Source organism: Stegodyphus dumicola, chromosome 9, assembly GCF_044657685.1.
Source record: "Stegodyphus dumicola isolate Sdum_Otavi_A_Nest chromosome 9, ASM4465768v1".
In the NCBI taxonomy this organism is placed as follows: domain Eukaryota; kingdom Metazoa; phylum Arthropoda; class Arachnida; order Araneae; family Eresidae; genus Stegodyphus; species Stegodyphus dumicola.
The window spans coordinates 77,437,348-77,558,770 of NC_140776.1; the positions used below are offsets into that span (position 1 = coordinate 77,437,348).

The following is a 121,423-nucleotide window of genomic DNA, read 5'->3' on the forward strand; positions in this document are numbered from 1 at the left end:
AGAAGTTGAATTCTTGAGCAAAATCGTTAGCGCATATATTCGTATTATCAATAACAAATATAGATTTATACATATATTTTCATGTGTGATGCGCTATTTCTTTTTTTTTTTTTTTCTTTTTTGTCATCTTGTATTAATCGTAAAGCTTTCTTCAGCTTCAATAAGAAGAAATTTTTATCGCATTCTTAAAAAAAAATAATCGGAAAAGGAACTTTTCTAATTTGCTAAACTTGCATCTTTGAAAAGTCACTTCATCTTTCATAATCTCCACTAATGACTCTGACTACCGTACGAAGGGCCTGGGTTTGGATCCCGGAGAAGGTACGGATGTAAGATTGTGTGTTCCTTCATAGAAGGTAACGGTGGTCGTCTTTAGGTTCCTTCATAATATAATGACCACCGCTTCTGGCCTTAGTAGCGCCAAAGTCTAAAATGGTTAATGCTCGCCATTAAAAATGTAATCTCCACTAAACTAGTTTCTTTCTTTTATTCACTTAAATTTTTTTTACTAAAATATTTATAAAAATCATGTACGTACCCACCAGCGGCAGAGTGGTAAAACCTCTGAACGTTAATTGCCCGACCTAGGGTTGGCTGCATAACATGGATACGAGTCAGTTTCAATTAGAAAGTCTTCCACGAATCCCTCCTTTTAGGCAGATCGCCATAGTGAGCTTTGCCATAATAAAATAAATGAAATCAAACTTTGATTTGTTTGATAAAATAGCAGCGAATATTTTTAATTGTCTGGTAATTATTTTTTAATTAAAACTGTATAAAGTAATCGCACAGCAATTGATTTCTGTTGAAAATGGGAAACAACTGTTTTCTGTTGGCAATGCTGTGACACCAGACGATTGTTAAGCGATAATATGCGAACTTCCAATCAAAAGTTTCTCGACATTCCTGCACGAAAGAATTAGGAGAGAGAGAAGATTTGTTCTAACACTGCATACAATCGAATGTAGATTACAATTTCCATACAATTGGATCTAGATTACAATTTGCATACAATCGAATCTAGATTACAACTTGTTTTCCAACTTATCTCAATAAGGGCAGACTAGGGTTTAAAATTTGGATATTGAAATTGAAATCTTAGGCTACGCCAAAGAACTCTTGGAAATTCTTTGGAGGCACTAACTACCCATTCCTTTACTGGAAACCATTACGTTTAATTTCTGCCAACAGGTCAAAAGACGTTTCTACAACATGCATGAACATAACTGTCTTTCTCCCCCTCAATCCGAAATTGACATTGGTGCCTTGTTTACAAGCTAAATTGATGCGGAGCTGAGTGAAGAGAATTGTGATGACTTGCGTATTATTCGCACTGCGTCTTTTTTTAGTAAATTAGTTGTGTAAATATTCTCTATTTGTGGTATTCAACAGACATTACGATGGATAATAATAGATTGTTTTCAAGAATATGGAATATGCCTTATGGGCGCACTAACTCATTTCATTTATTTGATGCGACTAAAAGTAAAAGAAACTACCATTTTATTATTATAATATTTCCAACAACAAAAAATTGTGTTGTTTTATTAACCATATTTGTTTATGTTAGGTAATTACGTATTTTTTTTTTTTTTTTAACATTAGGAATTGTGTATTGCGCAACCGTCATCAATATTTTTCAATGTATTTACCTTAGTAAGGTAATTTAATGCAGATTAGCTGTCGTAACTATCTGCCGATTACTTGATGTAAATAAATGTCGAAGTTAAAGTAGCAATTTCATGGAGAATTGGAATATTTAATGTACAAATTTCATTGTCATTTTAATTTCATTTTTGATGAAGTCGTTTTAGTTCTTCAAAGGAGAAGAGAAGTTATTAAGTAAATATGTTAAACTATTTTTACTGTTATGAAGATGGAAGTTTTCATGATTTAATAATTAAGAATTGAATTTAATATTGTTGGTGATAAGGTAACTTGGAATGGAGCTCTCACGAATTTTCTTCTTTTTCTTTGGACATGAATCGTACGGCTTTCTTAAAATTTAATTCTAATACTGTAGTCCCTAAAAATAGAGAATACTTACTATCTGATGTTTTAAATATAAAATAGTAATTAAAAAATATTATTTCAATATTGTTAAAATTGTAGTTAGTATTGAAACTGAGGAGGCCCAGGGCTGGATTTAGACTTAAAAAGGTCCTAAGCTATTTGAGATATAGGGCCCTTTATAACTCTGTTATACTATATTGTAATTTTTTTGGGGGGCGGGCATAAGCTATATCTTGTGTAGCTTATACATAAATCCTGCACTGGGAGCACCTAAGTTTTGATTGGACTAACAATTTATAGAAATTCTAAGGTTTCTGGTAAACTAATATTATGATAGCTGAATCAAAAATAGAACTTAATAGTGTGCAAAATTTTAATATGAATTAACTTAAATTGTACAAATAGTGTATATATTTTCAGCTAATAATCAACAAATAAATGCACTTATTTGAAAGATAAATAGTCTTCAATATGAAACCTGTTTCTGAATTTTTTTAAATGTGAAATTGAATTAATAAATCATTTTTGAATTAATAAACAATTTTTAGTAATGGTTATAATTAGTGCAGATTTTCAGTTTACAAATTCAAGTATAATGAATACTCTCTGTGAAAATCATTTCTGGTTTCAGATGATTTTGATCTTTTATAAAGGTGGTCATCTAAAAAAAGTGATGGTAGTAATTTATTTGCATATTACATGTATTCTAGTCAACATTTCTGACATAATTTAAAGAAAATATTAATATTCATGGTCAAAATATATTAATGGGTGCCCCTTGGTAATTTTTGGCGATACATGGATACCGAGTTTGGGCAATTCTTTGACTTGTTATTTTGGCTTTGTAAAATCAGCGCTACACAAAGCTAAATTAACAAGTCAAAGAGTTGCACAAACTTGTCATCCATGTACACATTGACCTATGTTCACTTAAAAAAATATCAGAGAATTGCACAAACTTGGAATTGCACATTCCTTTGACTTTATCCATGTACACATCAACTTATTTTCACTTAAAAAAATATCGGAGCATTGCGCACTCCCTTGACCTTGTCCATGTATACATCGATATATATTTATTTAAAATGTCAAAAAAGCAGCCAACAAAAAATACATAATCTTAGTAAACTACATTTTAAATCAAATAACATAAAAAAGAAAATTCATTTTAGCACTACACAAAGGAAATATCCACTTACCTTATTTAGAAATTTTCCTTTCTTCAGTCAAACAAAATTCCTTAACAACATCCAAAAACTTCTTAAAATTATCTGAACTAGAATCTGTATATTGGCAACATCACATAAATTCACAAAAATAAGAGTAAAAAATATCCTTCGACGTTAGACCATGCGCATTTCCTTGCTACAAACAGAACACTTACAACGGCTTCTAAGTAAACCTTCATTTACACACCACTTAATTAATGTTCTTTTTCCCTTTTGCTCTAAATCATACAGAAACTTTAAATTAATCTTACCACATTCAGAAAAATTACTAGTCAAACTGCTTGTAAAATTGTGCAGTGTATAGACAAGTGCTATTTCTGGTAACACACTTCAGAATCACAACTTAAGTGGTTTAAGGAGTTGGAAATTTTAGCCTCGAAGATGATGCCTTTCTGAATAACTATCCTGTATAAACAATGATGTGTTAAAACAAGGATGTCAAACTCGTGGCCCGCAACAAATATTTTTGCAGCCTGGCCAATATATCGGCAAATAATAATATATAATAATAAAATAACATATCGACGAAGAAAAAAATGAAATGTTTACTGCTAAGTAATTAACGATAATTTATTCAGTGTTGTTAGATTACTCACAGCGAGCTGACACACACACTACTTAAATTACAAATGCGTGTGAGTAGCTTGCGTTCAGCTACCTTCGGCTTTTGGGGGACACGTGCACTCAAAACTTGTACACATCCCCCGATAGCCGAACTCATGGTCTCAGTTTTCCAATCATAGTTTTGTACGATATATTGGTGCATGCACTTTGCTTTATTATTAATTATTACTCAATTCATATTGTTACGGATTTCATAGTTATTTATTTATTTAGTTTTTTTTTATTTAAAATTGTAATTAGATTTGCTTCATGTTGCCTTAGCAACGCAGACGATTTTTGAAAAGACAGCTGCGTTGGAAGGTTAAAAATAGAACAGCACGTGCATTTAATACCTAATAAATAAATGTCTCGTAATTGCTGTTGCCATCCACAAAAATCCAGATATTTATAGATGTTTCCAGTATATTTGAGAAATTAATTATAAAGCTTATAAAAGCCGAGAACAAACAACTCATCTCGGTAGTAGCTGTAGTTCTAGCGAACTGTTTGTTTACTTAATGCTGTGATTGATTTGTAGCGATTTCGCTGTGAGATAGAATTAGTTTCTCTGTTTTGAATTGATTTTTGCTAAACGTTTGACATTTTGTGATATTGTTAGAATGTTTTTGAAGAAATATTTCAGCATTTTGATTTATCTCTTGTGGAAAGAATAAATTTTTGTTAACTTTTTAACGTTAACCGTGTTTATTCCAGCCCTTTGTATTCAGTATGTCTATATCAAAACCAAGTGGTAGTAAAATTAAACAAAAAATCGCTGACGAACATAGAATATTCCAAGTAAAATGGGAATTAGAATACTTTTGCTGTGAAATAAAAGATAAAATAATCTGCTTGATATGTAATAATGCTATTAATGTACCAAAGTTATATAATATTAAACGTTATTATGAACAACACAAATCGAAATTTAACAATTACGAAGGATTAATGAGAGAAGAAAAGTTGAAAGAGCTCAAGTTAGGAGTGAAAAAGCAACAGTCCATGTTTAGTAAAGTATTGCAAGAAAGTGAAGCGGCGGTACATGCAAGTTACGTCTTGTCTGAGTTGATAGCTAAACATTCGAAGCCTTTTACTGACGGTGATTTCATCAAGGAATGCCTAACGAAAGCTGGAGAAATTGTTTGTCCTGGAAATGTGAAGGCTTTTCAATCAATTTCATTGTCTCGAAATACAGTTGCGGAAAGAGTTACTGATTTAGCCGCGAATTTAAGTGATCAGATCAAAGCAAAATCATCTAGTTTCGAAAGTTTCTCCATTGCCTGTGACGAGAGCATGGACATTAGTGGCAAAGCTCAATTAGCAGTGTTTCTTCATTCTTGTGACAAGAATTTTAACATTTTTGAGGAATTACTGGAACTAATACCGATGCCTGGTACTACCACAGGAGAAGATATATTTACTTGTGTTTTTGGACTTCTGCAGAAATACAATCTACCTTTGGCAAAATTAAATTCTGTAGCTACAGATGGCGCTCCATCAATGACCGGGAAAAACAAGGGCTTCATAGCATTACTAAGAAAAAAACTTAGTGAAATTCACGGTTCAGACATTCATCATATGCATTGTATTATACATCAAGAAGTTCTATGCACGAAAGTAATAAATATGAAGAATGTTTTGTCATATATAAAAAAAGTTATAAATTTTATAAGATCTCGAGGTTTAAATCAGCATCAATTCACTGCTTTCTTAAGTGAGTTAGATAGTGAATATTCGGGTTTGTCCTACTATACCGAGGTACATTGGTTATCTTGCTTCAAGATTCTCAAACAATTCTGGGATTTGAAAGAAGAAATATGTCAGTTTTTAAAAACGAAAAATCAAGACATTTGTTTTACGATCCAATATGGATACAAGATTTATCTTTCTTGGTTGATATAACCAAACACTTAACTGATTTAAATTTATTGTTACAAGGAAAAGATCATATCATTACGAACATGTTTGACATAATTAAAGCATTCAAATGTCAACTAGTTCTTTGGGAAAAACAACTTAAAAATGAAGATTTGATGCACTTCCCGACGTGCAGCATGAACAAATCAAGTTTAGATGATACTTGTTCGTATCAAAAATACGCAGAAAAAATTGCAAATTTAACAACTGAATTTGAAATGAGGTTTAATGATTTTAGTTTCCTCGAAGACAAATTTTTTTTGTTTTCTTTGATTTTCTCAATAAGTATTGACTCAGTACCCAGCCATATGCAAATGGAGGTGATCGAGATTCAATGCAACTCAAATTTGAAAGCAAAATTTATTGAAGTGGGCGTGCCTGAATTTTACAAATATTTACCAGCCAGGTTTGAAAATAGTCGAAAATTCGCATATGAAATTATTTCCATGTTTGGTAGCACTTATCAGTGCGAGCAGTTTTTTTCAGTCATGAAAGGTAATAAGTCTCCTATTAGAAACCGTATTAATGATGCTCACCTTGGGTCAGTGTTGAAAGTTATCACTGCAAACAAAATTTCTCCCGAAATAGGAAAGATAATAGCAGAGAAGAGATGTCAAGTATCAGGACGTAAACATTAAATTTTTCTTGTTCTTTTCTGTATAAATATATATATATATGCTTATTATTGTATTATTCTAAATAAATCTATGTTTCTATGAATATTGATTTTTTTTTTTTCGACCCGCCTAAAGTTAAACCGGTTGATCTTTGGATTATGGTAACTTGGCGATTTTTTGGCGACCAACTCTGCTACAGCAACCCTCTATTTTTTTTTTTCGCCGCCATTTTGTCTTCACGAAGTAAAGACATATTTCTTTTCTTTTTATTTACTCAACACTTTTTCCAACAATCTCCTAGCCGTATTACACTTATGCTAGAAATTTTATGGAACAAAACTGCTTTATCATGACAAATATTAACTGTAAAATTGGGAAAAAGTGCAGAATCGCAAACTTCTTGCCGCTTTTTTCAAAATCGCACATACACAGTAACCATGTACACGTCGACTTATTTTTACTTAAAAAAACATCCCAGAATTGCACAAAAATGGCATTGCGCACACTCTTCACTATATCCATGTACACTGCTTTTTTCTCATAAATTAAAAAAATTTCACGAAAATGCATGAAAATTTTGTGAATCTTTAAATTCAGTAAAAAGGACATATATGAAATTACCTGATCGCAAAAAAGTATATACCCTTTCCAAAGATGAACATTTGCACGTATAAAATAAATAAAATATCTAAAAACTTTTACCTCTAAATTATCTATTATAAACGTCACCAACGAATCTATAACAAAACATTAAAAATGGTTACAAATACTTAGTCTCAAATATTTAAATTATTTCCATGCGCGTTTCTTCCACTGAAATGTATACCAAATTACTACAAACATAATTCACAAAATAACTATCCTTTAATTAAAATATAATTCAACCATGTACACGTCGACTTATTTTTACTTAAAAAAACATCCCAGAATTGCACAAAAATGGCATTGCGCACACTCTTCACTATATCCATGTACACTGCTTTTTTCTCATTAATTGAAAAAATTTCACGAAAATGCAGGAAAATACTCAACGTATTCCAAAATACTACAAACATATAACTCACAAAATCACGATCATTAAATTAAAAAACACTACGTAAAATATAAATAAGCACATACATTAAATTAATAAAAATTAGATTACAATCCTAATTACTTTAAACTAAATCATTGCTAATAACAATTTTCCATAATAGCATATTAATTTATTTACTCCTTACATTTAGATCAATGCATAAAAATAATATCCTCAAATGATTAAAAATACTAACTTACCTAATCTTCTTCAGAATCTTCATTATGTGGCACGCACACTTCCCTACAGAAAGAGTTCCAATTGGCTGCAGTACTACTGCTAATTTCTTTCACTTTACATAGCGCCATGCAATCCGAAAATTAATCAACACTATTTCACACAACATACATTGAAGCTTAATACAAAATAATATATTACTACCGATATTTTTCCAAATTTTTACCCCCTTTTCCAATTAAAGAACTGTAATTCGTCCAGTAATGTCACATGATATATCTCATGATCTCTCATTTCCCTCACATAAAATAATGCGTAATCGGAACTGAGTACTTCTCACATTCTTACCAAAGCCCTAGGTAGTAACCTTTATCGCCTCCAAAATGTCGCCAAACTACCTGTTACCATATTCCAAAGATCAGCCGTTAAACCTTGTTTGTTTGGCCCAAGTGTACCTATGAGTTTGACATCCCTGCGTTAAAAGAAGCTATTGCTGAAAATCCATTTTATACAGTTCAAGAACTATCAGACAAACTAAATATTCCAAAATATACAATATATGATCGTTTGGGTATGTAAGCTGCTATGATGTAGGATTTCATACTAGCAATGATTAAAGCTTTAGAAAGTTCCATATTTTCTAAAGTTTTAATCATTGCAAAAAGAAATAAAGAATCTTTTTTTTTTTTTTTTTTTTTTTTTTTTAAGTGCCTCATTACCGGTCATAAGAAGTGGGTGTTGTCAATAATATTACAAGAAAAAGATAATAGAGTAAAGCAAAAGAAACTCCTTTAATAACAGTAAGAGGCTGCATCTCCAAAAATGCGTTATGTATGGTGGGGTTGCAGAGAAATTGTTTGTTATGAATTTTTGCAGTCAAATTAGGCAAATTCTGAAAATGGTCTTCCTAAATAGCAGTTTTAAACCAGAAATCAAAGCAAAGTCCTCAGAACAAACCAGTTGATGAGATGTTATCTTCCATCATGACAATGCGTGGCCTATATTTCAGTGAATGTCAGACAAAGATTTATTAAGTATGGCTTGGAGGTTTTGTATTCTCTCCTCCTCCATGCACAGTCAGCAAATCTTACCTCTTCTGATTTTCATCTTTTCGTGTCACTTCGGACTTTTCTGAATGATCTTGAGTTCACTTATTTGGAGACTGAAAAAGCACCTTGTTAACTTCTTTGCAAATAATCGTAATGGCTGTTTTAAATAAGGAATTTTGCAGCTGGTGGAAAGATGACAAAATGTTAGAGGAAAAAAAAATGGTGTTAACGTTATTCAATGAAATTTTCTTATGCTTTTCTACTACTTCATTTGTTTTTATCATAAAAAAATGTGGAACTTTCCAAGTGACTTAATACTTATTTAGTACAAAATATTACAATTTGGTTATGAAATTAGACATTGTATGATGGTTGTAATGCATGGTTGATGATCATCTCAAAGAATAATACAGTACAAAGTCTTTAATCCTGACTCGTCGGGACTTTGGCGATTCCCAATTAGAGGTTTTTCCGGATTATAGATCACCAGTTTAATTCTGGTAAGATGGCATGCAGAAATTATAAAATTAAAATGTGAAACCGTAATTTATGAAGTAAAGAGCAATTATGATCTAAAGGGTATCAAAATGTACAAAAAAAAAAAAAAAAAAAAAGCTTAATATTTATTTGTTTACTTTATTAAAAAATTTTTTCAATGTAAGTTGTTTAAGTTGCTTTATTTTATGTGCTAATACTTTCTTTTTAATTCTATAAACAGACATAATTTTCTTGTTCAGTTACAAAGTTCTGCTGTTCAAGTCGTGTAATTGCTGTGCGAAAATACCGACTAACTTGTCAATCGAAATTTTTTCGTTTTCACTAACCTCTCTGTCACTTTCTTCATGCCTTTATCCATTTTTGTGCAGAAATTCCACTTTTTGTTTGATGGACATCGAAACATACTTTCACTTTGTAGATCCTTTGGCAGCTTCAGAATCGGAAACTCTTTTTGACATAATCAAAAGTTTAAGCTTACTTTTTATAAAATTGCTCTAAGAATCTGCAAAAAATAATAAGCCAGATCCAATTAGAAGATTAAGGAACAACACAATCTGCAACATTAACTGAAATAGATAATTAGATAATTTTAGCCTAGCTTATACCATCCGTTATACATTAAACGCGCATGTGTAAAGGTATTATGTGCATGCATAAAAGTTACGCATGCGCAGAAAGTTTGTAGCTTTGAGGTCCGGATTATGGACATCTGGATTAAAGACTTTGTACTGTATAATCATCAACATCAGTATTTATTTACGTCTTCTAAAATACTGATCACTTTTAGAGATGATCATTATAGGGAGATCAGAGATGTATTTAATTTCAGATTCAAATTGGCTAATTTTGATGCACTATTGCAAAAATTATAGAATTATCTTTCTAAATTAAAGTTTCTTTTTATGAAAAAGAATTATTGTTCTTAATATACTTCATACTAATATGACAGTGTAGCTGTATGGAAAAGGGTAGCATTTGAGAGTAATTTTACAGTCTTGCAAAGTTCGCTGAACAAAGAATACTTTTCTTCCCTGTCATTCACTTCAGGGGTCATTAACCCCTTCGCGCAGGGTAGCGCAAACGCGCGCTTATCGCAGAGGCCGGCAGTGTCTTATGCGAGCGTCTGTCCAGGGCCGGGGGCTTTTTTGCTATTAAGCCTAAATACATGAAATTTCCGAAGTATCAATGCATTGTTTAATAATGCTCTATAGAGTATTTAAACGGCTTATGCTTTATAGATATTTTTATATATACTTTAATCACCTTATTTCCTGTTTAAATGCATATTTTACACATTTTATTTTCATTACTCACCATTTTATGACTTTTAACATTATACATCTGAAAACTAAATATATTACTTAAAATTCTCTTTTCGTATGAAAAATTTGAAAACAGGGATCTACACACAGTCCTACATTACATTCCTTGCACTCGTAATAACGACATTGATGATGAGGACATTAATTAATTAAGGATTAATGATGATCGGCATACAGATGTCCGAAATGTCATCATCATCATTAGGTTCGCCAGATTCTTTATGATCAGAATATATCATAGTATCACTATCACTACTATCAGAATCTGTTTCAGAATCAATATCTGAAATATTTTGCATCATTTCTGCTATTTCAGGCTCTGTTAAACATTTTCGACGTTTCGACATTGCAACGGTAAAAACAGAAAGAATTCACGTCTAACAAGATCTAATTATTTTCTAAAAACTGAACTGCAAACCGAAATACCCAACGCTTTAGTGAAAATAAAACTTCTCTACTTACAATAAACAACTACCACGTGCAAATTTAAAGAGACGTCATAAATCACGCCATTCGGAAACATTTATTTCCCCTTTTGTTTATATAATCGAAAACGCGTGTATGTGAGTCATGCTTCTCTCATTTCGAGTAGAAGGTCTAATGTACATGTATCTGAAACCATATGGACATACAGTGCCATCTTGTGGCAGAAATTATAGTTTTTAAAACATTCCAGGACACTGGCACAAATGCGTGACAGTCGGGGCTGAACAGGAAAACGCTCTGGCACGCCTGCGTGTTGCCGGGAAGTGAGCGTGTTCGTTGCTGGCACGTAGATGTGACAGTCGGCGGGAAGGGGTTAAAAAAATCATAAAATGTGCAGTTGTGAGTAATTTTACAGTCTTGCTAGCTGCACAAAAAAAAAAAAAAAAAAAAAAACTTCTCTGTCATTCACTTCAGGGGGTCTATCCACCTTCTGAAGAAAGTATTTTACAAAGAAGTTCTCCCCTTTTCAAAATGCTGAATGGTTACTACTACTAAAATCATATCAGAAAATTTTTTAATTTGCATACTTTCATGCATGAAATTTCGTTCCCCTAAAATAGTATTTTAGGATTTTATATATGAGTATGTGCAGAGGTTGTGAAGAGAATTTTGCTCATGAAACTTCATAATTTTGAAGAAATCTGAATTAATTACCTGCTGTTTTTCAGTATATATATATAATATTTATACAAATCAAGAGGATAGATAAAAAAAAAAAAAAAAAAAAAATTCCAACTAAGGCAATATTTGGAACTACTCTTATATGCGCCCTTATATGCCTGCTTAAGATGGCGGATGCTTTTTTGGTGGAATTTGTCAGGAAAACTGGCATATATTCATGTTGCACATGGCAAAAATCATTAGAAACCAACCATGCAAACAGCCCACTCGCCCAGGATCAAACCCAAATCAAGTTGAACTACTATTATTCGATGGTCTTATCTACTCGACCATTGGTATGTTAACTAATTTTAAGACCTCTTCTCTTTTCAGCAATGATTTAAAATTGGACTTCGGAAGAGCATATGAAACTCAGGGTTTGTACGGTTCTTAAGAGTCCTTAAAAGTTCTTAGATTTTTTGTAATTGATTTTTGGTCCTTAAAAGTCCTTAATTTTGACCAAAATCAGCAGAAGGTCCTTAATTTTAATCATCTGAAATTTTTGTCTGTTTTTATGACTGCCATTTTGAGTGGGAATTTGCATTTTGGAAGAATATTTCTGGCAATTCACTGATGTATATGCAAGAAGTGAAACATAAGCATTTCAAAATTCATTTTTTCTAATAAAGAACTCTTAAAAACTTTTCGCTTTTGGGGATGTGAATTCTTGTATTAAATGGTTCTAAATTTGGCGACTTTTCAACATTTTGGCGATTTTAAGTTCAGTTTCTATAGAAACTTTTTAATTAGAATCTGAGAATTTTTTGATGACTTATTTTAGAACAATATAACATTGATAAATTTCATTAAAATAATGTATTGAAATTATATTTAAAAAATACCATTAAAATAAAGCATTTTTATTTTTTGCTGTCATATTATAAAGTTTAATTTTGGCAACTTATTATATAATATTTAAAATCTGAAAAATAAAGAATGTATAATGCTATAGAGTACAATTTACGAAACAGCTCTTAGCAAAAGCAAAATTAGCTATGTAATTTAAAATTTTTCATAGTAAGAGTTTTTACCATGTAATTGTCTCAGAATATTCAAAATTGTCAGAATTTGCATCAGTTTTCTTTATAAAATTAATTTTACACTTGCCCCCCCCCCCCCCATTTTTTCCAAAATATTTCTGGGTTTTTGCTGTTACAGAAACGGTAGGGATAATTTTTCTTTAGGATTTTAGACATTGCAGCTGAGAAAGCTAAGTAGAAGGATATGAAGGCAAGATTTATATCATGATTCTAGAAGATTCGAGAAATATGTGACAAAATGAAAAATGTCTCCATGGTATCAACACATAATGGATGTATTTTACAGAAAGTTTGCGATGAATTTCTTACATTTTGGAGAACGTCTGGAAGAACAATGAAAACATAATGTTTAAATGTTTTACTTCTGATACTAGAATCGTAACATGTTTATCTTCTGTTTATTTTCTCTACTTTTCACTAGACACAAGCATGGAAAATATCAAAAATACTTCTAATCTTATTACATAGACAGGCATTATAGATAGGGATTTTTTTATTAATAAAGAAATTGAAAACTTAAATTTAAAAGCTTCATCTAATATGGCTTAATGCATCATACACATAGCTGGCACTAGGCATTTTCCCACCTGATGCAATCTCTGTGGATCCTAAATTCTGCTTCCAATGCTTGCTCTAAATTTTAAAAGTTTTGCCATTTCTAGATTTTGGTCGTCAGTGTGTCTCTAAATTGTAAAAATTCTGCCACATCAGCTTTGTAACTGGCCTTTACCATATATATATCTCAAATTTCTTCTAAATGTTCATATTAATTAAGAAATCAAATTAGCTGCTTTTCCTGTACATTCTAAATGCATTTAGAGTTTTTAGAATACCAGAAATTAATTAAATCCAAAAATTCTAAAATGAAAAGGAAACGTGTTGAAGAAAGAAACTGAATACATAAAGAAAATTATTCTCCAAAGATATGTGCAGTTATTATTATTTAAATTACCCAATTGTTTATGAGTTCAGCCTTTACTATAATTTCCCATTTCTATTTCCTCATATGATAGAGTTACTGAGCCAGATAAAATTTAAATTAAATTGTATAATCTTTGATCACTAGTCCACATTATTAGTTTGAATTTGACTGTTCTTGTTTAATTATGTCACCGTGAGCTGTAATTGATTTTGTTAGCATCAATATGCCTTTATGTTCTAAGTTCTTTTTAAATAAAAATGTTAGCTTATTTAAACCTATGTCTGATATTGTAGTTATTTTCAGACATAGTGGTAATATGCTTCATGTGTGTCGGGGGTTTTGGACTATTTAACTTTTACCAGATCAAGTAAACCCTCATAGCTACATTGTGGAGATGTTGACAAGTTAGGAGATAAAGCATGCAAAGACTAGCAAGAGCATTGATATGCATATTGAGGCAAATCTTTAATTGTTAGAAAAAGATGCTTAAAGAGAAGGAAATCTATATAAACTAGCCAAAATGTCTGGGAAGGCTTCAAATTAAAATAACGGATAACTATTTTGTTGAGTGTTGTTGTTAGAAAACATTTATGTTTTGTAGCTTTTAATGTATAATTATCCTAATATCATTTAAGAATCAATTAAATTAATTTATTATATTTTGATTTTAATATGGTTTTTTTAACAAATATTGTTAAAAAATAAAATTTAATAGTGGTCATGTAAATCCATAATGACTAAGGTTATCAAACTACCTAATTTAATTATTTATAGCTAACTGCTTACCCTTAAAACTTATCTCTACATATTAAACCGAGATATTGCCTTTCATTAATAATCACTGTGGTCACAAGATTAAATTCAAAAACGTAAAAATTCAAGTAAAACTTATTCTTTGCATCTACTGCGACTTAAAATAATACAAAACAACTTATCACCTCTGGTACTTTAATGGCTTATTGGAACCTTAAAGTATATTAACTGGGTTACAACCCCTGGAACTCTATACGAAGCTACGACACTAACTGCATCAAAGAGCCTAACTTTCAACACTTGCCAACCGTGCCTATATCAGGCCTTTTTAGGTTTGTTCTAATCAGCAGTTCTAATCTCTCTCTAAACAAGCAGCAGTGGCGACAACATTCAGTCTTTTGTTATGAATCATGCTGATTATAATCTTACATCTCATTTTAACCTATGCCGTTTGACATAAAATCTACCTGCTATTTACTAAACCTCTAGACTGACCAAGTATGTGACAAAATGAGACATAAAAAAAATCAACATAAAGCTAACTGTTAGTAAAACGTAAATGTCACTTATGTTCTTTTAAATATGACCAACTATTGTAAGTTTAAATAATGATAAATTGAAAAAAGTTTATTTTATTCGCAAACTTATTAATAATTATGTTAATTAATTCATGTTTACTAATAATGCATACTACTTAGGGATTACAAAAGTGAAATTCAGGCATAGATAATATTTTTAATTGAATTTATTCAGTTCCCATTTGCTCATAGGTCCTAGGTCCTTAATTTTTTTCGCTAATGGTCCTTAAAAAGTACTTAATTTCCATGTACAGAAATGTGTACGAACCTGAAAACTTTATTTTCTAAAACAATTCAGGTTTTCTTACAGTGACAATTCAGGCATTTTCAAAGGTAATATTATTTTAAAACACTGTAACTAAACTAAACTTTAAACTAAGTCCTTTTAACTATTACAATACAAAGTTAAAAACTAAATATCCAATAATAGGAATAATCCGTTATCCACATCTCCCATAAAACTTTTTTTTTTTTTTTTTAAATTTTCGTATCCTTACACTGTGAACAGAGACCATACTCAAGAAAAAGCAAGTATGCCATAAATCAACTTTTGTTCCAATTACCTTAGATTTCTTTTGCTGAGAAATATCATTATCTGTGATAATTTGAATCTCCTTCATGCTATTTTGCTTTTAAACATCTGCCAGCTGGCAAGAGGTTGTGAAGGATAGGTGGCTAATTTTTTTTTTTTTTTCCTTTTTTTTTTTTTTTTTTTAATTTTACGTAACTCTATGCATAATAAAAGAAGCTCAAAGACCTCTCTTTATCTGAAGCGGAATAGTGCAAATATTCTTTTTTTATTGGCTTAACATGGATGAAGGAATAAAAATTAGATTCCAATGAACTTACGCTCAGCTAGCACTTCCTTAAATTTCTAATTTGAATCTTTCTTTCCGTGATTCACAGAAAGAAATGATTAGGCATCGTATCGCTGATAATGTCAAATTCAATAATAAACCTTTGAAACCAAATCTAACTGCGAGAGAAAGTGCACAATGCGTGAAATTCATTCTAGCCCGGATATTATTTCAAAGGCTGACAAGGGTGGCCAGACAGTTGTCATGGATAAGAATACTTACATTGATGGTGTCACTAAACTCTTAAACGAAGGTCCGTATAATCCAATCCCTAAAGATCCTTCACCTTCGGACCTGTCAAAAATAAAAACTGCGATCAAATCTTCACAAATCATTTCAAGCAACTTATCCCATCTGTTGCGAATTGTGCCAGATTATATGCTCTTCCCAAAATTCCTAAAAGTGATATTCCTTTCAGCCCTATTGTATCAAATTTAGGTACTGCCTCGTATCCTTTAGCTAAATAATATTTAGTTTCTAGATTTTGAACTCTTTTAGAAAATAACATTTACACCATAAAAAATTCAATAGAGTTTGTAAAAAAGGTTAAAAACATTTCTTCTAGAAATTTACTCATGGTTTCTTTTGATGTAAAATCATTATTCACCAGTGTTCCAGTGGAGGGTGCATTAAGATGTCTAGAAACCAGACTTTGCAAATTTCATTTCTCTTACATCGAAATTGATGAGCTAATTTCTCTCAATCAACTCTGTTTGAAACAAACACATTTTGTTTTCCAAAATAAATATTACAAGCACACTGAGGGATTAGCCATGGGAAGCCCCCTCAGTTCCATCCTGGCTGATATCTACATCCATTATTATGAATCAAAATTGTTTGAAACTTTAAACTTCCCGGTATGGTTCCGCTACGTAGACAATACTTTTACCCTGTTTGAAGGTAATAAAGATGATTTAAATAAAGTTCTTTCAACAATGAATTCTATTGATCCTGGTATTCAGTTCACTTTTGAACTTGAGACTTCCAATTCTCTTCCGTTTCTCGACATTCTGCCAACTTCAGTACTACGGTTTACCGTAAACCTTCATGGATTTGCCTTCCACCACACTTTAAATCATGTCATCCGACTAAACAAAAGTTAACTTAATTTTATTCTTATGTTTTCCGTGCTCCTCAAGTTCGCTCCTCCAAACTATCCCTTGATGAAGAACTAAATTATTTAAAAGCAACAGGTGTTGACAGGGGCTTTTCACCCAACATTATTAAACAAGAAGTTATAAAATTCTCATCTCAACACACTAAAAGGCACACTCTTGTTTTAGAAGATTATAAAAATTCTGTTGTCATTCCATTCTTTCCAACAATTAGCTATAAAGTTGTACATATTTTGCAGAAATTTAACTTTCGTGTCGTTTATTCTCCCATCAATAAAATTCTGAGTTCCATACTCAAGGACCCCATTCCGGATATGAATTCCTGGGGTATTTATAGGATTCCTTGCCAGTGTGGTTTAATTTACATTGGCCAAACTAATAGAGCCTTAAAATTTCGCGTCAAGGAACATGAGGCATATGTTAGAAAAAAGGAAACACAGGAGTCTTCTGTTGCCCAACATTGTTGGTCCGAAAATCACACTTTCAATTTTTCTGGTGCCAAAATTATTCAAAAAACATCTTCCATTAGAGAACTGAATTTTATAGAGGCATTTCATATTAAAAATAATCTTTCTGTTCTAGTTAACTATCTTAATTCCAATCCATCTTAGCCTTTGGCCTTTAAAGAAATTATGTTTTAGTTCTAGTTTCATCAACAGATGGCACCACTAGCTTATTTTCTGTCCAGGCTTTCTTATCTTATCTAATCATTATATCCTATCTCGTTCATTTGCGCTTTTGCAGTTGACAATGGTGTTTCGGTAAAACCATCGAAACTAGTCCTGTGAAAATTTGAAAATATAACGCTGATTTTTGTTGTTTGGCTTCTGAATTAACATAGGACATGTTCCTGTAATCGGACCAGTCGCTTATTAGAACCAAAGCAATCGCTTCCCGATGTGGTCCTATTAACCGGAATCGACTATATGTGAAATAGATTTCACCTTCATCATCAAATCTTCTTTTTAATAACATTGCATCAATGATAAGAGATCCACTGGGCACAAATGTTTCTTTTTCAGAAAACTTGTGGAAATATATTGATACTAGTGAAATTACTGTAGCTTATGATACTTCCTTGCATGTTGCGTGAGTCTTTTTTTTTTAAATTTCTCTGTCATAAGTATCACATTTGTTTCATCTGTTGATGTTATTGGTTTTTCTGGCCTTCAGTTATCTTGTACTTCTGACATATCTTTCATCTAATTTGGTGTCCAGTCGGTGTGACATCATATAAAAATTACAGAATCTAACATTATACATTCCTCTAACTCCTATATATGTATATATATACATAAATGTTATAGTCATAAAAAATAAAACACAAAGCATTTGGCAGGATAAAAATGAATTTCAAAATTATTAAATATTGATATCATTTTGAATTTGCATTAAAGAGTCGATTAATAAATAAATTTCAGTAATTTGATGTTTCCCCCCTCTTAAATTTTATTTAATGATATTACTTTATGATTTAATAGTGTCTTTAATTTTGTTGGATTGGTATGCCAAAAAAATTTTTGCTCATTTAATTTATAAATCCAAAGATACGTTATTAATATTCTCATGAAATTTTACTTTAGAATCATAATCTGGTAATCATTGAAAATTCATTAAATTACGGATATTTTTCATGTTTAATAAATATGAGTGTGTTACAAGCTACTACCACTGTTTTCTAGAATATGAATTCTCTAAGATAAGATTTCCCCCCCCCCTTAGTTGTGCTGAAAAGCCAACAATTTCACACTTCAGAATACTTGCAGCCTCTGGGTTTGATGTCTGATTTTAATATCAAATGTCTTGATCAGTTTTTATTGTATTGGAGTCACACTTCAATATAATATCATTTTGGTAATTAAAAAATAAAATGTGTTTTATTTTTTACAATGAATACAAAATTTTCCTAAATTTTAGTAGGACTGGAGAAAATGACAACAATTTAGATTTTGTAATTTTTACGAAATTGATTTCTTTAAGTTTAAAAAAACTTAAACAAGAATATTTGTATAATTTAAAACATTTCAGTAATTAAAAGTATATGCCTTAAAATTATAAATTAAAAGTATAATGGTAGTGAAAAAAAGGCCAGGTAAGGAGTTTTAGGGCATGATGTGTATATTACATTTAGATAATTGATAACTGTAGGTGTGATCTTAATTATATCTACCGGGAAGTTCTGCCCGTTTTTGGAATAAAACAAAATACAAAAATTCTTACAGTCAGTAAACTTTATTAAATAATATAATTGCCATTATTATTAATGAATCCTTGCCAGCGTGATGGCAATTTGTATATCCCATTTTTGAAACATGTATCTTTTGATGCGAAAAATTGAACCAGTGCTTCTTTGATATCTTCTTCATTTTAGAATTTTTTGCCCTTCAAAAACTTTTGTAATGACAAAAACCAGTGATAGTCGGAGGGTGCTAAATGCTGTGAATATGGTGGATAGGACAGAATTTCCCAGCCTAATTCTGCAATTTTTTAACGAGTCTCCAAGTTTAGCATGTGGCCTGGCATTATCATGATGTAGTGTGATGCCCTTCCTATTGAACATCACCAGCCCTTCTTTTGGCCTGATGTCTTTAAATTATCCAGTTGCTGACAATACTTCTCCGGAGTGAGCTTTTCTTTCGGTTTTAAAAGTTCGTAATGTATTCGTCCTCAAATGTCCCACCATACACAACATTCTCTTATGCAGAGTCAAATTTGGTTTTGGAGGTGGAAGGGCTAGGTTTTTCGAGTTCACAATATGCCATTTTCTACGATGTTTTTGTAGGTAATCCATGTTTCATTCCCAGTTATCATCCAGTTCAAGAAGGACTCGATTTTGTTCCGAGGACGCAGAGATGTGCATATGACAACTCAGTCATCCAAATTCTTCTAACTTAATTCATGTACCACCCATTTTGAATATTTCCACACAATCCTGCCTTCCGAATATGGTCTGAAATGGTTTACTGAGCTGAATAATGGTTTACTGAGCCTTTCAACAATCTCTAATGTTGTCAGAAAAGGATCTTGCTCCAACATGGTCATAACAACACAGTCACCAATCAACGATGGTCACCCAGAACGTGGCTTATCAGAAAGGTCGAAATCACCTGTTTCAAATTTTTTGAACCATCTTCTGCATGTCCTATCAGAAACTGTACCTTCCCCAAACACTTTCAATAAATTTCTACATGCTTCTGTAGTATTTCTTCCTTTTTGAAATTCATATAAAATACCAGTGGCGTAAATGAACTTTATCAGTAGTCATAGGTACACTATCGCTTCACACTTAAGACCAACCTGAATCAACTTTGTTTTAATTTACTACATCAGTATCTATATACATTAAGCAATAAAAATAGAGAGCCGAACATGCATCAAATAAACGTGCTTATGTGTTGAAAACTGTTGTCATAAAATGGACAGAACTTTCCAGTAGACCAAAATTCTTGATGTTCTGCACTGCATTTTGATAAGCAGAAGGGAGCGTGAAATTTTCGATTGTCTCTAGACGCTAAAAGCCTTAGCCATACCTGTGCATAATATTTCATGACCTTCCAAAAAATTGTGTCCAACACTCCACTTTAGAAAATACTGATTTAGAGGATGTGAAAAAAGTATGACAAAAATGCAGCTAAATTTTACTTTTAATTTTCAAAGCTATATTAATCAAGTAATAGATCAACATTAACTACATTTAGTATTTGAAGAATCAGCAGTGGTTTTGTTGATATAATAATGTTTGCAATTCTTTTGATATTTTTGAGTGCATTAATTATTTTTATGCTATTTATAGATAGTAAAGAATTTGTGCAAAAGTTACAACTTCAGATCAAAATACCTGTACATAATGGATGTGTAAGTGTAACTTTTTCTGCTGTTTTTTAAATGTAATGCACATCACTTGCTTTCATAGTTATGTCAGTTGAGAACTAATTTCTTTTTAATCCTGTTTAGGTAAATAGTATTTGCTGGAATGATAATGGAAAATATCTTCTATCTGGATCTGATGATCAACGTTTATCCATAGTGCATGGATATGATTACTCGGTTAGTGTTTCCTATTATTGTTGATTTCAGTTGATACTTTTAATGCATTTGAAATATCTGTTGTATTGCAGTGATATTGCAGATCCTCCTCCCATTTCACATAACTAGAATAATCGTGAAATCTTTTGTATACCAAAATTATATAAAGCAAATGAGCAGTTACTATTAATTTAAATAGAAAAAAGTTTTGATTATATCCAGACATTAAAACCTTTGATATCAGATTAAGCAATCATCTCTTGAAGCCTGAAGTGATTTAAAAAAAATAATGATTTGTTAAATGCATAAATCATGTAAATAAAAATTACATATGCATGATCAAGTTTGATCTTCTCAAATTAAATAAATAGCCCACTGGAAGCTATAAAGGTGGTAGTAAAGATAATGATTGCTCAGTACTGAGGTTTTGAAAGTGAAAAATACTAGGTGTTCATGTAGGAGAAAATGGACAAGTTTCAGACTTATTGTAATTTGCATCCTATATCTACAGCTTCAGTTCTTCCCTGACACAAAGCTGAAATTTATTTTGCTCTTTCTTATTGTCGAAGGCTTAAAATAAGCTAGTGCCTACTGAGACTGCCTTTTTTTTTTTTTTTTTTAACTGTTTGATTCTTTCTAGGCAGTCAAAGTATTTTGCAAAAGCTGCTTTAAAGAGGTTTGTTGTGTAATAATTAGTCATGATTTTCTGCAGTCATTGGATAAGAAAAAAAAAAGCATGATTATACGAATGTTTCTCTTATTTCTTGATTTTTCACAAAAGAGTTATTACGTAATTCTCAGTGCATAATTAATTTTTGCTATTTTATATCTTATTTTTTTATTTATTTATCCAATTTTGTAAATTTTATGGCTAGGAATTAATCTTTAAAGATTTATCCATTGTTGTCAGTGCCCATTCTTAAATTTATTGTATATTATCTCATTATGTAATCTACTTTAGTAGCATGTCTCAAACAATTTTTTAGTTGCACTATAATTTAATATCTTAAACATTAGTGCAATTCCAGAATCTCGTATATCCTCCATAAATGATGTTTCTTTCAAAGCTGATGGTCTTTGCATTTTTTAATGGTAAAATTTTAATTATTGTTATAAATTTTGAATAGGATTGTGTTATTATGCCTGATTTTCGTTTTACATTTAGTTTTGAAATCTGTTTCAGTAATGAAACTGTTTCAAGCTCATGATGGATTGAATGTGCAAAGAACCGATGATAGCTTGATAAAATTTATTTTCCAAAAGAAACACATTACTGTTCTAGAGCTTTCCATAAAAGTACTCATACAACTCTTCTCGGTATAACAGAGCACAGTCAGTAATTACCATTTCAAACTACTAAAAACATTAATCACAATGCAATGTAAAAGCGCATCTAAAGAGCGAAACTCGCATAGATATCTATCGATACTCTGAACTGAAAGACTGAGACCTGATGTTCTTTCCAGTCTTATGTAGTGCCCCCCCCCTTGGCCTCCAAGAAATTTCTTGGAGCACACCAAAATGTTGCCAAAATTGGTGACGTTTAACGATTTCTCACTCAATTTTGGTAACACAAATTAGTCACCAAAACCATCACTAGCTTTGCAATAGCTTGCCAATTTAGTGAGAAAGCTATTGATGTCAATGTTAAATAGACCTGTAACCTTTTTTTCGCAGCAGAGTTTCACTCTTTTTAGACTTTTCATGTTATGTTATACAGTTAATCTGGACTCGTCGGGACTTTGGTGATTCCAGATTATAGATCATCAGTTTAAATCTCGTAAGATGGCATGCAGAAATTCTAAAATTAAAAATATGAAACCGTAATTTATGAAATAAAGAACAATTATGATCTAAAGAATATCAAAATTTACAAAAAAAAAAAAAAAAAGGCGTAATATTTATTTGTTTACTTTATTAAACATTTCTTTCAATGTAAGTTGCTTCGTTTTATGTGATAATACTTTCTCTTTAATTCTATAAACAGACATAATTTCTTGTTCAGTTACAAAGTTCCGCTGTTCAAGTCCCGTTAATTGCTGTGCCGAGAATACCGACTAACTTGTCAATCGAAATTTTTTCGTTTTCACTAACCTCTCTGTCACATTCTTCATGTCTTTATCCATTTTTTGCAGCAATTCTACTTTTTGTTTGATGAACATTGAAACATACTTTCGTTTTGTACGATCCTTTGGGAGCTTCACAATCGGAAATTCTATTTGACATAATCGAAAGTTCAAGTTTACTTTTATAGTATAGCTCTTACAGTGTGCAAAAAATAATTAGCCGGATCCAATTCAAAAATTAAGGAACAACGCAATCATCAAAATTAACTGAAATCGATAATTAGATAATTTTAGCTTATACCGTCCGTTATACATAAAACGCGCACGCGAAAACGTATTCTGCACTTGCGCACACTCATATGTGCAGTCGTAAAAGGTCTTACGCGCACGCGTAAACGCCTGTGCGCATGTGTCAACGCGACGCATGCGCAGAAAGTTTTTAGCTTTGAGGTCCGGATTATAGATCATTCTGAATTATGGGTGTCCGAATTAACGACTTTTGACTGTTTAAAAGATACCATCAAACACTGAAAATCTGCATGAAGTCTCAAAGTGTAAACTTTCAGTTTTATAAGTTCAGGACATGGAGACATGGAGAACAAAATACTGAAGAAAGAGCAGTACTTACCAAATAAAGACGTCATAACAGAAATACTTACCGAATCATTGACGTCATGGTAAAAGTTTTTTTTCCCCTCTTCAATCTGCATCAAGGTAAAGATGCAGAGAACTTCACTCAATTTTTCTTTCAAGTTCACAGCTCACGTGGTTGTTTTTCCTAAACTTTGCTGTTTCACGAAATTGTTAAATAGTTCTTAATACAATGGCAGGTAAGAAACCCATTCAAGATGTTCTGCTTGCAACATAGAAAAACATGAACATGTTACATTGACAGTTGTGCAAAAAGTGGACATTTTACAAAAGACGGAGGATGCTATTCCTCGGTTTATAGCAGAATCGTACAATGTTGTGACATGGACCATATATGATATTGGGAAAATAAAGAAAAGCTGTTCAAATTTTACAGCAACAGTAATTCTGGCATCAGAATCCAAAACCAGAAATTTTTGCACTAGGCAAAATCTGCAAACCTCTCTGCTGTTTTGTATGAATGGTTCTGGTATTAGGGTACCAATTTCAGGACTACACCTGATAGAAAAGAGAAAACAGATTCAGCTTGATTTAAAAATAGAGAAGATATGCAATTTTAGCTGAGCCACATTATATATTATCAGTGAAAGCCTGTGGGGGGAAAACTTTAAAGATGCTGGAAAGAAATTTATTGATGGTTTTTCTATGCTGGTGGCAGACGAAATTCTTAGGCTAGAAGAGGCTTTTATTATGGGCAAGAGTAGATTTTTTTGTAGTAGACTATTTGCCAAGAAAGACATCTGTGACGAGAAGAAGGTACACCATCAGCGGTGAAAGAAGCTAAAGAAAAAGTTACTATTTTAGTATGCAGCAGTGCAGCTGGAACTTACAAATGTAAACCAATGGTAATTGGTAAGAACACCAACCCCAGAGCTCTGAAAGGAGTAAATTCCTTACCTGGGATTTACAGGAATAATAAAAATTCCTAATTCACAAAACAACTTATGACCGAATGGTTCATTGAAGGGGCTAGAAGGCATTGTTACAATCTGGGGCTAACATTAAATTGCAAGATTTTACTGTTGTTAGACTGTAACTGCTGTGTGCATCCAAATGTAACCATTTTAACATGTGATAATGTTGTGGCTCTTTTTTTTGCCCCCTAATACTAGATCAATTATCCAACCCATGTACCAGGGCATTAATACACAGTATTAAATGGCACTACAAAGTTTCTGAAAAAAGATTCAAGAAAGAAACCATGCTATTTCACTTCGTGATTATTAAAAAAAAATTTCACTGCCAAAAACTATATATATGTTAGAATCATGGAATTCTCTTTCCCAAACAACATTAGTAAATGGCTAACGTAATGTATGGCCATCTTCTCTGTTTATTGAAAATGAGAGAAATAACAGTGAATTTTCTGGTTTTAGGGTCAGTGCAGCAAAGGTTAAAGCAAGAGAATTGCTTCTGTATTTGAAAGAACAAATGAGGAGGCTCTGCAAGAAGGTATCATTGAATGGATGATGAGCCAACAGTGACATATCAGATGACCGATGATGAAATTATTGGCTCTGTTTTGAACTTGACATGGCAAAAAAATAATTCCATCATTGACACAGACAGTGAATCAGATAGAAGTGAGAAAATATGTTTTAATAAAAGTTCGGAGCATGGTGAAAAGTACCCAAACTTTTTAAAGCAACAGAACTGTGTCACAGAGTAAGAGATTATGACTCTATATAATTTACAAAAAGAACTTACTCTGGAACTCCCTAAACTTGTAAAACAAAACTGTAACAGAAAAATGTTTGAAAACTTATTAATGTTCTTATTTATTTTGCACTTTTAGTCTAAATATTATGATTTATCTGTCCTGAAATCTGCAAAATCCTAAAAATCCGCACTGCCTCTGGTCCCAAGCATTGCGGACTTCTGGTCTTTTACTGTACTGCAATTCCGTATATAATTTCACTAAAATTATTTACAGAAATAAAAATTTGTAGAGCATTGATCTCAAAAGAATACAAATCTGTGCAGTTTTTTTTTTTTTAAATATATATATATATATATATATATATATATATATATATATATATATATATATATAGTGAAATGTACTTTCTTTAAGGAATATTACATATAAATAAAAAGGGTGGTGATTGTATTTTTTCATTTATTTGAAATGAAAATTCTTATAATTCAGGAGCCCTCCCATGAAACAGTGAAATATTTCAATGCTGCATTAATGTCTTTCTGTGTTTGTAAAGTTATAAATTAAATGGAGGCAATTATTCAGTATTTTTTTTTCTTTTACTTTTAAATATTTATTTTTCTGACAATTTCATTTAAAAGAAGCCTTAATTTAAATCCCTTTACTTCTTTTTTTATGACGAAAAGCTTAACTTGACTATAGTTTTACATTTTTTCACTTAAAGTGAAGTTATAAATGTTTTAAAATATGTTAATTTATTTTAGTATGTTTAAATGTATTTTAGGTCTTAGCATATGTCCAGACTGGTCATCGAGCAAATATATTCAGTGCAAAGTTTCTTCCTAATACAGGAGATACTAATGTAAGATTTTATTTTTATTTTAATGTTTTACTAATTTAAACATTATTATTGAATAACTTTTTTGAGTATTTATATCTGAAGTAGGAGAAGCTTGATAGGTTTTCAGGACATATTTTTTTCTGTTTCTTTTAAAGTTGTTACAATACTTTTTTAGATAAAGATATAATCTTTGACAATTATCACTATTTTTTAAAAATGCTTATTTTGTGTTTACTTCAGATTTATGCCTCTTAATGTTTAGTTTTTCAAACTCCTACATGTAAGGGAAGTTGGTAAATCTATAAAAACTGCAATAATAAAATCTGATGATTGAGAAACCATTAAACTTAGTTAATATAAAGCAGAGCTTCTTAAATTTTTTTCGGTCATGACCCCTTTTATCACTGAGATTTTTTTTTTTGTGACCCCATAATATTTACAAAAATTTTGTAGAACTCTAGAATATATATATAAGCATTGCATAAATTTGACACATGTGTAAGTGAAACTGTCAGTTTTTTCACTTGTACTATAATATACTGTTGCAGTTTTAGGTCGTTAACTTTAATTTCTAATTTTAAGACATAGAACAATGTGGAAATTTTAAATAAGTAGCAGACGGAATGACAGCATTACATGGAAAGCAAGTAAAAGGAACATTTATATTATAAAAAGAATGCATCAAAACATTTTCATTTTTTCTTTGTCTGTATTTTTTATCTCAATCTATTTGCAGATACATTGTGTAAAAATATTTGGTAATTGTAAAATTATTATAATATAATAAGTTAAAGAAATATCAAAACTGCTAAAATTTTTGTGGACCCACAGTTTAAGAAACTCATATAAAGCATGCAAAATTATTTATTATAAGACATTAAAAAGCAGTTTCATTGCATTTATTTTACATGTGAGGTGTAAAATTTTAATATAGGGTAATTTTGTAAAATGAAATAAGGTGCATTTAATTTTATTTCACTTTACCTCTCTACTATGAGAGGAATATTTTCATTATCAGTCTGTTTGAATATTTGCCCATTAACCTTATTGGCAAGATTAATAACCAGTGTTTTTCACATTTTTGTTCGATGTGGTAGATTGTATCATTGAATATGGCACCAAAAACCAGTCACTAATTATTTCCTTGTATGAAGTTAAAAGGAGGTATTGTAATCGCGAAAAATTTCAGGCATCATATTTCAATGCAAATATCTATTTTCGCCGCTATCAAATGCAATTTAACGATGTTTTTGCATGACATACGTAAGGACAGGATAAAGAACTCTTTTCTCCCAAAAAAAATTTAAAACTAATTAAATGATTTCTGAAGAGAATTCTTCATGGCTTCTGTGCGTACATATGTACGTATGTAGTAGCCTCAGAATGTTGAAACAGTTCTGGATCTCTCTATCAGCTTCTTTAAAATTAGTGCCACAATCACTAAAAATCTCTACTGGTCTACTACTTTTCGCAATGAATCTTTTCAGGGATTCTAAAAATGCATTAAAATAAAGATCTTTGATAACTTCTAAATGGATAGCACATGTTAAAAAGCATACAAAAATGCATATGCAGCATTTGAAAGACCTTTGACCACATCCCTTTCAGTGTTTGATCATAAAAGATCTAGTGCAGTCCACACCAATAGGATAAAATGGTCTAGCATATGTAACATGTGAGACAGGTAAATCGGACATAATTTGTATGAAAAGTTTGGTTTCATATCTGCAGCAGAGAATGCGTTTTTTCACGACTTTTTTTAATGGAAGATCGAGCAGATATCATTCAGAAACTTTGCCTCAGAAGACACATCAACAACTGAGGTACAGCATGTAAATATTTTAGGTGAAAATGTTTAATGATCAGTTTGTTGATGAACAATTTAGGAAGAAGAATTAGATGTTTTTCATTTTCCGAAATATTAGTATTTCTTAATTGACCAACCGACACGCAAAACACCTTCTTTGTCTAGAAATGGATTTAAGCAGAGGATCTTACTACTCATTTTCAAAGGGAGTAATCTAAATAAATATGAAATTTCTTCCTGTAGGTCAGAATGTTGAATCACCTCTAGAATTTTGATTTTTGTTTCTCAAGCTCTTCTGTAGTTTGAAAATCTTATGATTTCTTCTCAGGATGAGAAAAGTTATTCACAAATCTTAGGCCAAGACTCGAAGTAATTTGGACCACAAAGCATATTTTGATGTAACAGCAGATTCTTGAACGTCTAAAACACTAATATTAAAAACGTCTTTTCTTCTTTCAAGGCAATTTTAGGAAGAGAGAATGGCTCTGTAGAAATGGAAAGTTTTCTGTTTCATCTATAGGTTTGCTGAACCAGTCAGGACCTTTGAACTATTTATTAGAATTTGTTAGTTGAGAAGATAAGATACATTTCGTATCTAGGTCCACTAAATTATCGATTCCTGAAACATGACACCATTTCGCTTGAGAAACCATTGCCTGAATCTTAGACACTCAATTTGCGACAAATGTCTGCCAGCGATAAGGTTCAGAAGATAGTCACACAAGCATTATCATTGAATCTGTCCAAGCTATGATGCATTTAACTGGTAAAGGAAAGTCTCTTAAGACTGTATACAACAAATTTGCTAGCAATAAATCCAAACATAATTCTAGATGTGGCAGAACTTGGGTTTTCAGAGGTGAAACATTTGTTTTAGAGGTAAGTAAAGAAATGTTTGTATCTGAATTTTCTGAAATACATCTCGTGTAAATCACACTGCAATAAGCCTTTTCAGAAGCATCACAGAATGCATGAATTTCTAGTTCAACACTTTGTGTTTTCAATACACATCCAGGTACTTTTAATTTTTGGATTAGAGGAAGTTTCTTTGCGAAAGGATATCCATCTTTTTGTCATGTCTTCTGGAATGGATTGATCCCAGGTTTTGTTTTTGCACAGTTCCTGAAGAAAGGGTTTCATAAATATCATGCAAGGAGATATGAAGCCCAAAGGCATCAAAAACACATGAAACTTCTGACAGAATTTCTCTTTTTGGAAATATCAGTTTGTCTTCATTGGTGGAACTGCAAAATAAAAACAGTCTTCTTTTGTATTATATTTAATACCAAAGACATTAATCTTCATCTGAATCAATTTGCTTCAGATCTTTTTCTTCCTCACTTGATGGTTCTTTAAATACTGATGGAACATTAGAATGCCATTTTCAAAAATTGAATCCATCTCTCTTCATCACATTCTTTAATTCATTCACTAGCTCTAGAGCTTCTTGCTCTGATGAAGCTCCACTCAGAAGATCATCAACAAAGAAATCGTTAAGGGTAGCATGTGAAGCCAAAGGAATTTTTTTTTTCTCCTCCAAAGCCAATTACTGCATAGCTCTTGTGGACAAGAATGATACTGATGCTGTGCCATAAGTGACTGTGAGTAATCTGTATTCTCTAACTGGCTCTTCAGGATTGTCTCTCTAAAGAACTCTTTGCAACTCAGTATCTTCAGAATTAACCTTGACTTGTCTAAACAATTTTTCTAAATGGGTACTCACCACAATTTGAAAATTTCTGAAATGAATAAGGATAGTGAATAACTCATCCTGTATTCACGGGCCTATCATTAGATCATTCAAAGATTGTCCAGATGATGACTTGGGAGAACCATAGAAGACAACTCTCAACCTTGTCATAGTGCTTGAATCATGAAGAACAGTAAAATGAGGAAGGTAAGTATGCATTTGTTTTCGTAGACTCAGATTGTGGAATCATTTCCCATGTCCTAATGATAGATATTGACGCATAAAGTCTCTATATTGTTCGTATTTTTTACTGTTGGAAGATAAGGAATTCTCCAAGTATTACAATCTGCAGAGGACAGCTGTCTTGGAATCACCGAGTTGAGAAGGTGAGGCATGGAAGGGCAAGCTCACGACATATCTTCGATCAATATCTCTAGAATGCTTAGATTTAAAGTGCTCTTCACAAACTTTTTCATAACGACTTGAGGAGCTTACAGCAGGTGCCTTGTTTAGTTTCCAAAAATTTTTTTAACAATTTTTTTTAACTACTTGAATGTTATTAATCTCAACAATTGAATTTTTCTCACATTAGGGAACCATACCTGCAATTAGTTATCCTAATTGAGACTGAACAGCAAAGAGCTTTCTGTTTCCCAAGAAAAGTGTCTGATCTTTAAGCACTGGAAGTGCTATATCTGCATCAAGAAGAATATCAATGCTACCAGTCTTGTAAAAAGTTGGATCGGCTACGGTAAGATCAGTGAAGTGCTCTTAACAAGAAGGATCCAAATTAACGTGCAGAAGCTGAACCACTATTTTCTTGATAATGTAGACAGAAGTATCAAAGGAAGGATTTGAAGGATTTGACGAAAAATGAGGAGTAAACCTTATTTTGAGAAACACCATTTGTACAAGTGTTTGATACACCTAAACATGAAATTATCACTTTTGTTTTCTTTTTTGACAAACTCAAATCTTTCTAAGCAATCCCATGTTATTAAAGGAGCCTGGCTGCCTTTATCTAAAAGAGCATGACAAGTAGAAATTCTATCAGCGGAATCCTTTACATTCTCTAGAACTGTGTATAGTAGCACCTAAGTCATTTGTTGAATCAAAAGAAATAATATCCGCTGATACTGAGGTTTCTACTGCTTTGAAAGCAAAATGTGGGCAGTGTATGCAGTATATGGCGAAGTGCTGAGGTCCAAAATGGGCCGATATGCTACTATGAACGGAAATTCTGCAGCAGTGAAACATTTCACCTCTGAACTAGGAAGGCCGGGGAGTAAATCAACCATTCACAGCATAAAGAAACGGTACATTCAAGAATCTAAACAAGCTAAAGCCGACGTAACAACTTTACCTCGCGGTAATCGCGATCACTCCTTAAAATTTTGTGATTTCAATGCAAGCATTCAAACATATATACGTAAATTGTGGATTGCTGGTGAAATAGTGAACCGCACTATTGTTATTGCTGCTGCAAAAGGAATTGTGAAATCAGATGATAAATCTGTATTAAACGCTTTCGATTTGAACCCAAGATGGGCCAGAAGCCTGCTGGAAAGAATGAACTTGGTACGTAGAAAGAGAACCAAGGCTGCACGAAAACTGCCCCCAGACTTCCCAGCTATTCGCAACAAATTCGTTAAACGTTTTCGTACAGTGATAGTGATCGACAAAAATGTTGTCCCCCCTGAGATGTTCGTTAACTTTGATCAGATAAACGCAAAGTTTGTGTCTACATCTAATTACACATTGGAAGAACGTGGTTCAAAACAAGTGTCTGTAATCGGCATGGATGATAAAAGAGAGATGACTGTTTTGTCAGCATGTTCCCTTGCTGGAAACCTACTTCCACCACAATTGTTGTTCGCTGGAAAAACAACAATTTCTCATCCAGAGTTAACATTTCCCGTGGACTGGGACTTGTGGCACACTGATTCGCATTGGAGTAATACTGACACAATGATTCGATATATCGAGCATATTCTTTTACCTTATTACGAGAAGCAGAGAGAGCTTCCCGGGCTAGTTCCAGAGCTACGCGGTATAGCACATTGTTCGATGTTTTTAAGGCACACCAAGATCCTCTTTTTCTGACTGAACTAGAGAAGAGGAATATTAGTCCAGTTTTGTTGCCCGCATCCTGCACAGGAAAGCTCCAACCTTTGGACTTAACTGTAAATGGCGAGTTCAAGCATTTGCTCAATGAGTTTATTGAGTGGTATTCTAATCAGCTTCAATTTCTAAAGTAAAAAGAATCTGTGGTCTTGCGAATATCACGACTAAAACTGATTCACGCTTCTTGGCTTGTGCCTTCTTGGCTCGCGCATTTAACGGTATTAAAACCAAACATGAGATAATTTTGAATGGCTTCAAAGAAGCTAGTATAAATAGTGATGAGCTATTAAATAGTGATGAGCTCTAAGTGAATGAGCTGCCTTCTGTTAATTTTATTGTTTTAAATTCGAGAAATATAGTTGTATATTATTCAAAAAATAGTTATAAGGAAGAAAGTTGTCAAGAAAAAGCTTGTAACTGTGCAATAAGTCATTAAATTTTGGGTAAGTGAAAAATTTCTGATTTCTTATTATTATTTGAGGTGGGAAAAAAAAGTATTTCACGAAACTTAAAGTTTCGCGATTACGACAGGCTCGCGAAAATTAAAGCCTCGCGAAAATAAGGGCCTTTACAGTAATTGTATTCCTTGTTGGAGGATCAGTGCTACCTTCACTGGTGTTGTCAAAAGGCAATAACGTGTGATGGGCTTTCTTACATTTGCGATATCTATAAGTACTCCTGCAGATTGATTTAAGGTGAAATTGTGTTAAACAATTAAAGCAAATATTTTTCGATTTTACAAGTCTTTTTTGGACGGACAGCTTGAGAAATACATCACATTTAGTTAATACGTGACTTCCTTGGCAGTAAACACACTGTGATTGTAAACCTGAAGCAAGTGTAACCCACTTAGAAAAAGTCTGCTTTGAATCTGAATTGTTAGTAATTAACAATCTAGCATGTTTTGAAAGAAATTTCTGTAGTTTATTCAGGAAAGGAATTTTATCATCTGTAATGGACTGCTCACACCAGCTTCTTGTAACTGGATCTAATTTAAACTGTGCAATAAACATGAGAACAGTATCTACTGCATTTTTAGTTTTCACATTCAAGGACTGTGTTAATCTTACATATTCTTTACTTGAATCAACTAGTTTCAAAATCTGAGCATGAGATTCACAAGTTAGAAAAGGGAAAATTTAAGAATTTTTTTATCAATGAAGACAGTATCTCATGTTTATGAAAATATCTCCCTGCAAGGAATAGAATTTAATCCAGAAAACAAAACTAAGCACATTTTGCTGAATAACACATAAATAAATTGAAATAAAAAAAAATGCATAGGTCCTGCAGCAAGGACAAACCAATAGTGTAGAACCTGTGTAATAAAGTAAAAATTTCAAGCGGACTGTATTAATGAAAACATGTGAAAGAACAGCAAAAACTAAAAAAAAATCACCAAGGCAACGGACAATCTTTTTCATCTTTTTCTATTCTCGCGATATAGCTCGAGCAAATTAATTTGCATCTGCCTCTGTTTGCATCTAGTTTTGAAAATGTATGTCTAAACAGTCTGTTTTCAAAAATTGTTTAAAAGTTGGCTCCATAATTTCACTTGAAAGGTTTTTTTTCTTGTATCTCATCTCCTTTTCTGTTTTAAAGCATAGGCATCTCTTAAAAAAATAGAAAAATTGATTTAAATTAAAAATATTTTACAAAGTGTGTTTATTTACCTTCCTGAAATTTAATTTTAATAATGTGACATTATTTCTAATATAAGTTTCAATTATTTTAATTATTTTTAATATAATATTTTGTTTTTTCTACATTAAACTTAGTTAAGGGAAAATATTTTTGGTACTTTCTGATTATCTGCATCTGCATTGAAAAGTTGCAAAAAAAAGTATTCATGAGGCAAAGTAGTATGTCATCAAAATAGCTATATGGCAGCCCATGATATTGCCAAAAAGTATTTATGTAGCAACCCAATTATGCATATAAGGACATTTGTTTTTAGTTGGTGCACAATGCTAAAGTTTATGGATGCCGAGTTTATGAATCTTGCTGATTTTTTTAAGCAAAATCAGATTGCTGTGTATATGGAAAGAACAACACTGACAGAAGAAAAAAAGGGGGTAAGAAAGTTTTAAAAAAAATGAGTGTTTCATTTCTATTTCTTGCTTTTTAAATTTATTGATTGTTTGCTCTTTTATGGAATTCTTAGTATGTAACTATTTTGAACATAGCTGTTGCTTTTTGTGTACTTGGAGGTGCAGATAATCAGAAAGTATCATACTTTCTTCTAAATTAAATGAAGATGAATCAAAACTATAAAATAAATTTCTATGTTATAGACCTAAGTAGAATGGTGGGGAATCTTGGTAGATCCAGAATGTAGTATAATATCAGATTTTATTTATATATTTTATGTCAAAATATATATATGTCATATTTTGGCAGTAAGGCACATGAATGAAGCTTGGCATCAGAATCTGGACGTTGTTGTGGCTGAGTGGCTTACAGCAGAATTACGGCACAGAAGAATTTAACTTTTATTGCACATCTTTATTCAATTCAAATGGCAAATAATATTTTTTCTCCAAGATTACATATGTGATAGTAATTTAAACTAAATAGGATTAACTTTAAATTTACTGTGCCATATTGTTCAAAGAAAGGAAGAGAGATGAGAAGAGCGGTAGCAAAGGTCTTATAGCAGTAGAAGGAGAAAGCGATCTGATGAAAAATGGCACGATGTCTGCCTTTATAGTAGCGGTTACATAACATGCCAGAATGTTCTCCAAAGTACTGGTTTAGGGGGAAGATCCTGAAATTACACAAAGTTAATTGGAGGTTGCCTGTTCACGTAAAGCCATCATATTTTTTATATTTTACATATATGTAATCATATAAAACAGAAAGTACAAAACTTACTGTATTGGTCAAAAATTAATGTTACTGTGCAATAAAATCAAAAGAACTTTCTACATATAATTGAAACTTAAAAAAAAATTCATTATATTCAAATGATGCTGCCAGGGAGAAGGTACTGTTGCCATCTTAAGAAAATTTTTATCTTCCATGTGTGTAAAACTACCTCAAACTTCCTAAAGTTAAATAATCATACAATGTTCTACTTAATTTCAATTTATGCAGTTTTTATACTCTCTGATTATCTGCCCAACCTCCCTGCAAACTGGCCACTAATTGTCAATTAATTTTTCGCCAACCTACACATGAAAAACAGTAGTTATTATTTAAATTGGCTGTACACTGAAAATTGCATAAAACAACAATGAATTAATGAAATTAAAAAGTAAAGAAATATGCATAATGAAAGACTAAAAATGCCATGCCATAAAACAAATATCCATGATGAAACATTGAAAGTTACATAAAACCATGGCAAAAAAACACAATGAAAATCATAATAAAACACATAAGTTTCTGTTTTCCCGATCATCTGCCTATGTACTCAGCAGAGTGTTTTAACTTGAAGAACATCTGAAAATTTCAGAATTTTCAGCATCACAGAGCAACTTGGCATTGCTCCCCATGTACACATCAATCTGTTTTAATTAAAAGAAAAAAAAAAAAAAAACAGAGAATTGCGCTTATTCATAAAAAGCTACTTTCATTAAAAACCATTAGAATGAAAGGATATAAGATAAACACATTTTTAAAAAATTCTGATTTACCTACTCTGGTGGCATAGCACTTTGCTCAGTTATTCTAGTCTTGAGGAGATAATCAGAGAGTACCAAAATGCTTATCCATATAAACAAAACCTTAGAGGGAAAAGTATTTATAAACACGTGCTTAGTTCTTTTTCTTAGTTTTTATTATTATCATATTTCCCCTTTTTTTCAATTAATATTATCATCTGAAAATTGAGAGGGCGGAAATTATGTGAGTAATTTAATTTCCTAAAAATGCTGTTACAGTAAGAACATAACAAATGAAGAGTAGTCATGGATAAACTAAACTGTCACAATGCTATTTCGTTAAAAGAAACTTGCATTCCAGTAAGAATACATAGAAATATTAATATTACAATATCTGATAGTAACTAAGCCATCTCAGCATGACATGTCCAGCTCAGTTGCCTTGTAAAGCCCCAAGGCCACCTCACATGAGTAAGTTTTAATTCCAGTTCCCAAGAAGAATATTGGAGGAATGAAGGAGAATGGGGAGAAACCAAAGACCCCTGATTTTGAAAGATTGAACACATTAGCAGCATATAAGGCTACTATGAGCTGGACTGTAAATGATAGAAGTAATCTTCACAAAATATATTTCAAATAATAAATGCAAGGGAAAATAAAATGGATGAAATGTTAATTCAAAAATGTGAATACAAATTGAATACACCGAATAAAAATAATAAATGGAATGCAATTTACCTATAAACTACCCCTCGAAGGAAAACCTATGTACAGTTAAAGAAGGGTAAAATTACGTGAGTATTTTTTAAATGTTCAAAACCCAGTCCTAAAAAACTAGGGGGGGATACATGAAGAAATATGGTATTGAAGTATGATTTTGTTAAAAGTGTAAGTGCCATGCTTGACTTTTTAATTAGTTAAAATATGTTAAAACTTGTATGGAATTTGTTTTAGAAATGTCTTGCATGTTTTAAGCAGAATCAAAAATTATACAGAAATCCATGTCTCAGCCCTGAAAATCTTTAAAAAAATAGCTTTATGCATGTATGATGTATTTTTAAATGCATACTTACATCATGATGTATTCTTAAATCCTTACATCATGTGACTTGTGAATGATTAACATTAATAACTTTTAATTGATGACTTTGATGACATTATGGTTTGTATTATATTATAATATAAAGGAATTTCCATTTATGCCAAATAATACTGATTCTAATTATCTGAAGCTTCCTCTGCACTTTGTCATTATTATATTATACTTAACCTAACTTTCTAATGATTGTAGTTTTAAATAGGAATTAACCTCTCTTTCATATTGTCCAAAGTTGCATTATTTTAACTGGTAAAAATGCAATAGTAGTATTTTGCTCTTAGTACTTATTGTTGTGATTATTGCTATCATATTTTTGAAACTGTTTGAGTTTTTTATTTTTAAAATGCTTAAAGATGTTAAATTAAAAACTGTGACAATTTTATGTATTCTCTCTCATATTGTTTCATCATATATGTAAATAATGATTATTTTTAGGTTGTGTCTTGTTCTGGGGATGGAATTATAATTTATTCCAACTTGGAACGTCCTGAAACTAGCATGCATAACAAATTCAACTGCCATAAAGGGACTGCATATGAAATAATGACTGTTCCTAATGATCCAAATACTTTTCTTTCTTGTGGTGAGGATAGATCTGTAAGGTGGTTTGATCTTCGGACAAAGACTTCATGTTGCAAAGAAGACTGTAGAGATGTGAGCATTGATTTTCTGTGTAGTTAATTGCAAATAATTGAGGCTTATCTGCCATGGGTCATATATAAAAGTGGTTTTAAATTTACATTTATTACTAATTTTAATTATATAGATTATAATAATCTCATTTGTTCTGTTTTTACTTAAATGTTTGTTCTTTTTTATTATATATCATTGTTCTTGTGTGATACTTGAGCTGTTTTATATGTATGAATTGATCGTTTTAATAAAGCCATGTGTAACAACAGCAACAGATTATAATAATCACTTCATTAAAAAATTTTATAATTTGATTATGGAAAATTTTAATCTTTCTTCTGATTCATATGTAAATACTAACAGTTTTTCTTAGAGATGCAACATTGAACTACAAATTTGAAGTCATTTGTATTCTTTATGTTAAATATGTTCTTTTAATACCTAAATTTAAAATAACTTCAAATAAATTAAAAGTCTGCAACTTTATTATAATTAAATTGGGGCTTAATTTCTTCATCTGATTTAGTTGCAAAATAACTAAATGTTGGTTTTCAGCAGATTTTGATCATTTTGATGAGTGCTTTTGCATATCTGAACATTTTGATGTGTTATAAAAATTGTTTCTTGAAAAATTAAACAGTAAATAAGAAATAAAAATGTATAGTGTATTTGCATAATTTTACGAGAAAAATAAAAGCAATGTTCCTAACAAGGTTCAACATTCACATTCTGTTGCCAGAAAATTAGACTTTAAAAACACTTTCTTTTCACTCATCTTGAAAACTTGATAAAAATTTTAACTATCTTATTCATGTACTACAATGTATCAAAATTAGTAAAATTTAGTTATTTTGAATAACTATTTGGCTGTTATTTAGTGTAATATAAATGAGTTATATTATCATAATAGAAATTTGCATTTAAAAATTGTTGTTGAGTCTTTTAAAAGATATTTTAAAGCAATATTTAATCAGCACCTATCTTTGAAAGACTTGCGTTGGTCAAAAATAAAATAGATATAATAGGAATTTATGTACTTATAAATTTAGTGTTACTAGTTATCATTTTCATACATATTTTATTATTTTTTTGTTATTTAAATTTCATGAAGCAAAAGGCAGACTTTTTAAGTAGACAAAATCTAAGACCAGAAAAATCATTTTGAAAAGTTATATGGAGAAATACTTTTTTTCTTATTTTTCTTTTTATTCTCTGTTTCATTCATCATGGAGATTTTTAGATTTTTACATCCCCAAACATTTTTACAGAGGCTGCATTTTCTATTTTTCCATTCATATTTTTAACCACTTATGCTACAACTAAACTTCACGGTTGCAGTGCAGTGCGCTACAATATAACAAGCAGTAAAGTGACTCATTTATGCCGCTCCGCGTCTGTGAGTGCAATCCAGAGCTGTAACTCGAGAAATAAACAATCTCATTGTTAGGGCACATGTGCACCACGTTATTTTCATTTTTGCGATAAATGCCTATCGACGTGGTGTTCACGTTGCTCGCGGTTTGAGACAAAAGCATCTCGACGTGCGTGGCACGTCTTTGTAGCACAAGTGGTTAAAAAAAAAAAAAAAAAAAAGGAAGGAAGGAAAAATGAATAATGCTTAAATGTATATAATACAATATTACTCCCCCCCCCAAAGAAAAGGTAAAATGAATGACCAGAACAACATGATTTACAGTTTATATTTGGCTTGTGTATTTAAATATATTACCCCCCAAAAATATATGAAAAATGTAAAGTAAGATGCTGAGTTGGCAAAATAATGAAATTTGCCATTATGTTGTTAAAATAATTTTGTTGCTATATTTATATAAGAGTGATATCCGTAGTTAGTTAATTAATTAAAGAAGTTATTCAAGCTACCCATATACCTGTAGGAAAGAACAGCTTTCTAGATTTTAAAAATAAATGGTTTAATATGTATGTACAATACATTTGAAGCCATCTTAAAATGTTTGTGCAGTAGCCAGTCGTTTCTCTCACTAGGAAAAATGAAGCTACTACTAGAGTTCATGTAATATAGTAGAGTTATATGTAAGAGTGATATATCTTAATTATATGTAAGTTATTAAAAACATATTAAATGTAAGGTATTATAACAACAAGATGCTTTTCACTTAGATTAATTGATTCTTAAATTAATATTATTTTAAAATGTGTGACAAGAAATTGACTCTTGACTATATATAGTGTAAACTTTCATTATATATTTTTAAAATATATCTTTTTTTAAAGGATATCCTGATAAACTTCTTATCTCCTGTAACTTCATTAGCTGTGAACCCTCTGACACCATATCAGCTGGCAGTTGGTTGTGCTGATGCTTCCGTCCGTGTATTTGATCGCAGAATGCTTTCCACTCAGGCTACTGGAGGTTGTTCTTCATTTATTTATGCATTTTAATTCTCCCCTTTTTTCCTGATAAGTTAATCCTGAAGAATAACTAAAAATTATTTTTAAAGAATTTTAAGCTTTTTCATTTTAAAACCAATTTATAGAGATAATTATTTTCATAACTATTTTTCTAATTGATTAAAGTGACTTCAAATTTTTAACCTTACTTTTCTTACTGCGGAATTTACCTATAGACATGCCTATATTATATTTGGGGTATAAAAATTTTTCCATATTATTGTAATACATTTAGGTTATTTATAATTGTAGTAACATATAATTTTAGTAACAGTATTATTATATGTTCAAAATTTTTATTAAAATATAATAAGAATTTTTAATATTGGTTTTGCTTTAAATAATTTCAGAATTAGATATGAAGTCTTCTAATTCTTGATTGTTTAAAATATGATTTAATAGTTATTAAAATATGCACCTTTATTAAAGAATATGAGTACATTAAATAGTAAATGTGAATTTCCTCAAATGCATAAAAAGAGCAGGATCTGTGAACCTCAGGTTATTGTTCTTTGGATTTTATTAATAAAATATATTGGTACAGAGTGTAGAAGCAGAACTCAGTTGATTAGTAACACTAAAAATAAGATCAACGAAAAGCAAGCATAATAAAATTTAAGTGATTAGTTAGTCTAAGCATTGGATGATGTTTTTGAAAGATAAGTATATCATTTCTTAAAATGAATTCAGGTGATTTGACTGGTAACCTTCAGATGTTGAGACGTTTGCTAAGTAGACTGAGTTAACAAGAGGAATTTTTTCCTGTTGTTCCATATTTTTCAAAGTCCTAATGATTTTAATTTTTCTTGTAATTTATATATTTTATATGTATCAGATAAGGTGGCAAAAATGGATATATTATATTAAATCTTTTACTGAAATTTTGGATTAAATAATTTTGTCGATGCCAAAAAGTATGTTTCATGGCTTTCTTGTCACATTGATATTGCTGATGATATAAAATTATTTAAATTATAATTTTACTATTAGTATGTTTTATGCAATTCAGTTTCAAATTTACTGCTGTTTTTCTGTGACAGTAAAAGATGATTAAAAGAAGGTATGCTGACTAAAGTAAATGTATCAAGTACAAAAGTTACAGTATGAACTTTCATATGTATGGAAGGAATTATTGGCAAGTTGCTTCATCAAAAGAAGACTGAGGTAGTGAAGATGGTATTTTGTAAGCATTTGGCTTAGACGAGGAAAAGGAAATTGATAATAATTCTGACAAGGACAATGGCTCTCTTGACACATTTCTAAAGAGCCAATTCTGATTCTAAATCTGAAATTTGTAGTCATTATTATATTTCTAAATCAGCTTTAGAACAAATGACTTTTCAGTTGCAAATATTGTATTTCTTAACTACTTTCCAGATTTTCATTTTTGGTTAATATTTCAGAATCATCTTCTAAAATTATTTCAATTTTATTCATAAATTATGCTACACAAGATTAGATGACCCTCATATGTTTCTTTAATTTTCTATTTCTTCATCCATTTTAGAATGAATACTGAGCGCCATAACGTTATTGTATCAATAACTTGAATTATTTAAATTTACAAAACAGTTTTAATGCAACCTGCAATAATAATTAAGAGGGTCAGTCAAAAAGTTAGTTGCACTGCTTAAGAAAACAAAACAGGATAGAAATTTTACAATAACTATATTTGTATCTTAAAGTTCCATTCAAAATCTACATTTCAACATAATTACCTCCTTCATTTAAGCATTTGTCGAGGCATGGTACAAGTTTTTCGAGGCCTTCTGAAAAAAATCCCATCCAATGCCTGATAACCATTCTTGGGTTGCAGCTTTCACCTTGTCATCCGAAGTTTACCTGGTGGTTAATTTTTAAGTGATTGTTGCAATTGTTTTCGTGTTTCACAATAAGAAGATGCGTTAATTGTGGCACCCTTTGACACAAACTCTGTATGCTTGAAACCTTCTCTGTCGAAAAACAGCGTCAGCATCACCTTTCCCACAGATGGAACAGTTCAACACTTTTTTGAAGTCAGGGAATTGGAATGATTCCACTCGAGGAAGCTGCATTTCATTTTAGGTGAGAAGTAGTGAATCCAAAACTCATCTCTGGCCACAGTTTTGTCCCAAAACTAATTTCCTTCCTTTTGGTAACATTGCAGAAATTTCAACACACTTTTAAAACAATTCCCTTTATCTTCCTTCATCAGTAAACGAGGCACCCGTCAACCACAAACTTTATGAAATTGAAGCTGATCAGCAATACTTTTATGCACAGTTCCATGAGAAAGAGATTTTATCTATTGTCATGCGTCTGTTTGCAAGAATGCATTCATTCATGTGAGCAGCAATTTCAGAATTTGTGGCAGTTGATGGTTTTCCCTTACGCTCAACGTAGTCAATATCTGTAAATCTGTTCTCAAACATGTTCACACCACTTCGCAAAAGCTTGACGTGACAATGCATTTTCATCATAAACTTCATGCAACTGCTGATAAATTTCACAGTAGTTATACCTTTTTGCCCCCCCCCATAAAAAACGAATCTCTGCATGCATTTCCCATTTAGATGCCACTTGCAGCTGTTTAGACATGTTTACGACTGATTATCAGAACAAACTAAAATTGCCTCGTTAAAGCTGCTATATCACATGATACAGCTAAATATTTGAAATGTTCTCAGACAGGTTCATCAAAATAGCCTTTGAGAGAAAATTTTTATGAAGATGTGCAACTAACTTTCTGATTGACCTACATATCTTACCTCTATTTTCTGTGGGAAAAGTTGTTGCTTTAACCCTTTGAGGGGCGGTATATAAAACAATTTAAACTGTGGTAAAATTTTGCATGAACTATAACTTATGGACCCTAAGGACACAAAATTGAGATTTAAAAAAGATCTAGAGCAAAATCCCGAATTTTGAGAGCCGGTATATATTTTATACCGACGCCCCTCTAGGACATTTTTTTCCAGGTAGCTGCCAACTGTTAATCTTTGTTTTTAAAATTAATTTTGGGTACTTTTGATGTGCGTTTGTAGTGGTGAGTGCTTGAATATAGTTATGTAAGTCTAAAGACAATTTTTTTTTTTAAATTTTGGCAGAAATTTAGAATTTCAAAAATAAAATTTATGTCTTTTTATGCACTTTGATGATGCAACCCAGCTGAACATACTTATGTAAAATATGGGTAAAATGCTTTTCAACTTGATATAAATTCAATATTATTTTATAAAAAAAATTTAGCAAATATAACACTGCAGTGTAAATCGTATCATGCTGTAACTGAACTAGTATAATATTACAAGCAGATGTAACTCAGCCGAAAATTAAAAAAATTGAAAAATGAAGCACTACGGCCGGCTCAGCTGAGAAAGTATGTTGCATTTTTGAAGTTGTATTTTATACTTTAGATAGTATGTGAAAAAACAACCATGCTTCATACTATGATACGAAGAATCGCCCCCCCCTCGACGCACACACACTTAAGATCATCAAGGACCGTAAGGGTCCCTTTTTTATTTTTTGTAAATATAGCTTGTAATGTATCTTTTTGTTCAGGAAGAAATGCCGTTAAACAATTTTATTTTTTGATACACCTCAAAGCTCTTATTCTGATTTTCAACCCCTTTGGCTTCATAGGGGCTCCTTTTCAACTTTTGGATAAATTTTAGTTAGCATCTAAAAACGGGCCTTAGAAATATTTTTCCTTCTTTCACCAACTGTCAAAATTTATTTCAGAAACAACCTATTTGTATCAACCAGAGCGCAGATTTCTCTCGTGTTCTCTAATCTTTCATCTGAAATTAACAAAGAATTTCCCTAAAGAATAAAAGCATGCTTTCAAACCAGCAGTTTTTGTGATTACGCTATGAGATAGACCTTAAGTACATTTCCATTTTAAGTGAGCTTTGCCTTTGTGTGATCTTATCACACCTCACAGAGGAAGAAGGCGCGACTCCCGAATGACAAATTAGTTGTCAATCACCTCTTTCATTTTTCTTGCATTCTAGAATTTTGGAAATCGCGAAGCAACGAGTGTCTTTTGGGGGCTAACATGCCACATTTAACCCCCACAAGTGTGTAAAGTTTTGACCCCAGATGGCAATTTTGAAATCGATGAGTCTTTCTCTTGGAAAAGAGGTAAGTGCTGAAATAAAAATTTTAGCTAAACATAGACGAATGAAACTCAAGCTGAGTACACAAAGAATAAATAAAACTAATATACTTGTATTCAGTCCTAGAGCAGAGTCAATAAACTCCTCATTTCTCCATGAACATAATATTGAATCCTAAACAACTTATAAATTAATCATGAAAATTATTATATCATAAACTGTTATAATAATAAAGAAATTCTGTCATGTCACAGAGTATAAAAGGAGAAGACTGGTGCTGCCATCTATTGGCGTGGTACCCTCAGTGTGGGTGCCGGTATATATTATATACCGGTTTTAAAATCATATAAATAATCTTCTGTTAATTATCATTTCTGACAAAAATGAAGTAAATATATAAGATTCAGCATGTGTATGTCATATATTTGCAGATTTTGAATTTTTTATTTCCCTCCAATAGAATTTATCAATCTTCCAACATGATACCTTGCAAAGAGGTATATTAATTTCATAACTGCAAAATATTGAGCATTCATAGGGTGATGCTACCATTTAGAATTGAAAGGAAACACTAGACACTTAAGATTATAGCTTTTGGTGTAGAAAAATTAGCATTTTTTCGGAGGTTAAAAAATTGACGAACACCGGTGCCCTTCAAAGGGTTAAAGACTTCTTCCTTAAATATCAACTGAATTATATGAACTGGTGAAGAAAAATCAAATGTTCTGATTTATCCAAGACTCGTAATTACTATGCAGTGTTGGATTTGCTGTGATCTGAATCTCAGTTCATGTAAATACTTTTATTATTATACAAACTTGAATATTAACAGTTCAAAATATTATTTACATTACAACTCTTTGTAAAACTGAGATTATTATTGAATATTTTAAGGTCTTCTTTTAATGGTTAATGGAGTCTCAAGTGCTATCAATACAATTTTTAAGGCTATTAATCTTAGTTGAAATGTTTTCTGTTATTTCTTTTTCTTTTGAAATCTGCAAAGTTCATCTGGTAACTGAAAGTGAAGCTATGCTGATGTACAGGGCCAAGTCATCCAAGATCACATCCATCCTATTGTAAGGCTTATGTGGCAAATTCCAGTGCTTAACAGACATATTTTGAATACTCTGACATTGCATTCTTCTTTGTGTGCTGATGAATAGCTAATGACCAAAGAAGGCACATTCAAAAACTTTAAAACACTGAATAATTCGTATATACATTAATGTCAGATCTCATGGTTGATCTTCACCTTTATCACATAAGCTTTAAGTAAAATTTTTTATTATTATTTAAATCTCTTTTATTCTTCATATCTTGCCCTTCATAGCTTTCTAGTGCAATTTAATTTACAATGTATTTTCTAGATTAAGAACTCAGATGCTTCAAAAATGCATCAGTTTAAAATGTTAACTAGGCAGTCAAAAACAGCTCATATTTCAAACGTATCCATGTTATCAAAGTTGTATTTTTTTATCTGAGGAAGTGGGTATGAGAATGTGCTAAGCTATTGTTAGCTGTTACTTAATTGATGAAAATAAAAACAGGATGTTTAAGAAAATTTTGATACCATAATTTAAAGAATAATTTCACAAACTAAGTTTCTGTGTTCCAAAGGTAAGTGTATCCATTTTTGTACATATCTAATAATTTGTAGTATTAACATTACAGGTTTAACATAGTAATTGTGTTTCATATTAGGGAGCTGGTCAGGTAATGGTTTTCAAGCTTTGATGACCTGTTTTACTGTACCTGAATTTACACAAAGTAGAAGAATAACTTCATTATGCTATTCTGCTGATGGTCAAGAAATGCTAGTCAGCTATTCTTCAGATTACATTTATTTATTTGACATAAGGGTAATGGTAATTCTTTGATATTTCATATAATAATAATTGTAATCCTTTCAACAAATTGTTGAAAATATAAAATCTGTTGACTTTCAATAATATTATGACAAAATGTGTCTATAGTATTTGATCAAAATATATAGATTTAGCATGTTTTATGTGTTATATATTGAACTGAAAAGCAAAGTAATTTTCCATATTGGATCTGTTTTGAATAATTAAATGAATGTTTAATATTATTCTGTTTATATAATATGTATAAAATATGTTTATATTTTTTAATCGCTGTAATTAGGTATCAGAGCAGATGCATAATGTCTTAGTGTGATCTCATGCACAATTTTCAAGCCAGTGATTTCAGATGGCCTATTTTTAGTACAATCAATTTTATTTCTTTCATGTATTTGGTATAGATTTGCGGCATAAATTATTTTACTTTTCCAAAATAAAATCTAATTTTTATCTATAAATAGAATATTTAGATATCTTCAGGAGTAACTATCAAAGATTATTATTAAACAATTGAAATTTGAGAATCGAGTCTGCCTCATCTCATGGCAGCAAGAGTGAAAGAATAAATTGTAGTTTTTGCCATCTGTTCTTTAAGTTTAAAAAAAAATGTATATTATTTGATAAAAATATTTCTTTGGAATATGTTTGCTAAAAAGCATTGAAAGAATTTTCATTTATAGTTGTAGAAAAAAAAAAAAAAAAAAAAAGATCATACATTAATGACTTCTACTGAGTCATCTGGCAAGAAAGTAAACATTATTTTCTAGGTACAGAACATAATTTATTTATAAGACTGCTATTCTTATTTACATAGGTTTGCAAGAATTTGGAATTTACATGCTGCTTACAGGAATATTGAATGTATATTGTCTGTCGCCAATCTGCTCTAACTAAATATTTGCATGAAAGGAAGTGTGGCTTATCAATAGCCAACATTCTCTCACCTTAATTCAAAAAATTAACATAAATTTTAAAATGTTCCTGGAAAAGAAAAACTAATACTTTAATAAAATAGAGATTCTGTTCATTACTAAAAATACATTACTATATTAGAAATTTTAATCTCACACTCACATGCAGATCATTTTGGGAGAGTATGACAACGTTCTTATACATCTTGTGTTGCTTTTTTTGATTTCATTCTTGATCTGAGCTGAATCTTCTATTGATTCAGTGATGTCAACAATTTCCAACAGGTAGATTCTTTGAATTAATTGCAGTAATATACCCAAGGCTATTTTGATTCATATAATTTTAACTTTACTGTTGTACACTGGGATGAGCTTTATTAGAGTAAAAGAGCTTCCATCATGTTCAAACCAGACACTCCAACTTCATTTTCATTCAGAAACAGGATACAGTCAAAAGTCGTTAATCCGGACTCGTCGGGACTTCGGCGATTCCGGATTATAGATCATCAGTTTAAATCTCGTAAGATGGCATTCAGAAATTCTAAAATTAAAAATATGAAACCGTAATTTATGAAATAAAGAACAATTATGATCTAAAGGGTATCAAAATTTACAAAAAAAAAAAAAAAAAAAAAAAGCCTAATATTTATTTGTTTACTTTATTAAACATTTCTTTCAATGTAAGTTGTTTAAGTTGCTTCGTTTTATGTGATAATACTTTCTCTTTAATTCTATAAACAGACATAATTTCTTGTTCAGTTACAAAGCTCCGCTGTTCAAGTCCTATAATTGTGGTGTCGAGAATACTGACTAATTTGTCAATCGAAATTGTTTCGTTTTCAATAACGTCTGTGTCATTTTCTTCACTATCGAAAGCGATATTTTCTGGATCTAGAACCATACTACAGATTTCGCTGTTCGTTAATTGACTGATGATTGGGGCATTGTCGTCGCAATGAAAAACTTCTCTTATATCATCTTCATTTATTACCGCTTCTCCACATTTCGTTACAAAATCCAATAACTGAAAAACTTCACCTTTAGTTTGCGATGTCCGAAAACCTTCAAATTCGCGGCTATCATCTTCATCCTCCTCACCATGAAATATGGTAGATGGCCATAAATTATACCAAGCATTTTTAAACGTACTTGGAGACACATCCTTCCACGATCTTGCGATGCTCCACACGGCAGATTTTATGCTAAAAAATTTCAAAAATTCTTGAATAGTCTTGCCACTGTTCAAGAAATTTAACATAGATTTTAAAAACGCTGCTTTATATTTGCATTTCAGCGCGTGCACTATTCCCATACCATAGGCTGAATGATAGACGTACAATTTGGAGGGAAGAATAACACAGATACATTATCTTTCACTAAAACTATAAGTGAAGTATGCGCCGAACAGTTATCAACAATCAGAACTATTTTTGAGTCACCAGGTAAACCAACCGAATTCAAATGTCGCCGAGCCTCGGGTATAAAATGATTTTCAAACCAATCATTCATCAACACTTGTGTCATCCATGCTCTTTTATTTGCACGATATATAACAGAGAAAATTGTTACTACTTTGGTCGTGCATGTTTTCCGATTATGAAAAGTTTGCACTTGTGCGTTCCTGCAGCATTTGCGCGCGCTAAAATTGTTAGTCTCGCTTTGGAATCTTTGACACCAGTTGGAGCCTTATCTGTAGAGGTTGCCAAGGTATTTCGCGGTACATATTGCCAGAAAAGACCAGTTTCATCAGCATTGTAAATTTGTTCTGCAGATAATTGTTCACTAGTAATGAATTCAATAAATTCATCTGCAAATTGTTCAGCAGCTTCAGTATCAGCTGAAGATTTTTCATCAGAAATTTTTAATTGTCTTAATACCATGGCGATTTTTAAATTTTGTTAACCAACCTGTCGAATATGTGCACTCTCCGTTTAAGTTCATTTCTTCATGAAATATTTTGGCTTGAGCCATTACCATTGGACCCGTCAATGGCGTGCCCTCGCTGCGATGCTGTCTGACCCATTCAATCATCACTCTGTCATGATCGTCACTTTTAGCATAATGAACCCTTTTTCTGTTATTCATTGCAAATGGGGCGTCGGAATCAAAAAAAAAAAAAAAAAAAAAAAATCAAAAAGTTCCTTTTCCTTTTTGCTTATGTCATATACAGTTGACTTTCCAATGTTATATTCCTTGCATAATTTTGAGACGGATATGCTTTTATCCATTTTTTGCAGCAATTCCACTTTTTGTTTGATGGATGTCGAAACATACTTTCGTTTTGTAGATCCTTTGGGAGCTCCAGCATCGGAAATTCTATTTGACATAATTGAAAGTTCAAGTTTACTTTTATAAAATTTCTCTTACAGTCTGCAAAAAATAATAAGCGGGATCCAATTCGAAGATTAAGGAACAACGAAATCATCAACATTAACTGAAATAGATAATTTTAGCTTACATCGTCCATTATACATTAAACGCGCAGGCGAAAATGTATTCTGCTCTTGCGTACACGCATATGCGCAGTCGTCAAGGTCTTACACGCACGCATAAAATGCCTGTGCACATGTGCTAACGCGACGCATGTGCAGAAAGTTTTTAGCTTTGAGGTCCGGATTATAGATCATTCCGGATTATGGGTGTCCGAATTAACGACTTTTGACTGTATTGAGTTGAAAGAACTGGACTACCTGTATCTTCAGGAATGCAAATTAGAGACTGAGAACTGATGACCATCTCACTGTCACACATGATTTTTTGCAATTTTTTGAAATTCAGCAATGTTTTATGAAGTATTTTTGTTAGTAGTTGTTTAAGAATACCTATCAGTCTACATTGGGATTGTAGGGACTTTTGCTCCGCATTTTATGAATACTGCAGCAGTATAAGCTGTTTGACTTGTCATCACAGAAGGTGTGCAGACTTCATTCAACCTGCTGCTACCACCAAATAACTGGGTATTTTTGTACTGGTTAATTATGGTATGTCTTCCGTCTACTTCAGGAATTTATTTTTTACATCATTATTCATTTCAATGGCCCAAGTTTCTTTTGTTTCTTAGGCAGAATGCAATGAATGTTTAGGACATAACAGTACAAGGCATGGAAACCCTATGGGGATTCAAGAATCCATAGGAGTTTTCTCTTAGTCACCACTTTGTACCATTAGAAGTTTATAATGAGTAGTTATTGTAATGAAAATTGATTTAATATACTCTCATCACTTAGCCTTTTCCACAAAACATTAGAATAAAATGGTTGCTGTAATAAGTGGCCATTACAGTATATTTTGCTTGTAGTATAATTTTTGTATATTTATTATTTTTTTCCTCTTCTTTTTTAGGATGACCTTGACAAAAAGCCCCGCATGTTATCCAAAGATTCATCTTCAAATGGTTCTGAAAATGTAAGTTGAGGTTGTATATTTAAAAAATCCTTTTGTATTTAATTAATCTTTTGATGTCTAGAAATATAAAAGTCTCTGTAAAATTATATTAAATTTATTGTTTCTGCCAGTAATTAAGTCGGATTAAAAAGTAGAAAAAATGTTCTTAAGAACTGTATTTAGTATATTTTACAGTATATTTGTCAGTTTACCCTGAAGGACTATTTATTTTATTTTGGCATTTTGTGTTGGCTCACTCTAAATGTTGGTTCACTTTTCAAATTGTTGCCACCAAATATTATCGCCCTGTGTTATATTTAAAGAAATTAAATAATGAAGAATCTCCATAAATGTATGTATGTATGTTTCTCACATTGGAATAAAACAACGGTATTTAGAGCCATCAAATTTTGAATAACGATATTTTCTACCGAATATGTGCACCTGAAAGCCCAAATTTGGAATTTGTTTTATTATCGATTTCATATTTTGTAACACTTTAACAACTTTTTGATTAACAAACTCAACAATTTCAAAGTGAGCAAGGGCAACATTGTATGGGGAAAGAAAAAAAAGCATTTTAATTTCCAGCGTGCGAGACTGTATATTTTAAAAAAGCTTTGCTCATTTTTAAATTATTTTGCTATATTGCTGTTGAATTGAATTTTATGGTTTAAGTGCAAAGAACATGATATTTAATAAATAAAGGTAACACACAAAACGTTAAAGAATGCCCCTTTGTGTGTAATTTTATTGCTTCTTAATTGCTTTATTTATTAATCAGTAGCAGACAAACTAAATTTGGATGTTAAATATCTGATGTTTTACTGAATGGCAACATGCTGGCACGGGGATGATAAAAGTATTTCATTACAGATTATGGCAATGCACTGTAGTTGAGTTTATTGATTAAAATTGAAAACTAAATCTCTTTCATTTTGCCGAATGGCAACAGTCTGGCATGCTGGAAAGAAAAATATTGTATTTTGAACAATGTTACTATTACTCACTTTCAAATTATTGAATTTATTAATCTGAAATTCATTAAATTCATATAGAATATGAAATAGGTATTAAACAAAGGAGCTACTCTGATATGCGCCCTCAAGTCGCCAAATATATTGGCGAGAAACTTTACGCTGCCATATTACTATCTAAACTTTTTGTCTACATTTCGAACTTTAAGCCTAAAATGTCTCCAAAAACACGGTTTTCGCACATGCAAAAACTACGTTTTAAACACACGATTTAAGCTAAAAATCCAAAACAAAAACAAAAAATTTAGATAGCAAAAATGTAAAGTTTCTAACCAAAAATATTTGACAAGAATCTATGTACACAGCGACATGTTTTAACTTAAAAAAACATCTACAAATGGCACACTGTAGGCAACGAATGAATCTACGAACTATGAACACCTCGCTTTAATAAATTAACATAACAACAATAAATTTCAAAAAATACCATGTACGCAGAGTTCTGTTTCAACTTTAAAAAAACATCTACGAATTGCACAATCTACACTAAAAACAAATCAAGAATATAAACTAAAATAAATTTCAGACAATTCAAAAAACAACAATAAAAACGGAAATTCATACCAAAAACAATGAATATAACATTCTACAAAATAAAAAAAAATAAAATAAAATGCACTTACCATAATGAAAACTTCTTTTAAAAGCAGAAATATCTTTCCCCCCTGTCTTCTCAGATACAAAGCATACAAAGTCCAAAATACATTCGTTAATAAAATTTCGCCAGTCGCACAACGTCTGTGAAGAAAACTTCCACGATTTTTCTATATCACATGCCTTCCTATGATTCAAAATTTCGAAAGTAACAATAAAAAATTCCTCCAACGTTAACTTGCTACACGAAAACCAAGATCCAAACCTTAAACTCCGCTGACACCCACATACTTTATTAGCAACAATTTTACTGCAAACCCACACAAGTCTATCAGAAACACCTTTTTTCGTCCGAGTTCTCATATCAGCTCTGCATTTCGGACACGTCAAATTCCGTTTTAAAAGTCCCGACTCCCACAGAAATTCCAAAAATACACTACGATCCTCATAAATACATCCGTGAACAAAAGACTCGTTAACAACTCCAACATCGTACCTTTTCATACTAAATTTACTCTGCACACAATCTAAAATACGCGGCTGAAACCTTCCCACCACGTCTTTCATCGCAACATAGGCCATTTCAAAAACACACGCGACATGAACCAACTAGCAATTTAAACTACTCCACCAAAGACTTTTCAACGTTGACATGGTTGCCACACAACACGCAGTCACGCCAAAAACCAGCGCAAAACACATATCGTCACATTTGGTGAAATTACGGCATTTATCAGAGTTGTACCAAAACAAATTTAAAATTCAGTATTCGGATTTTGAAGATGCACATCTTCAATTGGAGGACTATATGTATTCATACATGTGCAAACAGATTCTTCATTATTTAGTAGTAGAAATAACATGAGGACTGTATATATAGAGGTGGTTTTATAGATAGTATTATAAGGTAAATTAGCTTGTACTTAAATTATCCACAGGAAAAACTGCAAAAACTCTCATGTGTCCAGCCCAGTCCTGTACTAGTAATTCACCGTGTTTGGAAATTTGTTAAATTTGTAATTCATGTGGTCATGATGAACAGATTTTGTTCCTGGAATTGAAATATTTTAGTTTTTTTACTCATTTTAAATAGATGATAAAATATTCTTTTCAATAAAGTTTCTAATTTTATAATATATTTATCATAAAGTGAGAAAAACAGTTACAAATATTAATTTCATTTTTTAAAGTACATGTGCCATAATTGAAAGGAAGGTATTACTTGTGGGAGAGTCACATTTGAATTTCAAGCTGCTAGATTCTGGAATTGTTCACTCAAGAATTCCATATCTAGTAGCCTTGAATTGCATTTTCTCTTAGGCATATTTTTTGACAAGAAACTTCAGATTGTTATGTGCAACATAGGATGTTTTTGTGAGTTTTTCTGTTGAAAGAGAGGAAAATTTCAGCATACATGAAATTAAGTCTTATTCAATTTATATAAATGTATTCAATCTCATTAGTCTTTGAAAATTATTCATTACTGCAACAAAATTGAATGGGAAAGAAAGATTCAAATTTATACTGGAAACAGTTTGGAAATACTAGCTTTTTCAAAACTAAGTCTTAAATTGCCAATGTTTATAATGCTATAACTCACGATTACTAAAAGATAGAAGTGTATTTTGGAACAACATATTTAACATTATCACTATCACATTTTCACTTGTCACTATCTCATTTTCACTTGTTAATGAGAATTTTCTTTGGCAAAATTATTCTGAGTAGTAAATTTAAATTCTAGTTGTGTTACAGTTTTTAATCGGCATGTATTGTAACAATTTTTCATTATAAAAATTATGTCATTGTTATTATTATTTGAGACCAGAAGCATTTTCCATCTCTTTTCAAAATTTGAATTAAAAGTACTCTTAATTGAAAGATCATAAATTTTTATCAATAGTTTTTGATGAATATTATGTAATTAACAAATAAGATTAATATGATCAGTAGAATAAAATTCATTGTAGTTTTAGCTTACATTAAAGTGTAACATATGTTCAAGAAGAATACTTAATTTCTAACTGTAAAGTTGATCTAAACTTTCATATTAGATAAAATGGATGGATTTATGAGTGATTGCTTTTTATATAAAAATAAATTTAAAGTTTGAGAATTCTGCTATGTAATTTAATTAAGGAAATGTTTAGTATACAGGAATGTTTTTCGGACGTCGTCCCCTGATGAAGAGGCTGAGAGTGCGAGGAGACTGGTCTGATACTGGACCTAATGCTCGACCTGAAGCTGAATCAAGAGGTAAGAGAGTAAACCAAACATTAAGTTTGTAAACAGAAAAAAAGGGAATCAAAATGTTACATCTTTTTAAGTTCTATAGATATATGTTTAATAAACTTTGTAATTTCAGTTTGTAGTTGCTTATTTATTGGATTATGTATTTCATTTGCTTGCAATTCATGTTAAGCTTATGGACATTATAGTGTATTAGTAGTTGTGGTAGCAATAATTTTATGTTTCAGGTCATGAAATGACAAGCATAAAAGCCAGTGTGATTTGGCTAATATTTAAATGTATAATGTAATTTGAGTTTTGTCAAAACTTCTTTCTGCAAATTCTAAATGCTAAAAAGCTATGCTCAAATTTAAATAGAAGTCTCTTTTCAGCAAAAGGTATTTAATAAATATAAGATCTTAATGTATTAATTTTGACAAAATTTGTCTCTGATGCTATTTTTTTTTTTTTTTTTTTTTTTTTTTTTTATTCTTATTGCAAAGTAGCTTGTTAAAAGTGAAGTTATCAGAGTTGACAAATATTGAGATCCAAGGATTTATTTGTTGGAATATTGGTCTTACTGATATTTGTAAACATAGCTTTTCTCAAATTTCACATGTAAAAGGGGAAAAAAAAATTGTGGTATACAGTCAGAACTGCATTTACATCTTTTCTGGTTGTAACACTGAAATTCACACAAGAATGAAGAAAAATTAAATCTGTGCAATTGATTTTTATGACTAATGCATTCGTAAGTGATAATCACAAATCAGTTTGCCATAAATTAAAGCCAATAAACCGTAGATAACAAACAACTCACATTATAAACAATTTGGTTATGAAACGAATTATATGAACAAAAATGCCTCAGGTGATGAACGATGCCTCGAGTTACGAATTCTCAAGTTGCTAGCAGATGAATTTCAGAGTTGTTTTGAGATAGCCTGTGCAATAGAATTAACACTCAGGGACATCCTGAAAGATCATTTTTATATTTTCTATTGCTTGATTCTCATTAACAAAACCTGGCAATAAGTGACTTGATGAATTCGGTAAAGAGGAAATTATGGCCAGATTCCATTGCAGTCAGTGACTCTAAGAGCTTTGACACTTAGGAATATTTTTATTTTTTTTGGGGGGGGTATCTACAGTATTGTGTCTTCCGGCTTGGGCTTAAAATTAACAGTGAGCATGCAAAGGAGAAAACCTTAAAAATCAGCTCAGTAAGAAAGAACTGCAATAATTTCTGAAGCTGCAATGAAAGGCAATTGTGATGGAAATGTTTTCAAAGGAAGGAAGAAAAAGTGTTCCTAGTTCTTTAAACAAAAGAGTTTTCCCAAAAGGTGCAACATGCAGAGATTTCACTTAATGTAATCATCCTGGTAAAGCAGTTACAGACTACAGCATATTTCAATGAAAATGCCATGATTCATTTGAAAACATAGTCAACAACAACTCACATTTGACACATTTTGATGAAATGGAGGACAAAGCAAAGTTGAGCTAAGAGACTAGACAACAACAACAGCAAAAAAAGGGGGGATGGCTGCATCCTATAGAAAAGGCATTATTAAATTTAAGTTTTCATTTATTTTTATCTGCTTAGTATTATGTTTATTAGACTACATGCCTTATGTTCCTTTCCTTGTTTAAATTTTACTTGTTAAATTTCCTTGTTAAATTAACTTTTTACTTTTGTTCCAGTCTTCATTTATTTCTTTATAAAATTTTGTTCTTTTTTATTATTTATCATTGTTCTTGTATGATACTTGTTTTATATGTTTGGATTGCTCTTTCCAATAAAGCCATATGTAACAACATATTATGTTTAATTTTTTTATCTTGTATTTAATGATTTCCATTGGTTTTGTGTTAAGAATTTGTACACAAAGTATTAAGCCAAGATTGTAAAATTTAAGTAAGTAAATCACTTGTAGTCCAGGAAGGAATGAAATCATTTTACATTAATTCTATGAATCAATCAATCAATAAATAATTATTTCAGTCTATGAAATTTTCAGATGATGAACAGCTTTCAAGAGTGAATTAAATTACATGAATTTGAGTTTCACTGTGCATGTACTTTTTTTTTATTTATCTGTTTTAGTGTTATTTTCAATTACATCTGTAAGTAATTTTTTAAAACTTAAATAGAGTATGCAGACAAGCTTGTTCCGTGATGTTGAATTTTCTGATAGAAAAAAACTTACTAAAATTGTGCTTTTGGCTTTTTCCATAAATTTTGTGCAGCTTTCAAAATCTCTCTTTATTGCTGTTAGGTAGTAATTTTAACACTGATATTAGTATTTTTAGAGTCTCAAAAATTTTTCAGGATTGATATTATATAGCCTAATATTTTTGGAATTTATCTGTATTGTAGTGTAAAAAAATAGAAAGTGTTGTTTTGAAGAAATTTTTTGTGATATTTTTATTTTACTGTGCAAAGAAAGCAACTGCTGCTTTGCGAAAAAATGAATAACCTTTAAACTTATCAATCTCTACCTTCTGCACGTACAGTTTCATTTACTTGGGTTATCTTTAATTTCTTCAAGAGTGTTAAGTGTTATAATCTACTATAAGTAGGTTCCTCGGTGCTAAGGTATTAAACATTTATATATTTTATCAGCTTTGGTAAAGATTTCCAAACTCATTCCATATGTTATGCTAACAGTTCTTTTGGATTTAAAAAAAAAAAAAAAAAAAAAAAAAAAAAAACTTTTAAATGAATCTGCGTAGTAATTTTTTTATTTGATTTCATTTTCAGTTGAGGGAAAAGCTTTTTCTAGTTTGAGATTTGATCTAGTGTCCTTTTCAAGGAATATTTAACAATTTGTTTGAGTTATTAATTTTTTGCTTTCTTTTATGCTTGGTCTGTTTTCCTGTTAACCACAGCTTGGTCTGTTTTCCTGTTAACCACAGCTTGGTCTGTTTTCCTGTTAACTTATTCATTTAAGAATCGAATCCATTGTGAACTACTATTAAATCTTCATTGGTTAGTGAACTTTGAATGAATTGCCAGTCTTCATTCATTTTTAGCTTCTTAGCCCCTGTATGTAAATTTGAGAATGAGTTTTCTCTGACTATAACAGGTACAGCTTACTCTGTCTGCGTTCCTAACATGATTAATTGTCAATATAATAGTGAGGAAATGATTTGTTTTTGCTATATTAAATAATAAGTATAATTTAAGGTATCATGTGTTTATGGTATGTTATGTGTTTGAAATATGTAAGGATTTATCTTGTGAATAATTGTGTAAATTGTAAAATTAGAATAGTTGTTATAAAATAAAACAATTTATTTTCCACTTTAAAGAATGAAATGTGAAATTTTTTATATATGTAAATTGTTTCTCTTCTAGAGCAGCAAGAAACTTCCTCACAAGCTAATATCGTGCGTAGAATGACTGATATATTAACACGAATGTTTAACAATTCTACTCAGAACCGAACACAATCTGCTGCATCTCGATCATCATCTGGTTCATCGCATGCATCATCTCAATCTGAAGATGGAGATGCGGATGGAGCATCTGATTCTAATGAGGAGGAAGGAGGTAAAGCAGACATTTCATATTATTATGCAGTGTTTTATTTTCTTATATATTTCATATACTTTTTTCCCTTAATTTAATTTATTATTACTTTCCAACTTTTTTTCTAAAATTTATCCTGCAGTCTTACAGTTTTTTAGTTTGCATGAGGAAAACAAACTTACAAAACGTAGTGTGTGCTGAAAATTTAAATAGATAAAGATAAATAAAATAATAAATAAAAATTAGAGCATTTTGTAATGTATATATTTTAAATAAAAATTCTGACTTGTCTTCAGTTTAGTAATACTATCTCTTAGTCCCTTAGTAAATCTAGATATTAGATAGGAATCTGATTTTATATTATTGAACTATAAGAGGAGTAGAAGTTGAAAAGAAAAGCAGAGTGAAACTAAGAGAATTAGAATAGTTTCGGATAATTTTGGTCTTCTGTAGGTGTAGTCAATTTAATGAATATGACTGTTTTATTCTAGCAGTAGTTATTTAGTTATGTTCTCAGAAATATTGGGCACTTTAAGTAGTGCTCACCTTTGAGAGGTTTTACTATATTTTCTTCAAATAAAAAGTGTTCCATTATTCTTCAAATGATAAACGTTAAGTATTTCTAGTTTTCGATCTGCTCATATAACAGGAAAATAGTGTTAGGAATATCTGTTTCATAAGAAATTGTAGGAATAGTTTTGAGGATTATATAAATATATGTATGTGTGTGTGTGTATTATTAAAATATCCTACATTTCAGATGAAAGTGCTGTGCAGAGTCAGCTAGCCAAAAAAGAAAATGAGGATGTTAACAATTCAGATAATGAAGATGCTTTATCTAGCAAAGTTTCAAATGATGAAGTGAAAAGTAACACTGATGATAATAGGACTAACTTACCATCAACTAGCACTAGTGCCTTTGAGCATGAAAAGGAATTTCCTAGTTCTAAAGAGTCAGAACCAGGACCTAGTTCACTAAATAGTGTTCATGAATCAGAAGCACAGCCAGGCCATAAAAAGCAAAATGTGATGTTAGCTGCATGTGAAAATAGTAATGTATCAGAAGAAAAGAAAACATTGTCTGATACTCTGTCTTTAAATTTTGAAAACATAGAACAAAAATTCAAGTCAAGACGGAAAGACCTAGTGGAGAAGTAAGTAAATTTAGGAATTATTTTAGTTACACTATACTTAAGTAGCTATAGTAATAAATAATGTTACACACATATTTATTTATAATGTCAGAGCCATACTTAAATAGTTCTTCACTTGAGGTAAGAACTTGAATGAGTGCCTGTATTCATATTATGCAGTATAATTTCATCTGTGCTTTTTTTAGCAGAGGTCACTCCATTAAGTTTACCATGACTTTTATAGTAGTTCTTATATAGTACTATATAAAATATATAATATAAAAAATACTATATAAAAAGTAATATATAAAATATTACTTTTAATATTCTTTTAATATTTTTATATTCGTGAAATAATTATAATATTTTAAAACCAAAATAAAATATTTATAGTTTAAAAATGAAAGCTGCTAAAAATTAATTCTTCATGAGTGAGTCAAAGTTACAGATAATATTAAAATAATATAAATAATAAAAAAAGAACAATTATTTTCAAAAAATTTTTCCTTGATTTTAACAAGGCAAAAAACTTTTATAGTTTTAAAAATCTACTTGATTACTTAATTTGTATTCTCCATAAAGAATAAGTATGCTCATTAATTTTTCTTGATTTCTTTATGATTTTTTGGGGGGGTCCATCAGCGGCCGAGCGGTAAAGTCACTGAACACTGGTAGTTCGGTCTGAGGTTCAAATCCCGCGAACGGGCTGGCTGCATGGGCGTTTTCGTGGTTTTCACCGTGTGTGTTGTGTATACGAGCCAGTTTCCCTTAAAAAGTCCTCCATGAGGGCATCCCTCCCCTTAGGCAGATAGCCCTAGTGTGCTTTGCCGTAATCTCAATAAACCAAACCAGACTTTATGATTTTTAAAAATCATTTTTGGCATATTGAAGCTTCTTTTACTACAGTCAAAAGTCGTTAATCCGGACACCCATAATCTGGAATGATCTGTAATCCGGACCTCAAAGCTACAAACTTTCTGAACATGCGTCAACGCATAATGCACGTAATACTTTTACGCATGCGCATAATACGTTTACGCATGCGCGTTTAATGTACAACGGACGGTATAAGCTAAGCTCTGATTATCTATTTCAGTTAATGATGCAGATTGTGTTGTTCCTTAATCTTCGAATTGGATCCGGCTTATTATTTTTTGCAGACTGTTAGGCAATTTTATAAAAGTAAGTTGGAACTTTCGATTATGTCAAGTAGAATTTCCGATGCTAGAGCTGTCAAAGGATCTACAAAGCATGTTTCGATGTCCATCAAACAAAAAAGTAGAATTGCTGCAAAAATGGATAAAGGATACTTTGTTTCTCTAATCATTCCGAAATCTGTTTATGAATTCCTTGCTGCTTTGCGTGGGGGTAGGGGAACGTTGCAGAGCACAACGAACTGGAAGTTGATCTCTCAGCACTAATCTTATCTTCAGGGCAGATGTTTTTATTTTATTCGGCTTATAATTCCTAACTAAATGTAGTATTTCATCTTGACGTACTCCGTCTTTGATATGATTTAAATCAAATTCCTCGTCATCATAAATATCACGAATACAAATTAAATAGTTTTCTGGTTGCAATTTTCTAATTTCGACTATGCGTAATGTATGCTTTATGCATGCGCACGTTGGAAGAAATGTTTAATAAAGAAAACAAATAAATATTAGCTCTTTTTTTTTTTTTTTTTTTTTTTTTTTTTTTTTTTTTTTTTGTAAATTTTGATACCCTTTAGATCATAATTGCGCTTTATTTCATAAATTACGGTTTCATATTTTTAATTTTATAATTTCTGCATGCCATCTTACCAGATTTAAACTGATGATTTATAATCCGGAAAAATCGATAATCCGGAATCACCGAAGTCCCGACGAGTCCGGATTAAAGACTTTTGACTGTATTAATGTCATAAGCTATATTAAACATAGCTTTAATGCTTCTACCAAATTTGAATAGGATTGAGCTAGATTCCTAATATCTTTAATTTAATTATAAAATTCTTTAGTATGATTATTTAGTAAACTTTTCTATACATGTGAACTCTTCATTATTTTTAAAGACCTAGGTTTATACCTGCTTTAGTGTATGAAAATGTTGCAATTTCCAGTTTTTTAAAACTAAATTTCTGGTGAAATTTCTGCAGCATTTATAACATTTGGATATTTAAATGCTAAATTAAAATATGCTTATTTTAAATCATTTTAAACCATTAAGTTTTCACCAGTTTGTAATTAGAAATCAGAAAATATATTGTTTAATTTTTCATATCTTCACTAATATCGGCATTCAGTGGTCTTATTACCTTGTTATCTGACTACCTCTGAGCTCTGCAAATAAATATTTCATTTATAGTTAGTCTTTCTCATTGGGATTCATCCCCTCCTTGCTACTAGTTTGTCTCACATTCATTTCATGATAAACAAGCTGCTTCGTGGAATTTTTGGTGTATGTGTTTTGAATGTGAATCATTTTCTTTAAGAAGTTCTTCTCAAAAGCATCTCTTCTAGGTTTGCTATAACAAATTAACCTGTCATTAATATCACATCATCTGTGATGATTTTATTGTTTCAATGTTTTTTTTTCATATTTAATTCTTTAACTTTTATTTTCTATTTCTAACACTCTAATTTATATTTAAAGAGAGGCACCATATTTACAGGATGCAGAAAATTTTCCAGGCCATGTGCTGTTCATTTCTGAATTGTGTGGTCACCTTACTTGTATGGTCTTGTTACTTTATATATGACATCTTAAAACAGTGTTTATAATATGTTTCAAAGTTAAAAATTAATAACTTAAATAATTAACTTTTTTAAAGTGAAACTCTTAATTTATCGTAGAAAGTTTGACGTCCCTTCAAGACTTTCACCTGAAGCAAATGCTTTACCCTTGTTCTAACCCTGTATAATAGTGTAACTTCCATATTTCAACTCCATGTTTTTATAACATTAAACTGTTAATTTGAAATCATTATTGCCTGTCCCATCTTTTTAGATTTTATTATTTAGACTGTTTATTTATTTGCTTATTTATTATATATATGTATATGTGTGTAAAATATAAAATATCTATCTTTCAAATAATAAATTAATAATAACCCTTTAACTCCCGTCTTCATTCTAAAAATAACAGAGCAATAATTTTTCTAACTAAACTCTTTGCAATTCTGAAAAAGAACCGTCATCTAATCTCTATTCCACATTTATTGATGAAATCTGAACCCAAAATCTTAACAGAAAATTGCATCACAACTTCCCCTCTCTTCTCTTCTGCTTCAGCTTTTCAATCTGCTCCATCATCTTGCTGCTAGCCATGCAGAGTTTACTTTTCTAATTTCTGTTGTTTAAGAAATGTATGTATGAAATTTTGAGGTCCATAATGCACCCATAGTGATGATCTGCATTATCAAGGAATAATATTATGTGTGGAATTTACCGCCAAGTCTGTTGAGTGTCATCTTTCTAATTATGCAGTAAAGTCTCTTCAAGTTGTAATGCAGAGAACAATCATCAAACCGTTGCAACTTTCTTTCGAGTCATCTTATTACATGCATCTCTCTCTCTCTCTCTATATATATATATATGTGTGTAAGGTAATCTGAATAAAGAGCATGAGATAAGTGTAAACTAATCTAATCTATTTATGAATTTACTAAGATGGAATGAAAAGATGAAATGAACATTATAGCTGTTAATAGATGAAATTGACATAAGTAAATGATAACTGCACAACTAAGCTCAGTCGACGAACAGTTCATGTAATAATCTACAGCCCACAGTCTTTGCATTTATCATCAAATTTCTAGGTGGATTTCTATATCTGAACTGGAAATTATCCCTCCTTTAACCTCCTGGAAGGCAAGTCAATGCCACCTTGTCATACTCTCTGTCTGCCTGGCCTTCAGAGTTGTCTACTCTTCTCCATGGCCAGAAGTCATCAGCTAAAACCCAGAACTAAAGCATGTCAGCCTTAATCTATTTGAGACGCTTCTCCACTCATCTGTATGCTCGGCTTTGCTGGCTGCTGTTCATATTGTTATTCAGATGATGTGAGACCTCGCTGGCTGTTCACTGACTACGTCCCATATATATAATATATATAAAGTTTGGCCATAGGTATTTGGATTTGTGAAATGAATCTATAGTATTTTAGATATGTTTTGTAAAATGTATTGATTACAGACCAGCCAGATTACAAATTAATAACATAAAATATGTACCTGCCCTGAAAACATCTGTATCAAGAAATAAAACTTTATCATAAAATTCACCTCAAAATTACTTTTTCTAATTTATACTCCATTAATAATTTTTTTAATTCCCAAATATTTTTAGCTATAAATAAGGTGACCATACATCCCAAATTTCCAGTCCTTGTCCTGATTTTTTACAACTTGTTTTTTGGTCCTGAATTTATAACATTTGTTGCGAGTTGCCCTGAAAACCTAGCGTGAGAATGTAAAAGTTTAAATGCATATATTTATATAAGTAGTGTAGATTGCAAACTGAGTACAAGCATAAGTACTGATACAAGCTTAAGTTAAGAGACACATGCCATACCGGCTGCATGAACAGGAGGATTCCCCATGTAACAAAAATTTATAGTGGGGGCAGTTCTATTTCTCTCCCCAACCCCACAACATACACAGAATTTTTTTCTCACAGCTCACAGTTGCAGTTAAGACTTTCATCACTTGCTGACAGCACTGCAATTTTTAATTTATGTATTAATTCAGTTGTGATTTAAATTTGTAATGTGTATGTATATTTTTTAACTATCAAAGGTGCATTACATGCATATTCAATGAAATGCATTATATACGTTAGTATGTATCATCCTCTTACACATTATTACACAGCATCTAAAAATAATTTATCATTTGCTGAAATTTCATTGTAAATATATCCATCTAAAATCATCTTTCCTTTGTCATGTTTAGATCATAAAATTTTTACTCCATCATCATCGTGATTTTACATAAGGGTTAAAAAATTCTTTTAAATCTTCTGAAACTATGATATGTAATAATGTTTCTCGTTTGGCAAAAACATGTATTTTTTATCCACAGTGCATTACAGATGTGTTAAGGGTACATTTTACTGCAGTTTAATTTAATTTATTATTTATTTTTACCATTATTTTTTTAGTAATGGGTTTCCCTCTTCTCCAAAAAAAGTATACATATGAAGATGTACAGAAGGAATGCTTGTTTATTGAAAAAACTGTTAGCGATTCTGATATATGGTGAAATACAGGTTTTTCAAAATTTTCAGTAAGCCATGGTGGATGTACATTAAACTTTATATAAATAGTAATAAACATAAATGCCAAATTCTGCTGCTGATAGCTCGTCATTAAATAATTTCTTCAAACAGGAGAAAATGGGTGATGAGGAAGAAGAATTAGCTCCAGTAGAAGGTAATTTGGCATACCATACTAATTGCAACAACCATAATTTCAGGTCTGTGGATTGTATGTCCAAGCTGCTTCAAGTGACATTTGAGCCTAAATTTACGTGTGTACTAACCAAGGCCAAAGCAGTAATTCTAAATGCTTTCATGCCTTATGCTATAAGAGCTTTGCACAATGTTTTGGAAAGATGTTCACTTATTTCAGTCTTAACTTGTGCATCCAATCACACAGAAATAAAATTGTTCCGATACTTGTTAGATTAGTAGATTGAAGTTATGGAGTTAAGAGTAAAACTTTTAGAATTTAAATCCTTACCTGGTGAAACATCCAGTATTGTCAGCAACTATTTAACTACTTGTCTTGAAGAAAATAATTTAAAAGAAAAAGGTTAGTGGTCTTTTTGCTGATACTACAAATTCTTATTTTGGAGGAGGTTACAGATGGGGAGAAAATAATGTTTTGTAACTGAAATTAAACCTTAACTGTGGTTCAATTGGAGTTGGATGTGCAGTGCATATTATCCCTAACACTATAAGAACATCAGCTGAGGTTTTGACAGTTGATAAAGAAATGATTATGTCTCAGATACTTTAAATCTTATACAGTTAGATTAGAAACATTGAAAAATTTCTGCAATTTCATAGAAATCGTTTTGTCAATGATATTCACAAACATGGTAATCAGGATTACTTTCCTCCATTGAATGGGTACTCCAAATCGTTTTACCACTGAAGGCTTATTTTCAATCTCAAGAAAAGTGCCCCATGCTTATTTTAAATTCTTTCAAAATCCAGTGGAAGAAGCTTGGCTATATTTTATTAACACTCAGGCTTCAATCTTTCATAAAGTTATTACAACAATGAAAAATCAACCTGCATCTGTATTTGATGTAATTGCTTCAACAGATGCTCTGAAAGTTTCAATGTTGAGCAAGGTAGAGGATAACTTTATTCTAGTAAATGTTAAAAAAGCTCTAGGAAAATTTGAAGAGAATGGAAAAGTGTCACAAAATGAAGTTATTTAATTTCGAGAAGCTATTGTTTCATTTTATCAGATTGCTCTTACTTATTTGGAGAAATGGGCAGAAAAATAATTCAGGACATGAAAACATACAGTTGGATCATATTAAATGAAATCCCTTCTTGGAAACAGCCTTTTTATTAATTAACAAAGTGAAATCAAATCATAAATTATTGAAAATTGGTATATATGAGGAATATGTTTACCTTAAATAATATATCATGGAAGAAAAAGAATTAGAATGGTCAAAAAATAAGATGTGCCCAATTCAAAGGTGGATGGAAATAACTGCATCTTTTAATAAGAACCAGATTCCTTGTTCAAATGTTTTAAAATTGGCAGAGCTTTTCTATTGTCTTCCTTGCACTAATGCTGCAGCTGAGCGAGTATTTAGTGTAATAAACAGTTTTGCAACTAGTGATAAGACACAGCTTAATGTGGACACTTAGAAGGTATGTCAATCACCAAAATAAATTTTGATGGAAATTGTACGAACTTTTATATGAAGATCAAAAGAGAAAAAGATGTTTTAAGAAATATTCATGCTTCAGAGAAATATCGAGCTACTGTTATCAAAATAATTTACAAGGGTCAAAAATTTATTATTTTGCTTAAAAATGAGTATTGCATTTTGATTTCTTCTTTCTTTATTAAAAAAGTATTATATATCACTATTAAAAAATAAAACAAAATTTTTTATTTGTATATATATATATTGACCTACATACCATCTCGAGCACAATAACAATAATAATCATATAATTTATTTATGGAAGCACCTACCATACGTGCTCCAACAATTTGCCCACGTTCGAAGTCTGTTAACTCTGACATAATGCAATGACAACCTCACATAACAGTACTCCGACAACAACTGAACTGTTTAGCACATTTACGAAGTTGTATAGGTGGCGTCAGTAGTCAAAAATGCCAGCGCCACCTACATATTTCATTAAAATCAATCTTTCTTTTCAAACATGCATTTCACAAGGTGTTTCTATATTTTTGTCCATCCACTGTATGTCTATATAAATATATATATATATGTTACATATAGCTATTGCATAAATATAAGAAAATCTATTTCAGTTTATTAATGTATTTAATTTAATTCAATCTTTGGTATTTAATCCTATTCATTATGGATCAACACTTCTAAGCCATCAAAATTTCTGCTAGTCATTACTTTAAAGTTTGATTTTATCACATACATGTTATATAAGCGTTTCAAGGAGAATTCTTGTTTTAATTGCAAATTCTGTGTTCTATCAAAACAGAAATCTTCGTTCAAGAGTAAGTGATCTAGTTTAAAAAAAAAACTGCATGCCTCCATCTTGAATAATTATTTTCTTTATTAAATAATTCTAAAAGTTTTCATATGAAATATTATCATGGAAAATTTTTACCAATGTTTCAACCTGCTGTTTTTTAAACATTTTAAATATTTTTTTTTTTTTTTTTCTTTTCAAATTTTAATGGTAAACTCTTTTGAAGTATTAGATAGTAATTCGCAGTTTGAAAAGTCTTTTGACATATATGTTTCCACTAAATAGTTAAGTAATAATGTTATGTTTTGTATATTATATTTCTAGGGGTTAGACTTTTAAATTGTAGACTTATTGTAAATTGTTATTTAGAACAACTTCAGATGTAAAACTAAAATCTGATATTATGAACTCTTCTCTTATGCATTAAACTGTAATACAAGTTTTTGGATTACTTCTCCTATTCCCCCCTTTTTACTTCTAGAGATATTGATTAACTACAGTAAACAGCATTTCTCTGCAGCATAAACACAAGTATCTATGGTCTTGCCTCCCTTCCACTTTGAGTACATACTAAAGATTCAATTTCATTAAATGAGATGGTATATATATATATATATATATATATATATATATATATATATATTAAATAATGGAGAGACAAACATTTGTATTATTCCATGCTGGTTCATTTTTAGAGAAAATTAAGTCTTTTACATTGTATTTTTTGTATTTTATGTTTAACCATTTTGTGATATACATGCATGACTGAACCTAGTCATTTTATGTTAATCAGAACATAAACAACTGCATATTTAAAATATCAGACATATTGACTAGCATTGGCTACATCATTCAAAGTGGGAAATCAACTTATTTAATTTTTTTTTTTTTAAATTCAACTGATAAATTTTTCAAATGCTTGACAATAACATGTATAGCAGTACCAGGCACTTCAAACTTTTGGAGGCAATGAAATTTTAAAAAATTTTGTTGTATATATATGTCTGACATAATTTAGTAAAGATATTGAAACTAAATATCTTTGCTCTTGCATCAATGAGAATTTTATTTGTTCCTTGAAGTTATATATATATAGTGTTTCAAAGATGTCAGCTAAATAACTCAGAAATGCCTTACCCTTGACCATTAACAGATCCTCATTTCAGGTTTGCCGCTTAAAAAATCACCAAGAGTATCAAATAGTTCCATTTTCGAGCAGTTCCCTTTCAAGAGCTATCTTACTTCAGTGTGAAGTATAAGTCTCACGTGATCTTCATTTTGTTCTTCACACAAACAGTTTGAAGAGACATTCACATTTGGCACTAGCTTTAACAGCATAATAGACTTTATAACTAAATTTAGTACTTCATTTAGAACAGGCAAAATGTTTTTAGCTGTCAGGTTTTCTCTGTAAATAACATAATGCACAAAAACCATTTTTGGATTCTCATCTTTCATAAATTTTAAGCAACCACTTTCCTTCTTCATATTAGAAACACCATCTGCAGCACAAAATGTTATATTTTTCAGTAGTATATTGCTGACATCTAAGTAATTTTTTAGCTTACTATATATATATAAATGTACCTTTGAAGGTAATGGTGCTTTCTAATGATTTACAGAACGTTTCTTCTTCAGAATCTCCTTTTTCAATACATCTTACATACGTTATAAGTATGGTCACTGACTGATTGATTAATCCATTTGCACTGAGAATTTTCTTGTTTTCAGCTTTTTAACAAGTTTTCAATACCCTTATCCATTTCATCCATCTTCTATTAACACTATTGTTACTTAGTGGGCCCACTAGCAGCCGAGCGGTAAAGTCGCTGAACATTGGTAGTTCGGTCCGAGGTTCGAATCCCACGAACGGGCTGACTGCATGGGCGTTTTCGTGGTTTTCCCCATGTGCAATGTATATACGAGCCAGTTTCCCTTGAAAAATCCTCCACGAAGGCATCCCTCCCCTTAGGCAGATAGCCCTCGAGGCTTAGACATAATCACACACACACATTAGTGGCAGTAACACACAATTGTTACTTTAGCGTCTTTGTCATCTTTTTCCAAAACCATTTTAATAAATACTAATATTGATGGTGTGATTAAATTCTGCCCTATAATATGATTTTTCTCCAATTTAGAAATGAATAATGAAATTTTATATCTATCCTGAAGAATACGATTGATAATTGCATTATGAGTAGTAAACAGAAATTTTATGTTACTCTTTTTTCAAAATTTTTCTTTAAAGTTTGAAAGTAGGTCAAATCTGAATTAATATGAGCATTATGTTTTGCCTTAAATGTGCCTCAAGATGACCTTGAATTAGTATGAGCATTATGTTTCACCTTCAAATGTGCCTCAAGAAGATCTCATTTCATTGATTTGATGGTCAAGAGTTTGTTGGTGTAAAAGGCAAAAAGATGACCATTCATCATGGAGAGTGGGTATAAAACCAAATTCTAAATGTCCCTCCAAATACTGACGAATATTTTTCTTTGCTTGCATCACTCATTTCGCTATGGGCTGAAAGAAATAAATATAAGATCAATTAAAACCTTAATAATATGAACTGAAATACACAGTAAACATAGTTCTAAAAATGTATATTTAAATATGTATGGCACATTTGAATATACATACCATTTATATATCCATGCAGTTAACACTTATGGGCCTTAAGAGGGCATGAAACAGTAAAAGATATTTTATAGTGATGTGTATTTATGCACATTTGTTTGCAATATATAAATTTTTCATTTAATTTTACACAATTTTTTAACTCTTATAGGTAATTTTTTATGAAAAGCTTAACAATAATATCTATAAAAGTATATTGATACTAAAATGCATGAATATTATCAAAATCATATAAATTTAGTGTGGAAACAATGAGTTAAACAAGTTAAAATGCAAGGGACATTTTAAATGGCCAGAACTTTGAAAAATTTTCTTAAAAAAAGTATATTAAAATTTACTTGTGATTGCATACTTGAAAAGTAACTTATAAATACTTTTGCAATTGCATTTATTAGTTCTATCTTAATTAACATAATTTTTTCAGTTTTTATTTAACTGGTTTTAAAAGAATCAGTTTCATATGTTATGTTCTCTAGACAAGCATAACGCACAAAATGTTACTGGCCATTATGAATTATTCAAAACATATAATAATTCCTATAAAAGTTTATGAAGAATAAGATGCATTCACAGTTCTCTTATGAACAGTATCAGAATCTTACAAATATGGAAACAATTCAATAAAAATTATAATGCAAGAGACATTTCAAATACCCAAATCTTTCAAAAATCATAAACACATGAAAACTGAATATAAAGAATTTCTTTTAGTAACATACTTGAAAAATAACTTTTGTACAGTAATAGTATGTCATTACATCATTCACTGGCTCTTTCTAAATTCTTCTGTTCCCCCCCCCAAGTTAGTTTCAATAGAATCAATTTTATATGCTATGTCATAATTCTGTAAACAAACATAATGCATGAAATGTCATAAATAATATTACTATTACATTTCATATATTACTAACCTATCTTATGCATATATTTTGATTTCTAACCAAAATATAGCATAAAGCAAACGAACTTCATCCCACCTCTAAATGTAAACAAAACTGAAAGCAGCTGCTGTTGCCATTCAAGGGAAGAATGTGTTGCCGTTCCTACAGTAAAAAATGAAATGAATTTGTTAGCTGACATGTGCAAAAAAATGTCTGGAAAACATAATGTGTCAGCAATTTTAATGCCCTTTAAAAGCATTTAAAATGTCAATGACTACAGTAAAAATTCCTTATAAAATGTTTAAAATGCAATGCAGTTTAAAAATTTATTTACATATACATCATTTACATTACTCTTAATTTTGGGGGAGGAAAAAAAAAGAAATTGATTGCAAATTTTTAAAGAAAATTTGGAAATTTGAACATCTTTTGTCCCCTTAAACTCTGGACGGTGGACCCACATTGGGAAACACTGGGCTATACTGTTTGCATCACTTTTCCTGCGTAGCCTTTTTAAATATGATACCATACAGTCATCAAAAACTAACAAATCATAGTGCAGCTAAAGGGAAACTATCCTTTATATTTAAACAAGACTGTTTATTAGTATCTTCAGCCATGCAAGGAACTATTATAGAACTTTTGATAAACTGAATTTTGAATGGAATTATGCAGCTTTGAACATAAGGCCAAGAAACCAACAGTGGCAGTAGTCATGAAATTATTGTTAGGAATATTGTTACGACTGTTAAATGTAAAATGAAGTTTAGTTAATGTAGTTAGTTAATAGTTCTTTTTTAAAATTATGTTATTGTTGCAGTGAGCCATTTTTTATTTAAAATTATATGGCTAATTATTTTAATTCTACTGAAAAAAAAAAAAAAATTCAGGGAAAAAAGCTTAAAAAGTAATTTTTTTAATGTCCACTTTAAAAATTTGTAATATTAATTTTCTATTTTAAAAATTTTAATTTCTAGGCTTTATACTAAATGTCTTGTTGGAAGACATATCTTCTGTCTTAAAGGTATCCAAATTAAATGGTATACTATTCCATATAAATGAAGAAAGCATAATCTTTTTAAATTGGATTTATTCTCTAATATTTCATCCAGAGCTGCCTATCTGAACTAGTAACCTTAGCCAGAATCAAGAGTATTTCTTTTGGGAAAATATATATATATTGTAAATTTTTATCCATATTTCAAATTGAGGAGACCAGTTTTTAACACATTCCTGGTGTTAAATTTTCAGATGTGTAGTTTATCTGTGAAATTTTTTGTATACTTAAAAGAATGGAAAAAAGGTACCTGTGTTGATAACATCTGAAAAATCATACTGCAAGTTTTTCTTTGTTTACTTGTTTTTTTATCTCTGATAAATATATGTGTAAGGTATAGGTATATATAAATATATATATATATATATATATAAGGTATATTTTAAAAATCTTTTTAAGGCACCATTCTGAACCAATGGTAAATTTACATTATTCTGGCCAAAGTGTGAGTAGTGGCTTAATAACTATGGATGTTGCTAGTTCTAGCACAGCAAATGAAAGACAATGGTTTGAACAATCTGCTAGTGATTTATTTGGGCTTCCTTCATCTGTATGTCCTCAAGAACAAGTACCTGAGGTTTGTATTTTAAAAACTTCCTGAAGTGTTTTAATATATTTAAATTTTTAGCTTTCTGAGATTTAAACAAGTTTAATATGTAATTCTTTAGTCAAAATGTGAATAAATTATAAACTTGATTTTTTTTAAAACTTAATTTATCATGTTGAAACACTTGAGGATATCTGCGTAGAAAATAATATTTTTGAGCTTTGTAATGAAACTTAAGTTGGGATTTGTGTTATTCCCTGTGAAGAAAACTATGGAAATGTCTTCTTTAATTAAAAAATAATTTAAGTTTTAGTACCATTTTCTCAGGCTTTGACATAATTCAATAATTGGTACACTGCTTGCTAATGTTTCCTAACTCCTTATCTTTAAGTGGAGAAAATATTTCCAAATATGTATAAGCATAGCTTATGTATATATTTATTTATTTTCTCTTTCATTGAAACTTATCACATCATTTTGTTTCACTACGAAGAATTGAAATCTGATTGTTCTGAGACTTAAACCACTCTGTTTATCATCTTTGTTCTAGATCACATTTAAAGAGTTGCAATCTACTTGGAATTAATCTGATCATTTCAAAAATATTCAGATACTATATAAGAATAAATAGATGGGGATATCATGATAATAATGCCCTGATGTTGCTACTGAAACTATGAAGATAAATATTATTGATGGAATTTTCTTTGTATTCCTATTCCTTAGTAGCCCCAAAATTGCCTTTTTCTGTGGAGGCATTGCTTATGAGGTCTGGCTGTTAAATAACAAGATTGATTTTCTGGCTCTTCAACAAAATAAGAACTAATTATAGGTATTTATCATACATACTGAAAATTATCCATGTATGCAAGATAAAAGACAACTCGTTCTGCGATCTAGTTGATCATTAGTCATTGTTTAGTGTAGTTGTATTTCCCAGTGTGCAAACATGGGGGGGGGGGAGAAATGAAAAAGGCCCACCAACAGAGTCTTTTAATGAGGCTTGTGAAGAGTTTTCATATTTTAAATGCATGTGTTTATGTGACACAAAAGATTAAGTAAAGGATGTGAGAATGTTAAAGATGACAAGTATCTTGGTTGACCTTTTTCATCAAGAACTAAAGAAAATATGTGCATTGAAAATATTGCTCAGTGTTCGAGTAATAGCTGAAATCGTAAATATTGACAAGGATACTGAGTGAAAAGTTTTCAGAACCTCCAACATGAAAAATACCAAAGTGGTTCTTAGATCTCTCACATCAGGGCAGAAATCATCATCAGGGCATAAGAGGATCTATGCTGCCATAACAAAACAATCTGAGATGAACCCAAATCTTTTTTTTTTTTTTTTCTATATGTCATTAATTATATTGATACCTGAGTCTTCCAGTTATGATATTGAAATAAAAAATACGGTACAAAGTCTGGAATTGTTGGGACTTTGGTGATTCTGGATTTGGGGTTTATTTAGATATTAGATCATGAGTTTACATCTAGTAAGATAACTTGGAGAAATTATGAAATTAAAAATATGAGATATTGATTTATGAAATGAAACATTTATAACTTTAAGAGAGTCAAAATCAAAACCAAAAATAATAATAAATAAGCCTGATTTATTTATTTATTTGTTTGTTTTATTAAACATTTCTTTTAAAGTAAGCTTTTCATTTGTTTCTTTTTTTGTGCTAATATATTCTCTTTAATTCTATAGATAGACATAATTTCTTGTTGAGTTACAAAATTCTATTATTCAAGTCCTGTAGTTGCCACATCGAGAATTCCCACTAAATTAATAATTAAATTTTTTTTTTTGCTCTTAACAACCTCTGTTACTTTCTTCAGTATTGGTAGTGATATTTTCTGGTATAACCATACTACAGATTTTGCCATCCACTAATTGATTGATGTTCAGGACAGTGTTATCACAATGAAAAATCTTCTGTTATATCATCTTTATTTATTACCATTTTCCCACATTTCTTCACAAATTCCATTATTTGGATTTACCCCTCCCCCTTTTCTGATTGAAAACTTTTAATTTCGCAGCTGTTATCATAAAGCTTATGTAGCATCTGCTATAGACTATTGATGATGTGTCACAAGCTTGTCGACGAAAGACGTTTTGTTCAGTGAAATTTTGTCTTGCTTCTATTGCGTGCTGATGAATTAAGCATGAACTGTTTTCTGCATATGCTTAAGACTTATCTGAGTCATAAATTCCCACATATATTGAAGGCTTATGCAGGGCTGGCACTAGTTATTTTGTGATCTGCTTCATTCTCTGTAGGTTCGAAGTTCTGCTGCCAGATGGCTATTCTTGCAGATGCCAGATTCTAAAAATTTTGCCATTTCTAAATATTGTGTCCTAGTGCCTTCCCTAAATTCTAAAAACTTTACCATTCCTTAGTTTTGTTTTCTTTGGTGCTTCTATAAATTCTAAAAATTTTATCTTCTTTAAATTCTGGTGCTCAGTGCGGCTACACTGGCTGGGCTTGAATAAATAGCAAATCATTTATTCTCATTTCAAACAGCACTAAATGTATTCTTTTGGCCTATGAGTATCATTTCCAAGATCTATTTTTTTGTATATGGAAAGAGATTCTTGTTAAATTTTTTTTCGTTTTTGACAACACACTCGTCACTTTGCAACATAGTTAGCTGAAGTCTGTAATCATCGCCAAGCACAATGTCAGCATAAAATGTTACCATGCTCTTTGGTATTCAGTTTTTAATATATATATATAACTAGACATCGATTTGTGAATCATTTCTCATGCTACATTGTGTTGATAGTCATGTGGTGATGAAAGAAAAAATTAATAAATAATGACTTGCTAGGTTGGCAACAGTGCTGAAGTGAAATTAAGAATTGGGACTTTTCACATGCTTTATTCTGAAAAATATCAAATATGTAAGCATAAAGTTTAAAAGAAATGTCCATATTTAAAAAAAGAAAGATAATCCAGCAGTCTAAATTTTAGATCATTCTGGACGTCAGACATTGTATTGTAGTCAGTGCACTAGAAATCAACTGCATCACCAAAGATAAAAAAATTGCATCAGGGTAAATACAAATTCAAAATCAGGCTTGTTATATATTTTGTCATGAAGAGTGTCACTTTTCAGAATGGGTTCCAAAAGGCACAGCAATGAACCGGCATTATTATAAAAACAATTATAAAGCTAAGAGAAACAGTCATAAAAAGATGACCAGAAATGTGAGAAAATGGTTTAATTTTTCATCAGGATATTTTTCTCACACTTCACTTTTCTATGAAACAGAGTTTGTCCACAAACACTGATCCCACATCATAGACGGTGTCGAATGGATTTTTGGCAAACTTGGGCAAGCTGGATTGTTACTGAAACGCAGTCGCATGGACCTCCGACCTAAGATTCTACACCAATCAGAGTTATATGTCCATGCAACGGAAAAGAATCTACCATCCACCTCCAGTGGCATTCACTGAATCAATGATATTAATATTACAATGCTAAATTGACAATGTCATCTATACAATAATTGTTACATAATAATCCGTATGAAAAATAAATATACGATCAATTAATAATTACACTGTCATGGATAGGATCTATGTTGTGGAGAGTGGAACTTATATATTAATCAGTTTTTAAACCTATGTCTTCTTCAATATATCATAACTTCATATTCTTATTAGTTACACACCTAATGATGTGTGTCCGTATTATTTTTGCAGTTATCCACAGAGTAAGCCAGTCACATCAGTTCAGGCAGTTGATAGTTCCATAGCTCAAAGTATATGATGTTGTGTAGGCTATTCAATGTTCATATAAACTGAATTCTAAGTTAACTTTTGATAAATTTGAAGTACATTTTTGTTATGTTCATTGTTTAAGTAAATACTACTTGTCCACTTTGATACATCATAACTTCGTGTTCTTAACAGTTTGCACACCTAATTATGTGTGTCCATACCAATTTACACACTGTGTTGCAATTTCACAAGACAATCACGAAATTGCAGTTTGGAAATTCATTGTAATATGTACACTCTTTTACTATTATCCACAGAAGCAAATGTTTTGTAAATAATGACTTGGCTCCCAGATGATAAAAAAAAAAAAAAGAAGGAAACTAATTCTTAAATTTTTCAATAAAATTGTAAATTGTGCAAGCTGGATTGTTACCTACTAGAGGTGTGTGGTCTTCAGTGACAAATCCCAATTCAGTTTCAGTGCTGATGGCTAAGGCGCACATGTGTGGAGGTGGCCAGGCCAACGTTCCGATGCAGCATTTGTTGTTGAGCGGCATACAGCGATTATTAGCGGTATTTGTTGTTGAGCGGCATACAGCGATTAAGGTGCCCCAAAACAATGTGGGGAGTGATTTATTCAGACACAGGATCACCTCTAGTTGTCCTTCAAGGCACTATGATGCCTCACGGTTACGTGGATGACATTTTAATGCCAGTTGTACTGCCTATGCTATCAAGTCACCCAAGTGCCATTAATCAGCAAAAACATGTTCATCCACATACTGCACGACTCTCCCAGAAAGGAGTCGTTCCCCATATCCTCTTCAAGGATATGGCATACTTCCGTGGTCTGTCAGTGGAGCACATTTGGGATATGATTGGAAGGCAGTTGCAGTCATTACAGAATATTGGTGAATTAAGTGCCCAGTTTTAAAGATTATGTCATGAGCTTCCGCAGGGTGTCATAGATGACCTACTTGATTCGATGCCGTGTTTCAACTTGTATAGCTGCCAGAAGTGGCTGTACTACTTTACTGATTTGTAACCTTTTTCATGCCATAACTTCTTAAACAATCTTTTGTTCTGAATTTGTAATCATTTGTTTATCTCCTCATGCACTGTGTACTTGAAAAGTTTCTTTATAATAGTGCATTTCCTCCTGGGTGCACATATTTTTTTGTGACAGAGTGTATAATGATTTTAGCGTTAAGTATGAAAATGCATCAAAATCATAAATGTGATTGCTATTTGATATGATTACTTATATTCTGATCTGAATATGTGCACAAAAAATGTTATACATGAGTGTATAACATTAGTACATGAGTGTACTAAAAATAATTAGAATGACCATACTATGCAAGTGCAGGTATTCCATAATTATGAAAGACTGCACGGCTAAGCTTTTTTAGCTTAGGATATCCTGTACCTATTTGCCTAGTGGGATTAATCTGAGTAGAGCAGTTCATCTTTTATTCTTATTTGAGCATGTTTCTTCTTGTATCCATTGCTTGCCATTTCTGTGGTGTGTAACCACAAAGAACACAGAATTTTGCATGAAATTTTGTTTTTCATAGAGGAAAATTGCAGCTAAGACCATTGTTATGCTTCAGCAAACTTGCTTTGGTAAATAGCATGCATGTGGTTTTCCAGACTTCATATGACATGTTGTTATTGATGTGAAAACAACTATATGGCAATATGTCACATGAAAAGTGCTATGACTTGGAAATTTATTGTCAAGTATAAATGAGGAAAACATAGGAAAATAAAACAACTCACTAATTAAGATCTTCAAAAGACTGTTTACCAGAATTCTAGATAAATTCTATCTGCCCAACAGTTTGGGGGGAAAAAAAACATGGCACTCATATTTTAATCACACTGCTTGCCAATATTCTTGCTCAGTGTGATTCAATTTCTCAGCAGTTTAGTAAATTTAAAGGGGGAGGGGAATGAGTGACATGGACAAAGTGGGGGGGGGATATGTGGACCTCGAACCACAATGAATTCCAGAATTATTTTCATGTTTCCAGCAGAGGCATTTCCAGCTCCCGGAGACAACTAAAATTTTCACCCCTATCTGTGTGTAAAATTGGAAAACATTTCATTAAAATTTTGTAGTATCAATTTGGCCCCCCCTTGGATGCTGCACTCGGGGACAGATGTCATCCCTTGCCCCACCCTAGCTACGCCCCTGGTTTCCAGCCATGGAAAAATTGTTGGGGGAAAGTATATTAATGCTGGAAAACACTTTGAAGGAGACTAAACTATACAGATGTAAAATGTAATATAATTGCTTAAAAATAATTATGGTTTTTTTTTGGGGGGGGAGATACCCTCTTATAGTAAATTATCAAACATACTAAGCTTTGAACTCTATTAATGTTTCAATTCAAAATTATTTAGATTATTATATGATGGATTTTTAATATTTTTATTTTAAACTTAATATTTAGCAGGGTAACCTGTCTTCTGAAAATCAAGAAGAAACAACTGCAACAGAAGTGCAAGCAGAACAAGGCAGTTCTGAGAGTGAAACTGAAACTGCAGTGCAGTCAATAATGCAATCTGGGCAAGGCTTTCTGCCAGTGATAACTAATATTCGCTCACTTGCACACACTCAGAGCTTAAGTTCTAGCTCAGGTAATGTTGAAGCTACTGGGGATGAAGAAGGAGAAGTAGAATTAATGATGGAAGTAGATTCTTGGGATATTGACAGTAATGATACAGAACCAGCAAGTTCCCCAGCCCATGGAGATGCTCTAAGGTAAATTTACAGTAATTTATTCTTCATCTCCTGTGTTGAAACTAAATAACGTTTGCATAATCCGAGTTCAGAAAACAAAACATTTATTTTACATATTTTAAAGAAATAACGTTCTGAAACAACATGTTTCATCTACACAATCAATCGACGCTCTCACCAGAGCATTACGCCATCAAACTTGGCACACATCCAAAAGTTCAAATTGAAGAATTACAGAAGCGTTGTTGCCACACAAGAAAAGACATATAGTTACAACTTCACACAATAATAAAACAAAAACACACTTTTGAAAAATAGACAATAATAATAAAAAATAGTAATAATAAAATTCTTAACAATATTTTCTCGATTATGCAACATCCTCCCCCCTTTTTGAGTCAGTGGCAAACGACTCAAAAACATATGTTATCCTATTAAAAAGGTCTAGTACATTAGGTTTCTTAACAAGCCGTCCTGACGACGTAAATTTCTGTTTTATATGCTGTACGTCGGTCTGATCGTTTTTCTTATCATCGTTAACGTTAGGCTCTTCAACTAAATAATTTTCACTTAGTTGTATCTCTAGTGGATAAATACGCTGAACGGGCCTTATGAAAATCCCATTCTGAGTTTTTAGTTTAACTGTTTGAACTTTGCCATCCCGACCAGGAATTTTCTCTATAATTTTACCCAAAGGCCAATACAAGTGTTTTTTGAAATCATCGCCTATTAAGACTATCTCCCCAATTTTAGGCAACCGGGTTACTTTATTTTGTGGTTGTTTCATTATTAATTGCCCCAAATATTCTTTTCGGAAGCGGTTCCTTAAATCTTTAAGAAGTTTTGTGCGGTATTTAATTCTGCTCAAAAAATGCTGAGAGTCAATTTTATCTATATCTGCTACATTCGAAGTACAATTTTCAATTAAAAACATTGACGGAGTTAAAGGGATAGCATCTTCAGAGTTCTCCGAAATATATGTTAAAGGTCGAGAATTAATTACCGACTCACAATCGCAAATTAAGGTTTCCAGTTCTTCATAAGATAAAACCGATTTTCCCAAAGAACGTCTTAAAAGTTCTTTAACCATGCGAACTAGCCGTTCCCACCAACCTCCCCACCAGGAGGCTGTTGGTGGATTGAATTTCCATACTATTCTCTTTATTTTTGCCTCATTCTCTATTATGTCCCAGTTAAGTTTAGACATTTCGTTATACGTTCCTCGGAAGTTAGTCCCATTGTCAGAATAAATGGTTCGTGGTCTGCCACGTCTGGCTATGAATCGTCTTAAAGCCAAAAGAAAAGATTCTGTTGATAACGAAGTCACCAGTTCTAGATGGATTGCTCTGTACACAGCGCATGTGAAGAGTGCCATCCAAACCTTCTTACCGTTTTTCAAAAACAATGGGCCAGCTAAATCTACTCCCAAAATTTCAAAAGCCCTATAATCTCCTACGCGATCTTCAGGAAGAGGAGTCACTTCGCAAGACATCGGTTTCGCTTTATATCGTTGACATATTACACACCCTTTTAACACATTACGCACAGTTTTACGTTGTTTTAGTATCCAGAATCTTTCTCTTAAAATAGATTGAAGCATTTGAGTTCCAGCATGACAATGTTTCTTATGAACTGACTCAATTAACAATGTAGTAAAGATACATTTACTCGGTAACAAAATTGGTGTTAAAAATTCAGAATTGTCTTTGCGTTCCAATATTCTAGTTTTAACTCTTATAATTTTTTCATTATCAATGAATACATCAAGTGGATTAAGAGCTCCAATGTCAGGGAAATTTGAGCTTTGAACCAACCGAATCAAAACTTTTTCGGAATTTATGATTTCAGCAACAGTTAGTTTAGATTCTTTACACAAATTTGACTTCTTCCTACAGTTAGAAATAAAACGTAACACCCAACCGGTTACACGAATCATTTTTTCATAATCAGAAACTCTTTCTGTATACCAAGGAATGGTATCCTCTGAAAAGTTAACATTAATAAGTTTTACCTTCCTCTTTTCCAAGTCAGCTTCGCTCGGCTGACAAACAATATTCGTAGGCCAAAATTCAGGGCTTTCTCTTAGCCAGAGAGGTCCCTTAAACCACTCCGAGTTAATCATTTGTTTAGCAGAGCAACCTCGAGATAACACATCTGCTGGGTTCATATTACCAGGCACATGCCTCCATGATTCAGGTTTTGTCAACTTAGTAATTTCTTTAACACGATTGCTTACAAAGTTTGACCAATTACCAGGATTTCTGATCCACCATAATGCGACTGTGGAATCACACCATAAAATTACATTTATATCAAAATCATTAAGAGCTTTACAAACAGAATATAATAATCGGGATCCAATGCAACAGGACATTAATTCCAATCTAGGAATCGTCAAATTCTTAATAGGAGCTACTCTAGATTTTGCTCTTAAGAGAGTAATTTTTACACTGCATGAATCAACACTTCTCGCGAAAATACATCCTGCATAAGCATATTTGCAGGCATCGACAAATACATGCAATTCAACTGTTGCAAAGGTTCCAATGAATCGGGGTATTGCCACATTTTTCAACAAAAGTATATCAGATAACCACACAAAAAATTTACTTACAAAATCATGAGGCAATACCTCGTCCCAAGAAAATTTCAACTTCCATGTTTCTTGTAACAAAAGTTTTGGAAGCAAAGTTATTGGTGCAAGTATTCCAATTGGATCAAAAATTGATTGTACAATAGACAGAATCAGTCTCTTAGTTACCTTAGTATCACAAGTTATCATATTTACATTTATATTACACCTTAAAGTATCATTGTCTAAATTCCACAATATTCCTAAAAGAGGTGTGTCCCCAGAATGTTTTGTAATATATTTGGAAGCAACATTGCTCTCCCATCCCCTTAAATTAAATCTGCCTCTCGACATAAGACTTTTGGCCTTTTGAATTAAATCCTCTTGTTTCTCAATATTGTAAACACCCGTAATACAATTATCTACATAGAACGAATTTTTTAATTTGTCAGCCACATCTAAAAAGTCAGATGGACAATTATTCAAGAGATATTTAATAGACGCACCTAGTAGATAAGGGCTGCAGGAAACCCCAAAAACTACTCTGCAGTGCCTATACACTATTTCTCCCTCATCACTTGGATAGAAAAATCGCAAGTAATCTCTATCCTTCGGAGAAATTCCTAACTGCAAGAATGCTTTCTCTATGTCTGCACTCAGACCAATAGGAAAAAATCTCATTCTGTCTAAAATATCAGGGACTAATTCTATTAAATTAGGTCCTTTCAATAAACACTGATTCAAAGATGGTTTTCCCTTTTCACAAGATGAAGCATCAAAAACGGGTCTTACCTTAGTGCTTTCACTATTCATCTTAATAACCGGTCTGTGTGGTAAAAAGTGGCATTTATTGTTTAATTCCTTTTCCGGAACCTTTTCTACAATATTTAAATTTTCCCACTCTCTAAACACTTCTTGATATTCCTTCAAAGAATTATTTTCTTTTGCCCTCTTTATCATTTTTTGATGACGTGTCAAAGCAATGCTTTTATTATCTGATAAATTGGTAGATTCGCATTTCCAGGGTAATTCTAATTCATATCTACCATCGGGCCGAATAGATAATTTATTCTGAAAATCAATCTCGTAGTCGCAATGAAGATTTTTCGTTTTACTATTTTCCGTCGGGTCGGAAATACCCAAAACTTCAAGCTCCCATAAAGATTTCAAAGAAGCATTATTTACATGCAAGGAAAGACTTATTAGGGCATTATCCCTGACAGTATCATTTTCTTTACCCATAACCGCCCAACCCAGTTTTGTTTTGACTGCAGTTAAACCAGAGGGTAATTCTAGGTATTCGTCAGTTAACAGTTTACCAATGACATCTGCACCTATCAATAAATCAATTTCACTTTCCTCGCAAAATGTGTCACTGACCTCAAATTTCCTGCTTTTCAATTCCTCTATAATCTGAGCATTCTTGATTGTTGGAACAAATCCACATATCTTTTTTTCAGAAAAAGCTTCAAAACAACACCTAAAAGTGTTATCTAAACTGCTTATGTCAATAGCAAAAACAGAATGGGTTACAGGCGCAGTTTCCCTCCCCCCAAACAAACCATGAATTACTTTCTCCTGTCGAATAGGATCAGCCTTCATTCGCTTCATAATTTTCTCCCCAACGTATGATCGTTGGGATCCCGAATCCAAAAGAATCCTAATTTTTCTCTCTCGATCTTTAACTTTAATTAGAACACATAAAGTTTGCAAATAAACTTTCTCGCTCTTACTATTATTAGAAAGGGAAACATCCAACTTAGAGTCATTTTGTTTTACAGAACTAACATTCTGAGGACACATAAATTTTATATGATCACAACTGCAAATGGGGCATTTAATATTGGCTTTACATTGGTTTTTTAAAGGGCCAATTCTTAAACATGAAAAACAAACATCTTTCTTTTGTACAAGTTGCCTCTTTTCATTTAAGCTCATATTTTCAGCTTTAAAACACTTAGCACTCATATGAGGCTTACCACAAAATATACAAACATTTTGCTTACCTTTACTGGTTTCATTTGTACTTACCAGCGCGGCAGCTGTTGCTAAATCTGAATTACCTGAAATAACATTTTTATTAAGACGCTTAACACAATGAGTAAATCCTGATTGTGCTAATCTAATCATTTCTTCCGATTCTACTTCATGCCTTAAAAAACACATTAGTTTTTCAAGCGTTCTTTCAGAACTCTTTTCCTGTCCCTGTTCAGAAGTTCGACTCTGCTCCCAGGCACGTAGAATATTCTCAGGTAGGCACGACTCCACTAAAGGTCCCAAGAAATCAGCAAACTTTTCCTTGGTGCGTCCTAAGCTTTCCAGCGCTCGTAATTTACTTTCTATACTATCATAAAGTACTCCTAAGTCCGACGCCGTTCTGCCTGTTGTAGCATTCTTTGTAACAAGCCCAAGCAAATCTCTTACATAGATCTGCACCAGAAGGTCTTCTCTACCAAATCTTTCTTTCAGCTGCTCGATAGCTTTAGGATAATTCGCGGCGGTAACAGGAAAATTGTTCAAAAGTTGAGCTGCCTTTGAGCCAGGTACTGCACTTTGCATTAAGTACAAAAATTTATCTTCCGGCACAATATCCGCATCTTCATGAATTTTGGAGAATTGGCTCCAAAAGCCTAAAAATTCTCTTGCATCTCCAGAAAATTTTTTCAGTTCAAGTTTAGGAAGTTTGAACTTCCTGTTTTTATTTTCTTTAGGATCCGAAATCGAAACTGAAGCAATATCTGTAGTAACATTCATCGAATTCAATTGTCCAATTTTATTCTGAAGTTTCACCTTTAAAGCTATAAAGGAATCTCTGTATCCTTCAGCCGTATTAAATTCATTCTCGAAATCCACTTCCTTGGTTTGTTCTAAAACACTGCTTTGAGTACTGTCCAAGCGTTCAAATTTGTCAATTAGTTGCCCCAACAACACTTGCAATCTCTTAGGATCCGTACAAGTAGGCAATTCTTCTTCCACAATCTTCGTAGTTAACGTAAACAAAGTACGTTCACTTTTACGTTTTGCCTTTAACAACTCCATTTTAACAAAACGCCTAAATCAAAACTACTCGAAATCACACAAACATCCTGTCGCGGACGCCAAACTTTTATGTTGAAACTAAATAACGTTTGCATAATCCGAGTTCAGAAAACAAAACATTTATTTTACATATTTTAAAGAAATAACGTTCTGAAACAACATGTTTCATCTACACAATCAATCGACGCTCTCACCAGAGCATTACGCCATCAAACTTGGCACACATCCAAAAGTTTAAATTGAAGAATTACAGAAGCGTTGTTGCCACACAAGAAAAGACATATAGTTACAACTTCACACAATAATAAAACAAAAACACACTTTTGAAAAATAGACAATAATAATAAAAAATAGTAATAATAAAATTCTTAACAATATTTTCTCGATTATGCAACATCCTGTATATCTTAAAAAAGTATATAATTCATCTCCCTCCCTTCCTCCTTCCGGTGACCGTTGCAACCACATTTAACAAGAAATCAGTTTTGTATTGTTGACATTTACGCACTACTTTAAAATTATGTGGGAATCTAACAATGTTTTACTCATTTATGTGTGCGTGTGTTATAATATTGGATAATGTTCTTAACCATAAATTTAAGAAATTAATAATGTGTTAACTATAAAAAAACAAGGAAAAACTTGCAAATGGAGCATAGATAACAAGACACAATTGTATTCCTTGATAACTAATTCTGAGAACATATATTCTTGTTTATACATCACTATGGATGCAGCAAGCACCTCACAATTCTATATACAACTTATAACATTTCAGGACAATGGATGAAATGGAGAAGTAAACAACTTATATCAGCAATGCTACAGGAAGGCAAGAAAAGTCAGTGCACATTTCTGCAAAGGGTATTTATAGAGTTGATATTCTTTGTTTAAATTTTGAATGGTGATTGGACAAGAGCTAATCACATTGCAGGATTAATAAGGTAATATAATGCAGATGATGCAGTTTATATTCATAGTTTTAAGACAGGAAGGGGATGTAGCCAAGTTAAAATGACAAATTCAGAGGATTGTTGCTTAATTAAAATTAATATTTTTCATCTGTTGCTAAATTAAAATTAGTAGTTTTCTTTCATATTTTATATCTTATATATCTCCCTTCCTTTCAAAGAGAAAAAGGCTTGGTGATACAGCCTTTTTAGAAAAAGGCATTATAACATAAGCAAATGAAGGTAAATTTTGCACAGTATGTACAATGTGCGCTTTTTCAATGAGTAGGAAATTATTTTCTTTAAGGACATAACCTTTAGGTTTGACTGTGTACTATCATTTCATTCATGAACTTTCTTATATCTTAACATACAAAGTGATGCATAAAAATGTAATTTGTAAATAATAAAAAATATGTAATATCTAAACTAAATGTGCAAACCAATTTTTAAAAGTCTGTAACTTTGTTTTCCCTAAAAATATAAGTTTTTAAAGTTCTTGAAATGTTATCTGCAAATATTTTTAAAACTTAACAATATATACCTAGAATCTTGTGAGAATCTATATCTAGAATCTTGTACCTCTACCAATAGTCCTTTTAATTTGGCTACATCCCCTTCCTGTCTTAAAATTATTGATCTAAACTGCATCATCTGAAAAGTAATCCGTATTATATCACCTTATTAATCCTGCAACGTGGTTAGTTCTTGAACAATAGCCATTGAAAATTTAAATAAAGAAATCAACTTTATAAATACTTTTTGCTTAAGTGTGCACTGATTTTTCCTGCTTTCCTCTTGCTATGCTAACATGCATTGCTTATTTCTGAATTTTATCCATTGTCTCAAATAAGCTGACTTGAAATGTGGTACTTACTATACAGTAGTATTCTGTATACAGTGGGTGATCGGTTAACGAACAGTTCGGATGGCGAACAAATCGGACAACAAACACTTTCAGGAAAGATTTTTGTGTTCAGACAACGAACAATATTCGGATAATGAACAAAAGCTAATTCTAACGAAAACCTCTCGGCTCTCGGAACACCCAACACCAGTCCTCAATTCGTTCTGAAAATGGATATGCGCATGCGCTGACACGTCAGCATTGGATGTGCACGTGTGCTGATGCATCATCATTCATATTATGTAGCAGTGAGGCAGCACCGTATGACACGTATGGTAGTGTGCAACGACACTTTGTCAATTGTGTACCATAGTTGGTTTCTGTCCTTGTGATTTTCGTATATGCTTCTCGAAATGCCTTATAAAAAAACCTGAAAATCTGACAATAATATGGGACCTAAAAAGAGTGGAGTGTCAAGAACTGTGCTCACCATAAAAACCAAGCAAGAGATTATAACTAAAGTAAAGCGTGAACAAAAAAATGACTGATGTTGACTGATGATGACTGAGGCAGTACAGCTTGAACAGGTCTATAGTAGGCACAATCCTAGCTAAGAAAGATATCATCAAGAAATCATTCTGAAAAAAGAGGAAGACGAAAGAGGAGCAATGCTTACATCTGCCATTAAAGATCTTTTGAAGAAGTGGGAGGATGTCAGAGCAATGATCTTAAAATGGCACCCAAACCAAGCTGATGTCAATAGGGTTGCTGATCTCTACAATGACATTGCTATCAATCATTTCTTGAAAGTCCTGAATTAGAGAGAAAAACAATCGACATTGGACATCTTCTTTAACACCAAAGAAAGGAAAAGGACTGGTTAATAAGTAAGACTATATGCATGTGTTATATTTGTAATAAATAAACGTACTAAGAAATTATACTTGTATATGACATTTTTTTTAAATTAATTTTTAGGATCTCCAGAACGAATTAATCGAATTCCCATTAACATATATGGTAACTCAGTGAACAGTTAACGAACAATTCGGATAGCGAATATAATCTTGGAATGGATTATGTTCATTAACCGATCATGCACTTTATTTCTTTAGCTGTGATATTAATTAAATGTTACAAGGAGCCATAAACAAATTGAGAATTTAGTGTAACTTAATTGTAGACTGAAGTGTTGCAGAGTTCACTAATTAGTGATTTTAACATTTACTGTGAGAGCAGTTTAGAAATCCTGTTGCATACTTGCATATTTGGTGTTTTAGATTTTCATTTGCAGTAATTGTGCATCTTAAGGATCAACCTGGTAATATTTATTCCTACTTTAGAAATAAGTTACTGTATAACCTCTTAGCTAGTTATAATTAATTTCTTCCTAAATTCTTGAGCATTTTTAACTGATCTCCTTTTTTAAAAGCAGCTATTGCTTGGAGCTTCAATAAAAGTTTAGGTTACCCAAAAGGCCAGTTTAAGACTTTTTAGAAGCCTTAAGCATTTGAAAGTTTTTGGTGCCCCCACATATGTTTACACCAGTTTTTTTCTTCATTCCTTTTCTCTTTCTGTTTTGGTTTAGCTGCACCATACATTTCATGGTAAAACTAGAAATGGGAATTTTTTGGTGCTCTTTTTCCTGACTATCTAAAGCAGTGGTGCGCAAACTAGGGGTCGGCAGAAGATTTTTGGGGGTCGCCAAATTTTTATGAAATGCATTATGCCTGCATGCTGCATACCATACAGTGTACATATAAAGAGTGAAGCGCCATCACTCACTGTTTAATTGCAATTTCATGCTGTCCGCTCTTTCTTTGACCGTAATGCGTAATATATGTAAAGTGTGAAGACGCAAGTTTTTCTCTCCGGTAGATAGCGCCCTCTTCGCGGTAATTCGCCAGTTTTACTGAAAAGCGCCTATTTGACTAGGCCTGCAATTTCAGTTGGCCTGCAATTGTTTTTGTTTATCCTCGAGTTTTATCATGTGACGTTGTGTAATTATGATTTTTTATATTTTTTTTGCTACTCTTTGTTATCAGGTATGTACTATCATTAGAGAAAGATTTCTGTTAATTTTATTGAATTTTCGAAAAAAAATTGATAAAATTTTATTTATTATTTGTTTTAGTTTAAATACTTTAACCCCTATCTTCATAATGGATAAATGGGTAATACGTACACCAGGTACATCTTCAGCTAACAAACGAACACATACTGATGAGGAGTCGCAAAATACTGAACTAAATGCCCGATCTAAAAAAATAAGAAAATACAATGAGGAATTTATTAAGTATGGTTTTACATTTTGTGTTGTTGATGATGAAGAACGCCCGATATGTGTCATTTGCAACGAAAAATTAGCAAATGAGAGCATGAAACCAGCTAAATTAAAAAGGCATCTGGAAACTAAACATAAAGAACTTCAAAATAAACATGCTGATTTTTTTCAAAGACGAGCTGAAAATCTGAAAATTCAAAGTGCACATTTAAAGAAATTACTATACTTCAGAAAGCATTACGAGCTTCTTTGAAGTTTCTTATCTAATAGGAAAAACAATGAAACCCCATACAATTGGAGAATCCCTTATCCTTCCTGCAGCAACTAAGATGACATCAATTATGCATGGCGATAAATATATAAATGAACTAAAAACAATACCATTATCAAGAATACCGTGTCTCGGCGGATTTCCGAAATGTCACGAAATATCGAGTCGGAAGTCATAAAACAAAATTCATCTGTATTTGCTTTACAACTGGACGAGACTACCGATATTACTAAAATGTCACAACTAATTATTTACGTTAGGTTTATTTTTAATGAAGATATAACAGAAACGATTTTATGTTGCAAAAGTTTGGAAGGAAAAACAACTGGAGAAAAAATATTCGAAGTAATAAATGAATATTTTGAAACAAAGTCCCTTACCTGGGCAAACTGTGTTGCAGTTTGTACTGATGGTGCTGCAGCATTAACAGGTTCGAATAAAGGGCTAAGAGGCTTAATTCAGAAGGTGGCGCCTCATATGGTATTTAATCACTGTGTGATTCATCGGCAAGCTCTTGTTGCAAAAGATATGGATGAAGAGTTGTACAACATATTACAAGACGCTATTAGTTCAATTAACTACATTAAATGCCACAACAGCCGTCTCTTTTCAGTACTTTGCAATGAGATGGGCTCAATGTATGAGAGATTACTGTTACACACCGAAGTCAGATGGCTTTCACGTGGGAAAATACTACGACGGATATTTGGTTTGAGAAATGAAGTGTACATGTTTTTAATCGAAAAGAAACATAGATTGGCAAGTTATTATATCAATGAAGTTTGGCTAGGGAAGCTGAGCTATTTAGTTGATATTTTCGAAAAACTTAATGACTTAAATTTGAGCTTGCAGGGTGAGAATTCAACTATCATATCTTCAGCCAGTAAAATTCAAGCTTTTAAGAATAAGCTTAGTCTCTGGCAAACTGAACTGAATAAAAACAACACTGACATGTTCCCTTGCTTTAACGATTTTATCAAGGAAAATAATATAGATATATTTACATTTAAAAACATCGTTTCCAATCACATTGAAAAGTTAAAGGAAAATTTTTCGAGAAGATTCGAGGATTTTCCTGAAAACGATCTTGGTTGGATTCGTGATCCATTTTCCTTTGACATATGCGGTTCAACTCTTCAAATTAGTGAGAAAGAGCAATTGATAGATCTAATTAGTGATTATACTCTTCGAAATCAATTTAAGACTCAGCCTTGCCAAAAATTTTGGCTATCCATGGAAAAACAATATCCCGTTTTATGCAAGAATGCCATCAGAGTGTTAATAAAAAACAATTTGCATCAACATATTTATGTGAAACTGGATTTAGCAAACTAGTTTCAATAAAAACTAAATACCGCTTGCGTTTAAACCCTGAAGATGATATGCCAATTGCAATTAGCAACATACATCCAAACATCGATGAGATAATTAGAAACTTGAAGCCACATATGTCTCATTAAAGGGCAATTTACTGATTTTTGTGTTATACAAAACATATTTTCTTAAAATTATAAATAAAATTAATATGAGTCAGATATGATGATGTTTTTATTCGATGAAATGAAAGAAATGCACGAAATATACATCGTATTTGTGAACATTTATCTCTAGGGGTCGCCAAAAATTTTCTCTCTACAAAAGGGGTCGCAGTCGAAAAAAGTTTGCACACCACTGATCTAAAGGATCTTTTTATCATATCCCTGTTTCCTTGATGCTCTAAGCATGTGCTTATACTGCTTAATGATTGATATACTTGAGAAATATGCAAAGTTTCTCATTATAAACTAGAGAATTTTATGAAAACACTTTTAATGCTAGAACTGAATGGTTTTTAATATACAAAATTTAACTTATCTCTACTTGCAAAAATGTCAAATTAGAAAAGTGTTCAGTATGCATTCATCAGTTAAATGGAAAATATTCTTTTTGTTAAGGTGCAAAATTTTGTGAGATTTGTTATTGTATTCAATGAAAATATATTATCATTAATTATTCTAATTATTCTAATTCTTTTGCATATTAAGTACCAATTTAAGTTGGAGCTGCGTTTTTCGTAAATAGTTTTAAAAGATATTGCAAATGCTGAACTTGATGTGTGCATTTTTTAAGTCCATTTTTCAGTTTTTTTGTCTTTTACATCATTACTTTTGGGGGGGGGGGAGATTTAGTTTTTTTTTTTTTTTTTTTTTTTCTAATCTTGATCAGCTTAGGCTCTTCTCCATGTTTGGTGTTCTTAACTGTGTCTTAATTTACAAAATTTAACTTATCTCTACTTGCAAAAATGTCAAATTAGAAAAGTGTTCAGTATGCATTCATCAGTTAAATGGAAAGTATTCTTTTTGTTAAGGTGCAAAATTTTGTGAGATTTGTTATTGTATTCAATGAAAATATATTATCATTAATTATTCTAATTCTTTTGCATATTAAGTACCAATTTAAGTTGAAGCTGCGTTTTTCGTAAATAATTTAAAAAGATATTGCAAATGCTAAACTTGATGTGTGCATTTTTTAAGTCCATTTTTCAGTTTTTTGTCTTTTACATAATTACTTTTGGGGGGGATTTGGGTTATATATATATATATATATATATATATATATAATCTTGATCAGCTTAGGCTCTTCTCCATGTTTGGTGTTCTTAACTGTGTCTTAATTTCCTTTTATTGACATAATCTCCTGTTACTCTAAAAGTTAATTCCTGTTTTATTTGGAGAAGGTTGCATGTTTTCATTTCTTCTCTTTCTGAATTGTGTGTACTTCAGTTCTAAATATTTTAACATATTTTTTATATTTTCGTTATTTGATTACATGTCTTTGGTATGCTTGGTTTCCCACGATTCTTCTACTCATGATTTTTTAATACATCTGAATGCTACTTTCCAATTAATGAATGAACATGGTATATTTGTGGAATGTTGGCACTTCAGATCTGTTGGTATAATCAAATCTGTTGGTATAAAAGCCTTCGAGATGTTAATGGTAGAGGAAAGAAGTTGTAAAACCTTATGATCAATCAAAATTAAGATGGAGCTGAAACAGAAAGCTCTAGTGTAATTTTTATTAACAGTGGGACTAAGATATAGTGTACTTTGTGTCTTGTTTTTGGTCTATTACTTCAGTTTTTAATAGTCAGCAAACTAGCTTTTTGGTGAATATCGGAATTGAATATTTCATACCCATACTGTAGAATTTTGATGCATGAAGAACAGCAGATATTTTGTAAGAAAAGAAAATGTCTTTTCATCCATCACCCATTTAAAAAATATTTGAGGTCTGCCCCCCAATCAATCATCTGAAGTCATGAACAGATAATTTATCTGAACTTTAAAAAGAGAAAATTAATGAAATATTCATAGTTCTTTGAAAGTGAGAAGTTTGGATGAAGTTGAGCGATTTAACAGCCCCCTTTTTGTTTTGTTTTGTTTTGTTTTGTTTAAAAGAGGATTTACTAGGAAGTAATAATCAAGCATTTTAAAAATCATTGCACATTGTCTTTTTTCAATTTTGCTGCCAGTTTCCACTCTCTCATCTCTGAGTGGATCATTAGATCTCCTGGCCTCTCCTCATTTTAAGTGTTTACTTTGGAAAATGTTTCTCAGCAATAAATAAAATTTGTTGAAACTTTGTGCAAATCTCATTCGTCCACTTCTAGTGATTTTCAGCATATTTTTTCTTATTTAATTTTATTTGATCTGAATTATCTTAATCTACTATAGACATTTTTAGAATGTTATTCATCCCATGTTCAATTAGTTGATGTTTGCATTTAGTGTTGTTTTACATCAATGTATATTACATTACTAAATTTATCCACATAATAATATATGCATTATTATTTTCATTGTGTTTAAAAGTAGTATGATAAATTATAGCTCTCTTTTCCCACTCTGGATTATTTCAGATAAAAGTGTAAGAAAATTACTAGAGGGAAATTATCCAAAAAAAGATAAAATTTAGAACATCTGATTAAGTAATGGTATATTTTCAGTATCAGTAACAGTAACCTGAATCATGCTATACCCTTTCTGGCGCAGTGTGTTCGGTGGGAACACACTATTCTCTCTTTAGACACTGAAAATAATCGATAAATGTCGCGTAAACTACACTAATGGTTAATCTTTTTTATGAATACTAGATGGCAGCACCACACAAGCAAATCATTAATGTTGAGATATATTCCGTTTTTAAAGACACTGATTTTTCAAAGAAATGTTTCAGAGTTTTTTTAATATAAAGAATATCAATGAAAAAAATATCTTTGTATAATTTTGGTGTTCGTATGCTAATCTGCCTATTCTGTTTTACTTTTAATTTTTATCTTTGAAATATTGCGTATAGTGAAGCCTTCAGTGTATGGTGTGTTTGGACTGAACACACTGTACTGGTAGTGCATGTCATGTGGGAGTGAGTCACAGAATCTGGTCTCGTGCTTCAAACACTGGGGAGGCTGAGAGCGCAGATTTATTTACATTTGTTTTTCTTTTCTGTTTTTGGTTTTGAAGACCCAGTGCTTTGTTTTCACTTACCTATTTGATTTTCAGCGAGAGAGACCCTTCTTTTTCTCTTGCTTTCATCATGCGTAGTTTGCTTAGTTTTGATTTCTGTAGATATTTATTTGTATATATATTTAATAATTATTTTTTCTAGTCAATAATTAATTGTAAATATTATAGTATTTTAATTATTTTTCTTATAAATTTTAAAATTGTGTAAATGGCTCGGAGAGGCCTCAGCATTGCTGAAGTAAGGAGAGTTTCCTTTTCCCCCTGTTTTTTTTTGGAGGGGTGTAGAGTAGCAGGCTTCCCCATGGTGCACCCTGGGTTATGCTAAATCTTCTACAGAGATCACATTCTACTGTTTTTAAATCATAGACAAAGTATTTTACTGTAATACGTGCTTCACAACAATTATCACCTATTGCAGCTCTTGTGGCTCAGTGTGTTCGCTTCGAACATACCCACAAAATGGAAACGGTTTGTGCAATCTTTGTAAAATTAAACCTGCATACTCTCTTAGGCCTAAATAGACTGCCTACAATTTTTTTGGTAAAATTCCAACTTTAAAGAGTAGTGTGCCGGAAAGGGTTAAAGCCAATTTTAATCAACTTCGAGTTCAACTTTCAATCAGTTTTTTTAAATGGTACTGCCCTGCTGTCTGAAAAACCACCTAGAAACTCCTGTTTCTGGTACTAGAATCTCTTGGTTTTTCATATTTCAAAGTTGGCAGCTGTCAAATTATTATTTATTATTTTTGCACTTTGATGTATTTATTAAAAATGAATAAGTATGGCATCCTGAAATTGAAAATTTAATTTTACATATATAAGATTTAAATTTTTACTTTTACATGAAGTTAATCGTTTGCATATTTTCATAACTCTTGCAGTGATGATGATGCAAGACCAACAAGTTCACATCCTGTTGGAGATAGTCTAAGGTATCCATTTCGATTTCATTTTTGAATTGTGTGCTTTTTATGTAGTTTAAGGAATTGGTGATTTTTTTTACTTGATCTATTACCTGTCATGGCTTACTGCTCAAATTCTATAAACTGATCTTTTGTATTACATTTTTATATTTAAAAAATGCACCTATTAGTTAATGATATATTATGTAATACATTTGATTACTTTCAACAGAGCTTGTGATAGACGTAGTGATAGTTTTCTGTCTTCGCTTGATGATGAAGGTTCATATAGGTATGATGATATAAATAAAGAGGAATCATTATTGACAAATGTAACTCAGCCAAGAGTTAAGAAGAAATTTACTGGTCATCGAAATGCTAGAACAATGGTAAAGCTACTATATTACCTGCCTAGTTTGTGTATAAGATTTTAATTTGTTAATGTTTTCTTTGCCTCTTAAATTTTGAATGCTGTATAGTTTTGTCTGTTTTCACATGAGTGAAAATAGTAAAGTAGAAGATGAATCTCAGTTTTTTATGTACCATTGTTTTCATCAGAGTTATAAAATATATTAAATATTTTACTACTTTTCCTTCTTTTTAAAGTTTTTTCGTTTATCTAATTTAGCAAGCATTTTGTGGGTTTTCTTGTACTCCCCCCCAATTCATTAAATTTTTTATCAGGTTTATCGATCTGTAACTCATTATTAAACTTTTTTAAGGCATATATTCTTTATTGAAGTACAAAGGAAGACCTTCCATTGAATAATTCCTCTCTACTACACGAAACAAAGCTGCCAGCATAATATTTACCCAGTGTCATAACATATTGTGGCTATGTACGCTCAAAGATGATGAGTGCTAGAACAAACATGTTTTTCCGGTAAATTCCTTATTCTGCTGGCCATTGTTAGGTGTGATAAGGCTATAATATGTATTCGTGTTGAATAGACAGTGCTTGTAATATGTTATTATATTCCTTCTTTTCTGATTTAAAAATATATTGAATGAACAAAGCAAATTAAAAAAAATTAAGCTATTATTCCCAAAATACTTGCAAATTTTATGTTATTTTGAATTAATTATATGACAGTATAAATGTGAAAAAAATTGAAGTTTTCTTTTTACTTGTGTTTGACTAGAAGCTTCATATTCAGTTACAGTTTTGTGTTATTTCATTGTGCATTAAATGAATGAAAGTAAGATCTGCACAACTTTATGTGGAACTCTTTCTGATTTTGTGCAAAGTGCAGTTTGCATTTATATCAATAGGAAATTTGTTCTGGTAAAAGTTCTATGGAAGTCACTTTTAGAACAGATTCAAACTCCCCCCCCCCCAAAAAAAAAAACACTTTAGTTGTTTGGGTCAAAATATTGTGTTCCTGCAGGAATGTTATTGGAATTTATTCCTTTGCAAGCAGATCTCACAAGCACATATTTTATAACTGAATTTAAGAAAAAAATATGATTTGTCTATAAAAATTCTGAAATTTGGAATACAGCAAAAAGAGCACACATGAAAATGGCAGCATTGCTTGTTAAAACCATGGATGTAGAAATAATGGAGCAGTTATGACCAGCCCTTACTGTAGGGCTCTTTGAAGCCAAACTAATAAAGACTCTCCTTTGTAATTAAACCAAAAAAATTTTAGTCCCACTATTAAAGTACTCTTTAAACTTATCACGGTTAAATTTTAAAAGCAGTGGTTTGCTATAAGCATGACGTAAAGTATTAATAAATTTATGATAGGCAATTATAGGCATGAAATAGCAATGATAGGCATGGAGATGTAATTACAAAGGAACTAGTTATTTTGTACTTCTTAATTAAGGATGGATAATGTAAGTGATTGTAGAAAATTCAAAACAGTATGTATATATAACATTAATAGCTAAAAGTTGAATAATAAAAAATGTTGATATTTTTTTTTTTTTTTTTTTTTCAGAAATCTTCCATCTGGTAAATAACCAGGAACAAAAATTGAATAAAATAATATACTGATTTCTGGATAAAATAATAAAACTTCTAATAGTATCATCTGTACTCACTGAAAAAGTCATAATAAATAGTATTGATTTATAATGAAAATTAAAATTGTATCAGAAATTCAAAGAATTATGCAGTGTAAAATTCGAAATCCAGACATCCAATATCCAGATCTCCAGACCACCAATAAATAAATAAAATTAAAATAACAGGAAAAATTTCATCTCCTTTGCTTACAAAGGTTAGGAATTGGAAATATAATACTGAGCAAAAGAAGGCAGGCATGTCATTAATGCCATTTTTCTCCCCACTAACTAACATTTTCTCTGGGAATTTCAATGTCAAACACTTGCTGGCAAGGGAGTGGGACGATGGCCAATGACAATGAATTGATTGACATTTTGATGTTGGCCAGAGTAAAGGTTTTGGGGCTTGAGTGGCTGTGCGGGGATTAGCATTTTTCTATATGACGTAAACGATAAGTAAAGCCCCAACATTACCATGCCTACATGTCATTTTACTATCGTTTTTCCCAAAAAATAAGACCTGGTCTTGCATTAATTTTTGCTGCAAAAGACATGATAGGGCTTATTTTCAGGGACTATCTTATTTATTATGCACAATAATTTAACATTTATTCATTTCAAGAAATACATTTATTCAGGTTCTAAAAATACATTTATTCAGGTTCAAGAAACATTAAAAAATTAACAGAATCATTTATTCTAATACAGCCGTGTTGTCTTCTGTAAAGCTTTAAATGAAAAAATTTGGCCTGAATTTTTTGTGACTTCATTTCTTTTCCCAAGCATGATGAGCAATATTCTCCTCAAATAAGCTCTTTGTCTGTGTAGCCTGCTCGTAGGGCATTGACTAGACAGCTGACTATTATTTCATCTGATGCATTCTTCTTTCAAGTAAGAACTTCTTGTAGCTTTCTTTGTTAATTTCTTTGCATTCTACTCTCAATCTAGTCATTGATTTTCATACAAAAATAGTCTTTTAAATGGCTTGTTTGTTGCAAAATCAAGAGTTTGGAGGTGTGCAATCATTTCTGTGGGAATTATTATTTGATCGATTCTTCTTTTTGCAGGGAAGTTCTTCAGGGTTTTACCACTGTGAGTGCTGGCAGAATTCCACATTAGCATACTTCTTTGGCCAAATCACAAAACAAGTGATAAAAATATATCGGCCCTCTTTATTGCTGCTTGTGTGCACTAAGTTTTTTCAGTCTCAAGAACATAAATACCTGAAACATGTTTGATTTCCTCTTTCTTGCCCTTAAACATGATTAGAGGGGGATCTTCTTTCCATCAAGACAAATTGCCAAAAAAGTGTGTCTTTTGTATTTTAGTAACCAATGGAAGGGAACATCAATATGTCGCAGAGTCATAATCTGATCAATAGTAGTTTGAGACCCCTTTAACCATAAACACTGCAATTTCATCCATAGCAATTATGTTTGAGAGTTGATACTTCAAGAAGTTGATGCCATCAACGAAACAATTTAATGCAAGTACGTGCTTAAGCACTTCAGTATCTTCCAGTTTGAAAAGTGTTGTCAATCTTCTTAGAGACAGTTCATATCACTGAATGAAGCCATCCACTAGTATTTTGATGCTTTGAATTTGTTTGGCAATATGTCTAGCTGTGGTGGAATTGCAAGAGTAGATGCTTGAGCAGCCCTGCGAACAACCAAACACTTTGCTCGTCTGTCAGCAATCCATTCACAGATGATGTTTCAAATGTGTCTCTGTGTTGCATTTGCATTTGGTCATTCAGCTGTATTCCTTCTTCTGTTTGATTATATTTGGCTAATATATGTAAAATTTTTTCTCCTGTTAACGGAACTAATTAATGAAATGTGTGCCTTACTTATTATTATTATTAATTTTATTTATTTATTTTTATTTTATTTATTTATTTATTTTTTACTTTTGCTACAGCTATTTACACCAATATATATTCTGAACCTTAGATATTTTCCTGTATCTAAATTTTAAGTAAATATATTGCTCTTTTATAATAAAAATAAATCGCATTCTATTGATATTCCTAAAGAAACTTTATTTTTTTCTTAACAATTTAATAGCTTTCTTAGAAATGTAAAAATTAAATTTAAAAAAGGTTAAATTAAAAGGTTGTAAAATAAGGGTAATTATATACAATCCTGAAAATTATTTAAATAAACTATTAAAAATAACATTTTTAGGACACTTTCTAGCTTAAGAAATTATAGCAATGAATTTAAAAGATACTAATTTTCAGCCTCAAAACATATTTTATGATGATCAGCTAGTGATTAACATGTAACGTAAACATTATTTGATTTTGCCTATTTATAAAAACATTAATTTTAATTAATTTTACATGTATGAAATTGCTCATTTTCATTTTGAAAAACAAAATCCTTTAAATAATCATAATTTAACTATACTGTGCAACCATTAAATAGTTTTAAAAAAATATTTAATAGCATAACATTCATTATGTTCAGCATTATCTTATTTCAGATGTAAACTGTAAACAGTGTTTTCAATACAAAAATTATCATACATTCAAATTTTAACATAAAAGAAAGCAAAAACAGTGTGAATGGTAAGGAAAATGTGAATTACTTAATGTGTAAAAAATTCGAATATTGTCAAGAGTATTATTGACTGATTATAACAAGGGGACTGGCACGGGCTGATAAGTGGGATGAAAATTGTCTTGTTTCTTGCTTCAGATTTCGGGCATGATGTCCACTCCATAAATTTCTATGATTATAACTGAAAAATTGTTGCATGCATGGTTGTCAAAATTTAGCACATTCTAAAAATTAGGGCTTTTTATTAAGTATTCCAAATGAACTGTTAAAAATTTTAAAAACTGGCCTTTTTGAAATTTTGTATTAAATCTATACTAAGATATAAACATCATTAAAATAAATGTATTGGTATTTTTTTCTGTAGAATTTTGTAGTCAAAGTCTCCAAACTTCTAGAATACACCAGACTCTGGTAATGGTGTACATAACAGTTCTTTAGTGTTAACGAGCAACATTGCCATTTTTATATGCGTTCTTTCTCCTATATTGTAAATTTCACAATTTGTATGAACAAATCATGATTATTTTTTGTTTTACATTCAATTTTAAAATATGTATTTAGATGGATGTACTACGGATTAAATTATTTGATTATGGCAAATCATATGAAGGCTGTGTGCTTAAGGGGAAGAATACTTTCATGTCTTTTTCTTTTAGAGGAAACTAGCTTGTATTCACATCACACGTGGAAATCAACCATGAAGCTAGCCCATTCGCCTGGGTTAGACCGCAGGTCGAACTACCAGTATTCAGTGGTTGTAATCACTCAGGCTTTGGTTAGGCCTGTAGCTGTAATATTAATGTATTATGTACCAAATATATGATTATTTTATAATTGATAATTATAAAAATTTTGTGTGTTTATATTTTCAGATAAAAGAAGCAACATTTTGGGGTGATAATTTTATTATGAGTGGTTCAGACTGTGGTCATATCTTTATATGGGACAGACATACAGCTGAATTGGTAATGCTAATGGAAGCTGATCACCATGTTGTAAACTGTTTGCAACCACATCCGTTTGATCCTAGTGAGTACTCTTGTGCACTTTGGTGTTTTGTGCAATATTTTTCTATTTTTATTGCAAGGGAAAAAATATATGTTCTCCAAAATTTTAAGTAAAAGTGTCAAAATTCTTTATTATGTATACATCATATAAACTCGTTTATAACTCTCTCATAAAATAACTCATATAAAATAACAGTTATAAAATGTTCCATGTATTGTAAATTTTTTGTACAAAAGCATCTCTTAGTATGTAGCAAAATTACTTTCACATCATGGAATATGTTAATAAGAGTACCATATTATTTTTGAAATTAGGTGTTCTAATAATATTTAAAAATGACAAATAATTTCATAGGTATTGAACTGATGCTCTATTCTTTTTACATTTGTTCATGCAAGTCTTGAAACCGCTGAATAATAGTTCAGTGTTTCATAACTGTTTGCCAGAAACAATTAAGAAGCTTGGTGTTGTAAAGTAATTTTACAGATATTATTGTATTTTAATTTTAAAAAATCTGAGCGTTTTTAAAGTAATTAGATTTATCTCTTAAATTTGTGATGTGCTAATTTTTTTTTTTTTTTTTTTTTTTTTTTTTTTTTTTGTTTGTTTGTTTAGTTCTTGCTTCTAGTGGTATTGATTATGACATTAAACTTTGGGCTCCTTTAAGAGAAGAACCTTTCTTTGATGTTGAAAAAGCTAATGAGGTAAAGTAGCTTTTCTTGCTTGTAAACAAATATAGAATTTGGATATATACTAAAAATTTTATTTGATTTCACTTTGTTCTTAACACAAACCATTTGCTTGTTATATATGCAGGATTTTAAAATTTTAAGAATTTTTAATGCAAAAAAATACTCAGTAACAAAGACATGTCATTATTGTATTTACTCAATATCTCTTTTATATTTTACTTATTGAAGATAGAGGTATATTATATTTGTGTACCATTTCTGAATAGAGACTTAAATGAAGAATGAATATGAATAGACATTATGCATGAATAGATGCACGAGTATAACCATTAGTGTATTTTCAATACTGTTTTTCCTTTCCACAATTTTTTGACTATCTGTCCCCTGGACTCTGAATAAAAGCAAAATTTTGAGAAAGTTTCATAACTTCTTCTTTTTCTAAGGTGTTACGGAGAAAAAAAATTAAATCATAATTCATTGAAACTGATAAAATATAGTAGTGTATTTGATTATTACATAAAATGTAGGAAAATATGTGAAACAGCAATAATTCAACAAAGAGTATTAATTTGTGGCCTAGATATTTAAAAAACAAGCAAAAGTATTATTATTAAACATTCATATGGCTGCACGAATTAACTTGAATCTATGAAATCATAAACCATGATTAAGAAAAATGGTGAATTTCAACTTCATTGCTAGAATTAACTTCATAGCTAGGATTATTTATTTCCTCATTATGCATTTATCATGGATATGTGGCTTCATAGGTCACAACATATTTGTTGAACTTGTTTATATAAATGGAATCTTATAAAATTTATTCAACATCAGAAAGTCACAAAGCAATTTAAATAAATTTCCTGATTTATAATTATATTTATATATTATTTTTTTTTTTTTTTTTTTTTTTTTTCAGATTATTAAGCGCAATGAAATAATGTTGGAAGAAACGAAAGATACGATTACTGTTCCTGCGTCTTTCATGTTTCGCATGCTTGCTACTTTAAATCACTTTAGAACTAGTGAGTCTAATAAAGTTTTTTTAATGTTTCATGCCACATATAATATAAGTTATCAATTGTTGTTGAATATATTATAATACATCTTTAAGTTTTTGTCATACTAATGCTGAAATGTTAATTTTGTTTATAAAGGTAAATATTTTTTTTGGGGGGGTAAATAATAAATAGTTCTAAATGTTACTGAAATAAATATTTGGACATTAGGAGTGCATAATGAATGAAGTAACAACAGGATGTGGTTATGAGAAGTTTCATGCTGTTCATTTGTCCACCATGGAATCTCTTTTGGTGGACCATCTCCTGTGAAAACCATCTCTGAAAATGAGCTACAATTCTTAAAACTCATAAGCTTTGGTGTAGAATAATATTTTTTGAAACTGACCCTCCAAGAAGGCATTCTCATTGTGTGTATGATTAAATAAAAAGCTATTACATAATAAATAAAAAGCCAATTAAATATACAGGCAGATTCTATGATCATGGGACAGACTTGGAGGGGTGGTTGAATGTAATAAAACGTATTTTTTGTATAGGAATGTAGGGTCTAAAGTGCCATATTAAGGCATGAATGCAAAAAATGACATGGAGGCATGTGTTTATTTACAAAATCAGGGCAAAGTGCTGCTTAGCAGCAAAACAGTATTCACAAGAAGTGTTCAAAATTTCAGCTGCTAACAGTAATATGAACTGCAGCTGTGACTTGCTGGCAATGCAGTGGGTGGAGGGCAGTAGTGAGCCGCGCAACCACAAACCGATGCATCAGCTGAAGAATGTCATTTGTAACTGGGGTTCCAATCGTGATGTGTGAATTTATGCATAGTGAAAAGACTGACATGCATATAATGTATGACACTGCTAATGACAATGGCAGAGCAGTGGTACGATTGTACCAGGAATGGTCTCTAAACAGACGTATGCCAAGGCACACAATCTTTGAGAGGTTGCATCAGTCCCTGTGTCAAACTGGTTCATTTGCTGCCAACTCTGACAGTAGGAGGGGAACAAGCACTGTGTGACAACCTGGCATGAAAGAATCCGTATTGAGCATTTGTGATGAAACAAAGTACAAGAGCTATTGCATGTGAGTCAGTCCAACATTTGGAAATTATTACATGAAAATCGTTTGTACCCATACCATCTGAAGAGAGTCTAAGCCTTGCAAGCAACAGATTATCCTCTGTGTATTGTTTTATGTTTTTTGTTCTTGCATCAGTGTTCAGTGGAGCCAGATTTTTCATCATATGTGCTGTTCATGAATGAAGCAACTTTCACACTGGAAGGCATCAGTATGCACAATAGTCATGTGTAGGCAACTGATAATCCACACACCACACATCCACATGCGTTCCAAATCCTCTTTCCTGTGAATTTGTGGGTGGGTATTGTTAACAAGTACCTCATAGGCCCATACCTCCCACCTGCACACCTCAGTGGCTCGCATTAAAGTATTTTCCGCGAGAGGTTAACGAAATTGCTTCAGGGTGTTTTGGCTATCATTCATGATTGCATCTGTTTCCAGCATGATGGGGCACCAGTCCATTATGACCTGTTTGTTCAGAATACATTGGATGCAAATTTTGCGGGGCAATAGATTGGGCGTTGTGCACCAGTCACTAAAGAATTTAATTCCTTAAATACTGATCCTAAATATATGCTTTCAGTTGCAGACTTCCTTGAAGTGAAGTAGAAAATTTCATTAGAACTATTTCAGCTTTTGAAATAAAACATTTTTGTAAATACAAAATTCAATTTTTATACAGTCTGCTTCTTAGAGAAAGTCAGTAAGACATTCGTTAATTCTTAATGTTAGACATTTAAGCATAATAAATATTTTTAAAAGAAATTATACATCCAATTTTCTGTACCTTTATGTGGAAAATTTGTGATCATATTACAAAATAAATTTACAAACTTGGTTCAATTTTCAACATATATTTTTGATCAAAGTTGAATATTCCCTGAAACTCTAAATTGCTATTAAATAAAGAAGACTTATAAAATAATAAAAGAAAGCTAACTCTTCTTGGTGATTAATTATTTCATTGTTGTGTAAAAGAACACGAGTTATTAATTTTATAGCTGACCCCCAAAAGGTATTAATTACTAATATTTTGTTGAAATTTACATGTACAAATATGGGACTTTCTTCTTTTGATTTTTAAAAACGTTATGTTGACTGAATTTTTTACTGTTTCAAGGCTTATATAGAAAAATTAAATTTCATATTTGTATGACTGTTTTAACCCCATTGCTCAAGTAATTCTCAGAAAATTATGTATTTTATTTTGTAAAACTTGGTAAATTGGAAATCATTATATAAAGGAAACTTATAGTAACAGTCTTTTGAAATACTGTAATGAAGATGATTCAAATGAAAGTGAGTGCAAGTGATTATGGTATTACTAAAGCCGAAGTTTTAACTAATTTTCTCCTATTTACTGAAAGTTTTTAAACTTATAAAAACATTTAGTATTTTTTATGAATGAAATCTTGGTACAAACAACTGAGCAAGTGTTTTGTCTAATTGTTTTGATAAACTCTGAAAACGGTCAAATAGGGAAATGATCTCAAACTGGTGGCCTACAAGTAATATTTTCCATAAAGTAATTAGCATTATTATTACAAGAATTTTAAGAAAAAGTCTGAGATTTTGAATGGTTTTGAACCCAATTTTCCACTACCTTCATTACTAAAAATGAATGGGAGAAACGTTCTGAAAATCTGGAAATAGAGGTAGTTGATTTTCTTTGGGATATAAATCTTACTCAAAGATATGAAGATATAGATTTGATTAACTGTCATTATTACTTGTCAAAAAATAAATATCATCAGTTACAAATTTTTGCAATAAGAATAATCCCTTTATTGGGAAATACATTTACTTGAGAACAGTTTTTCCCCCATATGATAATTAATGAGTCAACAGAAAGAACTAAATTGCAAGTGAGTATCTACAGATTGGTGATGAATATACTTTCCAGTAATTTCTCTCCAGGATTATAGATGTTATGAAAATCAGAATGCCATGTAGTGTAGGTGAGAGGTGTAGTAAAAGACAAAGAATTTATATTTACATATAAATATGGCTTTTTTTTTTTTTTTTTTTTTTTGTATGCATCATAGAAAAAGGGAATAGTTGGTCATTATTTATTCTCATGTTTTTGTCTCTCTTGGGACTTTTTTGTATAGTTCTTTCTAGTTTAAATTAAAAGTAAGTTATTTAGTGGTTATTTCAGATATAATGATAATCTGAGTGAATGTGAATCTGAAAATTTTAATGTTTGACGATCAGAATGTTTGAATTACAATAATAGTCACAAATAAAAGTTTCTTGCAGATACCAAACTGCAGACTTCAGGCAAAACATTAAGTATAAATTTGAAATTTTGTCTTAGCGTCATTTTTATAGGCATTTTTTGACAGTTTTTTTTTTCTAATTTTTTTAGTTTTGTTGCCGCTTATCAACTACTTTCAGATCGTACATATTTCCCAGGTGCAATTTGTGTTTCAAACCACTGATAGAGGACGCAACATTTTTTTGTTAATGGGTCTAATAAATAACAAAAGATCTCTGACATCTAAAACCTTAAACCAACTCGACATTCCATGGCGGTCTTACTGGACTTGTTTAAGGCCCTTGATACTGTCTGGAAGGACAAACTTATTGTTAAAATCCACGACACATTCAACATTAGGGGTTTTGCCTTGGTTTGGATAGCTGACTTTTTGTACCAGAAATCCATTAAAGTTAACAAGACCTACTCGGATCCCTTTAGAATAGGATAACGCATTCCTCAGGGATCAGTCTTAGCCTTACTCTATTCTCCCTCTTTTTGGCCGGTGTAGAAAAAAGGACACCAAAACTTGTTGATATTGCTATCTTTGCTGACGATTTCTTTGGCATTCAAGCACAGATGTGAGTAACATTGAAATGATCCTTAACACCACTTTGGTAGCACTCTCTGAGTTTGCATCAGAACATAAATTGACTTTCAATCCAGCTAAATCAATAGTGACCTTTTTTACTACTAATAAACGCCTGTATAACTTACAAACCAAAGTTGTATTTCAAAGCTCAGCCCCTCACGTATGAAAAACATCCCAAATACCTAGGATTCATTCTTGATCCTGAATTGAATACCAACAGACACATAGACTTTTTGGTTTCAAAGGCCCGTAAATACTTAAACATCTTTAAATATCTAGCTGGCAGGGATTGGGGAACTGATGCAAACACTCATAGAACCACATATATTGCACTCATAAGACCTATTCTAGAATATGGCTACAGAATTTTTTCCTGCACGTCTGAAACCAATCTTCTGAAATTAGAACAAATAAAACTGAGTGCCGTTCGAATTATTCTTGGACTCAGAAATAGCTGCCTTTCTGGTATAGCCTTGTTCGAAACCAACGTACAGCATCTGTATATTAAAAGAAGAGCCAATTTAGTTAAGTATTTCAATCACATCTACAGCTACGGCCCCCAACATTGTACTTTGTTGTATTTCCATGCTTGGCACAACAATCAGTCTCAAGAAATACAACCCTTTTAGCTTGGCAGAAACTCAGAACCTGATGTCTCGGGAGCTTGTACCTCTAAGATCCTTTATTGATCCCTCAGTGGGATTACCAAGAGTTTTCTTCCGCTTTGATCTGAAATCCACTGCAAACAAGCAAACTCATCATAAAGATCTTATTAGGCAGCTGGGCATTAAATTAGGCAGCTGGATCTAGAAATTATTAGTTGCATTCCTAAAGATTCAGTACAGGTCTATACTGATGGTAGTCGTACTGAGGATCATACAGGCAGTGGTATCTTTATTAAGACCCCTCACTTTGAAACTACAATAAAGCAACGCAACCCTGATACTTGCTCTGTCTTCAGGAGCGAGTTAACTATGATTAATGTGGGGCTTGAAGCCATCTTAGCTTATGATAGGGATTTTGGGAAACTATGAATTTTATCGGACAGCCGCAGTACACTACAACGTCTTAGTGGCTGGTCATCTGTATGTGACGAAACCAGCATACCTATTCTGCTCAAAAGTGAGGAAGATCTCTCAGACTCATGACGTCCACCTCCAGTGGATCCCTTCACATGTTAATATTAGTGGTAATGAGGTCGCTGATAAACTGGAAAAAAGAGGGTGTAGAAAATGAAACAGTCACTTACTAACCAAGAACTTTACTCAAATGAAAGATCTAAACTTAATTTAATATGGCGTATTCCACCTATGTACCAATGGTATACAGGAACATCCCCTGGTTCCCTACTGGAAATCAATGTGACCGTGGCTCCCAGACTGCTCTGGCTAGACTAACAAGTGGCCACTTTGAATGTCTTTCCTTTGATAGTGGCAGAAAAATCCACCCCGCTTTGTAAAAAATGCTGTGACCATCCATCTTCACTGGATTGCATCAGACTTTCTAAGGAGGACTAACAATCCAATCCCTTCACTGTTATTGATTTTTTGAGGTTCAAAAACCTTCTTGAGCTGATCTGACATATAATACATCTCTCAAGGATAAGAACAACAGCAACAATAAATAATAAGCGAATACGGTTAAGATTAGCAAAAAATACAGGCTCACATTTCTATAGTATCATTGATGTAGAGAATATGAATTTGTAAGGATTATTGTTATCAGAAAGCGTATTCTTATTTTTAGTAGTTATTTTACAATACTTTTTTTAAATATTTATTTAATTTTATTTTTATAAATATAGTAATCTTATATTTTATTTTGTGTAACATTTTTTCTGCTCGAACATTTATTTAATTTTGTATTCATAGTATTATTTGTTTTCTATATGCATTTTTATTTATTTATGTTAGCAATAATAGTTTATGCTTTAATCATAATTATTTTATTTTTAAATACTTAACAAGATGTCATAAATGGCTATTTTTAAACAGTAGTGTAGACTAAATTTTATAGGTATTTTTGTAATTATTTGATATTTTCATTGATTTTTAATATTTTTTAGAAATTATTATATCATTTTACTAGATAATGATTTTTAATTTTCTTAATGAAATGCATTCAAATTAAATATTTCAATTTGTCTTTTTTAGGGCGTTCTTATAGATGGAGTCGTGCAGCTCGTGAAATGCGATCTGCCAATGCAGACTCAAGTACTCGATAATAAAATCAAGAGTTAATGGACATGATATTCGAGCGTTTTAATTTATTAATTAGGTTGTTTATGTTTATACTATGAGAGTTCTTTGTTGATTAGTTGTTATGCTGCTCAATTTGTTCTGCATTTATAAGCATGTGCAAGTAGATTTTAAGTGATGTGGAGAACTTTGAAATTATTTATCTTATGTTCCCGATTGCAGTGTGCATTTACGCATGATGAAATACTTGTTTGGTATGTGAGCATAAGATTTTGTTTTTTTTTTAAGAAATTCTTTAGATATGCTCATTTTGAAAAATATTGCGTTTTTCTTATGTTCAAAACATTACAGTATCATAGCCAAAAAGTAGGTTTTCAATTTCAACAACTTATTTTCCTTAGTATGTTGTTTATTTAAATGTGGTAGTTTTATATATTTTATTTATTTATTATATCAAAGCTATTAATTTAATGATAATATTTATATCATTCTTTAATGAAAATATATAGGTGCTACATTTTCAACATTATTAGGCCATAATGAAATTAGTTTTTCTTGCCTACAAATGTCTATAGAAAATTCAAATTGATAATTATACCTATTAAAATATTTTGTTTGCTTATGTAATTAAAATAATTACATAATTCAAATCATTTTATATATTTCTCTGCTTTATGCTTTCAGGTTTGTGTAGATAATTTCTTTCATGTATATACTGAAAGAAAATTTTTAAATATAGTGGAACTGTGTTAAAATATTTTAAAAACAATTTTTAACTGATACAGTTATATGTTGAATAACAAATTGTAAATAAGTAGTTGTTCTTTGTAATTTAAGGTTTTGCACTAAAATATAGATTGCAAGCCAAATAATCAAGAAATTTAAACTTTGTCAATTTAAATAAATTGTATATATTAAATAGTGCAATTATTTGAATTTTATGTATTTATGAGCTATATTATTATATATTTATGGCCTGATTTTTAATTTTATGGGAACTGTGTTCTGATAGCTATAATTTGCATGCTCTTGACATTAATTTTGCTAACTTATTTTTAAAAATATTTTATAAAATAAATGAGAGAAGAAAATTTTTCCATAAAACTGCATTATTCTCTAAGAAAATAAGGATAATGATTTTTTTTCTGCGTTCATTTCTTTATATTTCCCTTGTTATGCCATTTAATGAATATTTCAATGTATAGTTTTTGAAAGAACATGATTTATGCTCTTATGTTAGTATCTTACTAGGCTTTTATTAATAATAGTTTCTGAAGTAATATAACATAGGAAGGCATTTGTTTTCTTTGCTTTTAAGTAATAATTTAAAATGGGTAGGAAAATCACTTTCTAAAGAGAAAAATTTTTTAACCTGTCTTTATTTGTGATAATAAATATTATCATTCTTAATTACCAGTTCTATTGAATGTTGTCATTCTGCCAAATGAGCAATATTTTTTTTAACTGTTCATAATAATTTTACCTTTATTAAATATTGGCTTTATTCTTTTATCAATAAGATTTTAATTTTTGCTTTCACATTTCAAAATAATAATACCTAATTGATTCATACATATAATGGTAAGCGTGTATTTTTATAAAACCATGTCGGTTTATCAACAATAAATGCTTTTAAATTAAAAATGTCTTCATCTTATGACATGAGAAATAACTGTTAAATTTTGCTAATGAATAATACTGGCACTTGACTTACTAAAATAAAAATGTTTAAATAAAGGTTGATTGTAAATTATGATAAAATAGACTAGGTATATTGAATAAGTTGAAATCTTGAGAAATCTAAATTTTCTGTTGGGTATTTTAGTAATCTATTTTGCATATTATTATAGGTTCTACATAAACCATAACAGTTACAGAATTTGCTTTATATTATAGGTTCTTTAGAACCGATAACAATTGCATCGCAAACATGTCTCATGTCTAGTGGGAAAAAACTATTTGCTGAATTATTATATACTTAAATGTTTCCAAAGAAAAATAGTACATAAATTGATTGGAAGTGCTAGACAAAGGGCTACATTTAATTTTAATACTGCATTAAAAATCAGTAGATCATTACTAAATATTAGTAACATTATTAAATACATGAACATTAATTGTTATTTTTTGGAATTTGTGCTTATAAGTATTAATATATGTAGATATATGACTGAGATCAACGTATTTTCGCAACCACCTTAGCACAGTTTGGCGAATTTTACAAATGAAAGAGAACAATTATTTTTATTGAAAAAAATATATATTGCATGCATATATATTTTATGTTTCACCTATGTATTTATTCCAAAAAAAAATTGGTAAGCCTAGTTACAAAAAGGATTTTTGTTGTAGTGGAAATTTCATAATGATCACTCTGAGAAAAGATTTGAAGCAATGTATCTTTAGCGGTTTTCAGCAAAATACTGTGTTCCTGTTAAGTTTCGCCTCTGTTTCTTTTATCATAAGAAAATCCCACAGATATAAATTTGGAAATTGACTTTAAGACAAAAAATAATTATAATTTTTTTATAAAAGCTGTTAGAACTTGGAATACAACAAAAAGAATGTATACAGAAATGGCGTCTTTGGAAACTGAATATTTGTCATGTGCATAGTTGCTTGAATAATTTTTATGCCCTGTTTTACTAAAGTGTAATCTAAAAGTTTGGCGATTTCTGCTAAGGTGGTTGCATAAGTACCTAAACTTTAATAGATATGACTAAGAAGTACAGTCTATACAAGCAGAATAAACATTATTAAAAGATTTCTTTTTTAAGGGAAAGGGTGGTAGTATTAAGTTTTATAAGAAACAGTGTGCTATAAACCTTCAAAATAGAGTATTGAAAACAGAGGATCTTATTAATTATTTTTAAACATATTTTTTTTCTTAAATACACTGAGCATTTTCCATTAATTTAAATATCTCATTTTTTTAATAATCATGCTGAATTTGAGAATTTTTTAGGAGGGAAAACATTTATATTATCGCCTCCCCTTTTTTTGCTGTGTACAAATATTTTAATGAGATAATTTGATAATAATGTTGAAATATTTCAAAGCATATTATAAAGAGCCTTTTTGGGCACTGATATGTATTAAAAAAAAGCTTCTTACAATGAAAAGTATACAGCTCAGAAATATTCTGTGTATATTTCATGTTTCCATGGGTGATAATGATGTATAGTAAAACTAACAAAATAATTATTTTGCACTGTATTGAAATGATGCATTAAGGGCAGTGATGGCGAACCTCTGACATGTAAGTCAATAATGACAGACTTTTATTTTAGGATGACATACCAGCATTTATTAATACTCAACAACAGCATACTTCTTCACATTCTCAGAGTTTATTTTAGGTTTTACGATCATATGAAGACGGATAGTTGTAATAACTTTGTTGCTTTATTTCAGTTCAAAAACTTTTAGCACCTTCTACAATTCCCTTATTCATATTCTTGGAAAACTTTCTTCTTGGTATTCTACTTCATTGTAATAAAACAAAAGAAAATTGGCTAATTGATAAAAGTAGATCACTTTTTTTGCTTACGCTTGGAGTATATAAAGTACCTACTTCCAACTTTAGACAAATTTTAAACTCGATTACTACTGTATACATTGTTTCCTAATTGTGAATTATTGATTTTTTTCAGTTTTTCTGAATTTCAGTTCTACATAGTGACAGTTTTCCCCCTGTTTGATTAATATGTGCTGTTTGCAATTATTCTTAATAATGAATCTTTTTTCATTCTGAGTATATTTTCATTTTTGTAATTGCTTAATGTTGTAATTTATAAAAACCACACATGATTAAACTGTATTTTTTCAATAAATTAATGTGTAAAAAATTATTTCTCTCTTGTTTGGGATATATCAGCATGGATGACTTGGACATTTTTTACTAACTAATTCCTGACATAACTAAAAGGTTTGCCATCATTGCATCAAGGTTCATCCGTATCAGAACATAAATATCATAGAAATTCAGAATGTGTGTGTAAGTATATTGAACTTAAAATATGATTGCAATGGAAATTGCTTGACCTTAAAAATTATTTTCATAATAATTGTAAATACATTACCCTGGAAAATTATAAAAACAATTTTTTTCATAAATATCATCAGCAACAAAATGTGTAAAAGTGCTGGAAGTTTGCATGTTGAAAAATTTGTCACTGTCTGAAACATAGTTGAGTTTACAAACTCCATTTAAATTATTTATTTATGTTTTCATTTAAGGTTAAAAAACTTAATAGTATCTATTATTTATTTATTTATTTATTTATTTTTTGTTTTTATATAGCCATGGATGACATTTTTCCCCTTTCTAGAGAATTTGGGTTAGATGTATAAGAATTTTGAAAGTATTAAAAATTTTTTCCTGATTTTAAAATATCTATAAATATTTTTAAAGTAGTTGAAATTGCTCATGTATCAGAAATGTCTAATGAGAGATGCAGCATGAAATTTTTTAGATATGCTGGTTCAACCGATTAACAGTTCACTATAAGTTGAAATATTAATGTAAAATATATATTAGTAAGACTCAAACAAACTGGCAGATTTTAAATTAAAAGTGAGAAAGAGTGTTAGAGGTAAATGACTAAATGTAGTGTTGGGTGTCTGAAAAAAAAGCTTGTAAATAAATGATTTTTTTTTTTTTTTTTTTCCTTGATCTACTAAAGCTGTTTGCACATTTTTTAGACTATTTTATTTGTAGTTACAGAAATATTTTTATATTTTAAGTGTTCTGTTTGATAACACTTATTTTTCACTATCTTTATACACCATAATTTCTAAGGTAGTAAAATCTTTTATAGTATCAGAAGAGGTATTTTATCCCATTGCTCTCAAACAGCTTTCCAAAGTCTAAGGAGATTGTAGGTCGATGTTTGAAAAACCTGCTTTTTAAACGTCCAAAAGCATAAAAATGCATTGGTGATATATCAGAAGATTGAGTAGAGATATTATTGAAGGATATGGATTTGATATCCATTTCTTGTTCCATTTTTTCCAGGAAATTAATGGTGGATTTTGACATGTGGTTGTTTGCTTTGTCTTGATGCAGTTCTACTGATTGTTGGCACTGTGGGTAGAGAGAAGGTATTTCATGTTTGAAAATAGGATATAAAATATATTCTTGATAATAATATGTGTAGTTGACATTAACAGACTTTTGCACTCTCTTTAATTTTTGTTTGTCCTTATATCAAAAACCAGCAACAATTATATAAATCCCTTTGAACAACTTTCTTTAGATTCTTTGAACTATGTTCTAAGATTTTTTTTTTTTTTTTCCTGCTCTTTGATGATAATAAATGGATCATTTTTTTGTTGCAGTCATTTAAGTATATCCAAGAATCATCTATTGTGACAACATTTTTCTACTTGTGTCCGAATAATTGTTTCTCATAGAGAATTCTGCAGCGCGTTCTTTGTTCGGTGATTTTGTCATGGAGGAAGAGGATGTGCATTATGTTTTTTCACCGTTTTAAGATTCAAATCGGCATTAACCTTTTTGTTTACAGTTGGCACTTAGCATTTTAATGATTTTGCAACTGTCCTGTCACTTCACAGATTTTCATTTAACATTAAAGTTCTTGCTTTTGCAACATTCGAAACATTCTTTTTTTTCCCTTGGGTACTTGCTCTCTAGAGACAAATTTTTCCACTTGAATCCAATTTTTTTTTCTTTTGCTGTTGTAGCTTTAGATATAAAAATACCATAGCTTTCACAATGGTTTTCAATAAATAGATAAGAATAATTTTCTTTGGAAAGAATACAAACATAGCCTTCCATCAGTGGCGTAGCGAGTATAACTGGCACCCGGGGCAAAATACCTTTTTGGCGCCCCCCTCTCCCGAAAAAAAAAAAACAGTGATATGATGAAAATCTTGTTTGGAGACCATTTGGTGCCCCTCTGCGAGCGGCGCCCCGGGGCATCATACACCCCCTTGCCCCCCTCGCTACAACACTGCCTTCCATCCATTGCTTCTTTAAAAGCGATATTTTGCACAAAAACAAAACTGTCAAGTTGCAGATGATAATTTATACTTTCAAAAATATAGTTGTGGTTAAAAAATTCCAAGCAGTTACCCCCCCTTTTTTTTAAGCAAAGCAAAATCATCTAAAAAGTGTGTGAATAGCCTGTCTTCCAGAGACCAGGAAAATTTGTATCAGTTTCTTTAAGATGACTCCTGTGAAAATGAAATCTTAGAAAAGATAACTGTGTAGGGCAAACTTAATACAACTATTAGAATTTGTTATAAAATATAGAGATTGAACTGTAGAGGAAAATATTTTGGGCAAATGAAATCCAAAGTTGAAGACAAAATGAAAGTTACAATCAGGAATGCATAAATTCATTTATGAAGCGCAGAAGTGACAACATCCTTATTTAACGTATACTTCACTGCTGAATGAGTAGCTGATCTGCACAGAATTTAAGATGAATCAGAAAAAGTATCATAAAGTCTTTTTCATCAAGGTGTGCATCAGCAGTTTGTAATAATTATATAAGGCAGACATTTGAAAGATACTTCCCTCATCCCATTTTGTACATGATTTGCCACATAATATGGACACGAGGTTCGATAACTTTTAGGCTAATGAAAGTGCCCCTTTCCCAGAGGATCTGAGCTCAGCTGTATATATTGTCTCTAGAATTGTTACAATTACTTAAGTAGTGAGGAACTATAACTAATTTGAGCCATTTGCTGTTTCACCTTAATATGGGGCATACTTAAGAATTTCATGGCTTAATCTTTGAGAAGCTAGAAAATTATTCCACATATCAAAGCTGTATAAATATTATTTAATAACATGAAGGAGAGCTGAAGGGCTGAAAACCTGTATTAGCCACCACAGAACTCTGATCTTCATATTACTGAACATGTGTAGGACTTTGTCCACCAAAACTGTGAAAATCCTAAACTACCTCTTATAAAAAGAATGAAAAATAAATTTCGAGAAAGATATATATCAAAGATTTCTTAGAAAAATATATTAAAATTAAGCTCTTTAATCCTAGATAAGCTGAGAGCTGTGATAAAAGCAACATCAGTTTCATCCCAAAGATGAATTTTTCTATTCCGTCTACACAAAACTTAAAATTTTCTTTTCTGACAGTTCAATGTAACTATTACCATTGTTTTTTAAATGAAGTAAATAAATATGTTATGCTAAAGATAACTTGTATTGCTGGCTGTTTCCTTTATAATCCCGAGAAATGTGGGGGGGGGGGTGGCTATGCTTTAATATTTTTGTATGCTACTCTTTGGCCTTTGCTATATATTTTCATAATTAAGAAATATTTTGTATTGATTTCCTAATGGGCATTTGATTTGCATTTTCGTTCTGAAAGAGAAGCTGATCTTGATCAAAGGTGTGCTGTAAATGTAATTATTCTTTGGACTAACTGAAAGTTGTGCATGCCACAATCAAACACCTGTTGGCTTGGCTAGGGAAGTGGCACCATGCCCAACCACAATACACTGATTGAGGCTGTACTAATGTTAGCCGGGATCGTACTTTCGAGTGGTTCGATGGAATGGTTGGGAGGGTTAGCATTTTTCTGTCTAACCTAAACAAATAAACAAAAACAAAAAAAAAAAAAAAGGAAGCCTCAGTGTTGCCTTGTGTATGTGTTATCTTACTAGACTTAAAATGATGAACTGAAATTTGCAATCGCCGAAACCCCGACGATGTCAGACTTTGTACTTTAACATATATCATTAGTACTTACTAAATGTGGCAATATAATTTTTTTTACATTACATAAATGTTAATATATGGTTTTTAAAAAGTTGATTTATGCCTTTTTCATAGGTTTAGTACAAAAAAAAATTTAGTAAAAGTTTGTTTTTAGAATTATGTTTTAGTCTTAATATTGTAAGGATTTTTTTTTTTTTAATATAAATTTCTCTTGCCGTTGTCAGCAAAAAAAAAAGGGGGGAAAGAAAGCTTTCGGGAAGGGAGTTGTTTTAGAATAAAGACTGTATATACAAAAAATATGTTGATGTAATCAAACTTTTATGATTCATATAAAAAACGGATATTTAAATTTTCTTTCCGTCATTATTATTTTGATATAATATGTACTAAAACCATGACCATGGCTGTAATTAGGGAGAGTAGAAGAGGCTGCAGCTCCCCACCCCAAAACTGAAGTTTTAGTTTACAGTTACAAAAACATTGGTTGGGTAACATCCGTTCACTTACCCATAAACACCTGACATCGCATTTTGCTGTCTTTTGTGCCTTTTCTGCATAATAATTAAGTACTTTAAAAATGTAATGATTTTTTCATTATTGCAAGTGAACAAATAATTGCTTTATTTATTTCAAATGACAAACCAAACAAGATAAACTAATTATTAATTAATTATTTTTGAACCAGTTATGAAGATTTAAAACTTTAGTGTTCTCTGTCAGAATTTGGGCGAAAATGCACAGTTATTGCATCGTAACTATATCTGCACGGTGAAATTTTGTTAGCTTGCCCTCTTCTACCTGTATCTGTTACATAATATCGCCAGCTCTGCCAAGTTTTTATTACGGCTTAAACATCTTGCTAGCCGACGTTTAAAATATACTCCATAATTATCGTGAACTAGCTTGAGTAATCTGATTTATGTATAGTTTCAGACTACGTTTATACTAGACTATTTAGAATTTAACGCTATCTTATGTTAATTAATTTACATTCACGCAAGTAACGAAGTTGCCGTTTGTCGGACAAGGAGTGCTTTTCTGTTCATCAAATAAACAAAGAAAGAGTTAAATAAAAGTCTAGTTTAAGCTTTGTGAAATTTAATTATTCGTTTTTACGAATAATCGAATTTCAGGAAGAAAAAGTTACTAAAAAAGTGAATTTCTCGAAACGAAAGTGATTATTCGTTTCTAGTCTTGTAGCGTCTGCTGGACTTTGACAGAAGCTTCTTCTAGATACAGTGGAAACCCTGTAATGTGGCTGTATGATTGCATCAGGATATTAACCTACTATATGTTTAAGGATTCGGTGACATTTTCATTTAAATGCAGGAAGTGAGAAAGGGAAAAAGTTCTTGATTCAACTACCGAAAAATACTTTCCCGATATATCATCTTTTTGAAGCTACGGAACGATGGTAGGTACCTCTGGTTTTTCTCGGTGATTGAAGGTTTAACTGCATGATTTTTTTCCGTGATTTTTTTGCTATGTATATTGTAGATACTGTCCAGTTTCCGGTAGAAAGTCCTACGTGAAGACATACTTCTTCGTACGTATGCAGATATCACTTTGTTGTGTTTTGCCATAATTGAGTAATCTTATCCGTTCTTTTTTATTTCTAGAAACTGGTTATTTTGCACTTATCTCTTCAGAATTAGAAAGAATATATCCTAGCCCATGCGCTGTGGTTTGCATTACTAACGTCTCTTCGAATTCAGAGCTCGGAATTCTCAACAAGCAAGTATTCTGAGATACGAAAGTCTTTCATTCTTTAATCCCCCCCTCATGTTCATAACAGTTCCAGTATACAAACCTAAGTATATTTGGATGGCACGCAGAGCTGGATTACCCATTAAGCAAAATAAGATCAAGGTAAGGAGGCATCGCAGAAACGTGCTTAGGAAGGCAAGGAAAGGGTATATCACAAAAATTTATCTCTGCTGGTTTTACTATGAACGTATGATGCAGCTAAACTCTAGGACTAAGGGAGAAGGATTGGGGGAAAAGGCATACATGAAGATCTTTTAAGTGTTAAGAGCCTCTGAAAAGTCCTAATCCGGTCTTCAAAGCATGCCTTTAAAACTACCCTTCTGTGACTGTTAAGGAGCGCCAGAGTTGGTTGGTACAAGTATGGCAAAGCTTTCGTTGTCTAAGGTAGGAGTCTTCAACCCGTGGCTCGCAGGCCACGAGTGGCCTGCTGAAGGCACTTTAGGGGGCCCTACATTTGAATTCGAAGAAAAAAATTGAAGAATTTTAAGAAATTTTAATTTCAAGAAAAATTGCCTTTTCAGCATTTTGTTGCCAAAAAAAAAAAAAAAAAAAACTCTTATTCTTGATATTTAAAGCATTTTATGGACACGTTTGATATTATTTGAGATAACATTTTCTGAAAATGACGAATTTTTCAAAAATTTCACTTTATCTTATGTAATTTCAAAAATAAAAATTTGACTTCGCACAAAATCTCAATTCCATCAAAAGGGTAGATTCTTATCTCCGACAGGTTTGCTACAGATGTCAACAATCTCTTGTCAATACTTCGCCAAAGGCCACCTTGAGCGTGCCGCTACTATAGAGGGGATGGGGAATAAATTAACTTTGATGCAAAGATTTCTAGAACGATGATCAAAAGGTATCCTGTTTGATTTGCTGATAGCAGATTTTCTACAGTTGATTTTAAACTAGGTTATTCACGCTCATTCCACATTCTAAAATTCAGAAGCGTTTATTTGAATGGGTACACTGGCAAGCCGTGAAAAAAAAGTTGAAGGAAAAAAAAATTTTTTAAGTGGTCAGATTTGTATTTTTTTTTGTTGTACATAAGAGTAAGGCAGTTTGCCTTATTTGAAACGACAGTGTAGCTATGATGAAGGAATACAACATTTTAAGAGACATTATGATACTAAGCACAGTGAGATATATTCTGCATTGCAAGGTCATTTTCGAAGTGATATGGTGAGTGAATTAAAATCAAAATTAAATTTTCAGCAGTCTTTCTTTATCACAGAGAATAAAGAATCTGAAAATAGTGTTCGTGTTAGTTACATGATAGCAGAAAAATTGCTAAGTGTGGAAAAAATCCTTTGCTGATAGAGAATTTGTAAAAGATTATCTTCAGAGTGCAGTTGATGGGCTTTGTCTATCACATGCTCAAGTAATATGGAATATTAGCTTGTCTGGTGTGACAGTAGCGAGACGCATAGAGGATCTCGCAATAGATATACTATTCAGTAAATCAAAATCCAAATGAAAAAAAAAAAAAAAAAAAAAAGAGTTTTATTCTGTAGCGTTGGATGGATCAACAGATACTGCACAAGTAGCCATTTTTTATTCGTTGAGTTGATAGGAGTTCACAATTATAGAAGAATCAGCCAGTATCGTTGCACTGGTTCGTTCTGAAGCTGAGCTCGAGAGAGAATTACTCAAACGTTGGCAACATCTGTGGGAGACAGAAACCACAGGCAGAAGAGTTTACAGATTTTTTCCAAAAGTCTGCCGGCTTCTAAAATCTGGCTCGTCTCACTTCACTCAGTATCTAACAGGACATGGTCCCTTCATGACTTACCTGCATCGCTTCAGACGACGCGAAAACGAGCATTGCTCATGCGGGATGGTAGGAGATCCGGACCACTATCTGTTCGCTTGCAGAGAGACTGCTAAATATCATCTTAGGCAACCAGTAGCAAACCACATCCATGCATGGGCCGAAGCTACTTCCAAAAATCGCAATGCATTGAAACGCATATGCGATTGCATAAACATTGCACGCATAATCTCAGACAGGCTGGAGTAATTCTCAGCCACCATCCTCGTCACCAGCACAGCCCCTGTATGCTCTGTACCTGTAGCGAACTAATTTTATCTTAAGTTAGCTTATTCGGCCTTTCTTATTCCCTGTATATATTTATCTTCTTGAATTGTAAACCTTGAATTATGAACCTTGAACTATGTATTTTGCCTTATTTTATGTATTGTTTCCACTGTTTTCCTTTTTTTAATTTTATGCATTGTTTTACTTTCTAGTATTTTACTTCTTATTACTTTTAGTATTTGTAACCACCTATCCATTACTCTATAAATATGTAACTGGAATTGTTCTTCACGCCCGCAATGCACCCTTCTTGCATCATGCGCTATCGTCTTCGTCCAGCATTTGTTTGCACTGCCCCCAGCAGTCGTCTTGAGCACAATATGTATTTATAAGTGTGTCTTTTGTTCAAGTTATCTCCGTCAGCGGGGCTACCTGGCCGGTATGCTAACTACCCAGTGGACCGGCTGCCTCGCTGTCGGTGGAAAGAAAGTATCGTTGCACTTAAAGGTACAACACGAGTAACAGATTTGTATTCGAGTCTGACACAAACTTTGGATAAATGTGAGTTAGACTTCAGTAATATATCTGCTATAACCACGGATGGTGCTAAATCTATGACAGGAGTAACATTACTCAAATCTGATGTGAAGGCAAGTGGAAATAATACAATGATGACTTTCCACTACATCAATCCACCAAGAAATTTGTGCAGGAAGTCCTTCTCAAACTTCTCAAAGAACATGTGATGAATGTTTTTGTAAAAGTGGTTAATTTCATTCGGTCTAAAGGACTTAATCACAGGCAATTTCACCATTCTTGAATGATTTGGAAGCTGAATATGTTGATGTTGTGTATTGCGCGGAAGTACGTTGGTTGAGCCGAGGAAAGATGCTTTAGCGCCTGTTTTCTTTGAAGAGCGAAGTTCAACAATTCATGGAATCTATAGGGAAATCTATTCACGAGTTCAGTGATGAGAAATGGTTGAGAGACTGCATTTCTTGTCGATATTACAGGCCATCTCAATGATTTGAACTACCGCTTACTGGGAAAAGATCTACTTGTTCATAATCTTTATTACTTTGTGAAAGCTTTTGAGGCAAAATTAATCCTGTGGGAAAGTCAGTTGCTAATAAGAATTCCACTCACTTGATTGATGGAGTGTGTGAAGAACTCTACAACATAGAATTCAGATCATTATGGACAATGCATTTCAAATTTGAAAGAGGCAATCGATTGTAAACATTACGCCAACAGTGCCAAAAATGTCACTAAAATGCAGCCAAAAATCCGTGCACCTCGCTACCAAAGTAGACCATTGTAAACTACTGTGGTCAAATAGTGTGATTTAGCATCAGTAATATATAAATGTAATATCACAACAATATTTTAACCTTGATTTTATGTAAACCCGATTAGTTTTTTTATAAGTTGGATTAGTTTTTGTAAAGAAGGATATAAGTTAATTGGGTACTTACGTGTTAGCGCAACCCTCTTGGCACAGTTTATTGATTTTTTACAGATGAAAAATGCGATTCAAGGAATTTTCAAATTGCATCTTACAGTGGATAAAGTTACCTAAAGGTTTATGCGCAAAGTTGCCAGACTTTGGCGACTTCTGGCTATATTACTACGGTGGTTGTGATAATACGTAAGTACTGTTAAATGCTATTTATCTATTTTCTCTTTGCATTTATTAAAAATTGGAACCTTTTACAGAACAGCATGCTGTGAAGTATTTTCAAAGTTACAGAATCTAGACATCAAGAAAAGTGTGCATTAATAGATATTACACGTAATTTTATTTGAAAACATATAAGCAAAGATGATACATAAAAAATTATAATAAGCATTTTATAACTAATTAAATAAAGGAGCCAATCTTTTAAACTTCTGCTGGGATAACTGATACACGATTTATGTTATATGGTCCCATTGTTAAGTATGTATTACTTGTATGCTAAGTATGTATTTTATTTATAACTCAAAACTACAGTTGCCGTTAATTCCAAAATGAAATTGATGAATATAGGATTTGAAATTACTTATTGTGATTATATTGCTTATTATGTGTGTATTACTTATTATTGGACACATGTATATATTGCTCATTAAGTGTATTTTTAATCTACTTATTACATGCGCAAAGCATGAAACTGAAATAAGAAATTACCCTACAGGAAAATAATTATATGGCTTCAGTCTTGCAACCATAAACAAATTTTTTGAAAGGTTTGCAATTAAATGGTTTTATCATTTCAGTAACTGTTTGCGTATAAAAAAAATTATGTAATTATTAAGAATACTGTTTGTAACATATCTTTCTTTCTTTCAAATTCAAAAGTTCTGCTTTCAAATTTCTCTCAAAATCATTGGCTGTAAAATGAATGGAACAAATATGTGCAGCGATTGGATTCCATTTCCCAGCTCGCCTACAGCGTTGAATCCAAATACTTCTTACTTCTTGAGTTGAGGGAAATTTATGATATGTTATATCCTTAGTATCTGGATTACATTTTGTTTTTATGTAACTATTATTGCACACAGCTACAGTACATCATGTTCCAGGCATTTTTAATCACACATTTAAACCAACACCGCGCAAGTACAGCAGAACAGCGTCGGCGGGAAGGAATTTGGGTCTACAAGTGACGTGTTAGTGACGTCATAGAGCATGCGCAGTAGCTATCGCTTTAAAAATGCGCGAACCTTATAAAAAAGTATTTTACTGATCTTGCTCGGTATGACCACCCAGCTTCACGCAACCCTACAATGCGACTACGTTCGAAGTCATTTAGTTGTCTGCATGGCCTTTGATATCGTCGTAATGGCATCTTCCGTTAGCAGCAACAAACAAAAAAAAGAAAAAAAAAAGATAATTTTTCCGCCTCTGTTACTGGTTTTATACTTTGCGAATTGCGCGCTATGATCGCACTTCCTGTTCATTTGCCTTGAAACTATGAACATTTGCATGTTCGATCAAGATGTTTTTGCATACCAAATTTCGTCACGATCGCAAAATTCCTTCTTGGTGCTCGATTTTTTTTTTGCAAAAGAGCGTATATATATCCAAATCTGTAACACTATCTCTTCGCTTAGAATCAGTTGTAGTCTTGCAAAACAAACCTCCCGTTTTTATATACATTTTCTGACTACACTAGTTTTTGATAGACGTGTGCCCGCGGATTTTTGTGAATTTATTGATGTGGCCCTCGGACGTGCGTGGAAGGTTGAAGTCCCCTAGTCTACACTCTAAATTCGAAAGAGTCCTATCCGACTCTAAAGGAGTGATATCCCACCTCCCTCTAATGCCAAAATGGCACCAACCTCGAAAGAGCGATATTTCACTCTAGTAAAAAGCGGTTCCTTTTCACACAAAAACAGGAGTGACCCTTTCTTCGTTCGCTCTTCTTCGATAGTCAGATATCGCCCGATATTCGGGTGAAACCACACACATTACAAGGAGTTA

At 31.5% G+C, this 121,423-nt stretch overlaps 1 protein-coding gene across 4 annotated transcripts; it reads left to right on the forward strand.

Moving 5' to 3' along the window:
• The first annotated feature begins 1,214 nt into the window (after positions 1 to 1,214).
• Positions 1,215 to 110,268, forward strand: LOC118203324 (DDB1- and CUL4-associated factor 6-like). 4 transcript variants are annotated; one of them, XM_085823649.1, is made up of 19 exons: positions 1,215 to 1,485; positions 20,705 to 20,766; positions 20,866 to 20,958; positions 26,096 to 26,173; positions 36,913 to 37,131; positions 39,364 to 39,502; positions 45,345 to 45,502; positions 49,759 to 49,821; positions 53,582 to 53,687; positions 57,022 to 57,216; positions 57,956 to 58,349; positions 71,003 to 71,180; positions 77,350 to 77,660; positions 92,988 to 93,038; positions 93,241 to 93,397; positions 98,458 to 98,614; positions 99,209 to 99,297; positions 100,205 to 100,310; positions 106,391 to 110,268. In XM_085823649.1, exons 1-19 carry the CDS (start codon positions 1,401 to 1,403, stop codon positions 106,459 to 106,461), a joined length of 2,712 nt encoding a protein of 903 aa, XP_085679775.1. In that variant the 5' UTR covers positions 1,215 to 1,400; the 3' UTR covers positions 106,462 to 110,268. The 4 variants fall into 4 exon arrangements, with proteins under 4 accessions (XP_085679775.1, XP_085679776.1, XP_035231495.1 ...); XM_085823650.1 differs by having other exon boundaries at positions 77,353 to 77,660; XM_035375604.2 differs by lacking the exon at positions 1,215 to 1,485 and adding an exon at positions 17,867 to 18,000.
• The last annotated feature ends 11,155 nt before the right edge of the window (positions 110,269 to 121,423 follow it).

Coding starts and splice junctions, on each gene's coding strand:
- LOC118203324 (XM_085823649.1), top strand. CDS start 1,401: ATGGATAATAATAGATTGTTTTCAAGAATATGGAATATGCCTTATGGG. Junction 20,767..20,865: donor TACCTGTACATAATGGATGT/GTAAGTGTAACT, acceptor AATCCTGTTTAG/GTAAATAGTATTTGCTGGAA. Junction 93,039..93,240: donor CCTGTTGGAGATAGTCTAAG/GTATCCATTTCG, acceptor TACTTTCAACAG/AGCTTGTGATAGACGTAGTG.